Source organism: Tenrec ecaudatus, chromosome 6 (genome assembly GCF_050624435.1).
Source record: "Tenrec ecaudatus isolate mTenEca1 chromosome 6, mTenEca1.hap1, whole genome shotgun sequence".
NCBI classification, from domain to species: Eukaryota; Metazoa; Chordata; class Mammalia; order Afrosoricida; family Tenrecidae; genus Tenrec; species Tenrec ecaudatus.
The window spans coordinates 135,780,998-135,895,993 of NC_134535.1; the positions used below are offsets into that span (position 1 = coordinate 135,780,998).

Here is a 114,996-nt window from a genome sequence, read left to right on the forward strand (position 1 = left end):
AGATAAATGACTCGTTGAGACCAGCATCTTTCTCTTTCTCCCTGGTGATCAGATCAGCATGCTGCTGCCTGAGTTAGCTGCTCTGTATTACCTGTGAGCTGAACCAACCTGTGGATGGTGGGGTGGATCATATAGTTGTGCTGTGCATCCCTATGATTTGAGGTCCTATTAAGACCCGCTTTGCTCTGCTGCTGTACTAGCCTCAACATCTCATCTCCCTGCTGTTTCTGTCCCACCTTGCCATATCTTCTGCCTGTGGGCTGACTGTTCATCTTGCCTGCAAGCAGACTCCACACCCCCCACTGACCACTTTGCTGTCTACTTCCTTGACCTTGGACTAGAGGCTGGCATGAGTTGGAAGAACCTGCAGTATATTATCTGTCCCACAAAAATGAGTTGAACTGAGCTCTCTGTACTGTTGTGTGGATTAAATAGGTGTATTCTTTCTCTATATATAAACCTATCCCTTTAGTTATATAATCACAAGTGTCCTAGTTTTGTTTCTCTAGAGAACCCTGAACAACATAGGAGGTCAGGAGAGGTGGCTCTGTGAAGACAGCAACTGGATGAATAATCACTTGGGGGATGTAAGGTGTAGGTGGGGGAAATGAGGAGTCAATATTAATGGTTACAAGAAGGAAGAAAATGTTCCAATGTTGATTGTGGTGATGATTTCACAAGCCTGCTTAATATACTTGAACTATTGAATTGTATGATAATTACAATTTTAAAAACATTTTTTAATAGGCTAAGGAAATACTGACAGATGAATAACGGCTAGTTAGTATTTTTCAGGAGCTAAAAAATCCTCCCTCAGACTCTTTCTAGGAATGTTTATAAAATTATTAACTCCTTTGACCGTCTTCATAATTTTAGACTGATATCAGAGTTTTTGGCCTAGATGAGACTAGGAATCAAAATATAAGTTTCAGAGATGAGTGTAGATAAGAATCTTTAGAAGGGAATTTGCTCCATTTTAGATCAAGTCAGACCACAGGATGACATGGGGAAATGAACTCATTTTCTATTCCACCACTTCTTTTCCCTGACCTGGCTATCAGAATCATAGCCATTTCCTCTCTGCTCGGCTTCAAAGACAATCATGACCTTTCCATTTTTATTGGTATTTACTCCCCTAAAATAGCCACTAAAAGAGCTAATGTACAAACCCAAACCAAGAATCTTTAGGGGAAGAGAATCTTTATTCCTTTTGTGAAGTCACAAAAATGTCAAGCCTTTTCATGGTGGCTATGGGCACGACTCTAGCAGAGCGTGACTTGCTAAGCCACAAGGATCTAACCAGAGGTGCTGCCTCGCATTACAGGGACCTGAGACATATGCAGCGGCTTCTGGAAGAAGTCATGACAACGGTCTCCTTGTTAATACTCTTCAGAAAATGGGTAATTAGGATGGCCCACAAGACTGAAATGAGAAAGATAAGACATGTAAATTTAAAGATTATGTCTAGGATGATACAAGTTTCTATGAAGCTGACACGAAAGCAAAATATTTCATTTCCTGGCTGCTTTTAAAGTTTGCCTTTCTTACTTTCCCAGACATGACTTTGTAGTACATGTTTAAAGAAACAAACAGTTAAAGAATTAAAATCATATTATTTTGCAAGGAACTGAAATCCCAGAACATTTTACTATGAATTTGATAAAGGTTAACAGAGCAAGTCAGCTTTCTATCCAACAATTCATCCCTCTTTTGTTTCACATCATTGACTGCAGGCCCCCACACAAAGACACACAGCTCTCAATGCACAAATACATTACAAATGTGTTTCTTACTGTTTTGGTAATAAACTACTATATCCTCACTTGACCTCTCCTGTTGAAACACTGAGTGAAGATTCTACACTTAGTGGATCCATACCAATAAACTCAGACTGATCCAGTCTTGCATTCCTTGCACCATTATCCCACATGCTTAATAACCACTCCCATGCACACTCCTCAGCTTTCTGTCTGTACAGACTAGAAAATCCCAGCAGTTTGTTATGGGTCACTTCTTCCTGAGTCACCATCTGTACTTCACCTTTGGGGATGCATTGAGCCTAATTTCAGTTATAGGTCTAGAAGCAATAATGGGTGCTGAGGGTGTTTCCAGGGGGTTCCAGTAGTATCTTGTAAGACGTCTGTCCCAGACAATGGTCCAGACACAGTGCCATGTGGCTTCTCAGCATGCATAGTTGAGCTAATCTCCTCAAGTGTGGGCAGTTATACTGATAGATTTCCTTCTGGTGGGAGAGGTGATGCTATTGGGTGGGGTAGCTCAATGGAATGTATGCCCTCAATGTCCCCTAGTCCTGATTATTAGACCCTATGTCATCATGACAAGTTTCAGGATCCATTTATTCCCAATCAACTCCCTCACTTTAGCACTAGGCAACCTTCTAGCCTGAGAATTCAGCTGGTGTTTTCACTAAGGTACTTGTATGAGAAAACTCTTGATTTTGCTTTTGGCAATTTCAACTCTGTTACTAGAAGAGAGAAGGCTTTCTTTTACAGCAAAAGTGGAGGCTTTGCAGCACTTGATCTGTGTTTCCAAGGTTCTGAGCTCATCTTTTTCCTTTACTGCTCTGTTGTAACAAGGAAGACCACTTTCCTGTACTTCTCATCCTGATACAACTACTGAAAAATATCCAACACAGAATCACCTAGGACCTTATTTTTCACCAACACTTCATCTATTGGTCGTGATATTTTGGATAATAACATTGTTGTTTCATGCCATAAATTAACAGTGGCATGCCAAAAATAACGCTATTTGTAAATTTTTACAAATAGTGTAAGACTATTTATGAATAGTGGAAGACTTAGCCATACTAGAAGAGACAGAGTAGAGTGCTCAGTGCCTTTAGACCTAATCGGACTTGAGAACCAATTTAGAAAACTCATCTTTATTATTTTTGTTTCTCTAGGACCACTCTTGTCACCAAATTTATTAGCCTGGGTTCCAGAATCTACTGCCATAAAGTTAATTCTGATTGATAGTGACCATATAGGGCAGAGTATAAAATCCACTGTAGGGTTTTAAGATTGTAAATCTTTCTGGGAGTAGAAAGCCTTATCTTTCTCCCTTGGGGTGGCTGGTGATTTCTAACGGCTGACCTGGTGGTGATCAGCCCAAAGAGTAACTGCTATGTCACCAAGGGTAATTAGAGAAGTAAAACTAGCATATAGGTAGAGAAGTTTATGTCAAGGACAGAATTTATGTCAAAAGAGCAGCCCACACAACCACAGAGAGAGCTAACTCAGTCCAACTCACATTCATGTGTCAGATGGTGGCCTGATGGTCAGATGGTCACCAGGCTGATGAGCCAGGAAGCAGGAGATAGAAAGGTGAGGTGGGTGGCATGGTGAGGTAAGTTTGGGCAGCAACAGATGCAGAGCCCACACCAGCAAGAAGAGAGAGAGCAACCCTTACTTCTGAAGCATGCTACGCCCCTAAGTAGGCATCATCAGTCTGGGCCATGCAAGGACTTCAGAAGGAAGGTCTCGTTGCCAAAATGCAGCACCAAGTCAAGTTGACATCAATCTAACTATCACACTTCAACATTGAGGTTGTTCCTCCACACTCTTGGTTTTCATTTCTCTTGTCTTAACTGGCTTTATCTTTTGTTAGTGAGGAGTGCATAGGAGTATGGGTAAAGTCCAAGCTGACTCTGTTCCCTCTCACACTTTTACTGATCCAGTGAACAGAGCTTTGGAACCCCGTCAGAGTTTCAGATGAACTCCTGTCTCATCCCTTTCTAAAAGTGGGCACTTTCTTCTTAGTAGTCAGGTAAAATTTAACAATGCTCACCCTTTTTATGGTTTGACAATAAATTGAAGCAAATAACTTCATCAAACATACTTACAATGAAGCAGGCAGATAACGAACATTTCGGTTTAGGCCATCTAGGACCTTCATGTCCTCTGAAGTCAACTGGAAATCAAAAACCTACAGAGCGAGAGAGAGAGAGAGAGAAAGATCAAATTTTTGTAGATTATATAATGTCCAGTCTTGGGAACATCCAATCAAATCAACACTATAACCACCAATATATTGTTGTTAGGTGCCATCAGGTCAATTCCAACTCACAGCCCCACACTATGCACAGCAGGATGTGACACCGCCCAATCCACCATGTTTCAGCTCATTGTTGCAGCCAAAATGTCAATCCAGGTCCTATATGGTCTCCCTATTTTTGTTGATTCTCTATTTTACCGAGCATAGTGTCCTTTTCGGTGACTGGTCTCTTCTGGTAACATGTCTAAATTATGTGACACAAAGTCTTTCTTATTCTCCAGTTAGCCTTCAAAATGATTCTTACTTTTCAATACTTTAGGGAGGTCATGTGCAGAAGACTTGCCTAATGCAATATAAAGTTTTCTTTCTTAGATCATTTTATTGGGGGCTCTTACAGCTCTTATAACAATCCATACATTAATTGTTTGAAGCAAAGTTGTATATATGTTGCCATTGTTAGTTCCTAAACATTCACATTCTATTTGAGCCCTTCATATCAGCTCCTCTTTTTACCCTCTTTTCTCCTATCACATCCTTGTGGCCCCTTGATAAATTATAAATTATTATTTTCATATCTTTTGGTTAAAAATACCTTTAAGGGCTTATACAACTCTTATCACAACCCCTGTCTCCCTTTCCCTGTGGTTTCTCACCCTCTCCTCTTCCAGCCTTTCCCCTGACCTCCTGGTGCCACTACTCATGTTTCTGTTCCTGTGGGGTTGATCTGACTTGGATTCCATATGTCCTGAAGCTCTTACCTGTACCTAGGTATATGCTCCAGCCTAGCCATCAGTGAAAGGCAGGTCTGTGGTCAGGATAGTGGGGGGTGAGGAAACCTCCAGGAACCAGAGGAATATTGTGTGTTTCATCGGTGCTGGTCGACTCACCTCTGTCTTGCGACCCATCTGTGAGGAGATGTCACATCGTCTAGAGATGGATTGTGGGTATCTTCTCCGACTCCCCTCTTCCTCAACAATGTAGTTTTATTTGTTTGTTTATTTATTTGTTTTGGGTCTTCTGATGCCTGTTACCCAATCCTGTCGACTCCTTATGACCACACAGGCTGATGTGCTTCTTCCATGTGGGCTTTTTGCTTCTCTGTTAGAGAGATGCTTGTTTAGCTTCAAGCCTTTGAGACCCCAGATACTATATCTTTTGATAGCCAGGTGCCATCAGCTTTCTTCACCACATTTGCTTGTGACCCATTTTGTCTTCAGCAATTGTGCTGGGAAGGTGAGCATCACAGAATGCCAGGTTGTTAGAACAAAGTGTTCTTGCGTTGAGGCAGGGATCAGAAGAGGCCCAAAGTCCATTCACATCCTCAATGTATTGCCATATAAATATATGTACCTGTGCCAATACCTCTATCTTTATGAATTAATATATTTATGTAGCGCATACTTATGTTTGTAGCTCTATCCATAGCTTTGCTTCTTAGATCTTCCCTCTGCTTCCTTTTACCTTCCTCTTTTCCTACCATCACACTCACCCTTTTTCTGCCTTGTAGTAATTCTTCTCAGCTCGATTGCTGTTTCTCCAACACCATCAGGATCTCTACATCCTGTTCATTGTTGATTTTAATTCCCTAGTTGTTCCCTGTCTATGGTGTTGTTTGCTCACTGCTCCCCTCCCCTTCCTGCTAAGTCCCTCCAGAACCTTCTATCTGTTTCTTTCTCCTTGGGCTTGCTTCTCATGCCTCTTAAATTTTTGGTCTAGCAGCAGGAGAATCAGGTGGGTGACTCTACCTGGACGTCATCTTGACTCCCTCTTTTGAAGTTTTATTTCTTGACTGCTGCTGGCATGTGCATTGATTATATAGCCAAGCAAAACACAATCGTTGACAGTATGATTTCATACAAAAATAAGTGAACTTTCCAAATACAAACAAACACCAATTTGAAACTGAAGAAGAGTCCTTTTGGGCCTCTGCTCATGCCCTCCCTCAAGGCAAGAACACTTTGTTCGAACAACCTGGCATCCTGTGATGCTCACCCTCTGAGAACAATCGCTGAAGACAAAATGGGTGCACAAGTAAATGTGATGAAGAAAGCTGATGGTGCCCGGCTATCAAAAGATATAGTGTTTGGGGTCTTAAAGGCTTGAAGTTAAACAAGTGGCCATCTAGCAGAGAAGCAACAAGCCCACATGGAAGAAGCACACCAGCCTGTGTGATCATGAGGTGTTGACAGTATTGGGTAACAGGCATCAGAAGATTCAAAACAAACAAACAAAACCATATTGTTGAGAACGAGAGGGGTGGAGCAGGTACCCAAAACCCATCTCTAGACAATGTGACATCCATCACAGAAGGGTCACAAGGAAGGGATGAGTCAACCAGGGTGCAGTATAGCATCGATGAAATACACAATATTTCTTTGGTTCCTTGAGGCTTCCTCACCCCCACCCCCACTATCCTGACCCCAGTTCTGCATTTCACTGATGGCTAGGCTGGAGCATGTAGACAGGTACAGAACAGAGATAAGAGCTCATAACACATGGAATCCAGGAACAGGAATGGCAGTAGCAATACCAGGAGGGTAGAGGTGGGGAGGAAGGGGGAATTGATTGCAATGATCAATACATAAACCTCTACCCCCATTCAAGGTGGAGGAGCAATAGAAGCTGTGGGGGAAGGGAGACAGTGGTCAGTATAAGATATGCAATAATAATAATTTATCAAGGGGTCACGAGGGTGGGGGGTGGGGGAGGGAAAAAAGAGGAACTGATACCAAGGGCTCAATGTGATAGCCTGAGTGGAACCATCTTGTAGCAATGACCATTTTGTGTCAAGCTATGGAAATTCCCCTGAGGTTAAGGTCAAGCGAACATTGGCCAGAAAATAGCAGCTGCAAGATAAGGGCACACATTTATCTGGAAGAAAAAAAGTTTTAAAATGTCAAGGTTAACTGCAAGGTCTGCTCCTGTTCCTGCTTGCACAGCAGCAAAGCCCCATTGTTCACCCCACCCTATAAAAACCCAAATCTGTGAGCGATCGGGGCCAGTTCTCCCTCTCCTCAGAGGGTTGGTCCCTGCGCGGGTTCTTTTTTTCTCTTTTCTGTCCCCCTTTAATACACTGTTTTCCTTCTTACCAGAGACTGAGTTGTTCCTGTACGGTTCATGTACAACATTTTGGAGGTCCCATCGAGATCTGGTGACCAGGTTGTACATTAGAAGGACAAGCGAGACCCCGGGAATGGGTGTTCTCCTCAGCCAGTGCCTCAACTAGGGGAAGACCTCGGAGCTCCGCCGCGGTTGTCAGGTCCTGTCCAGAGAACTACCAGGTTGGTGTGCACACTCCAGGTTGGGAGGATAGGCTCTGTTGGACGCAACCTTAGGGCCCTCCCAGAGGGCCAGAGAGACGTCCCTGTGTCCTCCTGTATCTTTAAACTGATGCCTTATGGATGGCATATTCTTATTTTCTTTATATATTTAAGTTCCGTGTTTCTTGTCTATTGCTGTTTCCGGCTGTGTGTTGTTTGCGCGCACTCCCGCTTGTCTTCCGTGGTTGTTTAATTTTTAAAAAACAGGCGAAGTAAGACCATGGGACAGACAGTCAGTTCCACTCCAGCGCCTTTTAAATTATTTCTCGGACTGTTCTGAAAGGTTTATGTCAAATTATGGGGCTAAAACAAAGTTATCTCATCTCAGAACATTTTGAGAGACAGATTGGGTTGCGGGACTGCCTAATTGGCCCTCGGAGGGCACCTTTTCCCTGTACCACGTGCGGAGATATGTCTATGGAAAACCAGGTCATCCAGATCAAATCCCCTACACAGATGTGTAAATTGACAGAGCCTCTAATCCTCCTCCATATATTCAGAAGTTTCTTCCCCACAAGCAGTTCCTGGTGGCAGTGGAAGAGGAGACTCAGATAAAAAACAAGAAGCCCGAGCGACTTTACCCTGTCCTCCAAACCCTTCCTCTACCCCGAGCCCCGCTTGAGGCAGTCGGCCCCCTGCTCTGCCTCCTCCTCCATGCCCGTCCACCGGGGTGGGCATAGTACCCAGTGCAGCGGCAGCCGCCCCATACAGTCCTCCCCATGCCCAGGGGGCGGGAAGGTATACGTTGAGACAGCGGGCGAACAGGGCAAACCTGCTGACGTCCCCGTCGGTATTTTTCCCCTGAGACAAACTGTTCCTCCACCCGGGTTGGCCAAGCGGTCCCTTTCATGGTTTATGTCCCTTTCTCCACCAGTGACCTTTACATCTAACGGGAAGCAGCAACAAAACGCATCCTTCTCTGAAAAGCCCCAAGGCTTAATTTAATCTCCTTATTGGAAACTATTTTTCATATGCACCAGCCCATGTGGGATGATTGTCAGCAACTTTTGCAGGTTCTCTTCACGTCAGAAAAACGGGAAAGAATCCAGAGGGGGGTGGGGGAAGAATCCAGAGGGAACCCATAAGATTCTACAGACGGACAGCTAGTGGCTGCCCCGCGTTTACAAGAAGCTTTGTTTCCAACTTGGTGCCTGTCATGGGACCCCAAGGACACGCAGGGCAGGGAAGCCCTGATAAAGTATCACCAATTTCTGTTTCAGGGTCTCCGGGGGGGGGGGGGGGGGCTGCTAAAAAGCCCATTAATCTGTCTAAGGTGAATGAGACAGTGCAGAAAGCTACGGGTGACTCACCAGCCACTTTTCTTGAACACCTCAAGGAGGCTTACAGGTTATAGATCCCAATTGACCCAGAGCCCCTTGAGAACCGCTGGGCCATTAATATAGCTTTTGTAGCCCAGTCAGCTCCAAACATCCCCCCCCCAAAAAAACCCCAAAAAACAAAACTTCAAAAGCTTAACGGGTTTGAGGGGAAAAATCTTAGTAAATTTTATAAAGATAATAAAGATGGTCCCAAAAGTTTATATAACAGGGAGGATCCACCAGTAACTGCTACATGGCAAATGGCTAATATCCTGGTGGCTGCTTGTAAAGAAGAAAAAATGAAAAATCAAGTTCTCGTAAGGGAGGGGGTGAAAACAGGCCAGATAACCGTGAGGTCAAGCTCCAAAAAGGCCAGTGTGCTTATTGCAGATGCATGGGATGCTGAAAAAAAAAAAGAAAGAAAAAGAGTGCCCGGAGAAGCTACAGAAAGACATTGGGAAAATTCTAGTTTACTAACCCAAAGTGATGACTAGGACCATCAGGGATCCAAAAACTCAGGCCCCCAGGAGCCAGGCTAACTTTAAATGTAGGGGGCCACCCGGTACACTTCTTAGTGGATACCGGTGCAACCTTCTCCGTATTGAAAAAGACTCAAGGGACTCTGTCCTCGACAAACACTTCTACTGTTGGAGCCACCGGGAAGCCTAAAGCCTATCCGTGGACTACAGTCAGTATCACCCACTTAGCCCACGGCACAATCACCCATTCCTTCCTGGCCATGCCTGTCTGCCCGTACCCACTGCTGGGGCAGGATTTGTTCCATAAATTAAATGCCGTCATTTCATTACACTCCACAGACAAAGCAGTATCTGTGAAAATAAACCCAACTGAAAAACCGGTGCCTCAACTTACAGTGTCTGTTCCATTTTCTGAAGAATATATTCTGTTCTCGGACCTGGAGCCAACTTCAGGCTCCAAAAAACTGTTAATTCAGTGAATAAAAACCATCCCTGAGGTCTTGGCTAAATACAACGCCCCGGGATTGGCCCAACATCAGCCACCGGTGGTCGTTTGGCTTCTCAGCACCGTGACTCCCGTCAGAATATGGCAAAACCCACTGTCCAAGGAAGCCGGGAGGGCATAGCTCCCCACATCAACCGGCTGAGAGAGGCACGTATTTTCGTGGAACACACCTCTGCTCCCAGTTTGAAAACCAGGAACCAATGACTTTAGACCAGTGCAGGACCTCAGGGAAGTCAATGCCCGGCAGTCACTATTCATCCAGTGGTGCCTCACCCTTACACCTTACTAAGCCTTTGGCCCCTGAGCGTACTTGGTATTCAGTGTTGGATTTAAAGGATGCTTCTTTTCCGTTCCTTTGTTTCCTCCAAGCCAGCCTGTTTTTACCTTTGAGTGGCTGATCCACAGAAGCTTTCACTGGGAAATTAACCTGAACTCGGTCCAAAAGTTCAAAATTCTCGAGCCCTCTTTGGGAAGGCACTGAATCAGGCCCTCCAGGAATTCAGAATAAACTATCCCCAAGTGACCTTGCTACAGTAAGTAGATGACCTCCTGCTAGCAGCTGCCATAAAAAAAGAGTTGCCAGGAAGCAACCAAGCACCTACTGCAGCGCCTGGCCCTCCTGGGGTACCCGGTATCACCAAAGAAAGCACAACTCTGTGTCACAACGGCGGGACAGAGAAAATTGTCTGCCAGCAGAATCAACTCAGTCCTGCAAATACCCTTTCCAGAGACTAAACGCAAGGTACGTGAATTCTTAGCTGTGGTAGGAGACTGCCGTTTGTAGATACTTGCTTTTGCAAAAATCGCCAAACCTCTGTATGAAAACACCAAAGGAGAGCGACAGGGAGTAACAAAGCCCCCTGAGCGGGAGGCCACCTTTAAAAAGATGAAAGGGGCCCTCTTGTAGGCCCAGCCTTGGTTCTTCCAGACCTGCAGGAGCCTTTTGAACTGTTCATGGCAAAAGGTAAGGGGGTGGTCAAGGGAGTCCTTATGCGGCGCCTAGGACCATGGAGAAGACCCGTGGCCTACGTATCTAAAGAGCTGTACCCAGTTGCCGCCAGCTGGCCAGGATGTATGCGAACCATAGCGGTCACTGCAGTGCTGGTAAAAGAAGCTTCAAAGCTCACGCTGGGCCAGGACATTACAGTCACACGAGGGCACTCAGTCAAGAGCCTGCTAAAAAGCCCTCCTGACTGCTGGATGACCAATGCCTGCGTGCTCCAGTACCAGGTACTGTTTGTTACTCAATCCTCCCAGTGTCCAGTTCTCCAAAACAGCTACCCGCAACCCTGCTGCAGGACGTGGCTGGGGAGGAGCCAATCCACAACTGTGTGGAGACCTTGGAAACCATCTCCTACATCCGGCCAGACGTAACTGATGTAGCCCTGACATCTGCAGACCTGGAGCTCTTCTCAGACGGCAGCAGCTTTGTAAAGGATGGTGTCCGGCAGGCAGGAGCTGTGGTCACCACGGACACTGAGGTACTGCGGTCCACCTCCCTGTCCCCCGGTACCTCAGCCCCAAAGGCCGAACTTATCGCCCTGACACAGGCACTCAATATATGGACAGATACCATCATTCTTTTGCTACTGCTCACTTCCATGGAGCCCTTTATCAAGAAAGGGGACTGCTAACCTCCGAAGGAGAGGAAATTAGCACAAGGTTGAAATACAAGACCTCCTTCGAGCCTTGTAGGAGCCTAAGCGTCTCGCTATAATCCACTGCAAGGTCCATCAAAGAGGACACTCAAAGGTGATCCGAGGCAACAACCTGGCTGACCAGGCAGCCAAGAAGGCAGCAGTGGCATCACCAAAGCCAGTAATGGAACTGGCACAAGCAAAAGACAAGTGGCCTTTTACCTTGTTCCAGCCAAACCTGCCTAGTCACCCCTGCTGCTCAAAGCAGGAATGGGAACTGGTGCAGCAGCTAGCAAAAAGGCTGGTCAAATAGATTGTTTTAAAAACCCTGATGGGTAGCCACCCTGATTGCCGCAAGTTGGTCCCTGAGGCGATTGGCATGGAATTGGTGGATCAGTTGCATCAGACAACCCATTTGGGAGGAACCAAACTGTACTTGTACCTGTCTAAACGATACAAAATTCCAAATCTCCAAAAGTGGATATAGGTGACGGCTGAAAAATGCCTCACCTGCGCCCAAGTAAACAACCCCCATAGAACATGCCAGTCACTCCAGCCACGAGAGCGAGGACATTCCCCCAGTCAATACTGGGAAGTGGATTTTACCGAGGTAAAGCCAGGACTGTATGGTTATAAATATTTGCTGGTCTTTGTATAGACTTTGTCTGGTTGGACAGAGGCTCTCCCAACCAAGGCAGAAACGGCCACTGTGGGATGCAACTGCTGTTAACTGAGATCCTCCCTAGTTTGGCCTTCGCTGGTGCATTGGCTCTGATAATGGCCCTCCCTCCATAACACTAATTTCTAAAATCATAAGTAAAATTGTATGTATTAACTGAAAGCTCTATTGTGCCTATTGGCCCCAAAGTTCAGGTCAAGTGAAGAAAATGAATACAACCTTAAAAAAAAGGTATTAACTAAATTATGCACAGAAACTGGCGAGAACTGGGTAAGACTTTTGCCTTTTGCTTTAATGTGTGTCCGTTGCACCCCTTACCTTAAAAACCTTGTGCCTTATACAATGATGTATGGTAGCCCCTCGCCTTTCCTACCTAGGGCTGAAATAAAGCAGTTGGCTCACCTCACTAATGTTGAACTTTTCAAGTCAATACAGGCTGTACAGGAAATCCACAGCACTAACAACACTTTGTTACGCTGCCTCCATCTAGACACCGCAGGAGAGTCCAGATCGGAGCAGTTGCATGGGTCTGGACCCTTCCATGTCCTAACCCCAGGCGACAGGGCCTGGGTCAAGAGGCACAAGACCCCTGCACTTGAGCCAAAGTAAACTCCCCTGTGTTAGCAAAAGCAAAAACCATAGTGACCATTTTTTTTTTTTGTTTTTATAAATGCTACTAACCCAAACTTCACCGGCGAGTGCTGGCTATGTCTTAACCCGGCACCACCCTACTTTGTAGGAATTGGATCTAACGATACCTCCTCAGGAGCCAACACCACCCTGTCTGATTATAATAATAACAGTAGTGTGCGCAGGTGGAAGGAAGCGGGGGAAAGGTCTACCCTAACCCTGGAAGACTTACATGGAAAAGGACACTGTTACTAAACCAGCTGGAAACCCCAACCGTATAGTCAGTATTGTGCCCGTGTTTCTGTGATACCCAGTTCCAAGGAACCCTTTCTGTTAGTCGCCCCACCAGGAATGTGGTTTGCTTGTTCTACTAGAATCACTCCCTGCTTGTTCTCTACAACCTTACTCGCCTCTGACCATACTGGACTTTGTATATTAGTTCATATTTTATCCCAAGTATTTCTGTATTCCAGAGTCAAAAGAGTCCCCATATTGCTTCCTTTACTTGTGGGACTAGGTGTAATCGGGTCAGCATCAGTATGAACACAGCCTTAATACAAAAAAAGAAGATTATAAAATTTTAAGTCAGCAGATTAATAATGCTTTACTGGATTTAGAGCAGTCTGTCAGTTATCTTAAAAAACCCCTCAATTCCCTTGCTAAAATAGTATCACAAAACAGGCAAGGATTGGACCTTTTATTTCTTAAGCAAGGTGGCCTTTGTATGGCTCTGGGTGAAACTTGCTGCTTTTATGCCAGCCATTCAGGAATCATCAAAAATAGCTTAGCTTTAGTCAGAAACAATTAAGTAAGCAAAAAGAAAACAGAAAAAGCCAAGAAAGTTGGTTCCAGAAAATGTTTAGCTGGTCTCCATGGCTCACCACCCTAATCTCCAGCCTAGCAGGCCCCCTGCTTTTGCTTTTAATTGAACTAACTTGTGGCCCGCTAATCATCAATAAATTAATGCAGTTTGTACAAAATCAAGTACAATCTGTCAAGTTGTTGGTACTAAGTAAATCGTAGGAGCCACTAGCCCAGAGTGAGCCCCCGCCACAGCCCTATAAAACGCTTACACCTGCAAGATTCACAGGTGTAACAACCACAGGGAGGAATGTGATAGTTAGCCTGAGTGGAACCATCTTGTAACAGTCTCCGTTTTGTATCAAGCTATGGAAATTTCCCTGAGGTTAAGGTCAAGCAAACATTGGCCAGAAAATAGCAGCTGCAAGATAAGGCCACACATCTATCTGGAAGAAAAACAAAAGTTTTAAAATGTCAAGGCTAACTGCAAGGTCTGCTTCTGTTCCTGCTGGCACAGCAGCAAAGCCCCCATTGATCACCCACCCTATAAAAACCCAAGTCTGTGAGCAATCGGGGCCAGTTCTCCCTCTCCTCAGAGGGTTGGTCCCTGTACGGGTTCTTTTATCTCCTTTCTGTCCCCCTTTAATACACTGTTTTCCTTCTTACCAGAGACTGAGTTGTTCTTGTCCGGTTCATGTACAACATCAATAGAAAGTAAATGTTTAGAAAGTAGTGATGGCAACATATATACGAATATGCTTGATACAATTGATGCATGGATCATTATAAGATCTGTAAGAGCCCCTAATAAAATGATCTTTTAACAACAACAAGCAAGGAAATACAAGGAGAAAGTGAGATAAGTGACATTACATTGAAGATAGTGTAATCAATGAGGCGAAACAAAATGTCTGAATTGTTGAATATAAAAACTATGATCTGCTTTTTAAATTTTTACTCAATTCACAATAAAAATAGAAACATTAAAAAATAAGAAGAGTCCTTTTATATTAGCAACCTTTAGATATATTACCTGAGAATGCACTCAATAATGAAATATTAGCTATTTTTGAAGATTTAAAAATCTTATTAAAGAGTATGCAAAAAGTTTAGTAGATTGAATAAATATGTTACTTTGTAGAATCAATATCAATAGTATAAAAGTATCATTTATTGCAAATTAATCATTATTTCCTAAAAATTACTAACCTTTTTGCATACATTTTTGCCACAATTAAAAAAATTATACTAATAACTATAAGGACAAGGAAGAAGAACATGATCTAAAATTGATTGTGGCAAAGATTGCACAACTATTCTTGGTTTGATTGAACTACTGAATTGAAAGGTATGTGTTTAAAATTGTTTGAAAAATTATTAATATTTTCCCCCTGATGTTTATAAATACTTTATTCAGTTCATTATAGTGGGCAAGTTCCAAGCTATGTTATACAGATAAAAGTGGGGTGTTCTGGGTTAGTGCAGGAACCAGTAGGTTACATGGGACTTGGAGCATTGTGCCTAGTAGAAAGCATCATGGTTCAGAATCAGAAAGATAAGAGACTCTTTGCATGGGACAGCTCATGTTCTGACACTGACAGCTGCTTGACACTGACACCTGCTACATCTACATTTTTGAAACAAAAGAGATAATTCTAAATTACGTGGGACTCTGGGGTTCTTAGGACATATATTGGAAACATCCCAGGCAAATCGTTCTTACCTGGAGCCATTTGCCAAAGCCTGTGAGTTAGCTTAATTGTTTCTATGTTGTTTTGTCTCAATAGATTTATGAATAAAGTTCAATGTATGGTAGTTACTCTCACAACTAGAACTATAAATACCTTATGATCCCGCAATCACCATCCTAAGTATCTCCCCTAGATATTTAATAAAAGAGGCATATGCATACCCATGTTAATTTAGGATTAACATTCATAATAGCATATAGATGGAAACAAGCTAAGTGGCCAACAATAGATAGATATGTGATAAATACATAGGAAGGATTATTATTGAACTTTAGAGGATAATAATGAGTCCTTAAAACATTTTATAACATGCTTAATCTGGATGACATTATGAGTAAAACATATCATGAATGGACAAAAATTTTATGATTGTAATTTTACAAAAAGCAAGAATACAGGAGGAGTCAAGACTGAGTCCAGGTAGAATCACCCAGCTGGTGCTGCTGTTGTTAGGTTGGAAAGTTAAGAGGTAAGGGAGCCAATATTGGGAGGCTGGGTGCTAGAATTAGACTCCCAGTGTACTCAGGTCTGTGATTCAGACCCCCCTTTGTGATTTTCACCCATGGAGTGGTTTGTGGGCTCACTGTGGCATTCTAAGTTCACCACATCTGGCTACGAGCTCTCCTAATCCTTTGCCAGGTCTAATAGGGCAGTATCTGCCACCCCTTCCTGTATCCAACATCTGAGACCCACCAGCATGCAGTAACTTCCCCTAACTGCTTTCTAAGGGTGGTCATAATCCCAGGCCTATAGAGAAAGCTAGCCACAAGAGCTCACTCCAGAGTTTCACCCCTCTGCTCCCCTTTCTGCTCATGCATTCATGGGCTTTACACTGCCCCTTCTCACCCAGGAACTGAGTGACTTCATTAGCCACCCCTTTCCCCTTCTCCCCAGCTTCAAGTACAGCCTACAGAGCCATGCAGGAGTGAACTGGGATGACCCAGGGGGGCAAGTTGGGAGAACCTAGACCCAGTGAGCCCCAAACTCACTCCGCCAATCTAATCCCCCTTTCCTGTGGGATAGCCTGGTACAGCCCTGATACCAGGACACCCAATAAGCGCCTTAAAAACAAACAAACAAAAAACCCTTGTTCATTCTGAGGCTGTGTTCCCTTTCTTAACTTTGACTCTAAGCCACCACAAGCCAGGTTCATTTAGCAAATCTTTAACATAACAAAACAGGAATGGAGCTAAAGTTCACTACCTTGGCCACAAATAGGCTTTATCAGTTTTGGGCTTGACAAAGAGTCTTTGAAAGACTGTTTAAAGGTCACTCGATATTAAGTCCTCAAAGCAAGTGTTCCACATTAGACACCAACCTGCTGAGTGAGACGTTGCTATACTCTATTCCCCCTAGGTTAATTAGGTAGGCAACAGGAAGAGACCCCACCCCCATCCCACTTGGCCACCTCCACCTGTTCCAACCCCTTTGACCTGATTCACCAGAGGTACATACTCTCAAGATAATGAACTCAATCAGTCATATGAGACACCAAATCATCCTGAATCTCACCCCCTCTCTGACACCCTACAAGACCACAAGGCAGTAAAATATTATATTACCAAACACTGTCCCTACATAATAGGCAGAGTCGACAAGGAACCCTGGTGGGTTTTCTATACTCCTGTACCCAGCCATGATAACCTCTGGAACCCGTTCCCTTCAAGTAAGCAACTCACAACCTTCTTTAAACTTACTAAGTAAAATTGCAGCTTTCTAGGGAGAGCCGCCCCCCCCCCCCTGGGAGACAGAGACACAATGTGAACTCATGGCATAGCTTGCTCCAGATAGCCGTTAGACCTATTTGTATTATCTTCTGAGAAAGAAAACACAGGGCTCCTTTCTCCACCACAGGAGTTAGGACTCATCACATCAGGGTTACTCAGCAACCTTCCCCACCCCTGTCAAGGTAGCCAGAAAACACAGGGTCCTGCTGACCCTACCCAGGATCCTGCTAACCCTACCCAGACCACCTTTTGAACACAGTAGTAGCTTATATCTAACTTGGGGTTGTATGTAAGGAAAGGAGAACTTGGAGTTGTGCAGCAACCTACTGTAAAGGGACGATCTGTTACAAACTCAAATAATTAAGGATTTGCACTCTCCTTTTCACAATTTAAAGCATCACTAGGGGACTCTGGTAGATTTAACATACCCATCACATACCCCAACCACCACATCTAGAATCTGCTTCCTACACCTCGACAACACCTATTCTCCACCAACTTACCAACTGAATATGTATCCCCCCACAACCCTCTGCACCCAGGTGCCCAGGAATGCCAGTCCTCCTGCATGTGACTGGCCTCCCCATTGCCACCCTCACTGCCTGAGACAGACCTGGTGTTGGTGCCGGAGATTGGAGCCTGCCACCAGTCTGCACGCATCCCCGGAGTAGCTCCCTTCCCTTCTGTGGCCCGTGAGTGCCGCCCTGTGCTGCGTGCAATAGGCCTACACAGCACCACCCCCAAGGCCCTCAATCTCCCCACCCACCTTGCCTGAGAGGGTCACCTATATCACCCTCAAAATAGATAGCTCCGCTGACTATGGCGAGTGTTAACCCCAGTGAGACAGACACAGCTCAAATCCACAGCACAGCTGACTCCACGTAGTCCTTAGAATCATTCCTACTAGCCTCTGACAAAGAATTCACAGGGTTCCTGGACTTCCAGGAAAATGGCACTGACCTTCATCAAAATACCATACAAACAACAACCCACATCGGCAGCTACTACAAGAAAGGAAGAGAGACAAAATGCAATGTTTGAGAAGGACATGAGCCTAGCAATATGCATAGAAGTGGCAGAATTTGAATCACCACAGAAAGAAATCTTCAGATGCTATTTAGAGTCATACAGGATATGAGGGAATCAATACAGGAAAAGGATGAAAAAAGCAGAGGATAGAGTCCGCTTTCTGAAGGGAAATAAAAGAATTAAGGGAAAATACAGCAGAAGCAAAGCAAATGGTAAAAGACCTTGCATCAAGGCTGGAAGAGGTGGAGAATCATTTCAGTGACCTCGAAGATAGCCAACTAGAATTCAGCAGATGTGAAAGACAATCAAACAAGATAATCAAAGAAGCTGAAGAAAGTCTGAGAACAATGAGCGATGCTATGACGAAAAATAAGATTCAAATAATTGGGTTACCAGAGCAAGGCATATGAAAAGTCAACAGCCAAAATAGTGAGGGAATCCTGGAAGAAAATGTCCCTAATTTAATGAAGGAAAATCAGACAATTATCCAGGAAGCAGAGAGGATGCCATTTAGACTAAACCCCAAGAAGAACACACGCAGAGATAGAGTAGTCAAATTATCCCACTTTGAAGCAAAGAAGAAAATCTTAAGAGCAACTAGAGAAAAAAAATGCAGTCACCTATCAAGGTAATCAGATAAGGATATGCTCAGACTTATCAGCAGAAACCATGAAGAAGAGGAGAGAATGGAATAGCAACTTCCAAAAGTTTAAGGAGAATAATGGCAACCCAAGAATCCTCTGTCCTGGCAAACTCTCCTTCAAAATAGACAGAGAGGTGAGGGTTCTCCCAAATCAGGAGAAATCTAGAGAATACAACAAAAACAAACAAAGAAACAAACGAACAAACATAAAAACAGCATTACAAAAATTATTTTCCAACTCACTTTGGTCAGAATACCACCATACACTGATCACAGATATGAGACTACCACATAGTGTAACACTATCCAGAAGTCAGAACACTGAAAGCAATGCCCAAGATGTCTTTGACCCAACGGTGAAAAGAAGGCAAGAATGAATCCCCTGCCACCCCACCACCCACCCCATGTACATAACACACTGCTAAGGAGGGAGGGAGGAAAATATCTATCATAATGGGTATGAGATGACAGCAAACAATCCACAGATGGATGCAATAACCCTGAACGCCAGCCAACAGTCTGAATTTCCATCAAAAGACAAAGGTTAGCACACTGGAGTAGGAAACACAAAGCCAAGCAAAAATTGAGCTATCTAGGGATATACCTAACCCAAACCCAAAAGATCTGTACGATGAAAACTACAGAACATTATTACAAGAAACCAACAGGGACCTTCACAAATGGAGAAATATCCCATGCTCATGGATCAGTAGACTCAATATTGTAAAGATGTCAGTCCTACCTAAGATACTATATAGGTTCAATATAATCCTGATACAAATACCATCATCATTTTTAAAAGCAATGGAAAAAACTGACTACCACTCATATGGAAAGGGGTGAAACCAGAATTGGCAAAGAACTCCTCAAGAAGAATAATATAGACACAGTTTTCAAAAGTGCATGGTACTAGTACAATGATAGATACTCAGACCAATGGATAAGAACATAAATTCCAGAAATAAAAACAGCAGAATACAGACAACTGATCTTTGATAAGGGCTCCCTCAAATCAAATGGGAAGCAGATGTCCTTTCAAACAAATTGTACTGGAAAAACTGGATATCAACTTGCAGAACAATGAACTAAGACCCTTACCTCGCCCCATACACAAGGACAAATTTAAGCTGGATCAGAGACTTTGAGGTAAAACCCCAAACTATCAGGCTCATCAGTGAAGAAACTGGGACAAAGCTAAGAACCTTAGCATAGGACATGGGCTATCAGCATTAATGAAGGTCACACACTCAGAGGAAGAGAAAACAGATGCATGGAGCATACTAAAGATAAAACAAACACCTGTGTGCATCAAAAGACTTAATCAAGAAAGTAATGAGAGAGCCCAGAGACTGAGAAAAGATATTTAATAATGACACATCAGACAAAGGCCTGACTACTAAAATATACAGAACCCTGCAACCTTACAATAAGAAAAAATGAATATCCCACTGAGAAGGTGGGCAAAGACTTGATCAGAAGATTAACAAAGGAGGAAATCTGAATGGCCAATCAACATATGATAAAATGTTCCTGATCATTATCCATCCAGGAAATGCAAATCAAAGCAACCACGAGAAATGCCCCTAGTACTCCAAAGGATAGCCCAATTCAAAAATACAGAAAGCAACAAAAGTTGAGGGTGGGGGTGAGTGGTGAGATAGGAACTCACATTCACTGCTGCTGTGCTCCAATGTTCTTTGCTGTGCAGTTCACCATTGCAAAAAAAATTGGAAACAGCCTAAATTTCCATCAATAGAGGAATGGATAAAAAACTTATATACACACAATGGAGTACTACCCATCCCTGAAAACACAGTGGTGAAACGATGAGGCACCTCATCTCATGGAAAGAGTTGGAGGATATTATACTGAGCGACATTAGCCAAGCACAAAAAGACAAGTACAAAGAGTCCACTGAGGTAAGTTCAAACAACAGAATGGGCATAAAGGAAAATATACATAGCACACAGTTCTGGGGCTGAGGACCAGATCCTCTGGCAAGAGTCAGACTAAACACATGATGCATATGTCATCAAAGAAAAGAAAAGAAATTAAAGATGCAGCATCTGTGCGACCCCCTCCCCCCCACCACCACATGCCTTTATGACCCACAGAGGGGTGGGGTAAGAAAAAAGATGGCAATGGGGGAACAGGGCACAAAAGCACCCAAGAGGAGTGTATTGTTTGTGTCTCCACAGGCAAGGGAGAGAGAGTAGACCTCATTCCAGTGTGCTCAGCTTTTAGGACGATATTTCTGCTCCGAACAGCTCATTAACAGAGAGGACTGCAGGGCTGTCCCTAGTCCGAGACATGGTGTCCCCTCCCTAGAGGACAGTGCTAAAGAGGAACAGCACTGAAGATACAGTTTCGGGAGTGCAGCTGGACTGACCCGCCCACATGGGGGCAAACCAAGAGGGGAGTGCAGCAGACCAGCAATGGGAGTAAAGACATGAAGTCCCTGAGGTATCCAGAATGTAGACTTCTGGCTCAGGGGGCAGCGCTTGGCACCTAATCTGAACTGGTTGGGGGACATTTACAAGGGGGAAAACACTGAAAGTCTAAAGGTGTTGGGGGTTGGGGCACTAGACTACTCCAACCTTGACTGCAGGAAGAGCAATCGGGTCTATAAGTGCTGTTAGGTTAGCGCATCTAGGGTATGAATCCCTGAAAGAACAGGCGAATTGATTAAAGGATTATATCAGAGCCTGCTCACTATTTAACAGAGGGATACTTGCCTGTACTGGGTCAGGACAATAGTTAGACTTGGAACTATTTGTATGCCCCCCCCCCCCGCCTTTTATTTTTCTTTTGGTGTCTATCTATATAAGATAGGCAGGATAAGCAATCTTGAGGAAATTTACACAGCCTGACCAAGGTAAATTTTGCCAATGTACAATCTATCAGGGGGTTATGAGGGCGGGGGGGGGGGAGGGGAAATTGCTGATACCAAGGGCTCAATAGAAAGTAGATGTCTAGAAAAGAATGACGGCAACATATGTACAAACATGCCTGATTCAATTGAAGTATTGATTGTGATAAGAGTTGTATGATCCCCCAATAAAATGATTTTTTAATGAAATAAAAGTACATAATACTGAAAATCAAGGTTCAGTCAAGCTGACATGTATTGGGGGATTCAATTAAATTCATAACACTTATCCATGTGTATACATGCTTGTATATATGGTTGTGGTAGTCAAGATTGTGTGTCAACTTGGCTAGACTATCAGTCATAGTGAGATTTTATATAATGATAAGACCTGCTATAAGAAGCCAACCAGATGGAAGGGATTTTCCTCAGAGTGGAGGAAGGGTGACATGATCCTAATACATATGGACATTTCAGCACAGCTCTTTGTCTATTTTGGGGCAGTGATCTGGATGGATCCTGCATCTGGTTTTTGATCTTTTGATAAAAACAACAGGATGTTAATGAGTCTGGATATAATCAGTAGGATTAGGTTATATTTCTTTTGAGTTATAAAAGACATTAAACAGATCATGCAAAAAAAAGATATAAGTGTGTGTATGTATGTGTATATGTGTGTATATGTATATATGTATGTATGTATATGTATATATATATCATATTAAATGAAGGGGGAAGTGCAGAGTGGAGACCCAAGGCCCAAGTGTCGACCAATGGAGATCCCCTCATAGAGGGGTTTAGGAGAGGAGATGGGTTAATTAGGGTGTGAGGTAGTATCGATGAAGAACACAGCTTTCCCCCAGATCCTGGATGCTTCCTCCCCCCAACTACCATGATCCGAATTCTACCTTGCAGGGCTGGATAGGACAGAGGCTGTACACTGGTGCATATGAGGGTTGGAGGTACAGGGAATCCAGGGTGGATGATACCTTCAGGACCAAGGGTGTGAGGGACGATGCTGGGAGAGTGGAGGGTGAGTGGGTTGGAAAGGGGGAACTGATTACAAGGATCCACATGTGACCTCTTCCCTGGGAGAAGGACAGCAGAGAAGGGGGGAAGGGAGACTCCGGATAGGGCAAGATATGACAAAATAACGATGTATAAATTACCAAGGGCATATGAGGGAGGGGGGAATGGGGAGGGAGGGGGGAAAAAAAAGAGGACCTGATGCAAGGGGCTTAAGTGGAGAGCAAATGCCTTGAGAATGATTGGGGCAGGGAATGTATGGATGTGCTTTATACAATTGATGTATGTATATGTATGGATTGTGATAAGAGTTGTTTGAGTCCCTAATAAAATGTAAAAGAAGAAAAGAGAAAAAAATGATTAGGGCAAAGACTGTACAGATGTGCTTTATACAACTGATGTATGTATATGTATGAACTGTGAAAAGAATTGTATGAGCCCCAATAAATTAAAAAAATATTTATAACCCCCCCAAAAAAAGACATTAAACAGAAAGTAGTAATCAGAGGGACCTAATGCCACCAAGAAAGAAGAACCAGAGGCAGAACATGTCCATTGGACCCAAGGTCTACCTACATTGGGAACCTCTAAGACCCAGGGATGACTGATACCAAGACACATGGAAATCTACCAGCCTCTGCCTACAACTGTGTGAGTCATGTTCTTGAGATTAATCAATGATTCATATTCTCTCTTTCTCTCTCTCCACATATATAACATTCACTATACTGTGTTCTAGTGAACACAGACTAAGAAAATAACCACACACATATGTTTTGGTCATTGATGGTGTTGTTAAAAAATTATATTCATCATATTTTTTTTACTAAAAGCATCCTTTTGCTTATGTACTTCTTGGTGACATAATTAACCTTGATCAAGCTGTGTGCATTTCACACATGGAACTCTCTAAGGACTTGAGGTTCACAGATGTTAAATCAGATCTTCTCCCAACGGCAACACACAGAGAAAGCCTTCTGGAACCAGCACTATGAATTGGGACTTCTAGTTTCTTAAATGTTGAGAGACTGAATTTCTGTTTTTTTTAAAAAAAAACATTTTATTAGGGACTCATACAACTCTTATCACAATCCATACATACATCAATTGTGTAAAGCACACATGTACGTTCTTTGCCCTCATCAGTTCAAAGCATTGGCTCTCCACTTAAGAATTTCTGTTTGTTAAAGACACACACATACACACATACACATACACCATCCACATATGATATTCTTTATACATATAACCAAAGACCTCGTAAATTTGGTCTTCTGGAGTTGAATTCTAGGATCATAGACACATTGGACAAATGGGATAAGTGGTATAGTAGAATTCATATATAGTTCATAGTATTTTCCCCATATTCCAATGTGATGAGTAGTGTCTGGAGTTTTAAAAGCGAATAAACAGCTATCTAAGATATATCTATTGAACTCTATTTGTCTAGAACAAAATAAAATAATCAAAAGGAACAAAAGGAAGCCAAAGACTCAGAGGACAAAGTGTGCTGTGTACAAGATGAACAGGCTACATGAAACATGACCGATTCTACCCTGTGACCAAAGGAACGGGATAGTTCCCAGTCATCACTAGCAAACCTAACCAGGGCCCCAGTAGATGAGTCCTAATAGGATGGGAGAAAAATGTGGAAAAGAATTCAAGTTCTTAGATATTCTAGACTTACTGGATCAGTGGAAATGAGAGGACTTCCCTGAGATGGTCTCCCTTAGAGTCTTTACACCTCAAACTGAAATTATCCATTGTGGGCATTTTTTAGCTAAAATAGATTGGCTCATAAAGTAAAGCTTGTCACTTGTGGGTAGTAAGATTCCTTAAAAAACACTTCTAAAGCAAAGATCAGAAGGTAGCAGGGCAGGGAAACTAGAGTCCTGGAAATGGTACAACCAGAGTGAAATGAATGAGAGTGACGACACATTGTAGAAATGTCACCAGTCTCAGTGAATAACAGAAGAAAATGGAAACAGGTCCACAAATGCCAAAATAGGACGTTGAGTACACCCCATCTGTATTTAGAGACCATATCTGGAAAACATCCAACACATTGAACACTAGGAACCTGGTGAGCGGTGGGATGACATCACGAACATCATACATGAAGAAAGCAAAGTCATAGAAAAGACAGGAAAGAGAAAAAGGCCAGAGTGAATTGCTGTTGGTGCCACTGAGTCCACTCCAATGCATGGCGAGCCTGTGCACCACAGAAGCACTGCCTGATCCTGCGTCATCTCACAATTGTCATTATGTTTCAGCGCCCCGCCCCCTTTGATTTCAAGGCACATTTAGTATCACCAGTGTAATACACAATGCCCCAAATACAACGAGGGAACCTCCCTTCCCACCCCACATTACCACCACCAAAATGTGCTTTCAACAAGGGCCTGTTGAATGGAATGGGAAGTCAGTCAATTTCATGACTGGAAATCAAACAATGCTGGTATCTCATCACAGCCAATATCCTCACGCAATCTAGTTGTGAAATGAATGTTTATAATGCCTTGAATAGCTCAAACCTGAGTTTGACAAGCACACCTCCATGTTTGTACCATTCTTGGGAATATTGTCTATAGTTTCAGAGACCATTCAGAGAACACACTATTGATTAAAAGCACGGTTTAAGGTTTAACAGCGCCCAAACAAAATGGTTCGTGTAGGAACTATGTGTCCTGACATCTGTCAGTCGATTTGCTCATGACTACTGGTAATTGGTTCTTAGCAAATAAACCTTTTAAGGGAAAATGACCTTCTTCCAGTTTGACCAGAAGTCCAACAGCAAATTATGAAGTCCACAGTCTTATTTGAAAAATTAATGTACAGCGTCTCAATGTCTCTGTGCTCCAGGTGAAGAGAGATGCATATTCCATTTTTATCTTTTATTGGAATTTCACATGTTCACGTCATGATTTCAAATCTCTAGGTTTCATTCTTCCAAACTGTCTGTAGTGGCCACAGACTGAAGACTTCTCCCTTGACGTTTTTCAAACAGAAACATTTCTCTCATGTGCACAATTCCTAGAAGGGGAATTTTTCTGAGGCAGCCACTTCTTTGGAATAGTCCGATGCAAGGGGAGGGGAAGAGAGAAAAGCAGAAATACAAGGTTCATCTGGGAAGTTTTACATTAACCATTACAAGCTGGACAATTTAAGAATGTGGCTTTTTGGCTAAAAATCCGAGTCTTGGTGTGGAAATGAGTACTTGGCCCTCCCACCACAGCTTTCTCGCAGTGGGATTGCCAGGGAAGTCTTGACTGGGGAGAAAGATTTGTTTGCCTATCAGATGTGAACTCGGTTCATTTTGGTCTTGTTCCAGTTTGTCTTTAGTACGTCCCAGGTCACCTTTTAATTTTAGGAAAAACAAGTTGATTTTGGGGTCCACCATGGTTGCTCTCAGTTAGCTGCTGAACGTGCTTGAGGAACTGGATTTGAGCATCACACACTTGCATCTCTTGGTCCTTGATTGCTAGTCTCCTTACTAGAATGGTTTCCCGAGCGCCCCTTTAGGAGCCTATTGCTATATAGCTGCGGTGTCAGTCCATCTCACCAAGGGCCGTCCTCTTTTCACTGGTCTTCTACGTTATCAAACACGATGTCATTTTCCAGGGTTTGGTCTTTCTTGATAACATGTCCAAAATTTGCAAGACAAAATCTTGCTGCCCTGGCTTCTTAGGAGCATTCTGGTTGTACTTCTTCCAGGACAGATTTGTTTGTTCTTCTGGCCGTCCGTGGGCACTTTTGATATTCCTCAGCAACACCATAATCCAAATGTATTGCTTTTTTCTCCGTCTTCCATATTAATTGTCCAACTGTCTACGCATATTAGACCATTGAGAATACATGGCTTGGGTCAGGCACACCTGATTTGCCCAATGTAATATGGCACTTGGTTTCTTGAGTAGTGCTTCCATGAGCGTAGATTGTGGATCCAAGCGAGATCTACATAATAACTTCAGTCTTTTCTCCATTTATCACGATTGTCTAGTTGTGAGGTTTTTGTTTTACTTTATATTGACTTGTAATCCCGACCGAAGATTGTAGTCCTTGATCTTCATCAGCAAGTGCAGTTGTGTCATCTGTGTATCACAGGTTGTTCATATGGCTTTCTCCATTCCTGATGCCACCTTCTTCCCCATATAGTCCAGCTTCTCTGATGATTTGCTCAGCGTATAGATTGAGTAAGCATGGTGAATGGTTACAACTCTGATGCACCTTTGCTGATTTTTTAAGCCACACACGATACCCTTGTTTTGTTCAAACAATTTGCTTTTGGTTCATGTATGAGAACACATTGAAATGTTCTGGAATTTCCATGCTTCTCAATGCTATCCATAATGTAATGTGATCTATACAGTCAAATGCCTTTGCACTGTAAATAAACACAAGCAAAATTTCCCTGGTATTCGCTGCTTTTGGCCAAGATCTATTTGACATCAGCAATGATATCCCTTATTCCATATCCTCTTCTGAATCTGCCTTGAATTGCTGTTGAGATTTTGTTCCTGCTGCACTAAGGCATTAGTGGGAGAAAACAGAAATGAGAAACAACAACCAAAAAAACACTCCAGGAAACAAAAAATGAACTCGCTGCTATGGAGCCAGCTCCCACTCACAGCTACCCTGTAGGCCACAGGAGAACTGCTCCTGTGGGCTTCCGGGATGGTGACTCTGGAGTAGAAAGCCTTAACTTTCTCCCTCAGAGTAGCTGGTGGTTTCAAACTGCTGACCTCGCAATTAGTAGCCAACACTACCCTGCCAGAGCTCCTAGAGGGAAAAAGAAGGTTTATGGAACTAATGAAATGCCAATTGAAATGTTTTGCCAAGTTTATGAAACAGTGGAAGTACTCATTTGTCTATGCCAAGAAGTTTGAAGGCAGTAAACAGACCAGTTGACTGGAAGACATCCATATTTGGGCCCATTCCAAAGAAAAGTGATAAAAAATAATGCAGAAATCAGAGAAAATTAATTTCACATGCAAATACATTTTTCTAAGGATCATTTAACAATTGTTGCAGTAGTACATCAACTGGGAGCTGCCCGGAATTCAATGATATATCCAAGATTTAAATGTAAAACCCAAAACTATAAAGAACATCAAAGAAAACATGGGGATAAACTCAGGGCCCCTAATATATGACATAAACTATCAAACGGAAGTGAAAATGCATAAACAGAAGACAAACTAGACAATTGGAACTTCTGAAAAGTAAGCACATGTGCACATCAAAAGACTTCTCCAAGAGAGTAAAACAAAAACCAAAAATATTTGGCAATGACATATTGGACAAGTGATTCATCTCTACAAGAAGTAGAAAGCTTCGACATCTCGGCAACAAGTGAATAACTAATTTAATTTTAAAACCGGTAAAGGAAGACTATGTTTCTAATTAGACACTTTTGACCTAGTTTCTAACCAGCCTTTTGTGACCCAAGCCATGTGCTATAGACTACTGGGACTTGAGTTTCAGTCCTTTCGAACTGCTGACCTTGGAATTAGCAGCCCAACATCCCCACTACACTGCTAGAGCGCCTAGAGTGAGGGACAAGGTTTAAGGAATTAATGAGATGCCAATTGAAATGCTTCACCAAGTTTATGAACCATTGGAAGGACTCATTTATCTATGCTAAGAAATTTGGAAGCAGTAACTGATTCAACTCGTCATCAGATAGATTTGAAGTAGAGAAAACTCCAATAAGTGAACTGGACTTTACCTCAGACTCACCTGTAGCCTTGGACTAAGGCTGAAAGGCCCTAGTGTGGGAAGAAGGAGACGACTGATACCCTAAGGCTATGACATTGGCGGTTATTGGACTTTGGTCTGATCTCTTGCTTGGAGGGTGCCCATTGAATAGTGGCCAGGGCCTACCACCTATTTGCTATTTTGATGCTCTCCTTGTTTTTTTATGACATGTATTCCTCTGGTAGGCACGGTTCTGTCTCTGTGAATGATTGCTTTTGAAAGTTTTGCCCATCATCAATTCCCATTGTTTGTGTTAAGAATATCCAGGCACTTAAGTGCTCATTTCTGTACAAGTAAATAGCTCATATATTGTGGTCTAATAAGTATGAGTGTGTGTGTATATATATACATATATGCACACATCTGTATATTCAATTTCTCAACAGTGTTTTAAATTCTACATCATTGGATAAATCAATGATATTACCAATATAATTACCTTATGCCTCAGGGGGATGATTTATAATGTTCTCTATTATAAAATGATAATGATATCCCTAAAGTTAACCAAACACACACACACACACACACGCACACACACACACACGGATATATATATGCACATGGGCTTTTGGCTTATACTGAATTCTAGCCCTAACCTAAGAAGAATTTTTAAAAAGTCATTTTATTGGGGGGTTCATACAACTGAACAATTTGTTCTTATACATGACCCTGCTCAATATGTACCATGATGAAGAGATCACTGAATATATGGATGTTATAGCAAAGTTTGGTGAAGAAACCAGATGATGCCTGGCCATCAGAAAGAACAGTATTTAGGATCTTAAATGCCTGTCTTTAAACAAGCAGCCTTGTAACTGAGGCATTAGCTAAGTCCACATGGAAGAAGCCCACCAGCCTGTGTGATCCAAGGACTGTAAATATAAAATCTAAACCAGAAGGGGGGAATGGTGTCAGAGCTTAAATTCTGAACACCCAATTTGCAAAGGCTATGGATGACAGCGGAAGCCCAGCATATATTTGCAGGGTCCATCCATGGATTAAGTCTCAGGTGAGTCTCCTCTGATCATAGCCCAGGGATGTGACTAGCCTGCGATCAGACAGAAAGCCCTGTAAAGTCAATTATGTCAGGTGTCAACTCTACTCAAACTGACTGCTATCGAGTCGATGTCGACTCATGCCAACTCATAGTGACCCTATAGGACGGGGTAGAATTGCCTTGTGAGTTTCTGAGACTCTAACTGTTTATGGGTATAGAAAGCCCTATCTTTCTCCCATGGCAGATGTAGTTAGGTTAAAATGTAACACCTTATTATCCGATCTCCCTTTTGACCCATTTTCAGATAGTTTCAGTTTTTAATATTTTCTGTTTTCTTTTCCATCGAGGCTTTCTCTGTGTAGTTTTGTCATTATTGTTGGGTCTTTTTGTTTGTTTGCTACCAGTTTGTGTTTTATATCAAGAGACTGGAGCTCTCGTTAATTGGGAAACCTTATTCCACCCACCTAACAGCCCTGATAGAATTCTTTTTGTTCCCCCAAACTAGAAGTACAAAAGGAGAAAACCCTAGTGAATTCACATAAGGCATAGTGCATGGGGAATGTCAGGGAGATCCACAAGGCCCTCAGATGTCCTGAGCCTGACAAAGAAGAACACTTCTGAAGGTAATGACTTAGCCTTCCGATGGGCACAGCCCTGCTCATTACCTGTATGTTCTCTTTGATCTCCCTTTCAATGAAGCTCATGGCCAGGACCACGACCCCACGCTGGATCTGGTAGCGAAGGGCAATCAGGGCTGGGCTTCGATGATATTTTTTTGCCAGGGCACCAAGAACTGGATCATTCAAGAGAACAGGGGAGCTCTGGTCCACCCTAGAAGGCAATGAAGAAATGAACACCCGAGCTGAGTTTTCAATTGTCCAGGAGGTATCTACAACAGACGAAGGTGGTCCCTTCTATATCAGTGGTTTTCCATTTGTAACCCTGGACCAAGATCATCTTCATCACCTGGGAGCTTGTTAGAAATGCAAATTCTAGGCTGTCAACCAAATTATGGAATCAGAGAGGATGGAGGTCCGGGATTCTGTGTTTTGAGTAGCCCTGTGGGTGATCTTGAAGCTCTCTAAGTTTGAGAACAGTGCTTCCAGGCCCTTGGATTTCTTTGATTTCCCAGTGGTTGTTCTTCTGTGCCCATGTCCCCTAGGGAAGCGACATAGAACTGGGAACAGAAAGGGGCAGGCTGGGTTAATTTTTATTTTAAAATTTCTAAGGTATTGGTGAAATTTGGATAGGCCACAAATGAGAATTATTCATTCTCATCTTTAATTATTGTGTACAATATTCATACAGAAGTTTGCAAAAAGTATACAAAATGGTCATTTCTTCCTTTTTCTTATAGATGTGGGAGTTAACTTATTACTCTCCTGATTTTAGACATAGAAACTCATGTAGAATGTTAATGAAATTTTAAAATAAAAATTATCCAAAGCACTCCCTTTTCTCTTACCATTTCTATATTTAAGGAGTATCAATTATTTATAAATGTCTAAACCATGACTTGAGCTTATGTCTTTTGCCTCAGTGTTTGACTTAATGCGTTGATTTAAATGCAGCCAGACTTATGATTATAAGCATTGGGTTAGACAATGAGATTATAAAGAAATATTTATGTAGTCCCCCCCACATTTATTCTTCCATTTGAGAATTAATGCCATGAACTATGGTATGATATAAGTAAAATATTTCTTTAATAATGATACTTTAGGTAAACTCTGTTATCCTCATTACCACCGTTTGTCTCGCTGGGTTCCCAGGGCCCCATAGGCAACCAGAACAATCTCCTTAGACTTGCAGAAATCCAGCAGTTTGCTTTGGTTGAGGTAAGGGTGACATTCCACCTGCAGAATGGCAAGGCGGAAAGATGTCAGATTGTATGAGAAGGTGACATTACAATGCAAGGGGCAGGACAACAGTCTAAGAAGCTGAACAAACTGTTCAAGTTGAATTAGAAACACCAACATCACCTACGGGGACAGCAAGTACAAGAAGGATTTCAGGGGCAGGGGGTGGTGGGTACTGTGGTGGTGGTGGAGGAAAAGGGAGATGATGTCAAGGAGTCCAGGAAGAAAAGGAATGTTTGGAAACTGATTGTGGTAAAAATTGTAAAATTCTGCTGGATGTGCCTGAACTATGGGATGATATATGCACTAACTCTCAATTAATAATAAATTAGATAAATAAATAAAATGACAAAAAAGCACCAACATGAACAAATGATTAGAAGAACCTTTAATTTTTTTTATTGGTCCACTGAAAAAGTTAAAATAAAAAGATATTCTAGGGGAGAAATATGTCTGCTGAACAGTTCTTGGCTACAAAATACCATGAGCTGTCACTAGGAGAGAAAGGGAGTTCTGGATCTGGGGTGAGAATACAGCTCTATGTCTGCACATCAAATCGTGCCATAAAGCATGAGTATACATACAGGTGCACAAGCAAAGGATGAAGAATAAGGTTGGTGAGTAGATTTGGGTAGATTTGTCCATCAAAAGAATAATGGGTTAATGATTGAATGTTTAAGTTGTATGATGATAGAATTATATACCTATAAAATCAATTAAAAAAGAAAAATTACAAATAATTTCAAACACTTTGAATAAATAAAAGTGACAGAATCAATATGGATGAGAGATAGAGAAAGGGAAAGGGAGAGAGTGACTAAATTTATCCCTATTGAAGGTAATTATTGTAGCAACTGCTTTTCCTCAATATTAATGATCGAAGGGAAGGAGTTAAATATTTAATGTGTGGTAAGAAATACTTGTATTTTATCCTGAGTTAATAGTGATTATTTTTGTTGTACAAAAAGTCAGGTAAGGACAATATAATGAATGAGACCAAAAATATGAGACAAATGATTATTTATGAGCCCATAAAAATAAGTGACTTTGGTAAAAATCATCACATTAAACCATTAGGTGTAAATTTGTTGGATAACATGATTTTCTTTGATGCAAAGGATCCACCAGCATATAATTAGATAATTCAAAAAGAGAAAAACATATGATTACAAAGAGGAGTTGTGGCTATCCCTAGTTCACCCAAGGGTTGAAATTTCTTATCATGCACAGTGGAACAATCTGTCAATATGTGCTTCTTCCTGGGGTGTAATTTGCATGACACAGCAGTATTTTGAAATTTTCTTGCCCCAAATATTTAACCTGAATCTAAGGAAGTTTTCAGCTCTAACTTTAGTTTATAGATGCTGAGGCAAAATGACCAAGTTGGCAGTAACCTGATAAATCCAGAATATTTTATAATAACCTATTTGGCTATTGCAGACTACAAGAGAGCTGAATTATTGCTGAAGATTAAAGGAACTTGAGAAAAAACCCCAGAAAGTGATATGTGAGCCACAATGGGATCCTGGTTAAAACAAAAGAAGTAGAAAAGATTTTTTTTTTGGGGGGGGGAGTAGGGAAAAATTAATATGGACTAAATATTAGATAATATCATAAAATATAATGTTTTCTTGGATACAATAATGCGCATAACAGATTATCTTCACTCTTAGGAGATGATTGCTGAGGTTTGTTATGGATTGAATTGTATCTCCCCAACATATATGTTGAAATCCTAAAACCTGTACTTCTGATCCTATTTTGAAATAGGGTTATTTCCTTTTGTTTTGCTAATGAGGCTGTCTCTGTATAGGGTAGATCCTAAGCCAAATGTTTTGAAATATAAAAAGAACAGAATAAATACAGATACACAAAGATAGACATGGATGCGTCCACAAGACGAGGAACAGCAAGGATCCCAGGTAGCTACCAGAAATGGGAATAGACAAGGAATGACCTTACTCTAAAATCTGAATTTGAATGTCTAGCCTTCTGAACTATGAGAAAATGAATTTCTGTTATTTAAAGACAGCTACTTGTGATATTGTATCTTAGCAACACGAGATAACCAAGGTGGGCATGCAGATAGCAGAAGGCGGGTTTGCGAATGTCATGTCTATAACTCAACTTTGAAAGTGTTCAGCAAAACAGATATGTTTAAGCAACTAATTTAATAGTTGAAACCCAGGAGAACAGACTAAGATTTAGTCACTTGTCAGATCAGCCCCTTTTAACGCTAAATGTTCTGTAGAGTTTATTTTCTTCTCTCTTATCACAATTAACAGTAACTTCATCTTGGAGAGCTTTAATAACTTGGGGTTACTGTGAACTACAATTGCTATTGTTCTTATGGGTGTGCGCCCTGGGTCAAAACCAATTGCAAAACCCATTGCCACCGAGTCCTCTCCGACTCATGGAGACTCTCTAGGACAGAGTAAAAGTACCCCTTAGGGTCTCCAAGGCTGTCTGTGTTCCAGGTACAGGTCACAGCGAGTGGCTTTAAATCACTGACTTGTGATTAGCAGCCCAACACTAACCCACTGTTTGGTCAAGTACCTCTGGAAGTAGACATAACAAGACGAAGCATCCCCAAGCCATACAAACGCTTAACACTTGTCTGGTTCTATCAGTGCCCTGTAGACAGAGGTTCTGCTTTCTAGAATCCTCTGGTTCACAAAGTTAAATTGAGTTGGAAGGGAGGACAGCTGGCATAAGGAGAGGAAAAAAAGAGAGTGAAGAACAGAAAGCAGAAGGAGCCCTGCTGGGCTGACAGGCTCACCTGATTGCAAACAGGTTTGTACTTGAGCCCTGGTTTGTTCAGGATCATCTCCAGCTGCTTGTGGTTAAAGTTGGATACACCAATGGACTTGGCCAGTCCGTCATCCTTACACTTTTCCAGGACCTGAGGAGGAAGGGATTATGAGAAATAATCTGTCTGATTTGTTCCTTGAATAAGAATAAGTGAGAGAGAGGGGTATTAAAAGGATTAACTGCCAAGAAATGACCATGAAACAGACTGACATTGATTGTCATGAAGAGCAAAAGTAATGTAGAAAAACATGAAAAAAAGAGAGTGATAACAAGAATAGATTTAGTATTTCATGTTTAAGAAAATAAGAGACAGTTTGGCCACTAAGGGAAAGAGTGACCTCTACTCACAGCCCTCAGTTGTTCCAAGGAGCCTTCCTCTTCCTGTCAAGGCCACAAAACACCCAAGGCCAACATCCTGAATTGTGACTCTGAAGATGCTTATTTCTTTGACTTGTTAGCAGACTAGGACATAGTTGATTACTTTTGCCTTGTGGTATTTCTCCAGAGTCTCCTTTTACTTTCCAAGCTGCTTCCCTTATGGGAGCTTCACCCTCTCCTTGACCTCTTAATACTGAAAGGTTCCTTGAGTCAGTCCTCAGACCTCTTCACTTTTCTATCCATCTCACTCCACAGTGATCTATTCATATGCATGATTTTAAACATCAGCTATATTCCTAACTCTCCCAGTGATATGTATCTCCTAGGTGTACCCAACTTCACTGTCATAATGCTAATTTCAATGTATAGAAACTCCTTAGGACAGGGTACAAATGTCCTGGTGGGTTTCTGAGGCTATACATTTTTTTAAGTTTCTTTTTTTAAATCATTTTATTGGGGGCTCATACAACTCTTTTCATAATTCATACATCCATCCATCCATTGTATGTCAAGCGCATTTGTACATTTATTGCTCTCATCATTCTCAAAACATTTGCTTTCTACTTGAGCCCTTGGTATCAGCTCCTCATTTTCCCCCTCCCTCCAAATTCCCCTCTCCCTCATGCACCCTTGATAATTTATAAATTATTATTTTGTCATATCTTACACTGTCTGATGTCTCCCTTTACCCGCTTTTCTGTTGTTCATCCCCCAGGGAGGAGGTTAATTGCAGATCCTTATAATCAGCTCCCCCTTTCTACCCCACCTTTCCTCCATCCTTCCGGAATAAACTTTTATGGGAGCAGAAAGCTTTATCTTCCTCCTCAGGAGTGGCTGGTGGTTTTGAACTGCTCCTTATACCTACCCTTAAATCTAAATATTCAGACTCCCACATACAAGAACTTCTCATCATCTTATTTAGGTCTAAGATTAGGCATCTCAAACCGGACATGTCCACAATTTAGCTCCTGGTCTCCCTCACAACCTGTTTGTCCTGCAGTCTTTGTCTTGGTGAGACTCACCAACCACAGTACTTTGCTCAAACTAAGTACCTCTGGGCAAGTTGGTGCTGCTATTTGCTTTATATCCTACATCCGAATACATGAAAACATTGTCATCCTGAATTTGAGAACTAATCTAGAATTAACTACTTATCACCTCCACATCTTCTATCCCACAATACCATCACCTCTAAATTTGGTAGTTTCATGAAACTCTATCTGATTGATCCCTCTGGTTCTACTCTTAGGCTCTCCAGTCAATTATCCACATAGCATTTGAACCATATTTCAATTGTTAAATAATTGATTGTGGCTAGTGATTACCTATTGGACAATGTGGACATGCTCCATCATCACAGAAATGCACAATGTGCCTGTCACCTCTCTGCCCAGATACGTTTCCCTTAGAGACCCTTCTCTGCAGATTCGACTCAAACAGTTAGATATCAGGAAAGCCTTGCCTCAGAAATTGGTATTATACAAATAGCCTCTCTCACATTCACTTCCACCATTGCATTCCCTACCCCTTTGCCATTTGTTGTTGGAAGGCGCCCTCAAGTCAGTCTCGACCCAGAGCAGCCTTATGCACAGCAGAAGGAAACACTGCCAGGTCCTGCACCGCCCTCGCCATTGTTCCTATGCTTGAGCCAATTGTGGCCACCACGTGTCAGTCCACACCCCTGAGGGGCTTCTTATATTTTCATTGCCTCTCTTCCTTACCAAATCTGGTGTTCTTCTTCAGGGACTGGTCTCTCCCGACAACATGTCCAGACTATGTAAGACAAAATCTTGTCATCCCTGCTCCTAAGGATCACTCTGGTCATACTTCTTCCAAGACAGATTTGCTTGTCCTTTTAGCAGTCCATGGTATTTTCAATATTCTTCTCCAGCACCACAATTCAGATGTATCAATTCTTCCTCGGTCGTCTTTATTCAGTGTCCAACTTTCACATGCATATGGGGCCATGGCGAATACCATAGCATGGGTCAGGCAGAGCTTAGTCGTCAAAGTAGCATCTTTGTTTTTCAATATTCTAAAGAAATATTGTGCGGAAGCTTTACCTAATGCAACACATCTTTTGATCTCTTGAATGCTACTTCCAAGAGCATCGATTGTGGATCCAAGCAAGAGGAAATCCCAGACAACTTCAATGTCTTCTCCATTGATCATGATGTCACCTGTTGGTCCAGTTGTGAAGATGTTGATCCTCTTTACGCTGAGTTGTGATCTATGCTGAAGGTTGCATTCTTTGATGTTCATTAATAAATGTGTCATCTGCATATCACAGGCTGTTAATGAGCCTTCCTCTAATCCTGCTGACACATTCTTCTTCATATCACCCAGCTTCTCTGACTATTTGCTCAGCATACAGATTGAATAAGTATAGTGAGAGGACGCTACCCTGATGAAAAGCTGTCCTGATTATAAGCCACGGAGTAGTCCCTCGTCCCATTCGCATCTCTGCCTCTTGATCCCTGTAAAAATTCTGCACGAGCACAGTGAAGTGTTCTGGAACTGCCGTTCTCCTCAAGAGTATCCATCGTTTTTCTTTTATGGTCCTCATAGTCCAATGCCTTGACATTGTCAGTAAAGCTCAAGTGGACGCATTTCTGTTATTCTCTGCTTCAAATTCAGATAAATTGGACACCAGCAATGATATCCTTTCTTCTGTCCTCTTCTGAATCCAGCTGGAACCTCCGGCAGCTCCTGGCCAATGTCCTGCTTCAACTGTTGTGGGGTTGGTTTCGGCAAAATTTACTTGCATGCCAAATTAACGATATGGTTCTGTTATATGAGCATTCTGTTGTGTCACCATTTTTTGGAATGGGCACAAATATGGATTTCTTCCTGTTAGTTGGCCAAGTAACTGTCTGCCAAATTTCCTGCCAGTGACAAGTGAGTGCTTCCAGTTGGAGCCTCCTTTTTGGCTAATGCTTTTAGTGCTTTTTGAACTTCTTCCTTCAGCACCATTGGTTCTTGCTTATATGCTACCTTCTGAAACGGTGGAATGCAGACTAGTTCTTTTTGGTACAGTGACTGTGGATTCTTTCCATCTTCTTTTGATGCCCACTGCGTCATTCAACATTTTGCCCAGAGAATCTTTCAAGATTGCAACTGGAGGCTTGCATTTTTTCTTGAGTTCTTTCGGTTTAAGATATGCCAAGCACGTTCTTCCCTTTTTGTTTTTCTGCTTCTAGGTCATTGCACATTTCATTATAATATTTGACTTTGTCTTCTTGAGCTGCCCTTTCAAATTTTCTGTTCAGCTCTTTAACTTCCTCCTTTCTTCCAGTTGCATTTACTATTCTACAGAGTCTAAAAGCAAATTTCAGAGTCCATTCTGATATCCACTTTGACATTTTCTTACTTTCCTGTTTTTAAAATACTTTTTGCTTTCTTCATAAATGATGGCCTTTATGTCCTCACACAACTCATCAGGTCTTCTGTCACTAGTGTTCAATGGGTCAAATCTGTTCTTGAGATGTGCTTGACATGCAGGTGGGATGCACTCAAGGTCATATTTGGGTCTCTTGGATTTGTTTTAATTTTCTTCAATGAGAGTAGAAAACTTCATCTTTCTCCCTCAGAGAGTCTGGTGGTTTTGAACTGCAGACTTTTTTGGATATTAGCCCAACTCATAACCAGTATGCCACCAGGCCTCCTACATATAATGTTCATATAATATAGCAAAAGTGTAAGAATGTCTTCAGCTGGACTCTAGAAAGCAGTAGGTGGTGAAATGGTCAACATACAGTAGCACATTTTATAGCATACCGAATTATAGATCTGGCTGGTAGCCAGAGAAATGAGGAAACCTAAGGGGGTGTGTGTGTGTTTCTCTGATTTCCTGCTATTACAGATGAAGAAATTTATTTCCGAGACACAGAGCAAAGGGCACTAGAGGAAGAGAAAGGTAGTGGCAGTCACTGAACTAAAAGGCCATATTCTCATTGGGTTCAAATACTAGTGGAATTGTGTTCCACAGATGATTTTGCAACCTAGATTACAGTTATAGATATCCCAGATATGATACTTACTAAACAAAAGAGAATTTTCAGAAAATTTTATTTCAGGCCCCCCAAACTGTGAAAAAGTCCTTTAAAGTTGCATAATACTTTTCTGTCAATTCCAGGGGCAGCTTAGGCTAGAGTTAGTATTGCACTTGATGTTCCAAATATCTGTACGGTTTCTGAAATCCGGAACGAGCCGTGTGCTCACCAGTCTTGGGAATACGTGCTACCTAAAGGTGACTGCGCCAATTTAACTAAATGTGTGCCATTCAATTTCCTGTCGTCTTCAAGACCATGTAAAAAATGTCATCACAATTTGAAGAGTACCTTTACTGGCTTACACTGTCAATAACCTTGAGATTGTGCGAACTTCTTTTGAGGGGTGTGATCACATTTGAGGCTACCATACAAATGCCACTGAAGGAGTAAGTAGAATTATAGAGCTCCAAGAGATTATTTTTACAGTCCTTGGTTAAGGATAGGAGCCCTAGAGGCATAGTGTGTTATATGTTGGGTTGCCAACCACAAGGTCAGCAGTTCATGCCCATCAGCCTATCAAAAGGATAAATATGAGGATTTTTTTGCTCCCCTAAAGATTGAAAGCTTATGGAATGACACTGCATCAGACGATTGGAAAACACTCCTAAAGGTCAACAGCAGACCTGGAACGATTTATAGTCTTCTCTCTCTTTTTTTGTCATGGTTTTTTGTAGTTGTTGTTTTGCTCTGTTGTACTTTTGTGCTTATTATTGTCTCTGCATGTCCATCTACATAAGATAGGTGGAATAAAAAACCTGGATGAGAAAACAATGGTACTGATGGTTCTGGGCGTACACAGGGGAGGGGGGGGCAGACGAAAGGAAGTGGGTGTTAACAAACCCAGGGACAAGGGAACAACAACAAGGGTGTAGGATACCTGGTAGGGCTTGATCAAGGGCAATGTAACTGAGAGGAATTACTGAAACTTGAATGAAGGTTGAACATGATAGTGGGACAAGAAGAAAGTAAAAGGAAATAGAGGAAAGAACTAGGAGGCAAAGGCATTTATAGAGGTGTAAATACAGGCATGTGCATATGTAAATATATTTATATATAATGATAGGGAAATAGATCTCTGTACATATATTTATATGTTAAGTATTAGGGTAGCAGAGGGACATTGGGCCTCTATTCAAGTACTCCCTCAATGCAAGAACTCTTTGTTCTAATAGCCTGGCATTCTGTGATGCTCAGCTTCCTGACACCATCGCTGAAGACAAAATGGGTACATGAGCAAATGTGGTGAAGAAAGCTGATGGTGCCTGGCTATCAAAAGTTATAACATCTGGGGGTCTTAAAGACTTGAAGATAAACAAGTGGCCATCTAGCTGAGAAGCAACAAAGTCCACATGGAAGAAGCACGCCAGCCTGTGTGATCATGTATGATGAGATCCGGTATCAGGCATCAAGACGCAGAATGAGGGGGAGTGGGGAGTGGAGACCCAAAGCCCATCTGTAGACAATTGGACATTCCCTTAGCGAAGGGTCACAGGAAGAGATGAGCCAGTCAGGGTACAGTATGGCACTGATGAAACATACAACTTTCCTCTAGTTCTTTAATGCTTCCTCCCCTCCACTATCATGACCCCAATTCTACCTTACAAATGAGGCTAGACCAGAGCATGTACACAGGTACAGATAAGCGTGCAAAACACAGGGAACCCAGGACAGCTAAACCCCTCAGGACCAATAATGAGAGTAGCGATACCAGGAGGGTAAGGTGAAGGTAGTGGGAGAAAGGGAGAACCGATCACAATGATCCACATATAACCCCCTCCCAGGTGGACAGACAACCGAAAAGTGGGGGAAGGAAGACATTAGTCAGTGTAAGACATGGAAAAATAGTAACAATTTGTAGATTATCAAAGGTTCACAATGGAGGGAGGTGGGGAGAGGGAGGGAAAAAATGAGTGGCTGATACCAAGGCTCAAGTAGAAAGAAAATGTTTTGAAATTGGTAATGGCAACAGATGTACAAATGTGCTTTGACACATGGATGTATATATGGATTGTGATAAGAGCTGTATGAGCCCCCAATAAAATGGTTTAAAAAAGATTTAAAGCTTTGGAAAGCCATAAAGCCAGGTTTACTTTGTGCAATAGGGTTGCTATGAGTCAGAATTGGCTGAAGGCACTGAGATTGTTTGGATTGTAACGATGATAAACGTGAGGTCAAGGGCTATCTGTTGACTTTCTCACAGATGAAAGACATGAATTAGCTTCCTTCTCTACTGGCTTCTTCATCTTTACTGTCCAAGCACTCACCTCCCAGGTGGCACAGATATCCACTGTGTCAAACGTTACTTTTCCGTGATCATCTTCTGGTATCATCTCCTCTCCAGGCTGGAATGGAAGCAGTCAATAGAGCAATGGCGCCATCCTACTCCTGTGCCCACACTCAGCCGTGCCGCCAGGAGCACCCAGGGCTAGGACACCCCACCTTCATCCCTAAGGAAGGTGGAGCCAACCTCCAGAAGCTCATATTTGCAAAGTGTTTCCTGTATCGAGTTGTAAGGAATATATATTTAATAAACAGGTTTCCTACAACTCTATCTATTTAGTATACATTTGAATAATTGCGGGACTCATATTTTGGTTATGTTATCTTTATCTGTCCGCTAGCTGTTGCTTTAAATTTTGTTGTTGTTGTTGTCGAATGCTTTTCTTTCACTGGGAAGACAATAAGTCCCATACTGTTAATTTCTAGCTATAATGGATTGCAAAGTAAACCCAGACTGATCTATAACTGCATAATAAGAGTTCACAATCCCTCTGAACACAGGCTGGCCCAAGGCTAGGGACTCGAACCAAACAAGGTCAATCTAGAATCACTAATTATTATTTTGGAATCATCCCCAGAAAAATAGGCCATGTGTTCTGTCAAGAAAACTTAAACCAGGTGTGCAGGACGATGTTCGTACTGACAGCAAAAGTGAACTAGGTCTAATGGTGAAAACTGCTGACCTTCAGAGCTGCTGGGTAATGAATGAGGTAGAGGTCCACGTAGTCCAGCTGCAGTGTTTTCAGTGACTTTTCCAAGGCTGGCCGAACCAACTCAGGTCTAAGAAATGTAACCCAGAGCTGCAAAGATGGAAAATGAAAGTTGTGTTTGAGTCACATTTAGGCAATTTAATGGACAGACATAGAAACCGATGGCATAGGGATTGTGATTGATGCAGCAAATTCAAAGGTGAACTTAAGTTTACCATCATTGTTGGTGTGAAGGTAAACTTGGGTCATTAATGAAGACAGAATGAGTATAAACCTGGAGTGTAATCAGTAGGAATAGAACTCATTTTTATGTCTTATTCAGAATCTTAGTCCTGTATTGAATACTTAGAAATATGTGGGCTTCATTCTGAAACGGTCATGATAACTACATCAGACAGAATAAGATAAATTAATGGTATGGGTCTACTTCCATGTATTGAAGATAGCAGTTGGACACTGAAAAATAACTGCTGGGAGAGTCCCATTATAGGTAAAAGGCACAGAGATGAACTTCATCCATTTTTTCCTCAACTCTTGGAAAGCTATCAGCTTGTTTTCTCTACTATTTATATTTTTCAACTAGCTGAACATTAGATGACCACCGTGATAAACACTCCCTTTCTTCTTGCATTTTCCTTGTATCCAATATACTTATAAAGTGCTATTTTTATGATATTTGTGAACAATAGAAGGACATTTCTCAAGAGGTAAAATTGTTATCAAGTAAAAATTATGCCCAATATATGAATGGGATTTATTAGACTACACAAGGCAACATCACAAACATTGTCTAAAATCCTATGAAGAATTAGTATCCTTTTCATGTAGATAACTGACGGAAATAATGTTTTGAATGTGTTATATGTGCTGGGCACAAGTTAAGAACTTTAACTGTATTTTGCATAACATTCAAATACATCTATTTTGTTGTGCTCTACATTGACAGAAATGAGACTTGAGATTCTGAACATTAAGAAATTTTACCACGCCACAGTGTTAAATATAATCTGACCATAGATATGTATGATTTTAGCATCCTTGCAGAATGATATTGCTTTAGCTGAGGCTCAGAAAATACAATATTTTCAAGTGACAGAATTTGTGCAGAGTAGCAATTGAAAATCCCTTACCTCCTCTTTTTAGTGTTAGTATGGAAATATGTGTAAATATAAATCAGACAAATAGACATAGTTCATCAAATCACTCTGAGTTGTATAAATAATTACCATACATCATCACTTCCTAAATACACACACATATACAAAGCACACACACAGCACCTTGGACGTGTAGAATATGTCTTCTCTCTTCACAGTGCCATCAGCAATCTTGCTCCGTATGGCTCGTCCAACTTCCTCTTCACAGTTGTACACATAAGCTGAATCAATATGACGAAACCCAACATCAATTCCTATTTTGGTTGCCTCCTCAGCTTTTATCCTAGGCACCTAAGGAAAAACCACAGAGTGTTCAAGAACTTATTTACTGAGAGGTAATTGGTGCCACAAGCATTGCCCTTCACCAGCATAAACCATTTCTTCATATCTTGTGTTAGTTATGCATGTAAATTATCCACCTACAGTCTTTTCCTGAGAATTTTCCAGTTTGGGTGATAAAAGTTGCATAAATCAGGATTCTCTTAATTCTGGGTGTTTTAAAAAGGTTTTGGAAATATTCAAGGCTGTTATCAAGTTCAGGTTTGGCTAAGCGACATACTGTTCTCCTTGCTTGGTACCTGTGCACAAAGAGAATGCTTGCAGTTTCTCTCTGTACCGAGCTCTGTTGGCTGTTGGTTTTGTATATATTTAATTCCTTATTTTGAGGGATTTCTCTCCATCCTTTCATTGGGGCCTGCTGGGGTGTGGGGTGGGGTCTACTGACAAAGTTTTAACTGTTCAAGGAAGGTTTCTATCTTTGGTTTTCTATACTCATCTCTTCCAAACCTTGTTTTGTGACCACTTTCCTCCCATCCCTCAATTTTAGATAAGGGGAGTTCTCCGGTGGCTTATTTCCTATGTAGTTCCCACAAAGGTATTTTGGGTCCGACTGTCACCCAGCACACTAGATTCTCACAGTTAGGCTCTGATACTGATCCCTCCTTTAATTCAGATGATATGGATTCCAATCCTTCTGTGACTGATGATGGTGTGCTTCTTCCACGTGGACTTAGTTGACAACTCATTTAGATGGCTGCTTGTTTGGACACAAGCCTTTAAGGTTTCAGGCACTATTTTGTCTGATAGCCAAGCACCATCTAAATTCTTCACCACACTTTGCTATAGCACCCTTATGTTCTGTTTTCCCTTCCCGAAGGCGAGTATGAAGCAGGGCCATGATGTAAGAACTATTTGTTCTTAATTTGGAGCTAGGATATATTGTGAGCCTAAAACCCATGTCTAGATCTATGTTTTTTCTTTGAATTTTGTATTACTTGGGAGTTCATACATTTGTCATATCATTCCTCAGTTCAATCACATCAAGCAGAATTGTACGACTGTTCACAAAACCAGTCTCCAAACATAATTTTCTTTTTTGGACTCGTTGACTTTATGGACCTTTTATCTCCCCCTCCCCTGTAACACCCCCTGGACCCTTGTTCTATTTGCTGCCCCTGTAGGCTCATTGTGCTAGTCTGGGTACATTAGAGAAACAAATCCAGAAACTCATGTAGAAGAGAGAATTTTATATAAAGGTTAAATGTGCATCAAGAAAACATCCCAACCCAGTGCTGCCCAAGTCCACAAGTCCAACATCAACCCATTAACCCATATGTCCAACACCAATCCACAAAGTCCTCCTCTATCTCACAAAGCAGACGCAATGATGCTGACTGCAGGAGGAAAGCCGAGTCAGTGAACGTGTAAGCATCTCAGCGCTGGCAGGGGTCTCCACACGGCTGCTCCAGCATCCATGGCTGTATCAGGGTAGGTCCATGTGGCTTCTCCACAGGGACGCCCTGAAGGAAGTGAGCCCTGCCAGCTAAAGAAGGGAACTGGTCAAGGCAGCTACACTCTGGACCGGCCATCAGAAACAAGAGACCCGAGAACTCCGAGAACTCAAAAGGCGAGGCTCATCGAGCCATTTATCCCTCCGCCCTTCAATTAACCCCACATGGCCAGGTTGGCACAATAAACAAACTACCTCAGTCATCAAACCTGGGTTTCATTAATGAAAACCAATAGCACAACTTCAAGAAGGTGACTGTCACTTGCATAGCACCTCTGAGATACATCCTAATATAAACAAGCACAAACAGAATGTCCGTCACAGGATTGCTGGAATAATACACATGTTAATATAGCATATAGGGTGCTGATGTGCCAAGTCCTTGTTTGTCCTCCAACCAGCAGGGCACCACTCTTAGTACAGCTGTCATCTGCTTACTCAACACCATGCATTTTCCCACTTAAATCCTCAGGTTACAAGTGGTAGAGTCAAGCTCACCCAGTGGGGTGGTTCTTCACGGTGCAGCCTCTGAGGCATGCACTGCACTCCAAAGATCCAGGATTCAGTGTCAGGGTGTTCCATGACACCCAGCCTGTGTCCCCGGGATACTCCCAGATGCCCTAGTTCAATGTTGCCCACCCACTGCATGCCACCTAAGACACTCCCCACCTAGTGACCCTCAAAGCATCCTTAGTAACTCTTCCCTCACCTGGACATCGGTCCTTCCTCTCCTCCCCACATCAGACATGCACCTGAGTGTGACCATACTCTTCTCCTGTGCTGCCCCTCCCATCAGTTAAACACATTTCTCTGACAGGGCCACCTCCCTTTCTGGGGGACCTCACCACAGATTCACATGGCAGCCACTCAGCAGACCGCATCCCCCTCCCACACACACCTTTTGATCTCAGCTAACTTGAGGCGCCCTCCAGCCAATGACCTACACAATTGGCACCAGTCAGGCTATTCACCAGGGTATCTGGCCCCTCAGTCAGAAGACGGAATCCCCTACAAGCCTGAGCTTGTGCATGTTCTGTTGTCTATTCCTCCTGCAGTGGACTCATACAGTATTTGTCCTTTCTTGCTTGACTAATTTCACTCATCATAATGTCATCCAGATCCCTCCACGTTCTGAGGTGTTTCCCGTTTTCATCACTGTTTTTAGGGATGCATAGTATTCCATTGTGTGTATATTCCAACGCTTTTTTATCCACTCTTTTACTGATGGGAATTTAGGCTGTTTCCGGCTTTTTGCTATTGTGCACTGTACTGCAATAAACACAGGGGAGCAAACATCTGCTTGTGGTCTCGTTCTTATTTCTTTTGGGTAGATGTCCAGTAATGGTATTGCTGGTATGGTATTTCAATTTCCATCAATTTTAGGTATCGCCACATTGCTTTCTGTGGTGGCTGTACTTATTTACAAGTCCACCAGCAGTGGATAAGAGTTCCAATCTCACCACACCCTCTCCAAAATTTGTTGTTCGCCTTTTTTCTCTTCTTTTTTTTTAAAAATTGAGTTATTGTTATGCCATTAGGTTGTATCTCATATTAGTTTTGACTTTCGTTTTCCAGATGGCTAGTGACTGGGAGCATTTCCTCTTGTATCTATTAGCCATTTGAGAGCCATCCTTTGTGAATCATCTGTTCAGGTCCTTTCCCCACCTTCTCAGAAGGTTATTAGTTTTTTCTTGTTGTAGACTTGTAAAATACTGTAGATTTTAGTAATTGGTCCGTTGTCCATTATGTCATTACTAGATATCTTTTCCCAGTCTGTGGGCTCTCTTTTTACTCTTTTAATGAAGTCTTTCGATGTCCACAGTGTTTTATTTTGAATAGGTCCCGCTCACCTATTTCATCTTCCACAGGTGTATTTCTTTTGCTATTTTTGATAGTCTGTGTATTCCCTGCACCTGGGCTCCTAGTTTTGTCCCAGATTTTTCTTTAAAGATCCTGATAGCTTTGGATTTTACACTTAGGTCTTTGATCCACCTTGAGTTTGTGTATGTGCATAGTATGAGATATGGGTCTTGTTTCATTCTTCTGCAAGTGGATATCCAAAACTTCCAATACCATGTATTGAAGCAGGCATCTCTTTCTCACTTAATATATTTTAGGCCTTTGTGAAGTATCAGTTTGTCTGTATGAGAATGGTTTTATTTCTAGGGGTTGTGTCCTGATCCATTGGTGCATGTATCTATCTATCATTATACCTGTACCAGGCTGCTTTGACACCTGTGTCTGCGTAGTAGGTTTTGAGGTCAGGTAGTGCAAGACAGCCTACTTTATTCTTCTTGAGTTCTTTGCCTATTCTGGACTTCTTCCCTCTTCATATGGTAATGAGTTTTTTCCAGTGCTTTGAAGAATAGCGATGGAATTTGTATTGGGACTGCATAGAATTTGTAGATTGCTTTAGGTAGTATCGACATTTTCACAATATCGAATCTTCACAATATTGATCCATGAACATAGCATATTCTTCCATTTGTGTAGCTCTCTTTTGGTTTCTTTTAGTAATGTTCTGTAGTTTTCTTCGTACAAGTCTTTTGATTTTTTTGGTTAGGTTTATTCCTATGAGTTTTAACTTTTGTGTGGCTATTGTGAATGGTATTGATTCCTTGATGTCTTTTTCATTATTCCCATCACTGGTATGTAGGAATCCAATTAATTTCTCCTTGTTTATCATGCATCCTGATACTCTACTAAACTCCTCTATTGTTTCCAGCAATCCTATTGTGGACCTCTTAGGATTTTCAATATGTAAAATCATGTCATCTGCAAATAGCAATATTTCACTTCTTCTTTACCCAATTGTACTCCCTTGATTTCTTGCCATGTCTCATGGTACTGGTGAAGACATCCGGCACAGTGTTGAATAAAAGTGGAGATAAAGGAAATCCTTGTTGGGTTCCCTTATTCACTGGAAATATTTTCGGCTTTTGTCCATTGTGTATAATGTTGCCTATTACATTCAATGTTTTTTTCATATATGGTTTTCATTGTATTGAGGATTTTTTCTTCAAATCCTATCTTCGTGAGAGTTTTTATAAGGAATGGGTGTTGGATGCTATCAAATGCTTTCTTTCTGCATCAGTTGATATGATCATACGGTTCTTATCCTTTTTCTTGTTAATGTGATGAATTACATTAATTGCTTTCTGAATATCGAACCATCCCTGCATCCTTTATATGAATCCCACTTAGTCATGATGTATTATTATTTTTTTGGATATGTTGAATTCTGTTGGCCAAGATTTTTGCATGTATATTCATGACACATATTGATCCATAATTCTATCTCCTTCTGGAGTCTTTGTCTGGTTTCGTTTTAAGGGTTAAGCTGGCTTCCTAGAATGAGTTTTGGGGGTTTGCTGTTTCTTTTTATGCTCTGCAAGAATCTGTGTAAGATTGGTGTCAGCTTTTCCCTGAATACTTGCTAAAATTCTTCGGTGAAGTCATCTGGATGAAGACTTTTTCTGTTGGGAGTTTCTTGATTACCTTATGTAGCTTTTCTTTTGGGTCTATTCAAGTTCTCAATGCCCATATGCATTAATTTGGGGAGAGAGTGATTTTTGAAGTATTAGTCCAAGAATTCCATTACTATTTTAACTGTAGGCTTATTTGTTCCTTCTTGTTCAGGCACCCCCAAAATTCAGATATTGTTTTGCCTCATGATGTCTCTCATCGTCCTCAGACTTCAGATTATTTTGCTTTTGTATTTGATTGTTTCTCTTGTTGGCTGAATTCTGCTTTGTTGTATTTGAGATTGCTGGTTCAGTTTTCCATTTCTTTTATTCTATTGGTCAGATCATGCACCTTGGTCTTTATTTCTGCTACATCATTCCGTAAATCCTGGATTTGCTTTTGGTGTGAAGATTCTAGTATTTCCTTTTTTCATCTCTTTTCAGGCTTTATCCCCTATTTTCTGACAAGGCCCTAAGCATTGCTCTCTTCTAGTTTCTATCTGGCAATTCAAGGACTTTTTCTTTTGTGTCATCCATTGGGTTTGGGTAATCTTCAGTAATTGACTTGTTTTTCTTCTTGTTGTTGTTGTTTTATAGTAGCTGCTCATGTTAGCTGTGTTTTCACCACATCAGCTGTGAGCTGAAGGTGCTGTGTGGACTTCTGGGATATGTAGGGAGTAGGGTCTGGCTCTTTATGTTAGGGGTGGATTAGGTGGGGTGTTCTAAAATGTACTGTATGTAGATGAGGAAGGAGTGAATAGGAGGAATAGGATAGAGGTGCTTGGGTGTAAGTTTTCAGTGTTGGTATTAATCACAGGAAGCCTTCTGGTTAAGAGTAAGAATTTTTACTGAGTTTTAGAAGAGGGTTATGGAAGATGTAATTTTACTTAAAGTAAGTTAAAGGAGAGGTGAAGCAGGTTTAAAGTTTATGGTTGTATGGCTTAGTGAGGGGTATATTAAATCTACGAGAGTCACTTATAGATACATTATATTTTGTAGGGAGAGTGTAACCCTTTAGTTATTGTGTTTATGAAAGAAGGCCCCTTTATTATGGATTTCTGCACAACTTCGAACTATCTACTTTTTGCCTGTGCTCCCAGCCTGTAAACAGGCAATTGAAGTGGATGTTGAAGGGAAGAGGGGCTTCCAATCAGGGAGCGGTCCCAGTGTCTGCCTGCTGTCTAGCCAGGGATGGTGGATGCCACTGAAACACCCAGGTTCCGCCTTCTCTGGCAGGGGCAAAGAGCTTTGTGGTTTCTCCTCAAAATAAAACAGGAACAAATCTAACAACTTCTTGGAGCCTTCTGGTTCGAGGTGCAGTTCTGCTTCACTGAGACTGGGTCCCTCTCTAGAGAGTTGGGGTTATCTATCTGGAAAGCCAGTTCTCTTGCGGCACGATCCTGCAGTACCTTGAGTCTGGGTGCCAATTCTAAATTCTCTGAATTAACTTGCTTTGGTGAGGGGTAGAAAATCTGCCACAACTGGAGAGGACAGTTCACTGGCACAGGGAAAGGGAGACTTCCATGGGGTTCCAATGAGCTCCCGTGGGTGAGAATCAGAGTGGCAAGTTTGAAACAGTCCCACAGTTCCCTGAGACTTGGTCCCACTTCTAAATTCCCTGGATTGGACTACTTTGGTAGTAGGGGGTGGGAGCCAGCTACAATGGGAGAGGAGAGTTAGCCAGTGAGAGGAGAGTGACTCTGCTGTGTTCTCCATGGGTGAGAATCGGAGTGGGAGGTCTGAACAGAATCCCACAGTGCCAAGAATCTGGGCCCTATGTCTATGTTCCCAGACTTGGCATCTGTGTTAGTCTGGGTAGACTGGAGAAACAACTCTAGAAAGACTCAGAAATTGAGTATTTAGAAAACATACCAGCCCAGTCCAGATCAAGTCCACAAGTCTGATATTAGCCTATATGTCCGATGCCAACCTATAAATTCCTTTTCAGACTCATGACACACATGCAATAACACTGAATACAGGAAGATCACAGGCCAGTGGTAGACAGTCTTGTGGATCCAGTGGTGGTAGAAACATTTTAGCACTGGTAGGGGTCTCCATATGGCTCCTCGCAGGGCTCTGGCTGCATCAGTGTAGCCCCCACAGGCTCGTTGTCAGTAATCTCTCGCAGGGAGTGTCCCGTCTCCAGCGAACTATTTATCTCCTTAGTGCTTCCAGATGAGGTCATCAAGCTGTGACCTGATGACTGACAGGCTAAACTCCACCCCTTCACTTTTAAGTCTCCAAATTGACAACAGATTATGTAACTACCATGGCTTCCTTACCAGTTGCTCTCTGAGCCACATGAGGAGATCTCTAAGCTGGGCATTTTACTTCAGTGCCATCTTCTCAGAACCTCCTGCCTGTTTTCCAATTGCCAGTAGCTTGATATATTTTACCTTCCTTTGATTTTTTGTAGAATTTTGTGTTTTTGTGGACCATATATAGAAGAGTCCTGTTTTCCTCTTCACTCTGCTACTTACTGTCTCTTGACTGAGGCATTTAATCAATTTATCTCCGCTATAATTATTGATAGGCATAAGCTTATTGCTGTGCATGTTGTATATTTTTTGTATGTTTGTGTATGTGGTTGCTGGTTTCTTTGTTCCAATTAATTTTTCTTTCCCTGAGTTCATTTTGTTTGTAAGTTTTCTTCATTGCTGTTGTTTTAATGTTTGGTAAATATTATTTTGTTTTTTGGTTATTTTGATGGGCAGGTTTATTGATTTCTTTTGAGGTTACTCTGTAATTTATTAATTTCTTCCTAAGTTTCAAACAGCTAATTCTGTCTTACAATTAACTTGAATTCCTACTTGGAAGTTTGTTCTCTTTTTTTACTTAGTAATTATTTTCCTTAACAAATTCATGTCTCTGTGGTTGTGTTTGGTAATCTAGGACTGAAAATAATTAGGTCTGATAATTTTGTGTCTATATTACTTTCTAGAAATATTATAGTTTTACTTTAACATTTATGTCTTTAATCCTTAGATGAGTTAGTTTTGTGTAAGGTACTAGGTATGGATCCTGTTTCATTTTTCTGCAAATAAACATTGAGCTTTGCTTGCACCATTTGTTAATGAGAGTGCTTCTGCACCATTGGATGGACTTTAGCCCCTTGTGGAAAATCGGTTGGATTTCATTGGGGGTTTAGAGCCTATTCCACTAGTTTATGTTTCTGTCACCAAACTAGCAGTTTTGAGTACTGTAGCTGTATAGTATCTTTCTAGGTCAAGGTTGTGAAGTCTATATTGTTGTTCTTCAATATTGCTTTGGCTCTTAGGGACCTCTTTATAGTCTATGTAAACTTGGTAGTGACACGTTCTGATATCAATAAAGAAAGTTGATGGAATTTGAGTGGTGATTGCATTATATCTACAGATCACTTTAGGTTGTGTTGACATTTTGATATTAATCCTTTCTAGAAAAGCAAAATTTATGATGCTTATATAGGGAAATATGGACATAAATATCGAAATTTATATCAAGAAAATGGCTGAGACAGTGGCGGAAGTGGGCAAGTCCAGGTCCAGGCAGATTCCAACGGTGTGGGTCAGATGTTGTCAGATGTTAGGTTACAGGTTTCTCCTGACTTCAGCATAAGAAATCTTGGAAGCAGCATGAAATAGTAGAAAATGATGGTGCAGGAAGCTGAGAAAACCTCAACCAGGAAAGAACCCCCAAAGAAAAATATTGCAACGTGTAGTATTCCATATTTGAAATATCAAGGACAAGAAGACAATGCTGAGAGCAGCGAGGAGATAAAGAACAGCCAACTACAAAGGAAACTTATAGGAAAAAGCTAAGATTTCTCAGCAGAAACCATGCAGGGAAGAAAACAATTGGATTCAATATATAAAACCTTAGAAGAAAAAAACCTGTCTAAAGGGTTCATGGTACCGTGTGTCTCAGAGGTGTTGTGTCATTGGAGGTTGTATGTCTTTCTGATTTTTGGTGTATGCAGTTCAAGGTTGATGAACCTATTGGAACAGCAAGTAGAATAAGGGTTTCTGGGGGAAGTGGGGTACAGAAGTGGTGGTGGCTCAGGGGAAGACAATATGGAGGAGTCCAGGAAGAAATACAATGTTCGGAAACTGATTGTGGTATCAATTGTACAATTATACTTGATGTGATTAAACCATGGAATGATACAATATCTGTATTAACTCTCAATTAATAAAAAATTATCCATAATAATAAATGTGGACTAAGCTCACAAAATGTTAAACAAACAAAAACATGCCCAAAGGAATATTATATCCAGAAAAATTATCCTTCAAATATGAGCAAGACATAACAGTATCTCCAGACAAGGAGAAATTAGAGGAATTTATACAGACATGAATTACAAAGAACACTAAAGACCATACTCTGGACAGATATTCAACAACAGAGGAGAACCTGACATCAAGCTATAAGACATCCAGATGGAGTCATCTAGAAATCAACACACTTAAAACAATATTCAAAATAGCACAGAAATATAAGAAGAACAAAGAAACAGATAATGCCACAGAACACACATCAAAATGATAGCAACAAACCCACACATATCAATAACAACACCGAAATGTAATGAATTAAAAACACCAGTCAGGGGTCTTAAAGGCTTGAAGATAAACAAGCGGCCATCTAGCTCAGAAGCAACAATGTCCACATGGAAGAACACACCAGCCTGTGTGATCAAGTGGTCCTGAAGGGATCAGGTATCAGGCATCAAAGAACAAAAAAATCATATCATTGACTGCACACCTCCATGATAGGATCGCTGAAGACAAATGGGTGCATAAGCAAACGTGGTGAAGAAAGCTGACGGTGCCCGGCTACCAAAAGAGATAGTGTCTGGGGTCTTAAAGGCTTGAAGGTGAACAAGCGGCCATCTAGCTCAGAAGCATAAAAGCCCACATGGAAGAAGCACACCGGCCAGTGCGATCATGAGGTGCCAAAGGGACCAGGTATAAGGCATCATGCAAAAAAAAAAAAAGATATATGTGTATGTATATATGTGTGTGTATGTATGTGTATATGTGTGTATATATATATGTATGTATATATATATATATATATACACACATATATATCATATTGAATGAAGGGGGAAGTGCAGAGTGGAGACCCAAAGCCCAAGTGTCGGCCAATGGAGATCCCCTCACAGAGGGGTTCAGGAGAGGAGATGGATCAATCAGGGTGCGAGGTAGTACCGATGAAGAACACAGCTTTCCCCCAGATCCTGGATGTTTCCTCCCCCCAACTACCATCATCCGAATTCTACCTTACAGGGCTGGATAGGGCAGAGGTTGTACACTGGTACATATGAGGGCTGGAGGCACAGGGAATCTAGGGTGGATGATACCTTCAGGACCAAGGGTGTGAGGGGCAATGCTGGGAGAGTGGAGGGCGAGTGGGTTGGAAAGGGGGAACTGATTACAAGGAACCACATGTGACCTCCTCCCTGGGAGAGGGACGGCAGGGAAGGGGGAAAGGGAGACTCCGGATAGGGCAAGATATGACAAAATAGTGATGTATAAATTACTAAGGGCACATGAGGGAGGGGGAGTGGGAAGGGAGGGGAAAAAAAAAAAGAGGACCTGATGCAAAGGGCTTAAGTGGAGAGCAAATGCTTTGAGAATGATTGGGGCAGGGAATGTATGGATGTGCTTTATACAATCGATGTATGTAAATGTATGGATTGTGATAAGAGTTGTATGAGTCCCTAATAAAATGTAAAAAAAGAAAAGAGGAGAAAAAAAAAAGAAAATGATTAGTGCAAAGAATGTACAGATGTGCTTTATACAATTGATGTATGTATATGTGTGGATTGTGATAAGAGTTGTATGAGCCCCTAATAAAATGTTTAAAAAAAAGATAAAAAAAATAAATAAAATAAAAACACCAGTCAAGCGATATAGTAATAGGCTGGCTAAGAAAAAAATATGCATCAGTATGCTTCTTACAAGAAACAGACTTTGACACAAAGAAAAACAGACAAAAATTATCAATCTAATGACAAACAAAAATGCAGTTATGACAATAGCAAGCACTGATAAAATAGAAATGAAGGCAAAATCCACCACGAGAGCAAAATAGGGTGCTGCATAGTGATTAAAGGGACAATAGAACTAGAAGACATAACCATAACGCTTTGAACACATGATTTGAATTCTATGGAACTGAAGAGAGAAATATAAAATGCAAAAATAAAATAGTCCAACCACAAAAATTTTTGATTTCTTGATGTCTTTCTTTTTAAGCCCATTTTTGAGATTATTTGGGACAATGCTTAAGAAAATTGTATTGCATAGACTGCATCAGCTCTAGTTTCTTAGATATAGTGTTCCTCTATATTTTCAGCTATTATTACTAGTTTACTAATTTATCATCCTAGTACTAAGTACAAGAATAATCCAGACCAAAAAGTTACAGAATAACACACAAAAACTAAGAAATATTCGAAAAAGAATTAGGCATTAAAGAATTTCCAAGAGAAATTGTATGGCTCGTTGGTTTTGCATTGAGCTGCCCATCATAAGGTCAGGGAATTGAACCTACCAGTCACTCTGCACTCTTTAAAATATTTACAGGCTTGCAGCAAGCAGAGCCATGTCATAAGAACTAATTGTTCTTAAATTGGGGCTAAGTGTGAGCCCCAACTCCACTCATATGTCCGTGGTTTATAAATGTCTCTGTTTCACTATAGAGATATTATTATCATTTCCTATTAGCAAACATTATCAATTAACACCACCACCACCCCACACACACAACACACGCCCCGCTGGGAATGAAGTAATTCTGTTGATAGCTTCATTAATATAGCCAATGGTATATAATTTAAAACAGTTTAGAAAAGGAAGTTATACAAGTATAGGCCCGCTCCAAAGCACAATACATGAACTGTTGACTTGTCTAGATTAAATTCGTCAGTGACTGGCGACTGTTTACACAATGAAGGCTGGTGAGAAGGCAAAACTTTAAATAATATTTACTCACAAAGGCAGAACCATGTCTACCAGATTAATACACATCTTAATGAAGCAATGAGGGCATTCAAATATATGGTAGTCTTAGGTCACCATTCACTGGACACACTCAAGGAAAGAGATCCAAACCAAAGCCCAAGCCTGTTCTAGACCCTTGTTAGCACAGTCACATGCTTCTTCTCATAAGGAGGTGTAGCCCTAAGACCCAGGACTGCAGGTGTGTTGGAGGTAAAGCCTCGCTCACTTAATGGGTTTCCACGTCATTTGCCGCTGATGTGGCATAGGCAGGATGCTGTGAGCATTCAGAGAGCAGAGTCTAAAGTTTCCGTAGTGAATAGCCCTATTAGCAGACAGAGAGCATTGTAAAGTAGGTTACGGCAGCTATTGTTAGGTTAAAATGTAATATTTTATTGTTTGATTTCCTTTTGATCCATTTTAAAGTTGTTTCCGTTGAAAAATAAAAATGAAGGGGACATTACATTGATTACTTCCTGTGAGCTCCTTCTGATCATAGGCCGGGGTGATGCCTAACCTTGCTCTCATGCAGAGTGCACTGCGAAGGGGAAGGCTGCAGCTGCAGCGAGGCTACCGTTTAACACCTTATCACCTCATCGCCCTGTCGACCCTTTTAAAATCTGTTCTAGTTAATATTTTCTGCATTCTTTTCTATTGAGATTTTTTGTTTTACTTTGTTACTGTTGTTGGCTTTGTATGTTTTTCTGTACATGAAATTCAAGATAAGTAAATCTCTGGAGACAGTAACTAGATTAAGGGTTTCTTGCAGGCGAGCTTAGGGGGAAATGGAGAGCTAATAACAATGAGTACAAGACAGAAGAAAATGTTCTAAAATTGATTATGATGATTATTGTACAACTCTTAAAATCATTTTATTGGGGGCTCGGACAGCTCTTATCACAATCCATACATCCGTCCATTGTGTCAAGCACATTTGTACATTCATTGCCATCAGCATTTTCCAAACATTTTCTTTCTACTTGAGCCCTTGGTATCAGCTCCTCATTTTTCCTCTTCATTCCTCCCTCACCCTTCCTCCCTCATGAACCCTTGATACTTAGAATTATAATTTTTTCATGTCTTACACTAACCGATGTCTCCCTTCACCCACTTTTCTATTGTCCATCCCCCTGGAAGGGGGATATATGTAGATCATTGTGATCTGTTCCCTCTTTCTCCCCTGACCTTACCTTTCCCCTCCTGGTATCATTGCTCTTATTATTGGTCCTGAGGGGTTTATCTGTCTGTGATTCTCTGTGTTTTCAGCTCTTATCTGTACCCATGTACAACTCTTTTTAATGTGATTGAACTATTGGATTGTTTGATGTGTAAAATGTAACCCAATAAACTGTTAAAATAAATAAGTACAAATTAAAATGTAATTGAAGGATATCTAAAAAATTTTAAGGTTTGGAAACCCACAGGGGTAGCTCTTCTATGTTCTGTAGGGTCTAGAATCAATTAGATGGCAGCAAGTTTTTCTTTTTGGTATGAGAGGCTGTGTCATCTACACAGATACAAAGTTAGAAGACAGCTTAAGAAGAGTGGGGGGTAGAGAAAGAAAATGCATGTCTATGGAAAATGTGAGGGCAATTTAGAGTGTTGAAAATGTAAGCTTTCATAGAAATTTTCTTAAGTATTTTGAGGATCTGAATTTTTCTTCTTAAAATTATGCAGTTAACAGCCCAGAGCACATTTTAATATATAGAGGTCAATTCATGTTTAATGCTTCAGAGTTGACACTGACTTGAATCTTCTTTATAAGAACAATTTTAACTTTTCTCTTAAAAGTCTGTGCACAGGTTGAGAAGTTGTGTATCTTACAATAAGACTGGAACATTTTCATCTTAATGAAGGAGCTTGAAATCCGAGAGACCCGTTTGGGGTTTCAGAATATTTAATCTCTCTTTATTGAACCAGACTCACTATCAGTCAGTTGATTGATTGATTGATGTTATGACCCATACAGACCCTATGGGACAGAGCGTAACCTCTGTGAATTTCCGAGGCGTTAAATCTTCATGGAAGCAGAACGTCTAATCTTTCTCTTGCAGAGACGGTAGCTGGTGGTTCACATAGCTGACCTGCGGCTAGCAGTCAAACACACAACCCACTATGCCACCAGGGTACCTTATTTATTGCATATTAACTCTTATTTTTGGCCCCTTTTCAGATAACACATCAGAACTGCTTGCTAGTCAGTGCCTAATAAAAGTGAAAATACTTGGGAGAAAATTCCGATTTGCAGTGTAATTGTCACTGTTTAAATATATCTGTGGATCATATATACTTCATTACATATGAAGTATGACTTGACTTAAATATTTAGTACAGTAGAATTAATTTAAATAAGGCCAACATGCATTTCCTTGATCTCAGGCTAGCTAACACTATATTCTCTGGTTTTAAGTGATTAGTAAAGTAGGTGTCTGCTCTGAAAACCAAGGGGAATTCATAAGAGAGAATATAATAATAGATAAGAAGGTTAAAGTCGAAGGGAGCAGACTTTGGAGTGTGGTGGGAGAGGTGTGGGCAGGGGGTGGAGTGTAAGCAAAGGACAGAAGATAAAGCAATAGAGTAGGTGTTTGATGGGTGAAATTTCAAATGATTGGCTTATCTAACAAAAATTAGGGACAGATGTTAAAATGCATTTAGTTTTGTTTATTTTTTCATTTTCAATTTTATTTATTAGCATTTCATGTTTTCTCTTTTAATTCTTTTAAAGTGTATTATTAATTGGGAGTTAATACATATATTATATCATTCCATAGTTCAATCAAGCCAAGCAGAATTGTACAATTGCTACCAGAATCAATTTCCAAACATTATTTTTTTACATGAACTCCTTGACATCGTCTCGCTTTTACCTCCCTCGCCCCACCACCATCCTTACTCCCCTTCCCCACACCCCCAAGCCCTTATTCTACTTGCTGTCCCGTTAGGGTCAGCAATCATGGATTTCATATACTGAAACACAGAAAAAGATATAACACAACTTCATGAGGGTGACCTCTATGACACAACACTTCTGAGATTCAGCTTAATATGAATGAATGAAAAGAAAGCAAAAATACATAAAATGTTGAAAACCAGATCAGGCCCAGAATGCATCAGACGGCGGATCAACCGACAAAGTTTCAATTGTTCAAGTCAGAATTATGCCTTTGATCTTCTGTACTCTTCTCTCCAATGTACTCTTGTTTAGTAACCACTTTCCTCCCATGCCTCAATTGTGGATAGAGGGAATTTACCAGATGCTTATTTCCTATGTAGTTCCCACAAAGGTATCTTGTGTCCCACTGTCACCCAGAGCCGTATGCAAACTGGATTCTCACCATTTAGGTTCTGATACGAACCCCTCCTTCGACTTCAGATTATATGATTTAAAATCCTTCAGTGAGTGATGATGGTGTGCTTCTTCCATGTGAATCTAATTGACATCTCACTTAGATGGCTCCCAGAAGCTTTGTTTCTAAGCCTACTCACCAGGAACCATTACTTGGCTCTTCCTGACCTCTGATGACCCCTAGTTCTTGCCTGAGGTATGACAGAATGAGGTTGTTACCAAGTCTGAAGCCTCAAGGCTGTCCTTAAACCTTCCCACTCCTTCCTCCTCATTTTGCACTGTAAGTAGACAAAACCCCGTCCCTAGTCTCTGTAATGTCTCTTGAATATTCCCTTCTACATAACAGATGAAAAAAGTGAAATTACGCAGAGAAGCCCCTCCCATGGCACTCATCTCAATGCTAGGTACTCAATGCTAGGTGTTCTTAACTACTGAGGTGCTTAATCTCTGACCAACCATGACATTGATGAAGACAGGAGGAAGAATCAATGTCCAGGTAATCTGTAGGTGATCAAAACTCAGACCCAGAAGCACTGAGTGAGGCCAGTGTATATCCACACTTTCCCCATGGAATATCTGTAGCCTGGTGACATTTCAGACCTGGTGATTTCTCAGAGTCACACAGGAACTGAGTTATTACAGTCCACGTTGACTCCCACAAACACTACGCTGCTTTCATGTGCATTCGACACCCCAAGTCCCATAGGATTACCTCTGCTGGTGCATAGGTGCCGAGTCCCAGGGCAGGAATGAAGTGCCCATCATTAAGTTTCACAGAGAGATGTTTGAGGTCCATCTTCTATTATTGTTCTGGCTAAACAGAGCTTGTGCTCTTTCCTCTTCTTGCTTAGAAATGTGAGCAACAAGAAGAGCACAAGCCCAGAGCCTGGATCAACGGTTAGCAAACCAGTTTTTATCAACAGGAGTGTAGGAGGGGCCAATCTTAAAGCAACATTCCAGGGAATGAAAAGAAAATGTCCTAGCTTGAATCATTTTCTCGCAAAAAGAATTCTTAATTATTCTTTAGTGATTAAGTAATCGCTCTTATCTTGGGCTATAAATTTTCTCTTCAGCAGCGACCACACATTATCTTAAATTATATGAAGGTCTTCATTGACTAAGAATTGATCTCTTGGACTAGGAACCTTCAGATACGGATTCTCTTTTCTTGTTTTGCTCATGGTAATGCCCTTTCTTGATTCTATGTGAGTCGACACGCACACATATGCACAAGTTGTTTGAATCCACGGTTCATGAACTAGTCTGAAAAGAGTCAGTCTTCAATAGAGACTTCAAAGCAGAAATTAAAAGAAAAAATACTTTTTTCATCTTAAAAATTATATTTCCTTATTTTTAAAAATTTGAAATGACCACCATTAAGCTTCACACACTGATTTTTGATACGGTATCTATCTTCTGTCATTATTCTGGCTAAGCACGCCTGGGTTCTATCCTCTGCTTTCCTAGAGATAGGAGCAACAGAAAACCACATGTGCCTCTGATAACAGATTAATTATTAACAAATGGCATGTAAGGACAGCCAAAGTCAAAACCATGGAGTGAGGTTGAAATTGTTAATCATCTGTTATTTTCTTCAAAAGAACTTGTTAAGAAAATATTCTATAGTAGTAAATAAACCATTACAATTTTGGGTTAGCAATTTTTTTTCTTCTGAGTCTGCCACATATCCGAAATTGCTAGGAAGTATTTACTGAATTTCTTCTTTTGATTTCTGATCATAGTGGAGCCCCTTTTGATCATGCATCATTTGAGATGGTTACAATATTTTATATCACACACACATTTAAATAAATGATTTATGAACATTTTTAAAAGGTCAAACCTCAATAAAGAATCAAAGTAAATATTAAGAGAAATGATCATCTTACTACTTTCATCAGCAATTTAGTATTTTTATTTCCTCTGAAATAATAATATCCAGTCTTGGCAAGCCTTCAACAAAAATGGAATTCTGGAATGGTCATTTGTCAGGGGAGCCAGTCCCTAACAAATAATCACAGGCCTGACAGGTGCAATTGTACAGTGATAATATGCAAAGATTATAGTAAATTCATAGAGAATAAGAGAGATAGGAAAGAGAGTAAAATGACGGTGTCAGACATATTTCATGGGAGCATGCTCACCTCCTGGACAGCCATGATCGCCACAAGCCAGGTCCGTGCACAGTGCGGGCAGAGAGGGCAGGAGAGAGAGAGAGGACAGGGCTAGAAGGGGACCGGAGGAGAAGGAACCAGAGGAGAGGGAATGGGGGAGAAAGCGTCTTTATTGTTTTGGGCTATATGTAGGTAGCTATAAGACATGCATATTCAGTAGTTACATATGTCACAAGGTGGGTGATAAACACAGTAAAGTCCCTGAGCTCACCAGTGAGGGAACCTAATACCTGCCTTGGGGTAAGGTATGAGGGGGGATGGGTGCCCCAGTAGGAGGAGGTAGTCAAAGAATGTCTGCCTTTACAGGGAGACAGAATCAACCATGTGCTCACTTTAAGGCAGCATAGCTGTTAGGGGAGAATCTGCGGGTATGACATTAGTTAGTTTCCCAAAGTCATCATTGATTACAAATGATCAACTTGCTTTGGATTTCATTTGGAAATATGCAGCTAGAGATATTTATGTGTTTCACTGAATTAAACAACTTTAAAAGTTTCATAAAATAGCCAAGTGTGAAGGAAACGGTGTCTTATAATTTATCTTCTTGTTCTCCACTATTTATACAAGAAAAAAACTTCAATCAGCTGAAATGACTATGAGTTTGGGAACTGCTACACTATGATGAACTGATACAATGAAATATCATCAGGCTTTAAAAATTAAACATACGAAGGGTTACTCCCACAAAACCTGAATTTTTCTCAGTTATGTATTTAATTTTTTTTAACAAAACAACATCACCTGCAAAGTACTCTCCATTACACTTAATACATTTGTCAAATCTGTGATTCCATTCATGGAAACATTTTCAAACTCATCTGTTTGGATGGCTGACAGCACCTCCCTCATTTTTGAATGACCTTTTCTAAATCACTGTCCTTTCAAGTTCCTCTTCATTCGCGGAAGCAAATAGAAGTTGCATGGAGTGAGGTCAGGTGAGTCAGGTGATTGGGCCAGAGAGGTATGCTGGCTCCCCCCTCCGACAAAAAACCAAACAAACTGGTGCACTGAGATGACTGCATGAGCAGGTGCACTGTTGTGGTGGCAAAACCAGTTCCTCATCTGCCGCAAACCAGGCCTTTTTTTGTCACACACTGTTATGCAATCTTTTCAGAACCTCTAACTAGAAAGCTTCATTAACAGCCTGACCTGGTGGAACAAACTCCAAAGGCACTACAAGTCAACATTTTCATCCCTCTTGGAATTTGACAGATATCCAGAATGTGTTTTGTCATCAATTGACATTTCATCTTTTTTGAAATGCGAAAACTGCTCACATATGCTATGAGTTTTTCTCATAGCGCTGTCCTTGTAAGTCGTGTTCAACATTGCAACAGTTTCTGCAGGATTTTTCCCAAGCAGCCACACGCTGTTCTCTTAAATTAGCCATCACAGACATAAACAAGATTTGAGCAAAACTGCTTTTATGAAAAAATTCACTGTGACCAGAGAGAATCATCCCAGGTGATGCCACTGGGTGCACTAACTCAGAGCAAGTTGCTTCATGCTCGCCTACTGGGGAAAAATATGTATAACGAAAGGTTCCACTGGGCGGAGCATTCCTTTTTTTGGGGGGGTTACCCCTTGTATAAGTGTTGAATTTAGAAAGAATTTTTAAATTGTGTAGAACAAAGGATTATTAATGTGCTTATAATAGAAGCTGAGTATATATTATGTATGCAGAATATTGGGATATGCTAAAACAATATTCATTAATGGAAGGACAAGACCACAAATGATTACCAGTAATTATCTCTGAATGGTAGGAGAATGGGTGAAATTTAATTCTTATATTGATTTCTCAAAGTTTTCTAGAATTAATATACTGTATATACTCGAGTACAAGCTGAACTGAATATCAGCTGGGGCACCTAATTTTACCACAAAAACGGCATTAATAATGTTCTGAAAAACTTGGCTTATTTATGGTAATTCTATTGCTGCAACAAAAGGTTTACTAGTTTCCTGGCAGATGGTCAACACTCTAAATTAGCATTTCTCAACCTGTGGGTCTCGACTCCTTTGGGGGTTGAAGGACCCCTTCACAGGGGTTGCCTAAGACCATTGGAAAGCACATAAATATTTCACAATATATAATTACATATTGTTTTGTGATTAATCACTATGCTTTAACTATGTTTAATTTTGTTCAATTTGTAACAATGAAAATACATCCTGCATATCAGATACTTACATTACAATTCATAACAGTAGCAAAATTACAGTTATGAAGTAACAGTGAAAATAATTTTATGGTTGGGGTCACCACAACATGAGGAACTGTACGAAAGGGTCGTGGCATTGGGAAGGTTGAGAACCACTGCTCTAAATATTTATTTCAAACTGTCTTTCTCCTCTTGACATAGATCTTCCATCCATAATTAAGCCTCTTCTTGTCCTCTCCAATTTGATAAAAAAATTGAATTTCAGATTTCTCCTAGAATTGAACCGGGTCGGGTTTCCTAAGCACAGCCACTATCTTTTCTCCTGAACTCAGATTTTTTTTGGGATCACCTTCTGGTTTATGCTCTGAATGCATACAACTTCAGTGCCTCTCAAATGATGCAGGGTGAATATGCCAGAACCTGTCAAAATCTCTAATGGAATGGCCTGAGTTTCAGACCTGAATGACCTGCTACCCACACTACATCTAGTAATTCTGGGACATCTCTCAACAACCGTCAATAGTGACCTGTACTTCTCTTCACATTTTTATGCGACCCAAATTTACTACAGACCCATCAGAAATAACTGTAGTGATTTTGTCATTGGGATCATCTTTAGTCATGTGTGAAGATGAGCTGAAGTGCCTTGAACATTTCCCTACTTCTTTATATTGAGTCATAATCCACAATGAAGGCTGCAGTCCTACCCTTTATCCTCAAGTGCTTCAAGTCCTCCTCCCTTTCAGCAAGCAAGGTTGTGTCATCTACATATTGCAGGTTATTGATAAGTCATCCGTCAATCCTGATGCCACATACTTCTTCATATAATCTAGCTTCGCTGATGATTTTCTCAGCATGCAGATTGAATAAGTATTGGGAGAAAAGGCAACCCCAATGCATTCCTTTCCTGATTGTAAACCAAGCAGTATTCCCTTGTGTTACTTGCACAACTGTCTCTTGATCCATGTACATCAGCATGAGTACAATGAAGTGTTCTGGCATTCTTATTCTTCTCAAAGTTATCTATAGTTCGTTATTATTCACATAATGAATGCCTTGGCATAGTCAATAAAACATAAGTATATATCTTTCTGGTATTCATTGCTTTCATTCAAAACCCATCTGACATCAGTAATGATATCCCTTGTTCCATGTCTTCTTCTAAATCAGGTAACCTCTGGGGGCTTCCTATCAATGTCCTGCTACAACCACTATTGAATGATAACCAGCAAACTTTTACTTACGTGGTTTATAATTTGCTGTTGGGTCACCTTTCTTTGGAATCAGTACAAATATGGATCTCCTCCAGCCAATTAGCCAACTAATTGTCTTCTTCAAAATTTTGTGGTATAGATGAGTGACTACTTCCAGTGTTTCTTTCTTTTTTTGTTGTTTAATCATTTTATTAGGGGATCATACAACTCTTATCATAATCCATACATACATCAATTGTGTAAAGCACATTTGTACATTCATTGCCCTCATCATTCTCAAAATATTTGCTCTGCACCCATACTTCCAGTGTTTCATCAGCTTGTTGAAACATTTCAGTTGGTATTCCATTAATTCCTGGAGCTCAATTTTGGCTAATGCTTTCATTGCAGCGTGAGCTTATTACTTCAGTACCATTGGTTCTTACACATAAGCTACCTCCTGAAATGGTGGAATGTAGACTAGCTCTTTTTGGTACAATGAATCTGTATATTCTTTCCTTCTTTTGATGCTTCCAGAATCATTCAATGTTTTGCTCATAGAATCTTTCAATATTGCAACTTCAGACTTGAATTTTTTATTTAAACATTTTCACTTTAAGATATGTAGAGTGTATTCTTTTGGTTGCTTAACTCTAAGTCTTTATAATATTTTACTTTGTCTTCTTGAGCTGTTCTTTGAAATTTTGTGTTCAGCTCTTTGACTTCATCATTTATTTCATGTGCCTTAGCTACTCTACAATAAGAGTGAGTTTCAGGGTCTCTTCTGACACACATGCTGATCTTTCCTATCTCTCCTGTTTGTAAAATGATGTTTTGCTTTCTGCATGTATAATGTTCTCAATATTATCTTACAGTAAACAGGTCTCTGTAATTCTTGTTCAATGCATTAACTCTGTTTTTGAGACATTCCAAAAATTCAGGTGTGATAGAATCAAGGTTATATTCTGGCTGTACTAAATTTGTTTTAATTTTCTTCAACTTCAACCTGAACTCACATATCAGAAATTGGTGGTCTGTTCCACAGTCAGCCCCTGGCCTCATTTTAGGTGCTCATATTGAGTTCTCCATCATCTTCTCCGACAGTAGTCCTTTTTTTCCCTGTGGATTCCACCTGGGGAAGTCCATATATACAGTTGCCATTTGTGTTCTTGAAAAAAGTATTTGTAAAGAAGAGATGGTTGGTTTTGCAAAACTCCATTAGGCAATATCCAGCTTAATTTCTTTCTTTCTTTTAAAAACTCATTTTATTAGGGGCTCGTCAACTCTTTTCACAATCTACACATCCATCAATTGTGGCAAACACATTTGTACATTTGTTGCCATCATCATTTTCAAATTTTCTTTCTATCTGAGCCCTTGGTATCAGCTCCTCATTTTTTTCCTCCTCCCTCCCTGCCTCATGAACCCTTGATAATTTATAAATTGTTATCACTTTTTTTCATTTTCTGCACTGATAGATGTCTCCCTTCACCTGCTTTTCTGTTGTCCATACCCCTGGGAGAGGGCTATATGTAGATCATTGTGATAAGTTCCCCCTCTCTCTCCCCACCTTCCCCTTACTTTCCTGGTATTACTACTCTCAATATGGGTTCTGAGGGATTTATAGGTCCTGGATTACCTGTGTTTCCAGCTCTTAGCTGTACTCATGTACATGCTCTAGTCTAGCCAGATTTGTAAGGTAGAATTGAGGTCATGATAGTGGGGAGAGGAAGCATTAAAGAACTAGAGGAAAGTTGTTTGTTGCAACGGTGCTATACTGTACCCTCACTGGCTCATCTTTTCTTTGTGACCTTTTTGTAAGGGGATGCTCAATTGCCTACAGATGGGCTTTGGGTATCCAATTTACACTCCCCCTCATTCACAGTGATAGGATTTTTTTTGTTCTGGGTCTTTGATGCCCACTACCTGATCCCATTGACACCTTATGATCAAACAGGCTGGTGTGCTTCTTCCATGTAGACTCTGTTACTTCTCAGCTAGATGGCCGCTTGTGTATCTTCAAGCCTATAATACCCCAGATGCTACAGTAACGAAATTTTGCTGTCATCAATCCCTGTTAGGAGTAGGTTATTACTACATGACTCAGCCATCATTGAAACTTCAATATCTGCAAGTAGTTCATAGAGGCTTTTAATCATTTTATACACCCCGATCAAAAACATACCAGTACAAAAACAATAGCATATCTTGGAAACAACAGGAAATTTCAGCGCACAGGAGGAAACTAGAAAAGATGGCACAAACAAGTAGCCTTTACACAGACCCTGACTCAGGAGATTTACTAGAAGAGGAAAAGGTATTAAACCTTTCCATGAAGGAGTTAAGAAGGATGATAATCAGATACTTTAAGTGGATGGAGGAAACATTCAACAGAGCTAAAGAAAAAACCAAACCATAATCAGAAGAGGAGATAGAAAACCTCAGTAAAGCACTACAAGAACAATAAGACAAAATGAAACACTAGGACTAATCCAACATCTCCTAATAGAAACCCAGAAGACAAACACTAAGCTAGTAGAATTTGATGAGGACTTTTGGGAAGATGATGCCAATGTAGGATTGCCTGCATGAAGAACTCTCTGTGTGACTGCCAGATTTACAGGTGAGGAGGCTGAGCTAGGGGATGGGGACACAAGACTGGGTCTCACAGCACCCCAGGGTGCTCATCACACACACATTGCCTTTACTCAGTATCCACCTGCACATTCACTTTTCACAGCATTCACTCAAGCCTTTCCTTTTGCAACTCACAGCCACTTCCCCCACCTCCATGTTCTGTTCAGTGGCTCACCAACATGGGGAGTCTACTCCTTGGGAGAATCCCATGGACATCCAAATGGACTCCTAGGGGCCCAAGGATGCTGGAACCCATGGTGACCCATGGAGTAGGGTTCTCACTGGGGATAATCCCTTGCTGAGGCCCAGTTGCTTCTCCTGGTGCAGGGCACAACAAGGCTTTGTAGATAGATATCCCCAGCTTTCTTGAGAGGGAGGGATTCAGTGCTGGTGAGACTGAGGTGTGGCTGGAATCCTCAACACAGAAGGCTCCAGGAGGTTGTTAAGTTTGTTCCTAATTTCTTTTGAGAAAGGAAACACAAACTCCTTACACCACCAGAGGAAATAAAACCTGGCATGTGGTAGTTACATAATCTCATGTCAAGTTGAGGGTATGAAAAGTGAAGAGGCAGAGCCTAGCCTGTCAATCAGGTGATGATGCTTCCTTGTGGGGATGGACTTTGAACTTCCTCTTTCTCTGCTTTCATCCTTCTATTGGAAAGCCACATGGAGCCACATTAAGGAGCCATAATCTGAGAGCTGGAGAAGCCATGTGGAGACCTGCGCCATCATTGAGATGCTTCCATCATCATTGGATCCACATGACTGTGCACCCGCTGGCCTGTGATCTTTCTGCATTCAGCATCATTGCATGTGCTGCGTGGGTCTGAAGAAGAATTTATGGAACAGTATTGGACATATGGGTTAATATTGGACTTATGGACTTGAGCTGGACTGGGCTGGAATATTTTTTTAATATACAATTACTCTTCAATATAAAGCTCTTTCTCACGCATATATGAGTGCTCCTGTGTTTCTTGGTGGTTTTTCTGCCACAGGCTAGGTAACCTGCAGAACTTGGGCCCATAGTCCTCAGCCAGATTGCCCTCTGCTTGTAAGCCCTTCTTCCCTGGGGCATCCATTATATGACCCCATATCTACCCTAGGAACACACATATGGAGTGGATAGTTCTGAGCTGTGCAGGAATCCACTGTAATAAACACAATAAAGGAAGGACTGCACTGCACCTACATAATATACAGGGTTGATAAGTGACTCTGGTAGATTCAATATACATCTCAAAGATAACCTCTAGAAACGGCTCCCTTTACCTCAGTAATACACAACCTCCTTTAATTTACCAAGTAACATCACATCTCCCATTACGGTCTTCTCCAACTCAGTCAAAATTACTATACTTAATGGGAAGTCTTCCTATGATTAAACCTTCTCCTGAGCACCAATACCCTAATCCTCCTACGCACCCAACTAGCATTCCCTCCTCATCTATACACAATATGTTTTCCAGCACCTATCTGATCCTCCCCTAACCTAAAGAGCCAGGTTCTCCCACCCCACATATTCCAGAAGCCTAAATTGCAATTAAAAAAAAAAAAACCTACACCAGGAACTATTGTTAAAAAAAAGCTAAAGAAAAAAAGTCAATTATTGACGACAACCCAAACCTAGGGGTTTACACAGAACAAGCAGCCCTTGAATTGCTAGATAGAGAGCACATGGCAATGCAATTTAGGGCTGTACAGGAAATTAGGGGGTCAATTCTGAGAACTGATGAAAAAAAACAAACAAACCTAAAACCAGAGACACTAGAATCCTCAATTCTAAGGAAAATCCAGTTTAAGGAGTGCTGTAGCTGAGATAGAGAAAAAAAGTGAATGATTTAATCAATAGAATGGAAGAAATGGAAAACTGATCCAGTGATCTCGAAGATAACTAGGCAGAATCCAGCAAACAAGAGAAACAATCCAAAAAAAGCAAAAGAGTCTGAAGAAAGCCTGAGGTTGGTATGGGATTCTATGAAGCAAAACATATATGAATTATTAGGGTGCTGAAACAGGAAGATATAAATAAGTCTACAGTTAAAATAATAGTGGGTACTTGGAAAAAAATCTACCCAATATCATAAAGGAGGATACACTATCCATTCAGGTAGCCGAGAGAACACCAATTAGATTATCCCTCCATACCCCCCTCAAAGGCATCAAGACATAATGTAGAAAAAATTATCCTATTTCAAGGAAAAGGGGAGAATCATGAAAGCAGCTAGAGAGCAAAAAGCAGTCACATAGAAAGGTAAACAGATAAGAATAAGCTCAGCCTCCTCAAGCAGATACCTTGCAGGGAGAAGAAATTGGAATAATGTTTTCTGAACATTGAAGACAACAACTGCAATCCAAGAATCCTTTATCCAGCAAAGGTCTCCATCAAATTTGAAGGAGAAATAAAAGTTTTCTCAAATAAGGAAACATTTGAGAATTGCAAGAACAAAACCAGCATTCCAAAAAAATACTTCCCAGTTCTTTTTGGGCAGAAAACCAGCAGCCACAGCACACAAACATGAGACCACCACAGAGTGTAACACCACCCAGAAGCCAACACACTGAAAACAGTGCCCAAACATGGATCCAATGGAGAAACAAAGACAAGAATAAACTCCTTACACACATCACCCTATAAAAGGGAAAGAAAGGAAAATATAAAACAAATAGTATGAAATGACAATGACTAATCTACATTTAAATTTAATTATACTTAATGCTAATGGTTTAAATGCATCTTATAAAAGACAAAGAGTAGCAGACTGGATTAGAAAACAAAATCCATCAATGTGCTGCCTTTAAGAGACACATCTCAAACTCACAGACAAAAATAGACAGATAGTCCAAGGATGGTGAAAATTTTACCAAGCAAATGGCAATAAAGAAAAAAGCAAAAAAAAAAAAAAAAAAGCAGGGTTGGCCATACTAATCTCTGACAAAATAGGCCTTAAGGTCAGGATATAGTGAGAGACAAGAATGGACAGTACAAAATGCTCAAGGGATCCAAGAACCCATACACATAATATACATATATGCACCCAATGAAAGACTCTCAAAATTCATCAACCAAATTATCAAAAAGATGAAAAGAGAAATCACTCAATAAACAATTATTGTAGGTTATTTTAATATATTACTCTCAAAGATAGATCAACAGGTTGGAAGCACAATAGAGAAATGGAATAGCTGAACATGACAGTTGAACAACTCGACCTCCTAGACATTTTCAGAGTTTTCTGACAGCAAAAATAAATAGACAAATAAATACACTTTCTTCTCCCATACACACAACTCATGTTTGAAAATAGACCACATGCTGGGACACAAGGCAAGCTTAAGAAAATTCAAACACACAGTGATCATTCAAATCATCTTCTCTGACCACAGCTGGAAATCAACAATACAAAGGGGGGGAAAAAAAGAAGGGGCAATAACCAAAATTAGAGAGTAAATTAGGAAGTTCCTAGAAACCAATGAGAATGACAATACAACCTACCAAAAACCTATGGGATGGAGCACAGGCAGTTATCAGAGGACACTTTATTGCAATCAGTGCACACAGGGAAAAAGAGGATAGAATTATGGTCAGCACATTAGCACAGCACCTCTAGCAGTTAGAACAGGTTCAACAGCATGCTCCATCCAACAGCAAAAGAAAAGAAATCATAAAATTTAGAACAGAGATAAATGAAGTGGAAAAGAGAAGAATAATGGAAAAACTCAAGAGAGGAAAAAGTTGGTTCTTTGAAAGCATCAACAAAATCAACAAACTGATATCAAACTTAACAAAGGAAAAGAAGGAACAGATGTAAATATCTAGAATTAGGGACGAAACAGGGGAAGTCACAACAGACCCTAATGAAATAAAAAGATTAATGACAGTACTACAAAGGACTGTGTTTCAACAAATTCATTAATTTGGAGGAGATGGACAAATACCTCAAAAATCACTCTCTCCCCAAATTAACACATATGGACCTTAAGAACGTGCAAAGACCCATTAAAAAAAAAAAAGGAAAACTACATAAGGTCCTCAAGAAACTCTCAACAGGAAAAAGCTCCAATCCAGATGACTTCACAGAAGAATTTTAGCAAGTCTTCAGAGAATAGCTCCTACCAAACTTACACAAATTCTTGCAGAACATAGAAAGGGACAGCTAACTCCCAAACTCATTCTAGGAAGCCAGCATAACCCTTATAAGAAAACCAGGCAAAGACCCCACAAGGAGAGAGAATTATAGACCAGTGTCTCTCATGAACATGCACGCAAAAATCCTCAATAAAATTTTGGCCAATAGAATCCAACAACACATAAAAAAAATAATACATCATGACCATACCAGGGTTCATACCAGGGGTGCAGGGGTAGTACAACATTAAAAAACAATGAACATAATCTAGCATATCAACAAGAAAAAGGAAAAGAACCATATGACCATATTAATCGATTCAGAAAATATTAGATAACATCCAACATCCATTTCTTTAAAAAAATACTTTTATGGAGGGCTCTTACATCTCTTGTCACAATTCACACATTCATCCAGTGTGTCAAGCACCTTTGCACATATGCTACCATCATCATTTCAAAGCATTCGCTTCCTGCTTGAGCCCCTGATATCAATTTCCCATTTCTTCCCTCTCCCTCCTTAGCCCTCCCTTTCTCATGAACCCTTGATAAGCTGTTGATTGATATTTCCATATCTTACATCATCCTCCGTTGCCCCTCACCCACTTTTCCATTATTTGTCTCCCTGGGAAGGGGGTTCTAGATTGATCCTTGTGATCGATTCCGCCTTTCTTCCCCCGTCCCCACCCTCCCCTAGTCCTCCTGGTATCTCAATTCTCCTTGTTGTCCCTGAAGGGTTTATCTATCCTGGATTCCCTGTGTTTCAGGCTCTCATCTGTAGCAGTGCACATGCTCTGGTCTAATCTGATTTGGAAGGTAGAACTGAGGTCATGATGGTAGGGTGAAGGAAGCATCACACAACTAGAGGAAAGTCGTGTGTTTCATTGGTGCTGTACTGCACCCTGACTGGATCTTCTCTTCCCTGTGAACCCTCTGTAAGGGGATGTCCAATTGTCTATAGATGGGCATTGGGTCTCCACTCCATTCCCCCCGCCCCATTCACATTGGGTGTGATTTTGTTCTAGGTGTCTTAGATGCATGATACCTGATCCCACCTACACCTTATGAGCACAAAGTCTGGTGTGCTCCTTCCATGTGGGCTTTGTTGCTTCCAAGCTAGATGGCCGCTTGCTTATCTTCAAGCCTTTAAAACCCCAGACATTATATTTTTTGATAGCCGGGCACGATCAGCTCTCTTCACCACATTTGCCTTTGCACCCATTTTGTCTTCAGCGATTGTATTGGGAAGGTGAGCATCACAGAATGCTGGATTGTTAGAAAAAAGTGTTCTTGTGTTGAAGGAGTACTTGAGGCCCAATGTTCATATGAGTACATAGTTCTATTCCCTTCTCATTATCTATCTATCTATCTATCTATCTATCTATCTATCTATCTATCTATCTATCTATCTATCTATCTATCTATAATCTATCCATCTATCCATGTAGCTATCTGAAGATAAATAGCTTGCTCGAGACAGGGCACACATTCACTCCCTGTGAGACATTACTGAGGATGAGCCTGATGGAGTCATGCTGATGTAGCCTGATCCCTGGAGCTGGAGGAGCCACGTGGAGACCCATGCCCATGCTGAGATGCTTCTACTGCCATTGGAGCCACAAGACTTTCCACCCATTGGCCTGTGATCTTCCTGCATCTGGTGTCTTTGCATGTGTTTCATGAGTCTGAAGAGGAATTTATAGATTGGTATCAGACATATGGGCTAATATTCGACTTATGGACTTGATCTAGACTGGGCTGGGATGTTTTCTTAATATACAATTACTCTTTTATATAAAGTTCGCTGACACATATAAGAGTCTGTGAATTTGTTTCTCTATTCTACCCAGACCAACATATTGGTTATCAGATAAAATAGCGTCAGGAATCTTAAAGACTTGTCTCCAAACAAGCAGTCATCTAAGTGAGATGTCAACTAAGTCCACCCGGAAGAAGTATGCTATCATCAGTCACTGACATAAGGATTGGAATCCGTATAATCTGAAGTCTAAGGAAGGATCAGTATCAGAGCTGAAATTGTGAGAATCTAGTGCGTAGAAGGAAATGGATGACAGTGGGAGAGCAAGGTTTATTTGAGGAACTACATAGGTAAAAAGTCTCCGGAGACCTCCCCCAGTCTAACATTGAGGGATGGGAGGAAAGTGGTCACTAAACAGAGTGCCTGGGAGAGATGAGTATAGAGCAAAGGCATAAATCTGACTTGAACAGTTAAAACTGTCTGTAGATCCCCCATATGATGCAGGCTGGACTGGATCTGGTTTCCAAAATTTTTTGGTTTGTATTTTTTTCTTGTTCATGTTAGAGTGTATCTTAGAGGTGTTATGTCACTGGAGGCCACCCTCTTCAAGCTGAGTTATCTGCTTTTCCTTTTTCTGTATATGAAACCCAGGATGGATGAACCTATAGGGCAGCAAGTAGAATAAGGGGTTCGGCAGGGGTGGGCAGTGGGGATAGTGATAGTGAAGGGGTAAAAGGGAGACAATGTCAAACAGTTCATGCAGAAAAGAATATTTGGAAGCTGGGTGTAATAGCAAATGTACAATTTTACTTGACATGATCGAATTTTGTAATGATATGATATGTGTTTTAAATCTAAGTTAGGTATGATATGTGTATTAAACCTAAGTTAGGTAGCTTAGCCTAGGATTGGGAAGTCCATTGATGCATGCCCAGGAGAGCCAGCAAAGGACAAAGCTGGATTTTCCCCTCTGTGGGCACTGATGGGCGTTAAACCTGGAGCAGCCCACCTGGGCCAGGTGACTGCAATTCAGCCAATGGGATCAACCTGGGGTCGTTCACCATGCCTTCCTCAGGAATCCTTGAAAAGGCAGGAACCAAGAGGGAGAGGGGGCTTGTCTTGTCTTGTCTGGTCATCTTTGTGGGAGGAAATTTGGGAGAGGGGATCCTTGCGTGACCCTGAGCAGCCTCTGCCAGGCCATATGGTCAAAGGAATCATATGGGTGCCGCATAAAACCCGAAGCTTCTTTTAACTCTCATTAAATTCACTTGGATCACGAGCCCGGCTCCAGCATTAATTCTTTCTCATGTGGAGCCAAGGTCCGAGGCTGAAATCTAGCCAGGAGAGAGAGACCTAACAGTAAAAATAAAAGAACTTGCTGACACTTTAAAAGAAGAAAAATAGTAGAATCTAAACAATGGTATCATGAATCCGTGAGCTTGAAGATATACCTAAAAACAATCTATAAAAAAGTTGAAAAAACCTAAAAAATTATGTGACATTACCAAAAGGAATAACTTATATTTGACAAACATTCCAAAACAGAACGAAGAAATATAACCACAGAGAAAAAATAGTGCAAGAAATACTAGAAGAAAATATCTCTAATATCATGACAGAGTAGAAAATAACCACTCTGTAAGTCAAAAGACTCCCAAATATTTGACTCACAAAGAAAGCCACCAAGAGACATCAGAGACAAACTTCCCAACATCAATGAAAAGGAAAGAATCCTTTGTTTCTCTGTTTAGGCTTAGTCCTAAGTATTTTCGTTTTGGCTGGGTATTGTAAATGTTGTTTTCTAAACTTATCTTTGATAGTTTAGAAATAGCTCTTGGTTTAGAATATTCACAAAACCTATTCACCATGGGGATCATGCTGGTGTTTGATATGCCAGTGGTGGTCTAGCTTCTGGCTTCACAGCCTCTCAGCAAGACATAAAACACCACAGGATGACAAACTGACAGACAAGTGGTGTTTGAAGGAAATTTATGAGATTAAATAAAAAACCTATATAAACAGGTTTCATTTGTTATATTCAACTAAACTTATGTTAATAATTTAGTCAGAGACAATATCCGAGTTTATTCATATTTTTGTGCTTACTTGTAGGAGGTCTGCTGGTCCAGGTGTTTCTTGGTGGGTGACTAATTAGTCCCCTGTGCCTCTGATGTCTTTGCAGATAAAAGCATTGCGAGATAACTCAGTTATTTACCACCTCTTTAAGATTCTTTTGAACCCTGCATATCCTTTTGCTTATCTTAGAATATAGTGTTTTTATTATTCAAATGTTAAGAAAGTGTGACTAGTTAAGTAACATTTGCATAGATAAGAGGTTAGGAATTTTTTTTTTAAAGCAAGTTCTTTGATGTTTGTTTTGTAACCATTCCCTTGTAAGAAGAGTATAAAAACCAAGCTTTGAATATGCTCGGTAGGTAGTTCAGTCCATCAGACTGCTGTCTTCCCGATCCCATGCATTGTACATGTCTCTTCCTTTTCCTCTCATTTCCTTTCAGATGCAGCTTGACGTGGGATAGTTGGTCAATCACCCGCACTTACTGGTGATTATTATTTTTTTGTTGAGATGCTTTTGAATTCTTTCTGATTTTTGATGTTAGAAAGTTTGACTTACTAACATAGTAAGTAAGTGTGTTGTAATGATATTCTACTGAGGTTAATTCTCTTTGGGATTCTTGTATGGTTATTTTCTGTTCTGTCAGAATGGTAAGGAGGTTTTTTTCTAATATATTTTGGGCTATTTTCTAGGTAATTTTAAAAATTTCTGTTCTAGAATGTTTTTCAAATGCATATTTACCCTTTTGATAGCGTCACAGAGAATTCTTTGATTTTCTTCAGCTAGGTTTTTTACATTCTTCTTTTAATTTGGTCCTGATCTGGTCTCGAGCTCACGGATTCATGCTTCTGCTGTTTCAGTTTTACTCTTTGTTTATTTTCTTGCTACAGTGTTATAATATCTTTGTGTTTGTCTTCTTGATTTCTGTTTGGAATTTTTGGACTATTTCAAGAGTTTATTTATTTATTTTGATTGGAAGGAAAAAAGTTACTTATAATTTTATAAATGACAAAACTAAACAATGTAAAACATCAGAGTCATGTAGCCGTGTAAGGCATCTTTGCTGCTTAGGAGACAGGAGTTATGTGAATGAAACTTTCCCCTTTATGTCCAAGGTTGAAAGCAGATCATAATCTAGGGTCCATCAATATCTTCTGAACGGCAAAAATCCTCATGCTAATTTTCTTGCCATGACAGAATAAAAAACCAAGTTTCAAATGGAAAGCCCTCAAAGAACAATAAAGTCATTTCCAAGCCAGCGGCCCACCTCCCAGAAAGGTAAAGGGTTCCATCAATAGGCTAAGGGCAGTTTTGTTTTCTTTCACCAGTCTTTCATTAAACACGTGCACATTCGTGAGTTTAGCTTCCGAACAATACAATCCATTGGTCCTTAGCTGAATGGAAAACACATAATTATCGATGTCCAAAGATTTCCGAGAAAAAGTGAACACAATTTCCTTCTCTAGGAGACAAAAATATCCCCTTCTCACCTAAAATTGTGGTTTACATATGCAAAAACACACAACAGTACAGAGACTGTGGTGGTTTATTCACATATGTCATGAGATGAGGTCTGGATATATATGTCATGCTTCACCATCTCTTTTATACTTCAAATTCGACCGGATGTAGGACCTTACTGCTGCAGGGTGAGCTGTGCTTTCCCCGATAATGACTGAAACTGGAGGACGTGGCAACAAACAGCAAAACACCAAACCTGAAGTCATCCGTGTTTGCTAGTTCATTGGTCTTCTTATAGGGAACAAAAAGAAGAGTTCACAATACCACCATCAAAGCATGCGGTTCAAATTTATGTTGGACTTCGCCTTTCAAAGTAACTTCTTTACAATTAAGCGGCCAACAGCTGAAGTCCCAGGTCCGTTGCTTCTTTCTGCGGAGAAATCCGCATGATGCCTGCATGCGAAGGGCTCCTCTGGGTTAATTTCAGAGGTGGAACAGACTAAGGGAAAGCAGCCTTTCCATGTCAATCCTGGAGGTCAACTGTAGAGAGGAGATCCTCTGCTTGATGAAGGGGGAAAGTGGCTGGATAAAAGAGGCAGGACTACCTGCTCCAGGACATAACATGGAAATGCTGGCCAAGTCCTGAGTTCAGAAGTTTTGTTTTCTTTCTGAGATGAAGAAAATATAAAAGTACCTAAAGGTCAAGGAAAATGTTCTTCTGATGACGGGGAAGCCCACACTCCCAGACGCGGGACTCGACAGGCCTGCGCGCCGGCGCCGAGGCCAGCTCTGCGAGGCGCACCTCACTCCGCCATCGTGGCTCCTTCTCGAATTCATTTATTTTATCATATTGTTTTTGTGCTTTCCTGAGTTAATCTTCTCTTCTGTTTTTCAATTTTTATTTATTTAAAACGTTTTATTAGGGGCTCATAAAACTCTTACCACAATCCATACATACATCAATTGTGTAAAGCCCATCTGTACATTCATTGCCCCTCTTCTGTTTTTTTTTCTGTAGTTCTTTCAAAAATTTCCTCCATCAGTGAAAAATATGTAAACATCATTTTTTGGAGCTTCCTTTTGGGAATATATCATGCCTTTTCTTCATCTGAAACATCTCCTGGGTATTTTCTATGGCCACTTATTTATGCCATCTTTTCTCAAGTTTTTCTTGCCAACAATTCCTATTTGGAATAGACTATTCCAATATGACCCATTCACCTTTGATTCTTCAAGAGCTAAAGTAACTGCACAGAAAATTGTATTTATTATATTATCACCCGACCAACAGAGACAAATATGAAAACATTTTTTCAGAAACAACAGGCAATCTCAGCACCTGAGTTTAAAAAAAAAATCAAAACAACAACAAAAATCCCCACATTAAATGGAGAGGATACTGATTTTTCAATAAATAGTAATGGGAAAATAGAATCTTCATGTGCAAAAGAATTAAACATGACCTATCCTTCATACCATATACAAAAATAAACTTGAGATGGATTAAATACTTAAATATTGTGTTAGGCCAGATTGTCTAGAGAAATAAATCAGGAGACACTCATATGTGTGTGTGAGAACTTTATATCAAAGAGTAATTGTATATTGAGAAACTTTCCCAGCCCAGTACTGATCAAGTCCATTAGACTAATATTAGCCCATATGTGTGATTCTAGTTCATAAATTCCACTTCAGATTCATGCAACATATGCAATGATGTCAAGTACAGGAAGATCACAGCGGGCAAAAAGTCTTGTGGATCCAGTGGTGGTGGAGCATTTCAGCACTGGTGCGGGTCTCCATGTGGCTCCTCCAGCTGAGTGTCTCAACAGTAGGAAAATGAAGTAGAGAGAGGGACTCCTCACAGGTCTCAACAAGTCTCCCCATGGATTCTCAACAGAAAGATGAAGGCAGAAAGAGAAGAAATTCCATGAATCCTCATGAGAAGGCCATGCCAACAAGGAGACATCATCTGGCTGTGACCTGATTGACAGGCTAGACTCCACTCTTTCACTCTTAATACCCTCAAGTTGACACAAGATTATGTAACTACCACAAATAGAAACCCTAGGATTATGAAGTTCATTGGTGAGAAAATAGAGACGAAGTAAGGGCATAAGCACACTACCAAACAGAAGGGAAAATACCTGTACTACAGAAGACAAATATAAGGACTGGGGTCTCCTAAAAATATGACATTTATGTACAACAAAAGACTTCATGAAGAGAGTAAAATGACCCATAGGTTGGGAAAAAATTGGCAATTATATATGAGTTAAAAGTCTCGTCTCAAAAATCTATAGAAAATTGCAACATCTCAATAAGAAAAACCCAAATAAACTCTTATACACTGCTAGTGGGGTTGAAAACATGTACTACAATTATAGAATTTGACATGCACTACCTAAAACAACTGGGAATAGAAATATTATATGACCCAGTTTCTCTCTTCCAGGTACATAACCCACAGAAGTAAGAGACACACATAAACCAATGTTTGCAGCATAGTTCACAATAACAAGAATCCGGAAATAGCTCCAGTGTTCAACAGTAGAAGAATTAATAAATAATCTTTTACACACAAATTCAATGGAATAGAATGCATCCTAGAAAACATGATGAAACCACAGAGCACTTTATGACATGGATGAACCTGGAAACCATTATGCTGAGTGAAGTTAGTCAATCATGAATGGACAAATATTGCATGAGACCACTACTAAAGGATAAACATCAAGACAAAGACAGACATCTGTTCTCAGGTCATGTAATCTATAATCCAATCCAGTCTCCCAAGCAACAAGGCAGTGTGCTTGTCTAATGCTCATGATCCATACCTCAATAGAGGAGGCCACACCCCATCAGGAGTCACTTTCTCATGTTGTGGGGAGAGTGATAGAACTAATCATTTCCTATCATATAACATTGTTCTGTGGTCACCTCAGACCACAGACAATAGACCACTCCTACAAATCAACAGACACTCCTACAAGGGTGCCCAGTGAACCTTAATGGAAATTTAAGTGGGTGGGTGGCAATATATCTGTCTTGGAGAAGGTGAATTCATGTCTGTTGGTGGGTAAACCAGGTGGGGCAAGTTGCCATTGGGAAAAAATGCTTAACATTAATTCCATAGAGGACTTCCCACCCCCACCAATTGGAGAGTGTGCCTGATATTATGTTTCAAATTGGACACTGTCGACCTAATTGATATCCATCCCTTGATTACCCAGGTCACGTGACACAGACACAAGGGACTTGAGACTGTCTTTCTAGGTGCACAATGTCTTTCACAGGCCACACTAGAAGGATCTGTTTTGGATACCCACTACGCAACTGGATGTCACCTTAAACTCACCTGTAGCAGATTAAAGGACTCTGTGATAGTTAAGGTTTGTTGTGTTAACCTGGCTGATGAACACAAGTGGGAATAATTGAAGGGCAGAGAGATAAATGGCTCAACAAGTCTCGCCTTTCTTGTCCATTGCTCTCTGATGGTCGGACCAGTTGTGGCTGCCTTAGCTAGTTCTCTGCCTCAGCTGGCAAGGCTTACTTCCTGCATGGCATCCCTGAGGAGAAGCCACATGGACCTACCTTGATGCAGCTCTGGGTGCTGGAGAAGCTGCATGGAGACCCCTTCCAGCGCTGAGATGCTTGCATGCTCACTGATTCAGCTTTCCTCCTGCATTCGGCATCATTGTGTGTGTTTTGTGAGATTGAGGAAGACTTTGTAGATCAATGTTGGACATGTGGGCTAGTGTGGGACTTATGGGCTTGGACAGCACTGGGTTGGGATGCTTAATGTACAATTACCCTTTACATAAAATTCTATGTTTTAAAATATGAGTGTTTATGAATTTTGTTTCTCTAGTCTACCCAGAATAACTCACCTAGCATAATGTCTACTCAATATATACCTCAAAGAATAAGATACCAACAGATATATGCACACCCTAGTTTATTGCAATACTATCCACAATAGCAAAAAGACAGATTTAACCGAAAAGCCCTTTTGTGGATTAGTGGATAAATAAACTTTGGCTCATACGATGGAATATTATGCATCTGTAAAAAAGTAATGAAATTTTCAAACACCCGATGACATGGACAAATTCGAAAGACATTATGCTCAGCACAGTTAGCCAATCTCATCCAGACAAATGTTGCATGGGACCATTATTATCAAAGAAAAAAAACACCACTAAGAAATGTAGTTTTCACATCAAAAGTAGCAGAATTTGAAGTCCATGGGAGGGAGTTTTGGTAGGAGGGAGGAGGGAAAAAGCAGGGTTGGAGACAGAGGAAAGATAAAAAAAAGAGAGAGGGCCACATACACTGGGGGTTGGGGAGGGGGAAAGGAGAGGAGCATTCTGGGATACTACCAGTATTCCATTTCTTGAGCTAGGTGGCAGTGAGCTTGAAATTTACTTTATAAAAATGAATTGAAATATACAGTTGTATATTACATACTTTTCCTATATGTATCCTTCAACTGAAAGAAAATATAAGAGCAAGCAGCTATATAAAGATAAAAGGGGCTTAAGACATACATAAACCATAGAACAAAGTGATAAAAGTAAGTTCATTTTAGTTGGTAATTCCAGTAAATATAAATGGCCTAAATGCTCCAAGGAAAGGCAAAGAGTTAAAGAATAGCTAACACATCCTATTGGGAATTTGTAGGAGGCCTAGTGCTACAGTGGTCACTTAACTGCTAACTTAGCTGCTAAGAGAAATTTTGACATGTTGAATCTACTAACCACGGTGTAAGAGAAAGATATCACATTCTGCCAATTGTATTTATAAGCAAGCCCATTGTCATGGAGTTGAGTCTGGCTCTTAGCAACTCTGTAATACACACATATGAGAAAACACTATATATTTTCAATGTACAATTCAATGTCATTAATTACACTCACCATATTGTGCAATCATGAACAGTATCCATTTTCAAATATTTGTCATCAGCCTAAAGAGAAACTCAGTGCCCTGTAAATAATAGCTCCCTGTCTTCTCCCTTCTACAAATATGGTAACCTTCAGTCTCTAAATATTTGCTTATTACTTAAACTTATAATGTTTGTTTTCACATTTGTCTATTACATCAACGGGACTTTCTAATACTGTTGGATATTGCTTTAGTCAATTAATTTAAACCCTTCTTTGTTGCACCCCCAAGAAAGATCCACGTGCATGACCAAAGAGAATCAAGAAAATCCCCCAGGTTTAATGAAAGCAGGAAAAAAGATATCGAGAAGATGCAAGACTTAGGAGCCAGTGTTAGAGAAACTATCCTCTGGTCCCGAACAAGTGTCTGTCTCAAAGGACAGACCTAACTTTTCAGCAAAGGGTCTGATATGAAATTTGGTTTCTAATGGCTAGATGATTAAATGTACACCCCTAAAAACATAGACATTGTGAGAGTTCCATGATCGCCTGTCAACTTGAGCGAAGAGGTGGAGTGAAGACTTTCAATCAGGTCATAGGCAATGGTGCCTCTGTGCTTGTATGCCCTACTCCAGGATCCCTCCCTGGAGGTGGGACACTCTCTCTCTCTGCTTCACATTTCTGTTGAGAAGCCACATGGAGTCACACTGATGCCAGTCAATGCCCTGGAGCTGGAGGAGCCATGTGGAGACCCACACCAGCACTGAGATGCTTCCACTGGCACTGGATGCACGAGACATTCCACTCACTGGCCTGTGATCTTCCTGAATTTGGTGTCATTACATGTGTTGTTTGAGTCTGAAGAGCAATTTATGAACTGGTATTGGACATTTGGGCTAATATCAGACTTATGGACTTGATTTGGACTGGGCTGGGATGTTTTCTCAATATATAATTGCTATTTTATATAAAGCTTTCTTATACACATATGATGCTCTATGAATTTCTCTACTCCTCCCAGGCTAACACATGGACTGACACAAAAATAAATGTACATTTTTGCGAATATATTCCTTAAAATCAACATATCTGATTTTAGTGCTATTTTACATTCACTATTTTCAAGGGATCTTTAAAAACATAAGAGAATTGGATTTACTAAATGTACTAGCTATTTTATTAGTGGCTTAACATGAAATATTTCAGGCTTAGGATCATTTTGTGTTGTGTATTTATAAATCCACCTTGTACTTTATTTCCAACAGGAAGGTTAAATATGTATATAAAATTAAATATTACAACCTAAGATAATTTGAGAAATATGATATTAAATGTCTAGGGAATTGAATTATTCCATTACTTTTTAAAATTTTCTACCCCTGCATAGCCCAGCAAGGTCATCACTGTGACCTGGACACCCATATATAGCTCAAGGCCTGACCCTCAGCTTGGGCTTTTTGTTAAACACTATGAAAACTTTCCTTTTACTTGCAAGTCATAAATATCAAAAGAGCATTTGCTGACATTTCCTAAGCAGAGAATGTGCTCTACTCCCTAAGGCCTGTTACATAACACTTGAGTTCTAACCCCCAAACCGGCTGGTTCCCCTCCACCCTTATGGTCGGTCAGCCATGCCACAGTGATCTCTTGTTCCCCATTTCCTGAAGCTCTATCATCTGTTAAATGAGTGAGAATCTTTGTATGCTTGTCTTCTCTTCAGTGTGTGCCTCATCTTCCCAACTGTGCAATAAGTTTTCCTGAATCTCAAAAGCTAACTAAGGAGTCACTGATGAATAAATACCTGCCAGTTAATACTTTGCTAAAAGCTGAAAATTCCTCTCTCAGTCCCATTCCAGGAATGCCTATAAAGTTGTTTAGAGCTTTCTCCCACTATTTCCAAAATTTGATGCTCAGGTTTTCTGCCTAAATGAAACAAGGAAACAAAATACACAAATAATAGAGACCAGAGTGGATAAGCATAGTTAGGGGGAAAAACTTTATTATCTTTTCCCAAATGACAAGAAATTAGTGCCTTCCCTAGGGGACTGATGGGGTTATGTGTGAGTTGCCAGGCCACGTGGATTAAATCAGAAGTGTTGTCTCTAACCACCAGCATCTGAGATGCTTTCTGCAGTCTATCCACATGCAGGGACTTGTGGAAGAAGTTATCACAAAGGCCTCCTTGTTAATACTCCTCAGAAAATGGATAATACGGGTGGTCCACAGCACTAGAATGAGAAAGTACAATGCATGATGTAGACTCAAAGACTACTAACACAACAGAGGTTTCTGTGAAAGCAGCACTAGGTTGAAAGTCAAATATTTTATTTCCTAGCTGCTTGATACGTCTACCTTTCTCAGTTTAATAAGCATGATTTTATAATAAATATTTTAAGAACATAATAAATAGCTTAGATTATATTTCCATGCCTGGAATTTAACATAGAGAGATGCATAGATCCAGAGGTACAAATATATCTCCCCCCTTTAGTTAAATCTGCCAACAAAGAACTATCCTGTGAATTTTCTTTTGACTTCCCAGTGAAAGGAGAAATTGATTCTATGTTGCTTTAAGCAAGGATAAATCCAACTTCATGATCAACATATAATTAATTAAAATAATAATATTAAGAAGTATTTTAGGGTGATACAGATTGAAATCAATTTTACTCTGCTAATTTATTCATTTACTGGTAACTGCCTACCATATGCTATCTATTGATTTATTCAGTAATTGATATCATGTGCTCACTTCAGCAGCACATATACTAAAATAGAAATTGTTATAATGCATATATGCAACATGATATCATCTCTAAGGAGTCTACAATAAGAGGAGCCCCACTACATAACAGCAATGCAAAGTATAAAGTGATAGAAAATGGTTAATGAGAAATAAAATATTTAATAGAGGAATTAGTGAAAGCACCACACCCTTTCTCTTTGCATGCTTTCTCTATTATTTCCCTCATTTTCTCTATACTAACACAATCATTACCAATGATATTAATACACTTGCCCATTTTTGAATACTAACACAGTATCTGAATCCATTTTCATACATGATCACATTATTTCTATTACGAGTTAAGATCCCCACAGCAGAAGAAATGCACTTTCTAGTGTTCGTTCATTGACAGTGAGTGTCCTCCTTGAGTCCTAGAATCTCATAGTATGAAGCAATACTAAAGACTTTTTTTTATCAGCTACCAATTGTCCCCAACATTGAAGATTTTCCTCCATTCTCTTTCTTTGGTTCATCTTTCTTCCCTTAACTTACTTCATCCTTTGCATCGAGAGCTCAATATTTCAGAAAGTAAAACCATGGATTTTACGCTCACAAAGGCAATTCTTTCAAGGAGTCAAGTTTATTTTCCTGAACAAACATGGAGTGGAAAGGAAGGCGGATTTGAAAACTATCACTCACTGCCACACAGTTGCTTCAGGCACCTACTGACCCTAAACACGGATTTTGAGACCGTGCGTCTTCATGGGAGCACGCAGCCTTATCTTTCTCCCAAAGGCTGGCTGGTGGATTTGAATCTCTGACCTTGCAGTTACAGCACAACACTGTACCCATTAAGACCTAAAGTTTACAAGATGTAGTAAAGATGATGGAAATCTCTGGCTTGGACAAGAAGATCCATGGAAATGCTTCGGATTGAGCAGGTTTGAGGGACTGAGCAGGTTTAGGGGAAGAAAATGACAAAGACATTTGGAAACATTTCATTAAGTGACTGTGATAGTTAAGGTTTTTAGTCAACTTGTCTGGCCAGGATTCTCAGAAGCTACCAGGTAAGATATAGTAATTGGACTTCAGTTGTTGGCAGTGGGTTTAGTTTTGTTTCTTAGTTTAATCTTCCATGAAGAGATTTAATATAATGTACTCACTTCCATGATGAGATCTGCTACAAGGAGTGAGTTCATTGAAAGGAAGATTCCTTGGGGGCGTGGTGTGCTTCCAATATATGTGCACACTGTGGAAAGGCTTGCTTGTTTTTCAGTGGGTTTGGTCCTTCATCTGGCCCATAATCTGACCTCCATTCTTTTATTTCCCCAGAAAAATTTAATAGCTTTATTTATAATTGTTATAAAGTTGAGCTGCTGAAATGGGTTCACTGAAACATTTCGACATAAAACATTAATGCTTTATGTTCCCGCATTATGTTAAAAATTCACACATGCTTGAAAATGGAAAAACTGATTTCAGTCCCTTATTTTCAATTCATAATCAGTGCCTTGTGACACGATGGGAAAAAACCAAACACCTAACATTCAGAACTACCAATAACGGGAAGAAGAGAATCTTAGAATGGCATGTTTCACATCATAGTTGATGCTTAAGCATGTTCTCCACATATGTGACGTGCTTGGTGGATATCTTTTGGCATAATTGTTACACATTTGGCATGAACAACATACAGGTTGGTGTCTTGTAAAACGCCAACCGGTAGGCCTCACTTGCTTCCTGCAAAGCACCAATAAAGGCGCTTTGAGGACCTGAGCAGTTTCTCGCTCCAGACGCTGGAAGGGAAGTTTGCAAATCAGAATTTGGATGGGTTTCTGATAACGTTTAATTTCATGAAGTGCCACAGCGCCAGCTCTGCAATGATGAGATTTATTCACCCCTTAAGGAAAAAGCACACTCTGGCTGCTTCCTGGATACGTTACCGCTCATGGATTTGCAGGCAGGCTGCTTTGTGGAAGCCGTGGCAGCAATGCCTCCTCACACCTCCCTTCTCCTTTAGCTGGAGCTCCGTGAGCTAGCGGCAGCCCTGGCATTACACAGCAATGCTGGCTGAGGCAGCAGCCAACACAATTCTGACCTCCATTCTTTGGACTTGAGACAATGACTTGCCATATTGCCTGCTGATCCTGCGAGTTGTCAGCAGCCTGCCATCTTACCTGCTGACTTCAGATTCATTCCGCTCTGCAGCCAGAAGTCTGTCACCTTCTCTGTGAGTTCATCAGCTCCTGTAGCTACATGAGTTAGGAGAAACCTCCAGCCTGACATCTGACCCACAGACATGGAACTTGCCTGCATCTACAGCTGTGATATAAATCTCTCTGTATATGTACACGTAGCAGCTTCACTGGTTTTGATTATCAAGAGAGCCCAGTCTATGCAACATCTGTAATATTCCAAATACATGCCCACTAGTTTGCTGTAGAGATGAAAGATGCAAATTCACCAATAATATCGGTTTCTTCTAGAGAGTTTATGGAAATGAGAACAGAGTATATTTGAACACCCAGGGTGACCCTTAGTCATCCCTCTCACTCTTTTTCTGATTCAGTAAATAGCTTTGTGGTGAACTTAATTGAGAGTTTTGGGTAAGCGCCTATCTCATTACTTCCTAAAATTGGATACTGTCTTCCTGATATTGAGGTAACAACTCTCCTACTTTCTTATCTGAAAATGAATTGAAGCAAATATCTTTACCAAAGATACTTACAACAAAATGTCAAGATAGCGAAAATTCTTGTTAAGGCCATCTACCACTTTCATGTCCTCTGAAGTCAACTGGAATTCAAACACCTAGGAAGAGAGAGAAAAATCATTGAAGATTATTTTTAGGTTATATAATTTCCAATCTTGGAAAATCCAAACAGAATAATTAGTACAAACAAAACATGTCTGGGTACAAAAATCAATGAAGAGCAACAACAAAAATCAAGATTTATGTTCACACAAACAAACACCAGTTTGAAACTAAGAAAGAAGGAAATACTCCATTTGTACTAGCAACAATTAGATATATTGCCTTGGAGTAAAATTAACAGCAAAATATTGATATTTCTGAAGAAGGTTCTAAAAGACTTATATAAAAAGAATTCAACAGATTGAGTAAATATCTTGTTCTTATAGAAAAAGAAATGACTCGGTATTATAATAATGTCATTTATTAAAAATTAATCATTACTTTATCACGATTCAAAAAATTGTGATCTTTTTTGAGACTGAAGAGAGAGCTCTAAACTAGATAAAGCGTTGATAGTCCTGGGACAGGAGTACACTGGAACACTGCCAGGTAAATCGAGACCTATGGCTCATCTACTCTTGAACATTTGTAACATTCTTGGATTAGGCTTCATTGTTTTTATTTTGTTTGATCAGATGGATGGTAATGTTCAAAGAATAAGAGACAAAGGCTAGAGTGTTCTCAAAGTGGGAAATGCAATCAGATTGAAATAAGTGAATCACAAAAGGACAAATATTGTAGGCTTACACCCTACGTTTGCACTCTGAAACAAACATTTTACCTTTAAGCATGAGCTGCACCAATGGACTGTGAAGCAGTTTTAGTGTTTCAAATATTCACCTTCAGATGAGATAAGATGAAAATCACTGCTGAGATTTGAGTTTACAAGTGTGCTCTAAATGGGATCTGAACAAGCCAAGATTCTTAAGCATTGAAACTCATCTAGCATGAACCTGGACTGGTAGTGTGATGGTTAAGGTGGTTATGTGTCACATTGGCTAAGACACAATTTTCATTGGATTACAGATAGTATGTGATCACACTCCATTTTGTGATCTGATATGAGCAGCCAATCATTTGAAAAGGTACCTTTCTTGGGAGTGTGGGCTAGATTCAATATACACCCTCTCCTCACTTATTTACCTAGTTAGGTTCCCAAGACAAGGTTATTATACAAAATTATTATTATGCAAAGATGGAGGACCGCCTGTCAGATGACAAATGGATCATTACATAGCAGCCAAAGCACTGAGATTACTGGCTGCACAACGTCAATACACATAACCTTAACCATCACAGCCAATGTTACTCCCCTTTCACATTTTAGTATTTGTTGCTGCCAGACACATGTTGCTAATGCATAAACTAGTCAGCTGATTTTTTTACTGTTGTTATAAATGCAAAATATCAGATAATAATGCAGTTGATAAGTGGGGATCAGGTGTATATAGACGTGCTGGCAAAGATCACTTTCTCTCACTTCTGCATTTGCTCCCACATTCATGTTGTCCTCCTCTGACCTCTGGTTCTTGGGGTGTATTCCAGAGCCTGCTGACTGATTTCTAGATTTTAGGTTAGCCAACCCCTGCTACCATGTGAGTCAGGAGAAGCTTAAAGCCTTCCACTGACACACAGATTAGGAATTTGTCTGCCTCTGCACAAGTGTATGTATGTGTATATGTACATTTCACTGGTTGTAAAGGAGCTTTGGTATCACAGTGTTGAAAGTATTCAAATGCTAAATGAAAGGATGGTTGCTCGAACCCATCAGCTACTCAACAGGAGAAAGATGGGTAGTCTGTTCTATAGGTTGAGCTGTTGCTTCCCTATGGATTTACAAAGTCTCAGAAACCCAATATAGGGCCACTATGAGTTGGAATTGACTCCATGTTAGTGGGTTATAGGGTCACAATGTTTTAGAATCGACTCCATGGGGCAATGGGTTTCCACTGATTTTGCTCCTGTAGAGAAGACAGCCTAAGATATTTGGTACTGAGATTGGTTATAGAGGAACCAAATTGTAATGATGAGTTTTCTGAATTAGTCCTCAAGTCTGACTAATCTTAGTGTCACAGTCTATCTCTGGTAGTAAAGAGGACACTACTGATCTATGGAATGCAGTGACCAAAAAATATGCTATTATGATAGGAAAAGCCAATTGGAAACAATTATGACTTTCCCTACCTTGGAAAATAGTAACCCCAAATAATACTGAATTTCTGGAAGGATTGTAAAGATTAGTCCCACCATTAAGGACTAGAATGATGCAGGGGTGATGATTCTCACCACATTCCCACTTAATTTGTCTAATGAAGTGCTGGTGGTGTAGTAGTGAGGTTTGGGGCTGTGATCCATATGATCGGCAGTTCAAAACCACCAGCAGCTTCGAGGGAGAAAGACTGGGCTTTCTATTTCTGTAAACAGTTGCAGTCTCAGAAACCCACAGGGGCAACCATGAGTCAGCAGTGACTCCATGGCAGTGAGTTGTGACTTGGTCAAAATGCAGAAAATGTGGGTCTTGGAGAACGACAGTGGTTTATCATAATTTTAAGCAAGTGGTGACTCCAATTGCAGCTGCTGTTCTAGATGTGGGTTTATTGCTTAGGCAAATTAATATATCTCCTGGCACCTGGTATGCAGCTATTGATCTGGCCAAGGCCTTCTTCTCAATTCTGATTTCTAGGGATCAGTAGCATTTTGTCTTCAGTTGACCATGTCAGGAACACACCATGGGCCACCAAATCATCAAGTGGTCTGAGATGTCCATTATAAACTGGGTACTGTCTGAGTCACCAAACTTAGCTCATAGCCACTGAATAGATGCTGACCCAAAGTGGCCTGTCGGGCAGAGTAGAACTGCCTTTTGATGTTTCTGAGACTGGAATTCTTTATGGGAGTAGAAGCTCTGTCTTTTTCCTAGGGAGCAGCTGATGGTTTCAAACTGGTGACCTTTCAGTTAGCAGCCCAATATATAACCACTACACCACCAGGGCTCCAATGTAGCACTCCATCATTGAGTGGAAGTTGTCTATCTGAGGTTGGGCTTGAGCTACACCTGAAGACACAGGTAAGGTCCTTGCGGAAGTGACTCAAACGCGCATGGATCCTAGTCCTGCAACATTGCCTTCCTTCTCTCAGTCTGCAACTATGATCTCGTGTAGAGTTCCTTATGAGCTCTTGATCTGTGTTGAGGAAGAGACAGCCTAAGCCTGACTTATAGATGGCTCTGTGTGATATGCAGACACTACTCAAAAGTGTACAATGGAAGCACTGCCATCCTTTAATGAGATCTCTTGGAGTGACAGTGATGAAGGGAAATCTGTCCATCTCTTAGTGGACAGAACTTTGGCATTGCTTCTTGTTGTTCATTTTGCATGGAGAGATGACCAGGTATGAGACTGTATGTAGATTCATGGACTGTGGCTAGTGGTTTGGTTAGATATTCAGGGACTGTGGAAGGTACAGGATTAGAAAATTGGTGACAAGGAGGCATGGGGAAGAAGCATGCTGATGGAGCTCTTTGAACAGGCCAGGTGTGAATTCCCACCAGAAGAAAACCTCACAGAGGAGATTTTAATGATGAAGCGGGTAGGGTGATTCCTTGTGTGGATAATGGTCAGACTCTTCCCTAGCCATTTCCATCATTGAACAAAGTGGCTAGGATGACAGGCATGGACATATGCACGGGCTCCTTAACACAGACTTCTGCTCCAAGGCAGACTTGGCCACCGTTACTGCTGAGTGTCTAATCTCCCAGATACCACCACAGAGAGCCGGAAATAGCAGCACCATTCCTTGGATTGATCAGGCAGCAATCTGGTAGTAGGTAGGTCGATTACATTGGACTCTTTCCATCAGGGAAAGGGTATTATTTTGTTATTACTGGTATAGACACTTGGGGTAAGATTTTCCTTCCCGGATGCAAAGTTTTGCGAACACTACTATCTGCGAAGTTACAAAATGCCGTATCCACTGGCATGGTATTCCGCATCTCGCCTTGGATCATTGCTGCATTTGATGTGCAGCAATGGACTCATACTCATGGAACCCACTGTCCTTTTCACATCACCATCACCCTGAAACAGCTGGCTTGATACAATGATGGACTAGCTTTCTAAAGGAACACTTATGGGCGCATCTAAGTGACACTACCTTCCAGAGTTGCTTCAAGGTTCTCCCGAGTCTAATATACGGTGCTACTATGGTCAAAGCCAAGATTTATGATTCTGTGAATCAAGGGGCTAAAATGGGAGTGGTCCCACTCAATATTATCTGGAGTGTCCCATTCAAACATTTTTTTGTTTCCTATCCTTGTGACCGTATGCCCTGTATGACTAGAAATCTCAGTTCCAAATGGAGGGATTGTCTTGCCAGGAGACACAACACCGATTCTATTGAACCGGAAAGTAAGGGTGCTACCTGGCAATGTTGGGCACTTGATGCCTCTGGAACAAGAGGCCCAAAAGGATTTGACTGTATTGACTAGTATGCTTGATCCTGATTTCCAGAGGGAAATTAGAGTGACAAGACATAATGGAGATGAAGAAATGTCTGTCTTGAATACAGGACTTCCCCTAGGACATTTCTTAGTACTACCATGCCCCGTGAGGAGCACTGGAGGCAGTGGTTCTGATGAGGATCGGCATATTTGGCGTCTGGCTAGGTAGATACAGATGGAGACACTGCCATTCACAACCCTCAACTAATTTATGGCAAAAGAATCTTAACGTTTTGGAGACTGAAAGCATGTCAAAATTATCAATTACTTCTAAGGGCTGGGATACTGATTATTTCAAACAATGACATATGAGACCTTCCAGTTGGTAGCCCAGGGTGCTTTAACCACTGTACCACCAGGGCTCCTAATTTCAAATGAGGAGAGCATCAGAATGACCTGGATAGCTTTCATGAATTATCTCTTCTATGAAGTGATGTGCTTTTTACACAACATCATAGAGTACATTGCAGTGAAATGTAGCATCTAAGTCTCAGATTTATGCACAGTCTTTCCATGCAGCCAAATTACCTTCTTGTTGAGCAAGAATGAGACAACCCTCGTGAGCATGTGCACACGCACACACACTCTCTCACACACACAGCATCAGGGAAATCCATATGGACCTCAGATACCCTGGACCTTTCACAGCAAGGTAATAACTTAGCCCCACTTATGACCACAGCCCTGCTCCTCACCTGCATGTTCTCCTTGATCCTCCTCTCATTGAAACTCTTGGCCAGAACCACAACTCCACGCTGGATCTGGTATCGAATGGCAATCAGGGCCGGGCTTCGCTTGTATTTTTTTGCTAGAGCACCAAGAACCGGATCATCCAAAAGAACAGGGCTGTTCTGGTCCACCCTAGAAGGAAACGCAAAAATGTTGAACACCTGAGGCCGAGTTGTCAATTTGTCAAGAAGCATCTGCAACAGAGTAAGGTAGTTTCCTCTAGACCAGTTGTTTTCCAATTGTGTCCCTGGACCAGTTTCATCTGAATCACCTGGGAATTTTGTTAGAAATGCCAATTTTTGGTTTCATCCAGCTTTACTGACATTGACTCAGAGCTGATGGGAATCCAGCATTCTATGTTTAAAAAAATCCTTGTAGGCATTTTGATGTTCTCTTGAGTCCAATAGAAGGAGGTCTGGTGGTGCAGTCGTTAAAGTGCTGGCCTCCTAACCAGAATGTCTCACATGATATAATTTAAGATAATCCACATCCTAGCCTTAAAAGTAAGTAACTGCTTTGCTTCTTTAGACTTAAGTGTAGGCAATCCTCCTGAATCCCTACGGCACTTTTCAGACACCTGTGTGCCCAGGCCAACTATTTATATTGTTCAGCCGCAGAAACCCTGCTTCCCTCTGGAAAAAACAAACAAGTAAACAAACTAACAGCAAAAGGTGTCTTCTTAAGTAAACTGCCTTTTCAGAGAAGAATGGGTTCCAAGTGACATTTTAATGAACCTTTGAGAAACAGGCTGAAACTGCCCAGACTTCTGGGTCTCTCTTTGGTCCTCCTGGGATATATGAGTTGGTGCTGCCACATTTCTTTGGACTATACCTTTACCCACTGTGTTCCCCTGCCTTAGAGTTGTTGACAGAATCACAAATCTCTAATATTGTTTTTAACTTTGTTTCTGTTCTCAGAAATGGTATTTTTTTACATTGACTATCCATAACCTGATCCATAACGTGAAAACATTGACTAGGTAATGGGATTATAAAGAAGTCATCCTGCAGTTTTGCATCTCCATTTTATCCAAGTTGCTGAACGTTAACACCAGGGAATAGCGCATACTCACTGCCATGGAGTCAATTCTGACTCATGGCGACCCTGTAGGACACAACAGAACTGCCTATGTAGGTTTCCGTGGCTGTAACTCTGTGGGAATAGAAAGCTCTTCTTTCTCCCTTGGAGCCGGCTGGTGGTTTCAAACTGCTAACCTTGAGGTTAACAGCCCAACATGTAACCACTACGCCACCAGGGATTCTAGGGAATGCGGTATGGTATACCTAATTAAAAATGTTTCTTCAATAATGGTATTTTAGATGCCCATCTGCCCATTACTCCCCCATTGCCTCCCGCCAGCCCCCTCCCTTGTGTTAATCACCAGTTTTTGTCTCGGTGAGATCCTAGAGCACTGTAGGCAGCCAGGACAATATCCTTAGACTTGCAGAAATCCAGCAGTTTGCTTTGATTCAGATAAGGGTGGCATTCCACCTGCAGAATGACAAGGCAGCACAAATGCATTGGATTACTTAAACACGTGGTAGTAAAATGTAAGGGAAAATAAAAGAGTTAAAGAAATCGAATAAAAGGTCTGTAAAGTTGAATTTGAACTAGAAACACTAACATGAACTAATGATTTAAAAACATAATTTTTCTTTCTCCACAGAGAGAATCAAAAGCAACCGTGTTTTAGAGAAGAAATACCTCTATTGACCAGTTCTTGACTACTAAGTACCAAATACTATCACCTACCCTCAGGAGAGAAGAGAGGATTTCTTAGCTTTGGATGTCAAGTGGTGCCAGAAACCACAAAAGTACTCAAAAAGGATAAAGGAAAGAGTTTGGTGGGTAAAATTTAGCATCAAAATGAATAACCATAACCTATTGCTATTGAGTTGATTCCAGCTCCTCGTTGCCCTGCAGGACAGAGTAGAACTGCCCCATCGGGTGGGTTTCGAAGGCTGTAAATACCAAGGAAGCCAGGTGCCACCTGTTTCTCCTTCTGAGTGACTGGTTTGCGCTGCTAATCTTTAGGTGAACAGTTGAAAACTTTAACCACTGTGCCGCCAGGGCTCATTCCAAAGGAGCGATGACTAAGGTAATTTCTAAGACATTTAATAAATAAAAATCTCTAAGTCCACATGGATGAGGGGCAGACAGAGAGAGAGAGAGAGAGAGAGAGAGAGAGAGAGAGAGAGAGAGAGAGAATAAAAAAGTTGTGCTCATTTATAGTGGTTATTACAGAAATTGTTTTCTTTGAATATCCATAATTAAATGATAAGAATTAATTACATAATTAAAGGATACTAATTATATAATTAAAGGATAAGAAATACTTTTGTCCTGAGTTAAGAGGGAATATTATTGCTTTACAGAAAAATGACAGGTAAAAGTAGTCTAAAGAGTAGGAAAAATCTCTATTTACAAACATTATAAAATAAATGATTGAAGTAAACGTCATCAATGGATAATGTTTATCCATGTTAAGTATACATTTATCCATAAATTTATGAAACTCTTTCGTGTCAAATGATCAGTTATTCTGGTACTAGCTAATTGTAAAAAGGGAAAACATGATTACAAAGAAGAAATCAATCTAGCATTGACTTAACCAAATGCTGAAATTTTACATTGCTAGTAGTGGGACAAACTGTCAATATGTGCCTCTTGGTGAAATGTAATTTGAAAGACACACCAATTTCGGGACCATGTAACAAAAAAAGTGAACCCTAGTATAGACTACAGGTTTTAATTAATAACAGTGTATTGATATAGGTGTATCAGTTTCAGCAAATAAATATCCCAGGAATGCAAAATGTTAATAATAGGAGAAACAATGTGAGGGAGAAGAGGGAGCATATGGAAACTGTTTTTACTTTCTGTTCAGTTCTGCTGTAAACCTGATGGGTGGGGGAAGCTCACCTGGTTGCAGACAGGCTTGTATTTGAGCCCCGGCTTGTTCAGAAGCATCTCTAACTGCTTGTGGTTAAAGTTGGACACTCCAATGGACTTGGTCAATCCTGCATCCTTACACTTCTCCAGGGCCTGGGGGAGAAGGAGTCATGTGGAATCATTTGTGGGATTTGGCCATAAAACAAAGGAGAGTTAACAACAACAAAAGGCAAACGCACTGCCGTTGAGTTCTTTCCCACTCACAGTGGGTTATGCATTGGTCTGCTCCCCACCAGGCCAGCTGTTTGAAACCACCAGCTGCTCTGAGAGAAAGGTGAGGCCTTCTACTTCTATAGAGATTCACAGTCTCAGAAACGCACAGGGGCAGTTGGACAGGGTCACTATGGGAAACGAGAGCTAGAGCCTGTAAAATGAACAGGTGTCACGGGAAGACCATGAAACTGAATGGCATTGTCATGAAGAACAAAAGTAATATACAAAAACTGTGTAATAAGATGTTGGCAATTGAATGATTAAAATATATATATATATACTTAGGAAATAGGAGACTGCCTGAACTTTCTCTATCTCACATTCCAATAAGGCTCACTTACACACGTGTCTATTGAAACATTCCATGTGTGGGTAATGAATTGCTAAAGCCAATGAAGCATATTCTTTTTATCCCAGGAGCAGCCTTGGAAATATTTGATTTTCCCTTGAGCTGTCTATCCCTGGTGGCATAGCGGTTATGCATTGAGCTTCCAACCACAAGGTCATCAGTTTGAACCCTTGAAGTCAGCTCTGCAGGAGAAAAAGGAGGCTCATCACTCCCCTAGGGAGTTACTGTCTAGGAAACTCACTAGGGTAGTTATACCCTGTCCTACAACGTCTCTATGAGTCAGAATTGACTGGAAGACAGTGGGTTTGGTTTTTGGTTTATTAAGCACTGATCTCCCTTACTTTTCCTTTATGTCACAGGCTACTTCCCTGCCTAGAGTCTTATGATCTCCCTGACCTGAAACATCAAAGGGTTCCACCGCTTAGTCCTATGATCTCAAGTGACCTACTCCTTTCCATGATTTAAAATTTTATCTCTATGATAAAGTATCATAAATTAATCTCTCCGTCCTAGACAAATCCCACAAACCTACATAGTCATAGGTTTATGAACATGTTGCTGTTACTTTTTCAGGCACTAGCTCTAAGCAGATTTGACTGCTTAGTTATCGTCTCTATAGGTAGGTCACTTTTCCAAATCCTGATTGTAAAGATGAGAAAAGTGAGGTTTAGGTCCATGGATTGACTTTCTCAAGGTCATACAGGTACAAGATGTGAATCAGGTCCCTCCTCTCCCATCTTCCTTATCTTTGCTGTCTCCTCCAAGCACTCACCTCCCACGTGACACAGATATCCACTGTGTCAAATAGTGCTTTTCCATTTTCATCTTGTGGTATAATTTCATCCCCAGGCTGGAATGCAAACAGACGTTATTATTATATCACAAACACTCCCTCTATCTTTAGCTATGTTGTGCGCTATTTCTAGGGCTGGGACACTAAATCTTCATGAGGTAGATAGAGCGAATCTCCAGATGTTAATATCTCCAGATGTTAATATTTTCAAAATAGTTTGTGTACAGGGTTCTAAGAGATGTCTTTTTTAAATACAGGCTTTTTATAATCCCTTTCATCTAGTGTTCTTTTGAATAAATGTCATATCACTCAGCATTAAATGGGACTCATTTGACTGATGTTATCTTTCTCTGTTGGGGCTACCCAAAAAACATGGAATTTTTTTTCAAAGTTATGTATTTCTTTCTTTTTTTTTTTTTTTTAACAAAACAACCTTACAACCCTCAAAGTACTCTCTATTACACTTAATACATTTTTCAAATCTGTGATTCCATTCTTGGAAACATTTTTCAAACTCATCTGTTTGGACGGCTGAAGCACCTCCCTCATATTTTCTTCACCTTTACCAAGTTGTCAAATCGCTGTCCTTTCATGTCCCTCTTAATTCAGGAAACTAAAAGAAGTTGCACTGAGCGATGTCAGGTGCGTCAGGGGCATGGAGAAAGAGAGGCACACTTTTTTTTTTCGCCTAAAAACTGGCACACTGAGATGGCTGCATGAGCAGCTACACTGTCATGGTGGCAAAACTAGACTCCATCTGACACAAATCAGGCCTTTTTGTTGTTGTTGCTGCACACTGTTACACAATCTTTTCAGAACCTCTAACTAGAAAGCTTGATTAACAGTCTGACCTGGTGGACCAAACTCCAAATGCACTATGAGTTGACATTTTTGTCAGTTCAGGAAGTTGATGGATGTCAGAACAAGTTTTGTCATCAATCTACATTTCACCTGTTTTTGAAATGTGAAAGCCATTCATACACTTGAGTTTTTTTTTTCCCAGAGTGCTATCCTTGTAAGCTGTATTCAACATCACAGCAGTTTCTGTGGCAGTTTTCTCGAGCAGGAAACAAAATTTCACAGTCACACATGTTCTCTTAAACTGGCCATCACAAAAAACGAGGTTTGAGTGAAACTGCTGTTATGAAAAAATTCACTGTGACCAGAGAGAACCTTGCCAGGTGACACCACTGGGTGCACTAGCTCAGAGAGAGTTGCCGGATGCTTGCCTAGTGGGAAAAATGCATACTACAAAAGCTCCACCCTGCCCAGAACAATTACAGGTATTTTTTGGTATCCTGTATATATAATATATTATAATATATATTGCATAATATATATCATGAATGTTTCTCTTCTGCTTGGAAAGGCAATAAATAAGTCACGTGTCCTTAATTTTCAGCAATAATAGGTTGCAATATAAATGCAGATGGAGATCCCTGTAACCACATGATGGCACAAGGGTAGGAACATGTACCAAACATAGTCAATCTAGAATCATTAATAATTATTTAGGATACTTCCCCAGTATAATAGGCCATACCCTCTTCTATGAAAATCTTAATCCAACCATCCATGCAAGATAATGTTTATACTGACACTGGAAGTGAATTAGGTTTAATGGTGAAAACTGCTGACCTTCAGAGGCAATGGGAAATGAATAAGGTAGAGATCGACATAGTCTAGCTGGAGTTTTTTCAGGGAGTTTTCCAAGGCTGGCCGAACCAACTCAGGTCTATGGAAAGTAATCCAGAGCTGCAAAGATTAAAAATGGAAGTTGTGTTTAATGAAATTTTAATTTAATGAGGAAATATAGAAACAGAAGGCATAGGAATTGTGACAGTTTTCCTGGTTTTTTCCTTACCAATGCAGTTCCAAGTTTCTGTAAAAATCTCTCCTAATTAACCCCCATGAAGGTCCTGTATCTTTAAAAGAATTTCTACCAATAATAACCACTTTAGAATCCCCTCAAATAGTCTCCATAACCTTCTGAGTTGATCTCTTTGCCTTGAATTTAACTGGCTCAGCAGATCTCTATAGAAACGTACAGACCTGATTTTTGAGGGTACTCTAAGGACATGAAGACAAGTGTATCATTGAGACCTTGCTTCCAGTCATTCAATGATTACAGAAATGTATGTAAACACATTTGTTTGGTATAAGCTCATGCTTGTATGAACCAGAATCATAGTAACAATATTTTATGGCAGTGGTTCTCAACCTTCCTAATGCCTTGACCCTTTAATACTGCTTCTCATATTGTGGTGACCCCGCCCCCCCAACCATCAGATTATTTTCATCGCTACTTCATAACTGTAATTTTGCTATTGTTATCAATCAGGTGGCCCCTGTGAAAGGATCATTCAATCCCCAAAGGGGTCATAACCCATAGGTTGAGACCTGCTGCTTTATGGTTTATCCACATATCTCTAAAGGACATAGAAACTGTGCCTTCTAGTCATTGAAAATTAGACAAAACTCCAATTCTTCTGTGTTTTTCTTCTACCCAACAATCTTATATAAATAGTATAATTATTTTGAATATATTTTTAGTACATATACTGAATAATAGGAGGAAATGGCTTAAGATAAAATTTTTTTTATCAAGCCACAATTCTGCCTATCATTGTAATTATTTTAAATAAAATACCCAAAGCAATTTCACAAACGGTGTCAAAGTCTAACCTCAATTAGTCCTATGAGGGAAGAGTTAGTATCCATTTAAAATCCATAACTGCAAGAAAAAATGTTTTAAACGTGTCAATATGTTATCAGCACAATTCAAGAAACATTAGCTGTTTCTTGTTTGATACTCAAATAGCACTAGTGTATTGTTTGCTGTATTAACAGATGTCAAACCTGAGTTTCAGAATGTTAATAAATTTTACCATGTCACGCTGATAATAAAAAAATTAAGTGGGCCCTAGATTCTATCATCCCTGTCAAGTGACAGCCTCAGAACATACAGTATTTTAAAGTCACAGAATTTGAGCCGAATAATTGAGAAGCCATCACCCATTTCCCTACTGTTATTAGTTCTGTACATGTGCATGTATGAATGAAAGTTAAGCAAATAAGCATAGTTCACCAAACCACTCAAACTTTAGTCAATTTCCATACGCAGTCTTTTCTTAACACATTAACTACACACACAGAACCTTGGATGTGTAGAATATGTCTTCTCTCTTCACAGTGCCATCAGCAATCTTGCTTCGGATGGCTCGTCCAACTTCCTCTTCATTTTTGTACAGATGAGCGGAATCAATATGACGAAACCCGGCATCAATAGCCAGCTTGGTTGCCTTCTCAGCCTCACTCTTGGGCACCTTAGGAGTAAAGACATTGGCACGAGTTTACTGGATGAGCGGTAGCTGGTGCCATAAGGACTGAGCGTCACCACAATGAACCATATCCTCATGTCTTGGGTTAGTTCTGCATGTAAGTTACCCAATGGTTTGCTTGGAATTAATTGCTTCATTTCTAGTTCAGAATTCCCTTCAGTTTCAGGAAAGTTGGGTAGTTTTCCACTGGCTTCGGAGTCACTTCTTGGCTAAATAATTTACAGCACATGGTTGTTTTCATGAATGTGATTTATTAGAGTGAAATGACAAAAATAAGAGGTATAAAATATATAATATAGATTCATGCCTCAGACACATAAACTAATCTTAAACTTCCAAGCTAAAAGGATTAGTAAAGTAGGTGTCTGCCCTGAAAATTAAGGCTAATTCAATTAGGGAAGATATAACTATAGTGAAATTCAAATGAGTGGCTTTTCTACTAAAAGTTGGACACGTGGTTTAGAGAATGTTGAATAAAAGGCAAAAAAAGAGGAAATAAAGGGGAGGAGACCAGCCAGTCAGGGTGCAGTGTAGCGACAATGAAACATACAACTTTCCTCTAGTTCCTAAATGCTTCCTCCCCTCCCCAGGCCCTATATCATGATCCCAATTCTACTTTACAAATCTGACTAGACCAGAGGATGTACACTGGCACAGATAGGAACTGGAAACACAGGGACTCGGATGATCCCTTCAGGACCAGTGGTGAGAGTGACGACACCGAGTGGGTGGGATAGAGGGGGAACCGATTCAAAGGATCTACATATAACCACCTCCCTGGAGGACGGACAACAGAAAGTGGGTGAAGGGAGACATCGGACAGTGTAAGATATGATATAATAATAATTTATAAATTATCAAGGGTTCATGAGGGAGGGGGGAGCCGGGAGGGAGGGGGAAAATGAGGAGCTGATGCCAGGGGCTTAAGTGGAGAGCAAATGTTTTGAGAATGTTGAGGGCAACGAATGTACAAATGTGCTGTCCACAATTGATGTATGCATGGATTGTGATAAGAGTTGTATGAGCCCCTAATAAAATGATTAAAAAAAAGAGGAAATAAAATGTTTGTCATGCTTTTTAAGGTGTCTTAGAGAACTTGTTTTTCAACATAACCATCAGGAACTAGACACTCAGTTACTCAGGGCTTACTGCCCTCTGCTGGCCCCACCCATGCTCCCTTTGGAGATGCATGAGCTTGAGGGTGCTACCATGTGCGAGCTTCAGGGCTATGGGTGAGTTTTCTCTCTCCCTCATTCTCCTTTGCACTCCTAAGTAGAAAAGTCCTGTCTTCGTTCTCCACCGTATCTCTGGAATATTTCCTTTCATGTTGCATTGCAGATAGGAAAAGTGAGACCTAAAAGTTCAGCCACTAGACCCTTGGCACACAGCTAAGTAGTCTGAAAGATAAATTTGTAATGCAGACGATCTGACTTGTAATCTACTCAGCCGTCCCTTTTGTTCCGTCTTCTGTGAAGGGACCAACTCTACCTATTTGCCTCAGATATAAGGTACATTAATAAGAAGACTTGGTATATATAAGTCTGTGTGTTAGTCTGCGTACTTTAGAGAAACAAATCCACAGAAACTCATGTATAAGAGAGAATTTTATATAAAGGTTAAATGTGCATCAAGAAAAACATCCCAACCCAGTGCTGCCCAAGCCCACAAGTCCAGCATTAACCCATATGTCCGGAACCACACCACAAAGTCCTTCTCCATCTCACAAAACACACACTATTATGCTGACTGCAGGAGGAAAGCTGAATCAGTGAATGTGTAAGCATCTCAGTGCTGGCAGGGGTCTCCACATGGCTGCTCCAGCACCCAGGGCTGCATCGCAGTAGGTCCATGTGGCTTCTCCTCGGGGATGTCTTGCAAGAAATCAGCCTTGCAAGATGAAGCAGGGAACTGCTACAGCAGCTGCACCCTGGGGCGACCATCACAAAGCAGGAGACCTGGAGAACTAGAAAGGCGAGGCTCACAGCCATTTATCCCTCCGCTCTTTAATTAACCCCACATGTGTTTATTGGCCAGGTTGGCACAATAAACTAACAAGCTCAGTCTGTATGTAGCTTTTCCGTTAAAGAGATTTTCTTTCATATTTCCTTTCAGAATGAGACTCATAGTGAGGGACACTTGACTCTGTCCAGGTGTCTGATGCTCAGCACCCAAACCGTAAGTCTCTTCCACTGTTCTTCAGGCACCTTCATTTCTACAGCCCTTTACCCCGAAGACTGCTCTGCATCATGTGTCATTGGCGAGCTCACTGCCGCTGAGTTGACTCTGACTGTGAGAGCCGTGGTGACACGGGGGGTTGTAAGTGGGGCTGATAACTACAAGGTCAGTAGTTTGAAACCGCCAGCCACTCTGTGGGATCAAGATGATGTTTTTCTATCCTGGTACAGAGTTACTTCAGAAACTCACAAGGGCAGTTTGGCTCTGTCCTATAAGGTGGCTATGCGTATGGTATCTCATTGGCCGGAAGAACTATTTGTTGAGTCATAGAAATGTACAGAGAACGCCTTCCCATTGTAGTCAGTCTCATGGCAAGGCAGCTGACAGTTTTTGACGGGCGAGGTTAATCTTCCCTGACAAATTGGAACACTGATGAAAACAGAAGGGAAAACTAAGGCTCACAATATTCTGCTGGTGACCCTGCGTGAGACCCAGAAACACTGAGTAGGCAGTTAACTTTCCCATTATGTCCATGGAATAGCAGGAGCCCGATGGAACTGAGGCCCCCACCCCCCAAGTCACACAGCAACTGGCGCTGTGACTCCAACCCAGTCTGCTGCTACACATCCTGGCGCTGTTTCCATTTGAGTCTTCAACCAAAAGACGTCTGCGCTTACCTCAGCTGGGGCATATGTACCAAAGCCCAGGATAGGAATGTGGTGGCCATCGTTTAGTTTCATGCACCGAGGTTCGAGGTCCATCTTCTGTGCTGTTCTAGCTAGCCACAGCCTGTGTTCTTTCCTCTGCGCTCCCCAGAAATAAGGACAACAGAAAGGATAATCACTCGGTGCCGGCAACGCACTCAGTGCCAGTGTCAACGCCTTTCAAAAGGAATGTAAGGAGGGGCCAAGCTTAAAGCAATATTACACGAGTGAAACTGTCCCAATGTGACCAATTTTTTTTTCATGGAAGCGAGTTCCTGATTAGTCTTTAATGACAAAAGAAAAAGAAGTATTGGTGAATTTTCTCTTCGGAATCTACAGCATGTTATGGAAAGCTATAAGTAGATATTCACTGAGTAAGCTTTGTCCTTTTGTTAGACTAGGGACCCTAGTGACATAGTGGCTACGTGTAAGACTGTGATCCACATGGTTGGCAGTTCAAAACCATCAGTAGCCCCGTGGGTTGGGTTTTCTCCTCCTGTAAACAGTTACAGTCTCAGAAACCCATCGGCATTGATTATCACAGTGAGTATGGTTAGACTAGAAGTCTCCACATACTAGTCTCTTCGTCGTGTTACTCATGATGATGCCAACATTTCAGTATCTTTTATCACACATGTGCACTCACACCCACACATAGACATGCATACAAACTGTTTAAATAAATGCTTCATGAGCTATTTTGAGAAGTCAGTCCTCTATAGAGACTCAAAATCAGAAATGAAAAGAAAAGCATCATTTTCCCCATTCTAAATGTTATTTTTCCAACTGTTTTCTTTATTTTGCAATAAAAACATCAGGTACTGGCAAGGCTTCAACAGAACAAAGGAGAAATCCGGTATCGTCTTTTCTGAAGTTTAACTGATTAACAGTCTTGCAACATCATTTTGCAATATCCAAAAAGAGCCTTGCAGTTATTCTCTTTCACCCTGTTACGTAACTTTTAGAAAAGGACTCTAAGTAACTAACCAAGAGTGAAGGCAAATTGTGCATATAATCTACAATCTTGCTTTGCAATGTCCACCACAAAAGGAAAACTTTGAATCAGCTGAGTTTACTATGAATTTGGGAAATGTGATATGCATTCATCGATACAATAGAATATAATGAAGTCATTGAATTCTATTTAGGTAGCATTTAAATGTAGAACAAAAGAATATTCATATGATCATTACACAATCAGAGTGAGCATGAGGCCTTCATAGTAATAGCACAGGGCTATGTAGTATGCATGAATAGAAGGGCCAGGCCCCAACTGTAAGCTGTAGTCATGTGTGAACAGCAGGACTGTGGGTGACCCCTCATTCCTCGATGGATACTTCTAGAATTATTATGTTTCACATTTTTAGTTACAAAGGGTCCTGCCTCACAACAACTGAATACAAGAGAGTTTCTTGGCAGATGCTGAACTCTCGATGTTGATCTCAAACTGCCTTTGTTGCCCTGGCATAGACCTCAGGTGCTGTTCTCTCATCTTCTTTGTTACTTTCCCATCCAGAAAGAAATGCCTCCAGAAAGCGATGTCTCTTCTAATGTAACACAAAGCTGGAATCTCAGAAGTCTCCTGGCATTGATCTGGGCTGGATTTCCTGGACACTGCTACTATTCATCCTCTCTCTTGAGTTTAATTTTTGGGACAACATTTGCATTTAAGATGGTAGCAAATCCAGAACCAGGAACATCTCAAATGGCCTAATTGCATATGCCATAGCTCATTAAAATATCTATTGGAATGACCTGGCCTTCGGACCATAATTATCTGCTTCCCACCTTACACCTAGCTATTCTGAGATGTCTTAAAACACCCTTCAGTTGTGACCTCTGGTTCTCTTCTGACTGCTAGCAGACTTGCATTTCCCATAGAACACATTAGAAATAACAGTTGTGATTCTGTGGGCAGGATGATCCTTAGTACCCGATGCAGGTGTCCCGAAGCGTCTCAGGTACCTCTCTCTTTCTTGTTTCTCAGTACCACCTGCCACTATTAACAATTCAAGCCCTCTTTCTGTGCTTCCATAGTTCCAGGAAAAAGAAAATCTTGGAGTAGGATTCATTTACACATTTATAGATTGTCAAGGCTTAATGGAAATACTGAAGGCCAATTCAAAGCATAGAATGTGCTGTGGTATGACAATGGATACAAAATTATCATTGGAAAAGGGATCTCTATCAATCTGTGAGAAAATTTCTCAGATTTTCAAAAGAAAAAATGCTCCAGGACGAATTTGTGACTAAAACAGAATACAGATCTCCATTGGCATTCATCCAGCCTGGGTCCACTGAGAGAAACTCCACCATGTGGTGGACTAATGAATCCATTGTGCTTGAAATTTTTCCTTAGAGCGGGCACCCGACCTTCCACCCACGAATTCAAGTGCACAAAAAGCAAGCACAGTTCTGTTTCCTTGAAATTGGTTTGATTTGGGCTATTTCTACCTTGATTATTCATAGTGCATATCATGAGGGTTGATACTACTGTCTCAGAGACTGTAAAGCGAGACACTGGACTGCCCCTCTGGCCACTGTTCATGCTGAGAAACTGATGCTGTAAGTCCTTTGGTGTGTAAGACCTGAGCTGATGTGGGGGCCTGTGCTCTGTGGCTCAGCTCTCAGGTTGGCTTCAAAGAGGAGAGAGCAGTTTCTAACTTGAGAACTCAGGGTGTGTCACAAGCAGCAACTATGCTCAACTATTCTGGGAGAAAGCACCTGTTTTAATTACTCAAGGTCAAAACAAAAACAAAATGAGAAACACCACAAGTGAGTGGAATCCAAGAAGAGGAATTTTCTTGCGTGTATTACAATTCTGGAGGTTAAATGTGTGCGTGAGGGTCTCATTCACGTCAATTATTCATGTGCGCCTGTCCCCTAGTTTCCTGGGTCTGTCAGGATTCGTTTGCATCCCCTTGATTGTAAACCAGTCCCCACTTGGCATGTCTTCCCACTGTTTGTGTATCTCTCTGGATATTTTTATCTTTGTAGAAAACATCATTCAGAAATGATTAGGTTTAGGTCTGACTTGACTATAGCAAAATCTCATTTACATAAAAAGAAACTGTGTTAGTCTGGGTAGACTAGGGAAGCAAATTCAGAGTCACTCATATGCGTATAAGAAAGAGCTTTATATACAAGCGCGATTAATGTTGAGAAAATGTCCCAGGCCAGTCCAGATCAAGTCCATTGGTCTGATATTAGCCCATATGTCTGATACCAATCTATAAAGTCCTCTTCAGACCCACAAAACACATGCAATGATGCCGAATGCAGGAAGATCACAGCCCAGTGGGGGAGAAGTCTTGTGGATCCAGTGGCGTTGTAAGCATCTCAGCACCAGCAGGGGTCTCCACGTGGCTCCTCCAGCTCCCAGGCTCTGGCTGCATCAGGGGTGCTTCATTTGGCTTCTCGTAAGAAATGTTTCTCGGAGTGAGCTGGTGTCCTGCTTCCAGCGAGCTATCTATCTCCTTAGCACCTCCAAACGAGGTCATCAAGCTGTGACCTGATGGACAGGTGAACTCCACCCCTTCACTTGTAAGCCTCAAGTTGACAACCAATCATGTAACTACCACAGAAACCCAATTTCAAACAAGGCTAGATGAACATATACAGTCCAACATAATTGTTTTGGAGGGGCCTATTCAATCCCATCATGAAAAAGTTATTTTCTCATTCTACAGATAACGGACATACTCTCTCAGTGAGTGTCTGAAAGAATTCAAAACGTGAGCACGATTAGTTGGCCTTCAAACAGACGGAGAAGAGTTGAGCAAGTATACTGAACATTTGATGTAACTTACTGTATTTGCTCACAAGCGTTTGCTGTTTACCCAGGAACACTGGTCATTCGTGTTCCTGATCTGGGATCCATTTGCTTTGGTCTTGCACGTCAGAGAAGAAACCTAACTTCCTAGAACCACGATCTGGAGGAGGAGTAGTGAACTGAGCTCCAGACATCAGTTCAAGGCGGCTTATTCCTAACAACTCAGCAAACACCCGGGGTGTTACCGTGGTAGCAATGTCCACAAGTACTTTAGGGGAATGCTATGTGCCTACCTGGTGGCATTAATGCATTGCACTGTGCCGAGGAAACCAGGGATTCCGAAGGAATCAATCGATTTTGATGACAACTGTCAGCATGCCTGAGCCTCACACCAGGTGAACCTAGTTGTCATACAAGGTTATCTTGCCCTATTCCATTGCATTCATGACTCACAGAAGGCCTTATCTACGTGCATAGCATCTACCACAGCATCATCTCCAAATGAAATGTGGAAATGGGCCCATGCTCATGGAATCCACCAGTCTTCCAATGTTCCCCATCAGCCGGAAACAGCTGACTTGAGAGGAGTGGACTTCTAAAGACACAATTACAGCATCAGCAACATGGCAAAACCTTGCAGGGTTGGGGCAATAATTCATCTCAAATGTGGCCCAAATATGTTCAGCCTGCTCATCCCCTGCAGGGAGCACCAGACAAAATTTAGGCGTTCTGTCAAGCATTTTAGCTAAAAATGTAACCAATGTTAAAATTTTTAAAATTTACATAAAAGTGCTATTTCAGCAAGTAAAGCCCTAAGGACTCAACCATCTTATGCCCATGTCATAGTAAATAGCTCCAGTCAATACTTCATGAAGATGTGGTTTTTGTTAGTTTTTTTAACATTGCCTTTAGGCATCTGAAAGATATGTTTTGGGATCCCACCCCTCCCCCCCCCCGAGGAAAATAGATGTAATCTTTCCTAAATGCAGACACATGACAGTAAGTCAGTTTGAATGCTGGTTCAAAGTGTTTTATGTGAAAACGATGCTAAAAGACAGTAACGTTATCCTAGTACATTAAAACAACTCTCTTATTTGACAGTTTAAGCCAAGTCCTTTATAAAGGCCATATACAGTGTAGGGGGGAAGTACTTTTAAAAAATGTTGAATATAGGCCTTGGCCTTGCTCTCAGGCCAGCAGCTGGGACCTGGAGTACTCAGCTAAGGCCAAGTAGGTCTGGTCTCCTGATAGTAGCTTCATCCAGAGCCAGGGAACTGCATGGCCAGGCCAGCTGACACCCCAGAGGCCCGGTCCAGAGAACCAGCCTGCACCTGGCCTGGCCGAAGGAGGCACACCCCTGCAATCCCTTTTCCCACCTCTGTCCTCATCACCCACCTCCCCTGGCTAATGCCCATTCAGGCTCCAACGCATTCCCCAGCACCCTTCATACCCCCACTGCTTCCCTATGGTTTTCAGGCCTAATTAGAGTCTTCTTTCCCACTGTGCTGCTCCCACCCCTCCTCCTGGCCTCAGGACCCAGGAAAGTTAAGGGTCGACCCCACCCACACTTAGACTTGGGGTTCTGCAGGAGAGTTGCCGGCATCTGTGCTCTCTCTGCAAAGTTGAGGATCCCCTTCCCAGGCTTCTCCTCAAACTCCCTACCACCAGGACCCCGAGTCTGAGTCAGGGTACAGCCCTCTCCCACCGGGTGCTTGGTATGGCGTCTCTGCACACAGTGGTGCGCATAGCCCAGGCAAGAGGAGGGGGCTGAGGCTGACTTCTTGCTCCAAGCTTTGGCCGCCACCGCCATGCTCGCCCCAGGCCTGGGCACAGATGAAGACGGCCTCCCTAGAGCCTGGACACCGTAATCAGCCTGCCTTCGATTTTCACTGGGTGAATGGAGACCTCTCTTAGGCCAATCTGCTGCTGGCAGGGGGCATGATGCTGGCGGTGGCTGGTTACCACTTCAGTGCTGAGGGCCAATCTGTGGCTGGCCAGGCACCAGTGCTGGTGGTCCTGGTGACCATTCTCCTTATGGCTGTTTCCACAGTCAACATTCACGGCACATGGGGTGGTGTGATGCTGGGGACAGCTGGCCTCTTGAGCCGGCTGGAGGATGGCAAACTGCTCTTGCTGCCCAAAGAGGATATCTGCCCATGGTCACTGACTGCAGACATTTTGGTCTACCGCAGTGTCCTGCACACTCAGGAGTGACAGTGGGGGCCCTGGGCAGAGCTGCACCCCTGTCTCCCACCACTGCCTCCTTCTGACACTAGGAGACTTGTGGGTTTGCTTAGACCAGAGTCACAGTGAACAGTTCAGGCACAGGTTGGGGCCTGATTCTGGGCTGGACATGGCTGTGGGTCTAGAGCATAGACTCCCAAACTCGCTTGGCACAACACTCCCTTTTTAGAAAATAATAACTCGGCGCCCCTCTGGCAGCAACAAACGTCTGTACATTAGCCCCTAACCCAGGACAAGGTTTGGGTCAGCCTCCCTGGATTGTTCCAGCACTGTCCTCCAGAGGGCGGCATCACCCACTTCGGGAAGTGCTGATCCAGAGGGAAGCTTGGTTTCCAAAAAACCTTCAAGATTCACCGGAGGAAAAATTGCTGAATATAAAATATTTGAGAAGTTAAATTTTCTTGTACATGTGCAGACATAAAATATGGAGGGTGTTTCAGACAATAATCAAAACTATGTTTTTGTAGATAGGCAATACCTTTCTATAAATCGTTACAAGACCAATATGTATTACAGAACTACAGAAGGAAATTGTTTCATAAATTAATGGATTTAAAAGTAGAGCCTATAAATTCTTTAAAACTTTAAAAAATTTAATTAAGTCTGAAAACAAAAAACAGGAAAAAAACATTTGGGTTAGGCAAACAGAGATAATTTAACATTCATTCACTAAGGGACATCTATTAGTTACAGAATCTGGAAGTGTGTAAGACAAAAGCGATACACATGAAAGTAATAACAAATTGGCAATATGTATGAGATAATCTTAGTAGTATCATAAATTTGTTGTTTCATATTAGGCAAAATCATAAGAACATACAAACCTTTAGATCAAAAGAGAATCAGGAACTTCTCTAGTTTTGATGACTTGTTTCATGTAATCTATAACGTACTAAACCATATTTTTTAGAAAAAAATCCTTGTAACTTTTTATGAAGTTTCAAATAGTTAAATTTCAAAGAGTTAAGCACTAGTCGATGGAAAACATACTTTAAAATATGTGATCAAGGATTTTAAAGATATAATCTTAGTTTTATTTTTCAAAACCATGTGACTTAGTTTGATCTTGGAATCTTACTTTAAAGAAAGGTTGAGTTAGTCTGGTTTGACTAGAGAAACAAATCCAGAGACTCTCATATGTGTGTAAGAGAGAGTTTTATTATATCCAAGAGTAATTGTACATTAAGAAAACATCCTGGTCCAGGCCAGATCAAGTCCATAAGTTCGATTTTAGCCTATAACTCTGATATTAACCCATATGTCCAATACTAGTCCATAAATTCTTCTACAGACTCACACAGCACAGGCAATGATGTTGAAAGCAGGAAGATCATAGGCCAGGGGGTGAAAAGTCTTGTGGAAGCATCTCCGTGCTGGCATGGCTCTCCATGTGGCTCCTCCAGTTCAAGGGCTCTGGCTGCCATCAGCATAGCTTCGTGTGGCTTGCCAACAGAATGCGAAGCAGAGAGAAGTGGGTGTTTGGCCTCTAGGGAGGGAGACAGGACTTCTCAGAAGCCTCAGTAGATGGCCATGTCCACACAGAGGTCTCATTGGCTTGATCTGATTGATAGGCTAAACTCCACCTCTTCACTCAAGTTGACAGGAGATTATGTAACTTCCACAAAGGTTGAACTCTTGTGTTTCAGGTAGGTTGTGAAAAAAGAAAGAAAGAAAGAAAGAAAAAGAGACAAATGCATTGATATGCAATCTTTCTGACTTAAAGGACTGTGCTGAACCGCTCCTGTGAATTTTTGAGAACGGAACCTTTTATGGAGTAGAAAGCCTTTTCCTTGCCCATGGAGCTGCTGGTGGTTTCAAAGTGCTAAATCTTGTGTGTAGCAGCCCAATGAGGAACCACAACACCACCAGAACTCCTAAAGGCAGGTTATACAAAGGACAGATGAATTCATTAACCCAATAATCAAAGACAATGTTGTGATTCTAAGAGTAGGAACTTGAATTTACTCATTTATCTATCGATAAATAAAGTGCCCAAATATCTCCTAAATAAGACAATGAAATGGTAGCCAGATAAAACTTTAATCATATCACATAAATTCCTTTAATTGAGCCTTTAAAGCATTGTCTCTTGTTGAGTATTTCTTATAATAAATAAATTTATTATAAGCTGACCTGTACACACACACACACACACACACACACACACACACACACAAATGGGGCTTTACATACCAGCCTGCTTGATCATGAGGTGCCAAAGGGATCAGTTATCAGGCATCAAAGAACAAGTAAACACATCACTGTGTGCTCACCTCTCCAATATGATTGCTGAAGACAAATGGGTGCATAAGCAAATGTGGTGAAGAAAACTGATGGTGCCCAGCTATCAAAAGATACAGCGTCTGGGGTCTTAAAGGCTTGAAGATAAACAAGAAGCCATCTAGCTCAGAAGCAACAAAGCCCACATGGAAGAAACACACCAGCCTGTGCGATCATGAGTTGCCGAAGGGACCAGGTATCAGGCATCATTAGAACAAAAAATCATATCATTGTGAATGAGGGGGAGTGCAGAGTGGAGACCCAAAGCCCAGCCGTAGGCAATTGGACATCTCCTTATGGAAGGGTTGCGGGGAAGAGACAAGCCAGTCAGGGTGCAGTGTAGCAACGATAAAACATACAACTTTCCTCTAGTTCCCAAATGTTTCCTCCCCCCACTATCATGATCCCGATTCTACCTTACAAATAGGAACTGGAAACACAGAGAATCTAGGCCAGATGATCCCTTCATGACCAGTGATGAGAGTGGCAATACCTAGAGGGTGGAGGGAGGTTGGGGTGAAAAGGGGGAACCGATTACAAGGATCTACATACAACCTCCTCCCTGGGGGAGTGACAACAGAAAAGTGGGTAAGCAGAGATGTCGGACAGTGTAAGATATGACAAAATAATAATTTATAAATTTTCAAGGGTTCATGAGGGAGGGGCGTGGGGAGGGAGGGGTGTCCCGTCCCGCGGGACATTCAACGTGGATCCTGGAGGAGAGAGTGGGAATGTGGGGGGACAAGAGGCACGAAAAATGGAGACAAGACAGTATCCTGATCAAGTCTCGTTTAATGAACAAAGAGTTACAGCTTATATCGGCCAGCAACGGGGGGAAGCATCCATTGCACATGCAAATTAGGCTACTTTGGCAACAGGCCAATCTGGGAGTTCAGGGGTGTGTGCCCTGCCCATGAGTCAGTAATGGCTTACAGTCTTCAACCAGGTACGCCGACAAGGAGGGGCATGTTTATGCAAATCAGGCGTGGGTGAGGACAATCTTTTACCCAATCAAGGGGATGCAGGACACAGGTGCTTATCTAAAGAGCGTCACCCCTTGTTTGCTCAAGCTTTACAGCTGCAGTGCTCTGTCACGTAGGCTGGGGTATAAGAATGCCCAGAGCTCAGGCTAATAAATTCCAAGGAATGGCTGGGCCTCAGGGCTCCGGACAGAGGGGGAAAATAAGGAGCTGATGCCAGGGGCTTAAGTGGAGAGCAAATTCTTTGAGAATGATGAGGGCAATAATGTACAAATATGCTTTACACAACTGATGTATGTATGGATTGTGATAAGAGTTTTATGAGCCCCTAATAAAATTAATAAAAAAAGAAAATGGAAAAACAACAACAACAAAACCAAATGGGGCTTCAAAAAGTTAACACTCATTTTGTAACTGTCTATTGCACTATTTTTGACTTTTCTTTTCTCCCCCAATACTTTTCTATATAGCTGATCTTTAAAAGCAAAAGCAGATGAATCTTAAATTATGACAATTATTTAACTTGATCTATTACCAGTAAATTATCCAGAGATCTTGAAGTTTTCTATATACCACAAACATAATTGCTGCTGAAATTGCTTTTAATTCTGTTTTTGTTCGACCTTTTCTTGCTTGTTTCCTTTCCGGCTTTTAAATCTAGCCGTTACAATTCTGAAGAGCACTTGTCCCTGGCTCTCTTGTGATAGGGTATGCTCAGTTTTACCATAGCTGGTGTATGATAGCACCTTTTCTCTGTTAAACTTTGTTCTGTCTTAGAGGATAATACACTTAGTTGGAAGACAGTCTTCAAAAGTCTCCCTGGAGTTATCTGAGCACAGACAGTGAGGAGGAAACACATAATTTCTGACTTGTCTCACCTATGTTTTGGCTTAGCATCTAAGAATATAGACACTCAACTTCGTTTGAACCTATTCAAGTTGTCCCAGAGATTTGAAAGACAAAAGATAATCAACATCCTTTCCCCCCCTATTCTCTCGGTAAGAAGTTTTTAAAAAAATTGATCAAAAACAGTGAAAACTGTAACTCGGCTATTTTTCTCTCTCTCCACTTGTCCTAAGTTTTTGGTCATTCTGGAACCACTAGTTCTAATTTAAAACAAAACTACCTCATTTCCTTAAATAAAACACATTTTATGGTATCTAACAATATTGGAGATTTCATTTTAGAATTTTGGAATATTAATAACTTCTTCTCAACAATCTAAATCATAACTACACCTGTGGACCTCACCAGATGGAATGCACAGGAATCAAAGAGATATCATGGTGGAAAGAGACTGGGAAGATGCTGAACATCATCAGGTACAACAATACCAGGAACTGACCGTGGAATGGAACATTAATTGTTCATATGTTGGTTCTGGTTGAAGCTGAAGACATTGAAAACAAGTTGAAGAGGAACCAAAATATGACCTTGAGTCTATCCCAAACAATTCTGTGTTGGAAAAGTATAGCCAGAGTGCTCCTAAGAAGCAAGGATAGTGAAGGTTCACCTTACAGACTTGGAGCATGTTGTCAGGAGAGACTGGACCCAGGGGAAGGACATCATGCTTGCTAAAGCAGAGGGGTGGTGAAAAAGAGGAAGGCCCTTGTCTGGGTTGACTAGACAAATAAATTCAGGGACGCTCACTTTTGTATAAGAAAGAGCTTTATATCAAAGAGTAATTGTACATTGAGAAACACAGGCCAGATCAAGTCCGTAAGTCTGATGTTAGTCCATTTGCTGGTACTAGTCCATAAATTCCTCTTCAGAATCACAAAGTATACGCAAAGATGCTGACTGCAGGGAGACTGCAGGCCAGTGGAGAGAAAGTCTTGTGGATCCAGTGGCAGTGGAAACATCTCAGCATTGAAACGGGTCACCACGGGTCTCCTCCAGCTCTCTGAGGGTCTCAACAGCAGGAATGGGAAGGCAGAGAGAGTGGGTCTGGCCTCTAGTGAGCTATTGATCTCCATTGTGCCTCCAAATGAGGTCATCAAGATGTGACTTAATTGACAGGCGAGACGATACCCTTCTGCTCAAGTTGACAAAAGTTTATGTAACGGCCACAGCCCTCAATAAGAGGCGTCGATGCAGTGGGTGCAGCAATGAGCTCAAGCGTAGAACAATTGTGAGGACGGTGCAGGGCCAGGCTGTGTTTCCTTACGTTGTGCATAAAGTCGCTATGGGTCAGATGGCACCGAACAAAAGCAACAACATGTCCCCAGAACATCATCTCAAGAACGTATTTGAAGTACAAAAATAGTAATAATTAGAGACCGGAAGAGTTGTGGGATGTTACCAAGAACACCATACATATCATAGAGCAAATGGTAATATATGAATGGATTTGGGGCTCCCACTTAACCATTAAAAACCTAAAACTCCAACTTATTTTCATGGAGTGAATTGTGAACCATAGCAGTCCTCTAGGACTGGAACTGCCCTTGGGAGTAGAAAGCTTCTCTTTCTCCCATGGAGTGGCTGGTGGTTTCAAACTGCTGACCTTTCAGTTAGCAGCCTAGTGTGTAAGTAACCACTATGCCACCAGGACTCCTCACTTAACCATAGCCCCAATATAAAATCATTCGTTCTTATGACTTATCCTATGCAGTACATGTCCTCATGTAGAGATCACTGAAGAGATGGATAGTGAGCAAAGAAATCCGATGATGCCTGGGTATCGGAAAGAATCGCATCCAGGGTCTTAAAGCCTTGTCTTAAAACAAGGGAGGAGTCACCTAAGTGAGGGGTCCGCTTTTAAGTGAGGTGTCAGCTAAGAAGAAGCACACCAACCTCTGTGATCCAAGGGTTGTAACTAATAAAAGGGGGTGGTACTAGAATTTAAGTTCTGAACACCCAGTTTGTAGAAGGCTATAAATGATAGTTGAAACCCAAAGTTTATCTGCAAGGTCCCCACAGGGAATCAGTCTCCCGTAAATCCCCTCTGCCATGGTCCAGGGATGTGAACAGCCTTGCTCTCAGCAGAAAACATTGTAAAATTGATTGTGGTGGATGTAGTGTGTTTAACAGGTAACACCCTGCCATTTGATGTCCCTTTGACCCATTTTAAAATTGTTTCATTTAAAAAATATTTTCTGCTTTTTTTTGACTGAAGTTTCCCCATTTTATTTTGTCACTGTTGGTGGGATTCTTGTTTCTTGATTTGGCTTTGTATGATTTTCTGTATATGAAACTCAGGGTCGGTAAATCTACAGAACTGGATTAATAATTACGTAGGAGCATAGCAGGAGAGGTTGGAGGGGAGTTGAGGGCCAACAGCAACAGGCACGGGAAAGAAGAAAATGGTCTAAAATTCCTTGTTGTACTTGCGCAGGTCTTCCTAACAGGGTTGAACTCTTGAATTATGTGACACGTGCAATAAATGCAATAAAAGAACAGAAAAAGACATGGAAGTCAGGGATAAAGTGGGCGTTAGAGGAGACTTTGAATTTGCATCTTGAAGGAACAGGAGCTAAGATGATGGAAAGAAATGATGAGCTCAAAGAGTTTGACAGGAACAAGTCAAGGCAGCTTGCCAAGAAAAGGTGAAGTATTACACTGAGATGGAAACAGACCTGGCGGCGCTGTGTGGTTCTTGCTGGAACACTAACTGGAAGGGGTGGTTCAAGGCCACCCGCTGTCCTGCAGGAGGACGAGGAAGGGGTCTGCTTCAGTGAAGGTTTACAAAGTATCAGAAACCCTGAATGGTCACTCATCTCATCCAAAGGCATGGGGATTTGGTTGGGGGAGTCCCCTAAAAATAGTAGCTCCTGGTGTGGATGTGAATTTCTAACTGAATGAATGACATTAAGTTTCATGATTGGAATTCTAATAATTATTACACTATTCAAATGTTTCACGAAGTGTATAACTAATGTAATGTGAATGGAGATTATGAGTACACATGAGATCTATCTTCCAAATGGACTTAAGTTTACACCCCCAGCCAGTGTCTTGAACAGTTGAGTTGACTTC

General features: G+C 41.0%; 2 protein-coding genes and 1 pseudogene across 2 annotated transcripts; 1 reads left to right on the top strand and 2 right to left on the bottom strand.

Moving 5' to 3' along the window:
* Window positions 1-1,379: 1,379 nt before the first annotated feature.
* On the bottom strand, window positions 1,380-58,823 carry LOC142451267 (prostaglandin-E(2) 9-reductase-like). The gene is made up of 9 exons (XM_075553162.1): window positions 58,740-58,823; window positions 42,560-42,727; window positions 41,253-41,369; window positions 40,554-40,631; window positions 33,828-33,950; window positions 30,936-31,045; window positions 29,855-30,020; window positions 3,866-3,948; window positions 1,380-1,422 (listed from the first exon to the last, which is right to left on the bottom strand). Exons 1-9 carry the CDS (start codon window positions 58,821-58,823, stop codon window positions 1,380-1,382), a joined length of 972 nt encoding a protein of 323 aa, XP_075409277.1.
* A 23,664-nt stretch (window positions 58,824-82,487) lies between these two features.
* LOC142451268 (aldo-keto reductase family 1 member C1-like) lies at window positions 82,488-101,908 on the bottom strand. The gene is made up of 9 exons (XM_075553163.1): window positions 101,716-101,908; window positions 98,681-98,848; window positions 97,161-97,277; window positions 95,502-95,579; window positions 94,138-94,260; window positions 92,597-92,706; window positions 91,182-91,347; window positions 85,962-86,044; window positions 82,488-82,733 (listed from the first exon to the last, which is right to left on the bottom strand). The coding sequence occupies exons 1-9, from the start codon at window positions 101,797-101,799 to the stop codon at window positions 82,691-82,693; spliced, it is 972 nt and encodes a 323-aa protein (XP_075409278.1). The 5' UTR covers window positions 101,800-101,908; the 3' UTR covers window positions 82,488-82,690.
* A 3,981-nt stretch (window positions 101,909-105,889) lies between these two features.
* On the top strand, window positions 105,890-107,728 carry LOC142451690 (transmembrane protein 276 pseudogene; annotated as a pseudogene).
* The last annotated feature ends 7,268 nt before the right edge of the window (window positions 107,729-114,996 follow it).

Coding starts and splice junctions, on each gene's coding strand:
- LOC142451267 (XM_075553162.1), bottom strand. CDS start 58,823: ATGGACCTCAAACATCTCTCTGTGAAACTTAATGATGGGCACTTCATT. Junction 42,728..58,739: donor GCACCTATGCACCAGCAGAG/GTAATCCTATGG, acceptor GTTTTTCCTTAG/GTGCCTAGGATAAAAGCTGA. Junction 3,949..29,854: donor AGATCAAAGAGAACATACAG/GTAATGAGCAGG, acceptor CTCGCTCTGTAG/GTTTTTGATTTCCAGTTGAC.
- LOC142451268 (XM_075553163.1), bottom strand. CDS start 101,799: ATGGACCTCGAACCTCGGTGCATGAAACTAAACGATGGCCACCACATT. Junction 94,261..95,501: donor ATATCTGTGTCACGTGGGAG/GTGAGTGCTTGG, acceptor CTTCTCCCCCAG/GCCCTGGAGAAGTGTAAGGA. Junction 92,707..94,137: donor ACAAGCCTGTCTGCAACCAG/GTGAGCTTCCCC, acceptor GTCATTCTGCAG/GTGGAATGCCACCCTTATCT.